This window comes from Bombina bombina, chromosome 1, assembly GCF_027579735.1.
Source record: "Bombina bombina isolate aBomBom1 chromosome 1, aBomBom1.pri, whole genome shotgun sequence".
Classification (NCBI taxonomy): domain Eukaryota; kingdom Metazoa; phylum Chordata; class Amphibia; order Anura; family Bombinatoridae; genus Bombina; species Bombina bombina.
The window spans coordinates 600147069-600291247 of NC_069499.1; the positions used below are offsets into that span (position 1 = coordinate 600147069).

General features: G+C 40.7%; 1 long non-coding RNA gene across 2 annotated transcripts; it reads right to left on the minus strand.

The window, feature by feature from the left end:
- Positions 1–14292: 14292 nt before the first annotated feature.
- On the minus strand, positions 14293–60524 carry LOC128638938 (uncharacterized). 2 transcript variants are annotated; one of them, XR_008399131.1, is made up of 2 exons: positions 60416–60524; positions 14293–14533 (listed from the first exon to the last, which is right to left on the minus strand). It is a non-coding gene; the product is annotated as an uncharacterized LOC128638938 (long non-coding RNA). The 2 variants fall into 2 exon arrangements; XR_008399132.1 differs by lacking the exon at positions 60416–60524 and adding an exon at positions 43076–43146.
- Positions 60525–144179: the final 83655 nt, after the last annotated feature.

The following is a 144179-nucleotide window of genomic DNA, read 5'->3' on the forward strand; positions in this document are numbered from 1 at the left end:
GCCTGAATTATTGTTGATACTAGTGATATGGGGCTGGATGCACTGATCTGTAATACATTTCTCGATTACGCTATGACTCTGTAATAGTGCTGCCAATTCTTTATGAATATTTGCTAATTGTGCTGTACTAAATAGGCCCACACAGCCTGTTTCTGAGGTATGCTCCATGTTTTACCTTATGTTCCTTATAGTAATATTGGCTTTGAGGAGGGATGTGTTTAGCTTTATTATAACTCTGTTTATAACTGCCCAGCTATAAGGATTATTTATTTTTGGGGTTCAGTGATGTATCTATTGTTTGACTTTTTGTATTTACTATACACTGTATGTCTGGTTGCTATGACAACCATTTTTGGCGGTTTTTCACAAGGGGGAGGGGTCTATGTATGTTTAAATGTTGGCTTCACTTGTATGTTGTTGGTCTGATGAAGGGGAGCATTCCCCGAAACGTTACCTATTAAACTATCTGTTTGAATTTAAGTCCAGAGAGTGCTGTTTTCTATTCTACTACATATCACCTACTCTAGCACCCTGGCCCTTGGAGAATTGTTTGTGAGAGTGCAACTGACTCATTTTGCCTATAATATAATAACGATATTAACTATATTAACCCTAATATAATTAGGGTTAATATAGTTAATATATATAATATAATAACTATATTAACTATATTAACCCTAATATAATTAGGGTTAATATAGTTAATATAGCTGGCGGCGGTGTAGGGGGATTAGATTAGGGGTTAATGTGTTTAATATAGGTGGCGGCGGTGTAGGGGGATTAGATTAGGGGTTAATACATTTATTATAGGTGGCGGCGGTGTAGGGGGATTTAGATTAGATGCAAAAGAGCAGTTTACTTTGTGACAATGCTCCGCAAAAAGTCCTTTTAAGGGCTGGCAATAGAGCAGTTTACTTTGGGGTAATGCCACGCAAAAAGCCCTTTTCAGGGCTATTTGTAGGGTTAGACTTAGGTTTAGTGGTAGGGATAGTTTAGTATTTTAGGGGTTAAATAATTTAATATAGCTGGCGGCGGTGTAGGGGGATTAAATTAGGGGTTAATAATTTTAAAATAGATGGCGGCGGGGTAGGGGCTCACTTTAGGGGGTAGGTAAGGTAGATGGCGGCGGGGTAGGGGCTCACATTAGGGGGTTATAGATTTAATATAGCTGGCGGCGTGGTCCGGGAGCGGCTGTTTAGGGGTTAATAACTTTATTAGGTGGCGGCGGGGTCTGGGAGCGGCGGTTTAGGGTTAATACATTTTTATTGTTAGGATAGTTAGGGGGGTTAGCGGATAGAGGGGTATACGTGTCGGGCTATGTTTGGGAGGCGTGTTAGACAGTAGATTTTATAACTTAGTCAGGTTTTGTAGGTGCCGGCAGTTTCTAAAGTGCCGTAAGTCACTGGTGACTCCAGAAATTTGTACTTACGCAGATTTCTGGACATCGCTGGTTTATCAGACTTACGGCACTTTAGCATCTGACGGCGCCGTATATAGGATAGCTCGAGTTGCGAGCTGAAACTGCGGGAGTCGGGGGTTCCCTCGCTTGCGCCGCAAACTACGCTGCATATCGGATCTCACCCCTGGTGTAACAGTAGTGTACATTTAAAAAAAACAACACTTTTTTGACTGTGAAATAATAGCAGTCAGTTTCCTTCACACGTGTGCGTTTCAGGGCCTGCCAGGGCACAGTGTCACACTAGTGCAACTCATATCTGGTGTAACAGTAGTGTACATTAAAAAAAAAACTAGAAATTTGACTGTGAAATAATAGCAGTCAGTTTCCTTCACACGTGTGCATTTCAGGGCCTGCCAGGGCACAGTGTCACACCAGTGCAACTCATATCTGGTGTAACAGTAGTGTACATTAACCCCTTAACGACGCGTGTCGTACAGGGTACGTCGCACACAACCTGGTCTTAAAAGACCAGCGACGTACGCTGTATGACATTAGGGGTTTAAAGTGGCTGTAAGCGATCCTGCTCGCTTCCAGCCGCTTTTCGGTTATTACAGTGATGCCTCGATATAACACCCCTTGGCCATCTGATGCAGAGAGAGCCACTCTGTGGCCCTCTCTGCACCGGACATCGATGGCCGGTATCGTTGGTGGGAGCCTGTGTGGGAGGCGGGTGGTGGCCATCGGTGATGTGGAGGGGGGCGGGATCGTGGGCGGGGATGTCCGGGGGCACGCACGGAAGCGCGCGCGTGCACGGGAGGGCGGGGGCGGGCGCGTGCACGGGGAGGGAGCGGGTGGGAACCGCTACACTACAGAAAAAGTTGGTGTAAAATTTTTTTAAAAAAGGAATAAAAAGAAAAAAAGAAAAAGATCAGACAGGTGGTGGGGGTTGGTCTGTGGGGCGGGGAAGCTACACTACAGAAAAAAAAAAAAAAACATAAAAAACTACTTTTTTTTTGCAATCTGGGTACTGGCAGACTGCTGCCAGTACCCAAGATGGCCGCCAATAAGGCAGATGGGGAGGGTTAGAGAGCTGTTTTGGGGGGGATCAGGGAGGTTGGGGGCTAAGGGGGGATGCTACACCACAGCATATTTAAATATGCTATAAAAAATTTAAAAATTTTAAAAACCTTTTATTTTAGTGCTGGCAGACTTTCTGCCAGTACTTAAGATGGCGCGGACAATTGTGGCGTGGGGGAGGGAAGGGAGCTGTTTGGGTGGGATCAGGGGGTCTGATGTGTCAGGTGGGAGGCTGATCTCTACAGTAAAGCTAAAATTAACCCTGCAAGCTCCCTAAAAACTACCTAATTAACCCCTTCACTGCTAGCCATAATACATGTGTGATGCGCAGCAGCATTTAGCGGCCTTCTAATTTCCAGAAAGCAACGCCAAAGTCATATATGTCTGCTATTTCTGAACAAGAAGCATTTACAACCATTTGTGCCATAATTGCACAAGCTGTTTGTAAATAGTTTCAGTGAGAAACCTAAAATTGCGAAAAAATTTAAGTTTTTTTTAAATTTGATCGCATTTGGCGGTGAAATTGTGGCATTAAATATAACAAAATGGGCCTAGATCAATACTTTGGGTTGTCTACTACACTACACTTAAGCTAAAATGAACTCTACAAGCTCCCTACATGCTCCCTAATTAACCCCTTCACTGCTGGGCATAAAACACGTGTGGTGCGCAGTGGCATTTAGCAGCCTTCTAATTACCAAAAAGCAACACCAAAGCCATATAAGTCTGCTATTTCTGAACAAAGGGGATCCCAGAGAAGCATTTACAACCATTTATGCCATAATTGCATAAGTTGTTTGTAAATAATTTCTTGCAAAAAAAGTGAACAATTTTTTTTTATTTGATCGCATTTGGCGGTGAAATGGTGGCATGAAATATACCAAAATGGGCCTAGATCAATACTTTGGGATGTCTTCTAAAAAAAATATATACATGTCAAGGGATATTCAGGTATTCCTGACAGATATCAGGGTTCCAATGTAACTAGCGCTCATTTTGAAAAAAAGTGGTTTTGAAATAGCAAAGTGCTTCTTGTATTTATTTCCCTATAACTTGCAAAAAAAGCAAAGAACATGTTAACATTGGGTATTTCTAAACTCAGGACAAAATTTAGAAACTATTTAGCATGGTTGTTTTTTGGTGGTTGTAGATGTGTAACAGATTTTGGGGGTCAAAGTTAGAAAAAGTGTGTTTTTTTTCCATTTTTTCCTCATATTTTATAATATTTTTAATAATAAATTATAAGATATGATGAAAATAATGGTATCTTTAGAAAGTCCATTTAGTGGCGAGAAAAACAGTATATAATATGTGTGGGTACAGTAAATGAGAAAGAGGAAAATTACAGCTAAACACAAACACCGCAGAAATGTAAAAATAGCCCTGGTCCTTAAGGGAAAGAAATTGAAAAATGGCCTTGGTCCTTAAGGGGTTAAAAAAAAAAACTAGAAATTTGACTGTGAAATAATAGCAGTCAGTTTCCTTCACGCGTGTGCGTTTCAGGGCCTGCCAGGACACAGTGTCACACCAGTGCAACTCATATCTGGTGTAACAGTAGTGTACATTAAAAAAATAACTAGAAATTTGACTGTGAAATAATAGCAGTCAGTTTCCTTCACACGTATGCATTTCAGGGCCTGCCAGGGCACAGTGTCACACCAGTGCAACTCATATCTGGTGTAACAGTAGTGTACATTAAAAAAAAAAAACTAGAAATTTGACTGTGAAATAATAGCAGTCAGTTTCCTTCACGGGTGTGCGTTTCAGGGCCTGCCAGGGCACAGTGTCACACCAGTGTAACTCATATCTGGTGTAACAGTAGTGTACATTAAAAAAAAAACTAGAAATTTGACTGTGAAATAATAGCAGTCAGTTTCCTTCACACGTGTGCGTTTCAGGGCCTGCCAGGGCACAGTGTCACACCAGTGCAACTCATATCTGGTGTAACAGTAGTGTACATTAAAAAAAAAATAGAAATTTGACTGTGAAATAATAGCAGTCAGTTTCCTTCACACGTGTGCATTTCAGGGCCTGCCAGGGCACAGTGTCACACCAGTGCAACTCATATCTGGTGTAACAGTTGTGTACATTAAAAAAAAAATAGAAATTTGACTGTGAAATAATAGCAGTCAGTTTCCTTCACGTGTGTGCGTTTCAGGGCCTGCCAGGGCACAGTGTCACACCAGTGCAACTCATATCTGGTGTAACAGTAGCGTACATTAAAAAAAAACTAGAAATTTGACTGTGAAATAATAGCAGTCAGTTTCCTTCACACGTGTGCGTTTCAGGGCCTGCCAGGGCACAGTGTCACACCAGTGCAACTCATATCTGGTGTAACAGTAGTGTACATTAAAAAAAAAACTAGAAATTTGACTGCGAAATAATAGTAGTCAGTTTCCTTCACACGTGTGCGTTTCAGGGCCTGCCAGGGCACAGTGTCACACCAGTGCAACTCATATCTGGTGTAACAGTAGTGTACATTTAAAAAAAAAAAATACAATTTTGACTGTAATAGATTGAATAGCAGTTAGTTGTCTGCAAGAGTGTGTGTCAGGCCTACAGCGTCTACTCTGCCAACTTCTGCCAGTGCACAGTGCCACTCATATCTGTTGTCACAGTAGCTTGCATGCATAGTACCACTAATCGAAAAAAAAATGACAGGCAGAGGCAGGCCACCCCGCAGGGGCCGTCGTGGTCGTGGTGCTGTGATTCCCTTTGGCCCTAGAATAATGCCCAGTGTTCAGAGGCCACGTACCCTGAACTTGAAAAGTTCTGAGGACATAGTTGACTGGCTAACACAGGACGCACAATCTTCTACAGCTTCCGCTCGGAACCTTGAAGCACCATCCTCCTCCAGCTTAGCTTCGGGCACCTCTCAAGTTACCACTCACCCGCCTGCCACCACCACCAACACTAGCACCACAGCCGCTTCACTTGATCTGTCAGAGAAGTTATTTACACATCAGTTGCAAGAAATGAGTGATGCGCAACCATTATTGCCAGAGGATGTAGATATGTCTCAGTCAGGCAGCATTACACACATGGACGTACGGTGTGATGATTATGATGTTGTACCCGCTGCTGCTTCCTTTGCTGAGTTGTCAGATACAAGTGAAGTGGTTGATGATGACGATGCATCCGTGGATGTCACGTGGGTGCCCGCTAGAAGAGAAGAAGAACAGGGGGAAAGTTCAGATGGGGAGACAGAGAGGAGGAGGAGATGAGTTGGAAGCAGGGGGAGGTCGTCGCAAGGAGCTAGTCGCACAGTCAGACAGCATGCAGCGGCACCCGGGGTCAGCCAGACAGCACGCCAATCAACGCATGCTGTTGCCACCACCAGAATGCCGTCATTGCAGAGCTCAGCAGTGTGGCATTTTTTTGTGTGTGTCTGCCTCTGACAACAGCGATGCCATTTGCAACCTGTGCCAAAAGAAACTGATTCGTGGGAAGTCCAACACCCACCTAGGTACAACTGTTTTGCGAAGGCACATGATCACACATCACAAACGCCTATGGGATCAACACATGAGTACAAGCAGCACACAAACTCAAAGCTGCCATCCTCCTCCTGGTCCAGCATCTTCAGCCACGTCAACCACTGCTGTCCTCCTTGCCCCCTCTCAACCAACCGCCACTCCGTCTCTCACCTTGAGCAGTTCCTGCTCATCTGCCCACAGTCAGGTGTCTGTCAAGGACATGTTTGAGCATAAGAAGGCAATGTTACAAAGTCACCCCCTTGCCCGGCATCTGACAGCTGGCTTGTCTGAAATCTTAGCCCGCCAGCTTTTACCATACAAGTTGGTGGAGTCTGAGGCGTTCCAAAAATTTGTAGCTATTGGGACACCGCAGTGGAAGGTACCCGGCCAAAATTTCTTTGCACAAAAGGCAATCCCCAACCTGTACTTGATTGTGCAAAAGGAAGTAATGGCATGTCTGGCACACAGCGTTGGGGCAAGGGTCCATCTGACCACTGATACCTGGTCTGCACAGCATGGTCAGGGCAGGTATATCACCTACACTTCGCATTGGGTAAACCTGCTGACGGCTGCCAAGCATGGAATGCGTGGCTCTACAGAGGAGTTGGTGACACCGCCACGACTTGCAGGCAGGCCTGCTGCCACCTCCTCTACTCCTCCTACTCCATCCTCTTCCATAACCTCCTCGGCTGAGTCCTCTTCTGCTGCTGCATCTTGCTCCACATCAACGGCACCCCCCCAGCTCCCCAGGTACTATTCCACATCCCAGATACGGCAGTGTCACACCGTCTTAGGGTTGACTTGCCTGAAAGCAGAGAGTCACACCGGACCAGCACTCCTGTCCGCCCTGAACGCACAGGTGGATCAGTGGCTGACTCCGCACCAACTGGTGATCGGCAAAGTGGTTTGTGACAACGGAAGAAATTTGTTGGCAGAATTGAATTTGGGCAAGTTGACACATGTGCCGTGCATGGCAAATGTGTGTAATCTGATTGTACAACGCTTTGTGCATAAGAACCCAGGCTTACAGGAAGTCCTAAAGCAGGCCAGGAAGGTGTGTGGCCATTTCAGGTGTTCCTACACGGCCATGGCGCACTTTTCAGATATCCAGCGGCGAAACAACATGCCAGTGAGGTGCTTGATTTGCGACAGCCAGACACGTTGGAATTCAACACTCCTAATGTTCGACCGCCTGCTCCAACAAGAAAAAGCTACTACTATCATACTATTTGTATGACCGGGGTGCTAGGACAGCCTCTGCGGAGCTGGGAATTTTTTTGCCGCGTTACTGGACGCTCATGCGCAATGCCTGTAGGCTCATGCGTCCTTTTGAGGAGGTGACAAACCTAGTCAGTCACACCGAAGGCACCATCAGCAACATACCATTTGTTTTCTTCCTGGAGCGTGCCCTGCGAAGAGTGCTGGATCAGGCCATAGATGAGCGTGAAGAGGAAGAGTTGTGGTCACCATCACCACCAGAAACAGCCTTATCAGCATCGCTTGCTGGACCTGCGGCAACGCTGGAAGAGGATTGTGAGGAAGAGGAGTCAGAGGAGGAATGTGGCTTTGAGGAGGAGGAGGAAGACCAACCCCAACAGGTATCCCAGGGTGCTCGTTGTCACCTATCTGGTACCCGTGGTGTTGTACGTGGCTGGGGGGAAGAACATACCTTCAGTGAGATCACTGAGGACGAGGAACGGTACATGAGTAGCTCAGCATCCAACCTTTTGCAAATGGGGTCTTTCATGCTGTCGTGCCTGTTGAGGGACCCTCGTATAAAAAGGCTGAAGGAGAACGACCTGTACTGGGTGTCCACGCTACTAGACCCCCGGTATAAGCAGAAAGTGCCTGAAATGTTAACGAATTACCGCAAGTCGGAAAGGATGCAGCAGTTCCAAAATAAATTAAAATGTATGCTTTACACAGCGTATAAGGGTGATGTCACAGCACAATGGGAATCTAACAGGGGAAGAGGTGAAAGTAATCCTCCTCCTCCCACGACTACGCCGGCAAGGACAGGACGCTTTACAGACGTGTTGTTGATGGAGGACATGCAGAGCTTTTTAAGTCCTACGCATCGCCACAGCCATTCGGGGTCCACCCACAGAGAACGACTCGACCGACAAGTAGCAGACTACCTTGCCTTAACTGCAGATATCAACACTCTGAGGAGCGTTGAACCCCTTGACTACTGGGTGTGCAGGCTTGACCTGTGGCCTGAGCTATCCCAATTTGCGATAGAACTTCTGGCCTGCCCCGCTTCAAGTGTCCTGTCAGAAAGGACCTTCAGTGCAGCAGGAGGTTTTGTCACTGAGAAGAGAAGTCGCCTAGGTCAAAAAAGTCTAGATTACCTCACCTTTATTAAGATGAATGAGGGATGGATCCCATAGGGACTGACAGTGGGTGATACATTCGACTAAAAAAGGCCTGATGAGATGAGCTGCCTTGGGCTAAAAATGGTCCACACGCTGCTGTATTTTATCTCTGAATGCCGGATGACTTGCGTGACTTATCCGCCACCAACTAGGGTTCAAGCCGCAATGTTTTAGGGCACTTTCTGCCTGGGAAACAAACATCAATTTTTATGGCCGCTGCTATAGCAGCGGCTGCAACAATACCTGATTTTTCAGGCATGTGAACATGCCTAAATTTTCTGGCCTCTGGTGCTGCACTGTGGCTTCAAAAACCAATAAAAAAAGGCACATAGCAGGGATTAAAATGATAGGAATAGTACTACTTAACACACCACTCCTATCTGGTGGCACATTAGATTGCACACGCAGTGCCCCAAATTTGAAGTAGGAGGTCCGACCAAGCATCTTTTTCCATCTCCCGGTTCCTAAAATCAATGCCATATACACGTCCCCTGATAGGGGACATAACAGGGATTAAACTGATAAGAATAGTACTACTTAACACACCACTCCTATCTGGTGGCACATTAGATTGCACGCGCAGTGCCCCAAATTTGAAGTAGGAGGACTGACCAATCATCTTTTTCCATCTCCCGGTTCCTAAAATCGATGCCATATACACATCCCCTGATAGGGGACATAACAGGGATTAAACTGATAAGAATAGAACTACTTAACACACCACTCCTATCTGGTGGCACATTAGATTGCACGCGCAGTGCCCCAAATTTGAAGTAGGAGGACCGACCAATCATCTTTTTCCATCTCCCGGTTCCTAAAATCAATGCCATATACACGTCCCCTGATAGGGGACGTAACAGGGATTAAACTGATAAGAATAGTACTACTTAACAGACCACTCCTATCTGGTGGCACAAGAGAAAAAGATTGCACGCGCAGTGCCATAAATTTTAAGTAGGTGGACCGACCAAGCACCTTTTTCCATCTCCCGGTTCCTAAAATCGATGCCATATACACGTCCCCTATTAAACTGATAGGAATAGTACTACTTAACACACCTTATAATAACGCAGAGAGAGGCAATGCAGAGAGAGGAGTCTGAAGAAGAGGAGTCAGAGGAGGAAGGTGGCTTTGAGGAGGTGGAAGACCAAACACAGCAGGGGGCTTGTTGTCACCTTTCGGGGACCCTTAGTGTTGTACGTGGCTGGGTGGAGGAAGAGACATTCAATGACATCAGTGAGGACAAGGAACGGGACATGGCTAGCTTGGTATCCAACCTTGTGCAAATGGGGAGTTTGCGGTTGTGCAAATGGACTGTTTGCGGTTGTTTGCGGTGCATTAAATGGGGAGTTTGGTCTGTCACTGTGAAGCGGGAATAACCCTTACACTACCTGATCGATACAACATCATACCTGATGTTTTAAAGCACGTTATTCCAAACAATTTAGGAATGTTAGGTGATTTATGCCCTTTATGGATTAAAAACAGACTCTGCATCAACTATGTAATTTTCCATGGGAGTTTTGCCATGGATCCCCCTCCGGCATGCCACAGTCCAGGTGTTAGTCCCCTTGAAACAACTTTTCCATCACTATTGTGGCCAGAAAGAGTTCCTGTGGGTTTTAAAATTCGCCTGCCTATTGAAGTCTATGGCGGTTCGTCCAGTTCGCTCGTTCGCGAACATTTGCGGAAGGTCGCATTCGCCATTCACGAACGGAAAATGTTATGTTCGCAACATCACTAGTGGAGAGATCTCAAAATTGCAGTTGGGAAAAAGAACCCTCCCAATCTGAGAAACCTGGAGCAGTTGGTGAAAGAAGAGTGGTCAAAATTCCAGTAGAGAGGTGTAAGAAACTCATTGATAGTTACAGGAAGCAAATTATTTCAGTTATTTTTTCCAAAGAGAGAGAAAAAGAGAGAGAAAGAGAAAAAGAGAGAAAAATAGAGAGAGAAAGAGAGAGAAAGAGAGAAAAAGAGAGAGAAAAATAGAGAGAAAGAGAAAAAGAGAGAAAAAGAGTGAAAGAGAGAAAGAGAGAAAGAGAAAGAGAGAAAGAGAAAGAGAGAAAGAGAAAAAGAGAAAGAGAAAAAGAGAAAGAGAAAGAGAGAAAGAGAAAAAGAGAAAGAGAAAAAGAGAAAGAGAGAAAGAGAAAGAGAGAAAGAGAAAGAGAGGAAGAGAGAAAGAGAGCAAGAGAAAGAGAGAAAGAAAGAGAAAGAGAGAGAGAGAGAAAGAGAGATAAAGAGAGAGAAAGAGAAAAAGAGAAAAAAAGAGAAAAATAGAGAGAGAAAGAGAGAAAAAGAGAGAGAAAAAGAGAGAAAAAGAGAGAAAGAGAAAGAGAGAACGAGAGAAAGAGAGAAAGAGAAAGAGAGAAAGAGAAAAAGAGAAAGAGAAAAAGAGAAAGAGAGAAAGAGAAAAAGAGAAAGAGAAAGAGAGAAAGAGAGAAAGAGAAAGAGAGGAAGAGAAAGAGAAAATAGATGTTGTCAGTAACAAATAAATCATACATTTTTGCCAGTAACGTACGTAAACACTAATGATTTGGCTAACTTGACTGCCCCTAACTTCTTTCTTTATATTTGTAATTCATAGAAGTACAGGGGGTCTTTTACAGTTCAGCAACACTCAAGAACTTTTATAAAATGGTCATTTAAGTGCCCAGTATTTTTGTGAAGATTTTACTGGACAGCCTGCTAAAATACTGGACTGTTCGGTTGAATACTTGGACACCTGGCAGCCCTAGACATCATACCTAGTATCATAAAGTTTATCACTGATTAAATTACACATAAAATTCATTATAAGTTACATTAGTGATGGAACAACTTCCTAACATATGGGGCCACAGATACGTTTTTTAGAAGCCTTAAGGGTCATAGATCAATATTTTAGAATCCTTAAGAGTCACATATAAATTTATGGCTACAGACAAATAGTAATATATTTCCTAAAAATGTCCAATGCACATAACCTGGTTTAGGTGAGGTTGAAGGTTTCTGCTGTTATCCCCTCCAGATGGTGTTTGTCCACCACCAGAATTCCCCAAAACCCTTTTTTTAGTTCCCCCTTTCTCTTAGGGGCTGCAAAAACTAGTGCAGAGGGCCACATCTATCCCATGGGCCGCCAGTTGGACATCCCTGAGTTATACCATAATATTTGGCTGAATATATAAGATATGATTATATGATTGCCACATGTGCTTATTATTGTATCTGTTTCTATGCATGTGTGCTATAACTGCAGAGTTTGTAATTGTACGTTATTATTTTCTAATACAAGAAGCATGGAATAACATTTGTTAAGCATTTATGTAAATAAATTGGTGGATGGAACTGTATAATAATGAATGTTTTGGGAATATGTTTTTGCAAAGTATTTTCTCTGTCTTCTGTTTTTTGCTTTTTTCTTTATGCTATATTAGTTGACGACATTTTTCTTATGACACATTATTCCACATATCACATTTGAACTACACTTGCATATTTGCAGAATCTGGCAACACAATTTAACTATTATTTATTCAGTATTTATTACTGATTGTGACTTATTTTGCACATTAGTTTTTGTTATAAAACTTACCAGTGACTGTACCTGTAACCGTTAAATGTATACAATACAAATTAAAGGGACAGTCTAGTCCAAAACAAACTTTCATGATTAAGATAGGGCATGTAATATTAAACATTTTTCCAATTTACTTTTTTCACCAATTTTGCTTTGTTCTCTTGGTATTCTTAGTTGAAAGCTTAACCTAGGAGGTTCAAATGCTAATTTCTTAGACCTTGAAGGCCGCCTCTTAAGAATGCATTTTAACAGGTTTTTCACCACTAGAGGGTGTTAGTTCATGTTTTTCATATAGATAACACTGTGCTCATACACGTGAAGTTACCTGGGAGCTATCACTAATTGGCTAAACTGCAAGTCTGTCAAAAGAACTGAAATAAAGGGGCAGTTTAATTATAGATTGGGTGTAAATGCGCTATACAGCAATGGGGATACTTAAACAGGATATAAAAAAAGGTCTTTGGATACCTACTAAGAAGCGTAATATTAAAAAGCGGTACAATAGATATATTGTCAGATAATACTGTATATGAATTGATCAAATATACCAATTTTCGATAAGGGGTTCAGATATTTAAAAAACTTAATATATTCAAAAGATAAAATCTGATATAGATATATTGTCAGATAATACTGTATATGAATTGTTTTAATATACCAATATTCATTAAGGGGTTCAGAATATTTAAAAAACTAGTGTTACCAGTGTATCAATTTATATCAATCATTTATATTAGATTTTATCTTTAGATTATATTAAGTATTGTTTTTCAAATATCTGAACCCCTTATCGAAAATTGGTGTTTTAGATGAATTCATATACAGGAATATCTGACAATAAATCTATTTTGCCGCTTTTTAAAACCACACTTCTTAGTAGTTATCCTAAGACCCTTTATTTATCCTAAGTGTTACAAGTGTTACCAGAGGATCAAATCATATTAATTATCTATACCAGATTTTATCTTTTGAATATATTAAGTATTTAAAATATTCTGAACCCCTTAATGAATATTGGTATATTAAAACAATTCATATACAGTATTATCTGACAATATATCTATATCAGATTTTATCTTTTGAATATATTAAGTTTTTTAAATATCTGAACCCCTTATCGAAAATTGGTATATTCGATCAATTCATATACAGTATTATCTGACAATATATCTATTGTACCGCTTTTTAATATTACGCTTCTTAGTAGGTATCCAAAGACCTTTTTTTTATATCCTGTTTAAGTATCCCCATTGCTGTATAGCGCATTTACACCCAATCTATAATTAAACTGTCTTTTTAAACACTGTTTTTTGGGAACAGAGTAGTGTATATGCAGGGGTAGGACTTGCGCACCAAATACCTTTCCCTTTTTTTATACTGAAATAAAGGGGCAGTTTGCAGAGGCTTAGATACAAGATAATCACAGAGGTAAAAAATATATTAATATAACAGTGTTGGTTATGCAAAACTGGGGAATGGGTAAAAAAGGGATTATCTATCTTTTAAAACAATAACAATTCTGGTGTAGACTGTCCCTTTAATTAGAGATGGGCTCATGTGTTTATATTCAAATTTGAATGTTAGAACGAATGTTATTGTAGAAATTCGATTTACATAATCGAATGTTGATAAGAACGAATATTCTTAAAAATTCTAATATTGAATGTTATTTACAGTTTTCGAATGTCACTTTCGAATTCGAATGTCACATTCGAATTCTACATTTGAATATCCCATTCGAATTCGAATAATACATTCAAATTCGAATGTGACATTCGAATTTAAATATTACATTTATACAACACAGTTGTAACTAGAAATACTATTTCGAATTCAAATGTGACATTTAAATTTGAATGTGACATTCAAATTCAAATGTGACATTCGAATTTGAATATTACATTTATACAACACAGTTGTAGACTAGAAATACCTTTTTGAATTTGAATGTGACATTCAAATTTGACATTCAAATTTGAATATTACATTTATAAAACACAGTTGTAGATTAGAAATACTATTTCGAATTCGAATATTAGATATATAAAACACAGTATAAGACTAGAAATACTATTTAGAATTGGAATGTCACATTCAAATTTGAAAATTGCATTCTATTTTATTACATTCTATTATTCGAACAAATATTTTCAAATGTTAATGAAAAATTTGAAAACGAAAATTCAAAAGTAGAATGTTAGAATGGTATATAAACATTCGAAATTCGATTCGCACGAACGAATGTATCAAAATTGGTTTTAAATTTAAAATTTTTAGAAACATTTGCCCATCCCTAAAATTGATTACACTGTACATTTGCCTTTTACCAACGTGTTAAACCATTACTTTATGAGCTGTATTTCACAGCCTCACCATGTGGTCAGTTAGGAAATGATCATGAGGCATTCATTTTCTTTAACCATTTTATTAAGCTTCAATAGCATAAAGCTCATATATAGCTGGGATGAAGACAGATTTAGGGGGAGGATAATAGGGAAAGATGAGTGAATCATTGGAATACACCGATAAGGGAAGGACTCTTAAGGTTAGTAGCATAGAAGTGAAGGAATGCTTCCTTGTGGTCAAACTCTATGTTGACAAACATATGGCTTCTTTCTTTTGCATCTGACATCATTCCAGCTACCAACCCCTGAGGAAGAGAACAAGGAAAGTGAGACAATCTTATGGTGTCCCAAGAATCAATCTCTTTAATAAGAAGTCTGTCCATGGTGTACTTATACACAGTAATGGTGTACTGAACAGAAACACAAATGGAAATTGGGAAGAATAATGTGGCAGGTTAACCTTCTATTAACATAAAATGAATATACACATCCTTGTCCCATCCAATCATCTCATTGAAATATATATATTTTATTTTAATAACAGGAAAAAAAACACACACATGATTTACCCCAATTTCCAACTGCATTTTATGTTTAATAAACTCTAATCAACCAGTAAAAAGTTTAGCATAAAGATTCTTACTAATAACAGGTAGAATTAAAATAAAGGAATACACGCTTTTGCTATATCAATATTGTAAAGATGAAGCTGATATTTAGAGATTTTAGTGAAGTGGTATGAGCTTCTAAATAGTACTCCCTTGGCTAAGATTATCATAATATGGAACAAGGGGAGTAGCATTGCAAGGCAGCAGCATTGTTGTAATATCAAAGTTTCACATTTCTGAAGTGAGCATTTTATAAGTGAGACACTAAGACTTCTACTCACCACACTGCTGCTTATTAAGCCAATTGACCTGACTATTGACATCTACCTAAGGAATGAACATTACATCAAGTTAACCCTACACTCTCTGTTTTGCATTCAGGTATGTGAATTCAGTCCCACCTGTAACATCATATAATGCAAACTACTCTATTTCCTGCAGCTTTTACCTCTCTTTGGTATATGATTGTAGGTTGCCAACTAAGTCTTGTGTTTACTGTGATATTTTAATGTCTTGTTATTTGCTTTGTGATGTTCTAGCCTTGTCAATTCTTGCTATAACTTTAAAATGTACAGCTTCCTTCAAATTATATAATCTGTTTATTTTGTCTTGTCACTTTGACCTGGCCTGAATCAAACATTCCCAATTTGCCGTTTGACTGTCTTTGATCATGTCATTCATTAACTAATTTAGTGCACTCAGCTGACTACTGTAGCCTATAAATTTAGAACTTGTATGGGAAGTATTGCAAGGCAGTAGCATTATTGTAATATAAGAGAGGCACTAAGAATTAGGAAAAAATAATTATACAAGAATTGAACAAAGATTTAACAAAGTCACCAGGCAAATGCTGTTGCAATACAGTGTGTTATGTGTTTCCCCTTTTCATAAAATGCTCAACATCTTCATGTTCCTTTTTGCCAACTCTTGTCTCTATAACAAACTACTTTATTGATTTACTCCTTCCTCCCCCCCCTCACCACCTGCATTATTCATTGGCCCATCTCTGTTACCATCACCTTACATTTGCTCTTGGGAACTTGACACATTCCTAAACTCTCTCTCTCTCTCTCTCTCTCTCTCTCTCTCTCTCTCTCCTTCCTGAACCTCATCCTAAAAACTCTCAATACTGCAAATATATATCTCATCTTATATCACTCTCCCTCTTGCTCATACTGGCAACTGATGAAATCTCCCCTATTCCTTGCCCCCACAACTTCCTAACCTCACCCATCCATGTGTGCCTTCCCATAGACCTATAAATCACAAACCCAGGAAACCTCACTCAAATACCTCTTGTTTCTAAAGCCAACACCCCTTTCTCTTGTGCACTTTGGAACACTTGCTCTATTTGCAACAAACTCACTTCTATCCTCTTTTTCACCCACTCCCTCAAATGTCAGGCTCTCACTGTAGGTATTTTACTTTCCTCCCGTTGCACTTTTCACCTTTTCACCAAATACAATCCATTTCTTCCCTCACATTTGTTTCCTTTAAAACCCACATGATCCCCTTATTCTCTCTCCTCTCTATCGGTTAGATTTAGAGTTTTGTCGGTAACGACCCGTGTAGCTAACGCTGGCTTTTTTCTGGCCGCACCTTTAAAATAACTCTGGTATTGAGAGTCCACAGAATGGCTGTGTTAGGCTCCAAAAAAGGAGCGTACAGCATATTTAACGCCACTGCAACTCTCGATACCAGAGTTGCTTACGGACGCGGCCAGCCTCAAAAACGTGCTCGTGCACGATTCCCCCATAGGAAACAATGGGGCTGTTTGAGCTGAAAAAAAAAATAACACCTGCAAAAAAGCCGCGTTCAGCTCCTAACGCAGCCCCATTGTTTCCTATGGGGAAACACTTCCTACGTCTGCACCTAACACTCTAACATGTACCCCGAGTCTAAACACCCCTAACCTTACACTTATTAACCCCTAATCTGCTGCCCCCGCTATCGCTGACCCCTGCATATTATTATTAACCCCTAATCTGCCGCTCCGTAAACCGTCGCTACTTACATTATCCCTATGTACCCCTAATCTGCTGCCCCTAACACCGCCGACCCCTTATATTATATTTATTAACCCCTAATCTGCCCCCCACAACGTCGCCTCCACCTGCCTACACTTATTAACCCCTAATCTGCCGAGCGGACCGCACCGCTATTATTATAAAGTTATTAACCCCTAATCCTCCTCACTAACCCTATAATAAATAGTATTAACCCCTAATCTGCCCTCCCTAACATCGTCGACACCTAACTTCAATTATTAACCCCTAATCTGCCGACTGGAGCTCACCGCTATTCTAATAAATGTATTAACCCCTAAAGCTAAGTCTAACCCTAACACTAACACCCCCCTAAATTAAATATAATTTTAATCTAACGAAATTAATTAAATCTTATTAAATAAATTATTCCTATTTAAAGCTAAATACTAACTTTGTAATTATTTTAACCAGGTACAATAGCTATTAAATAGTTAAGAACTATTTAATAGCTAAAATAGTTAAAATAATTACAAATTTACCTGTAAAATAAATCCTAACCTAAGTTATAATTAAACCTAACACTACACTATTAATAAATTAATTAAATAAAATACCTATAATTATCTACAATTAAACCTAACACTACACTATCAATAAATAAATTAAATACAATTCCTACAAATAAATACAGAGTTACAAAAAATAAAAAAATATTTACAAACATAAAATATTACAACAATTTTAAACTAATTACACCTACTCTATGCCCCCTAATAAAATAACAAAGCCCCCCAAAATAAAAAAATGCCCTACCCTATTCTAAATTACTAAAGTTCAAAGCTCTTTTACCTTACCAGCCCTGAACAGGGCCCTTTGCGGGGCATGCCCCAAGAAGTTCAGCTCTTTTGCCTGTAAAAAAAAACATACAATACCCCCCCAACATTACAACCCACCACCCACATACCCCTAATCTAACCCAAACCCCCCTTAAATAAACCTAACACTAAGCCCCTGAAGATCTCCCTACCTTGAGTCGTCTTCACCCAGCCGAGCCAAATTCTTCATCCAAGCGGAGCAAGAAGAGGTCCTCCATCCGGTAGAAGTCTTCATCCAAGCGGGGCAGAAGAGGTCTTCCATCCGATTTAAGTCTTCATCCAAGAGGCATCTTCTATCGTCATCCATCCGGAGTGGAGCGGCAGCATCCTGAAGACCTCCGACGCGGAACATCCATCCTGGCCGATGACTGAACGACGAATGACGGTTCCTTTAAATGACATCATCCAAGATGGCGTCCCTCGAATTCCAATTGGCTGATAGGATTCTATCAGCCAATCGGAATTAAGGTAGGAAAAATCTGATTGGCTGATTGAATCAGCCCATCAGATTGAGCTCGCATTCTATTGGCTGATCGGAACAGCCAATAGAATGCGAGCTCAATCTGATTGGCTGATTGGATCAGCCAATCGGATTGAACTTGATTCTGATTGGCTGATTCCATCAGCCAATCAGAATATTCCTACCTTAATTCCGATTGGCTGATAGAATCCTATCAGCCAATCGGAATTTGAGGGACGCCATCTTGGATGACGTCATTTAAAGGAACCGTCATTCGTCGTTCAGTCGTCGGCCAGGATGGATGTTCCGCGTCGGAGGTCTTCAGGATGCTGCCGCTCCGCTCCGGATGGATGACGATAGAAGATGCCTCTTGGATGAAGACTTCAATCGGATGGAAGACCTCTTCTGCCCCGCTTGGATGAAGACTTCTACCGGATGGAGGACCTCTTCTTGCTCCGCTTGGATGAAGAATTTGGCTCGGCTGGGTGAAGACGACTCAAGGTAGGGAGATCTTCAGGGGCTTAGTGTTAGGTTTATTTAAGGGGGGTTTGGGTTAGATTAGGGGTATGTGGGTGGTGGGTTGTAATGTTGGGGGGGGGTATTGTATGTTTTTTTTTACAGGTAAAAGAGCTGAACTTCTTGGGGCATGCCCCGCAAAGGGCCCTGTTCAGGGCTGGTAAGGTAAAAGAGCTTTGAACTTTAGTAATTTAGAATAGGGTAGGGCATTTTTTTATTTTGGGGGGCTTTGTTATTTTATTAGGGGGCTTAGAGTAGGTGTAATTAGTTTAAAATTGTTGTAATATATTTCTAATGTTTGTAAATATTTTTTTATTTTTTGTAACTTAGTTCTTTTTTATTTTTTGTACTTTAGTTAGTTTATTTCATTGTATTTATTTGTAGGAATTGTATTTAATTTATTTATTGATATTGTAGTGTTAGGTTTAATTGTAGATAATTATAGGTATTGTATTTAATTAATTTATTAATAGTGTAGTGTTAGGTTTAATTATAACTTAGGTTAGGATTTATTTTACAGGTAAATTTTGTAAAATTTGTAATTATTTTAACTATTTTAGCTATTAAATAGTTCTTAACTATTTAATAGCTATTGTACCTGGTTAAAATAATTACAAAGTTACCTGTAAAATAAATATTAATCCTAAAATAGCTATAATATAATTATAATTTATATTGTAGCTATATTAGGATTTATTTTACAGGTAAGTATTTAGCTTTAAATAGGAATAATTTATTTAATAAGAGTTAATTAATTTCGTTAGATTAAAATTATATTTAATTTAGGGGGGTGTTAGTGTTAGACTTAGCTTTAGGGGTTAATACATTTATTAGAATAGCGGTGAGCTCCAGTCGGCAGATTAGGGGTTAATAATTTAAGTTAGGTGTCGGCGATGTTAGGGAGGGCAGATTAGGGGTTAATACTATTTATTATAGGGTTAGTGAGGCGGATTAGGGGTTAATAACTTTATAATAATAGCGGTGCGGTCCGCTCGGCAGATTAGGGGTTAATAAGTGTAGGCAGGTGGAGGCGACTTTGTGGGGGGCAGATTAGGGGTTAATAAATATAATATAGGGGTCGGCGGTGTTAGGGGCAGCAGATTAGGGGTACATAGCTATAATGTAGGTGGCGGCTCTTTGCGGTCGGCAGATTAGGGGTTAATTATTGTAGGTAGCTGGCGGCGACGTTGTGGGGGGCAGGTTAGGGGTTAATAAATATAATACAGGGGTCGGCGGTGTTAGGGGCAGCAGATAAGGGGTACATAAGTATAACGTAGGTGGCGGTCGGCAGATTAGGGGTTAAAAAAATGTAATAGAGTGGCGGCGATGTGGGGGGGCCTCGGTTTAGGGGTACATAGGTAGTTTATGGGTGTTAGTGTACTTTAGAGAACAGTAGTTAAGAGCTTTATGAACCGGCGTTAGCCCAGAAAGCTCTTAACTACTGACTTTTTTCTGCGGCTGGAGTTTTGTCGTTAGAGTTCTAAAGCTCACTTCAGCCACGACTCTAAATACCGGAGTTAGAAAGATCCCATTGAAAAGATAGGATACGCAAATGACGTAAGGGGATCTGCGGTATGGAAAAGTTGCGGCTGAAAAGTGAGCGTTAGACCCTTTTTTGAATGACTCCAAATACCGGCGGTAGCCTAAAACCAGCGTTAGGAGCCTCTAACGCTGGTTTTCACAGCTACCGCCAAACTCCAAATCTAGGCCTATATGTGTTGCATTCATATACTGCCCCCTGGGTCCTCAACTCAATTTCTAGATCATTTTGCTTCCTCACTACTTTTTTACCTCTCCTCAGACATCCCTATCCTCATGTGTGGCATTTCAACCTCCCTGTTGACAACCCCATTGCCCCCTGCAAAAACCTTCTCCAACTCACTCTTCTACAGACTTCTTTCGGGTCTGTCACATTGGACCAACTCTCCCGCTTACAAAGATGGACACTACCTTGACATGATTTTCAGTTATCGATACACTCTCTAAAACTTCACAAATTCCACCTTTCCTCTTTCTGACCTCTCCCTCCATCTAACCCTCACACCAAACACCACAAAAGCAATAAGTCACTAAATCAGCAACCCACTCTTAAAACTCTGCTCTCATCCATCTGCTCTTTTTCCTATCCTGATCTATCTATCTGTCACCACTACTACACTCTTACATAAGTCCTTGACAATTTGGCACCTCCTAACATAACTAGGAAGTCACGCATTCATCCTCAGCCCTGGCATATTCCTCTGACATGCTACCTATGCCAATGTTCCCGCACTGGAGAAAATCTTGGTGTTTAGCCGACTTTCTTCACTACAAGTTCATCTTGAACTCCTACTACTCTGCAATTAACCTGGCTAAGCAAAACTACTTCACTCTTTCTCCAAACCCAAAACGTCTGTCTCCACTTTCAATAACCTTTTCCGCCCAGCACCAACTCTTACGACAACATCTCTCTCTGCTTAAGATTTTGCCAGCCACTTCAAAAACAACATTTATTCCAACGGAAATGAAATAATTTCTCAACATACTACCAGTCTCCATAGCCCTCAACAGTTTGAAATCATCTAAAACCCACAAACTCATAAATTCAACTCCTTTGCCCCTGGTACTAAGGAAGAGGTTTCCACCCTTATATTGTCCTCTCAACTCTCTACTAGTGATGTCACGAACAGTTCGCAGGAGAACAGTTCCCGGCGAACATAGCTTGTTCGCATTCGCAGCGGCGGGCGAACATATGCGATGTTCGATCCGCCCCCTATTCATCATCATTGCCTAAACTTTGACCCTGTATCTCACAGTCAGCAGGCACATTCCAGAAAATCAGCAGCAGACCCTCCCTCCCAGACCCTTACACCTCATGGACAGCAGCCATTTTAGATTCATTCAGAAGCTGCATTGCTAGTGAGAGGAGGGACAGTGTAGCTGCTGCTAATTTAATAGGGAAATCGATAGCTAGGCTAGTGTATTCAGTGTCCACTACAGTCCTGAAGGACTCATCTGATCTCTGCTGTAAGGCCAGCACCCCAGAAAGACCTTTTTAGGGCTACATCAGTCATTTTTTTTCTTCTTTGTAATCTAATAGCAGTTGCCTGCCTGCCTGCCACTGCCAGCCTGTGTGTCAGGCTCACAGCATATACTGTGCCTACTTGCTCAGTGCCACCACTCATATCTGGTGTAACATTAGTGTAAATTTAAAAAAAAAAACTTTTACATCAGTCTGCTAGTGTAATCTAATTTCAGTTGCCAGGCCAACCTGCCACTGCTAGCCTGTGTGTCAGGCTCACAGCATATACTGTGCCTTCTTTCTCAGTGCCACCACCATTCATATCTGGTGTAACAGTAGTGTAATTTTTTTTAAAAAAACTTTTACATCAGTTTGCTAGTGTAATCTAATAGCAGTTGCCTGCCTGCCACTGCCAGCCTGTGTGTCAGGCTCACAGCATACACTATGCCTACTTGCTCAGTGCCACCACTCATATCTGGTGTAACATTAGTGTAAATTTTAAAAAATATTTTTTACATCAGTCTGCTAGTGTAATCTAATTTCAGTTGCCAGGCCAGCCTGCCACTGCCAGCCTGTGTGTCAGGCTCACAGCATATACTGTGCCTACTTGCTCAGTGCCACCACCAGTCATATCTGGTGTAACAGTAGTGTACATTTAAAAAAAAAACTTTTACATCAGTCTGCTAGTGTAATCTAATTTCAGTTGCCAGGCCAGCTTGCCACTGCCAGCCTGTGTGTCAGGCTGACAGCATATACTGTGCCTACTTGCTCAGTGCCACCACTCATATCTGGCTGGTGTAACAGTAGTGTAAATTATTTAAAAAAAAACTTTTACATCAGTCTGCTAGTGTAATCTAATAGCAGTTGCCTGCCTGCCACTGCCAGCCTGTGTGTCAGGCTCACAGCATATACTGTGCCTACTTGCTCATTGCCACCACTCATATCTGGTGTAACATTAGTGTAAATTTAAAAAAAAAAACTTTTACATCAGTCTGCTAGTGTAATCTAATTTCAGTTGCCAGGCCAGCCTGCCACTGCCAGCCTGTGTTTACATCAGTTTGCTAGTGTAATCTAATAGCAGTTGCCTGCCTGCCACTGCCAGCCTGTGTGTCAGGCTCACAGCATATACTGTGCCTACTTGCTCAGTGCCACCACTCATATCTGGTGTAACATTAGTGTAAATTTAAAAAAGAAAAACTTTTACATCAGTCTGCTAGTGTAATCTAATTTCAGTTGCCAGGCCAGCCTGCCACTGCCAGCCTGTGTGTCAGGCTCACAGCATATACTGTGCCTACTTGCTCAGTGCCACCACAGTCATATCTGGTGTAACAGTAGTGTAAATTAAAAAAAAAAACTTTTATATCAGTCTGCTAGTGTAATCTAATTGCAGTTGCCAGGCCAGCCTGCCACTGCCAGCGTGTGTGTCAGGCTCACAGCGTATACTGTGCCTTCTTTCTCAGTGCCACCACCAGTCATATCTGGTGTAACAGTAGTGCAAATTTTTTTTAAAAAAAACTTTTACATCAGTCTGTTAGTGTAATCTAATTGCAGTTGCCAGGCCAGCCTGCCACTGCCAGCGTGTGTGTCAGGCTCACAGCATATACTGTGCCCACTTGCCCAGTGCCACCACTCATATTATCTTGTTTAATAGTAGTGTAAGTGTACATTTAAAAATAAAAAACTATTTTGACTGTGAAACATCAGTCTGCTTTTTTTGTGTCAGGCTCACAGCGTATACTGTGCCCACTTGTCCAGTGCCACCACTCATATTATCTTGTTTTATAGTAGTGTAAGTGTACATTTTAAAAATAAAAAAAACTATTTTGACTGTGAAACATCAGTCTGGTTTGTTGTGTCAGGCTCACAGCGTATACTGTGCCCACTCACAGTAGCTTGCACGCATAGTAGCACTAATTGAAAAAAAAATGACAGGCAGAGGCAGGCCAACCCGCAGGGGCCGCCGTGGTCGTGGTGCTGTGATTCCCTTTGGCCATAGAATAATGCCCAGTGTTAGGCCACGTACCATGAACACGAAAAGTTCTGATGAAATAGTTGACTTTATAACACAGGACACCCAATCTTCTACAGCTTCCGCTCGTAATCTTGACGCACCATCCTCCTCCAGCTTAGCTTTGGGCACCTCTCAACTTACCACTCGCCCGCCTGCCACCACCACCGACACTATCACCACAGCCGCCTCATTTGATCTGTCAGAGGAGTTATGTACACCTCAGTGGTAAGAAATGAGTGATGCGCAACCATCATTGACAGAGGATGTAGATAACTGTGATATGTCTCAGTCAGGCAGCATTACAGACATGGACGACGCATGGTGTGATGATGATGATGTTGTAGCCGCAGTTGCTTCAGTTGTTGAGTTGTCAGATACAAGTGAAGGGGTTGATGATGACGATGCGTCCGTGGATGTCACATGGGCGCCCGGTAGAAGAGAAGAAGAACAGGGGGAAAGTTCAGATGGGAAGACAGAGAGGAGCAGGAGGAGGAGACGAGTTGGAAGCAGGGGGAGGTCATTGCAAGGAGCTAGTGGCACAGTCAGACAGCATGCATCGGCACCCGGGTCAGCCAGACAGCATGCGAATCAACGCATGCTGTTGCCACCACCAGAATGCCGTCATCGCAGAGCTCAGCAGTGTGACATTTTTTATGTATCTGCCTCTGACAACAGCAATGCCATTTGCAACCTGTGCCAAAAGAAACTGAGTCGTGGGAAGTCCCAACACCCACCTTGGTACAACTGCTTTGCGAAGGCACATGATCTCACATCACAAACGCCTATGGGATGAACACATGAGGACAAGCAGCACACAGACTCAAAGCAGCCATCCTCCTCCTGGTCCAGCATATTCAGCCACGTCAACCACTGCTGTGCTCCTTACCCCCTCTCAACCATCCGCCAATCTGTCTCTCTTCTGGAGCAGTTCCTGTTCATCTGCCCACAGTCAGGTGTCTGTCAAGGACATGTTTGAGCGTAAGAAGCCAATGTCACCAAGTCACCCCCTTGCCCGGCGTCTGACAGCTGGCTTGTCTGAACTCTTAGCCCACCAGCTTTTACCATACAAGCTGGTGGAGTCTGAGGCATTCAAAAAAATTTTAGCTATTGGGACACCGCAGTGGAAGGTACCCGGCCGAAATTTCTTTGCACAAAAGGCAATCCCTAACCTGTACTCGATTGTGCGAAAGGAAGTAATGGCATGTCTGGCACACAGCGTTGGGGCAAGGGTCCATATGACCACTGATAGCTGGTCTGCAAAGCATGGTCAGGGAAGGTATATCACCTACACTGCGCATTGGGTAAACCTCTTGACGCGGCCAAGCATGGAATGCATGGCTCTGCAGAGGAGTTGGTGACACCGCCATGACTTGCAGGCAGGCCTGCTGCCACCTCCTCTACTCCTCCTACTCCATCCTCTTCCATAACCTCCTCGGCTGAGTCCTCTTCTGCTGTTGCGTCTTGCTCCACATCAACGGCACCCCCCCAGCTCCCAAGGTACTAGTCCACATCCCGGATACGGCAGTGTCACGCCGTCTTGGGGTTGACTTGCCTGAAAGCAGAGAGTCACACCGGACTAGCACTCCTGTCCGCCCTGAACGCACAGGTGGACCAGTGGCTGACTCCACACCAACTGGAGATCGGCAAAGTGGTTTCTGACAACGGAAGTAATTTTGTGGCGGCATTGAAATTGGGCAAGTTGACACATGTGCTGTGCATGACATGTGTGTAATCTGATTTTACAACGCTTTGTGCATAAGTACCCAGGCTTACAGGACGTCCTGAAGCAGGCCAGGAAGGAGTGTGGCCATTTCAGGCGTTACTACACGGCCATGGCGCACTTGTCAGATATCCAGCAGCGAAACAACCTGCCAATGAGGCGCTTGATTTGCGACAGCCCGACACGTTGGAATTCAACACTCCTAATGTTCGACCGCCTGCTCCAACAAGAAAAAGCTGAGTATTTGTATGACCGGGGTGCTAGGACAACCTCTGGGGAGCTGGGAATTTTTTTGCCACGTTACTGGACGCTCATGCGCAATGCCTGTAGGCTCATGCGTCCTTTTGAGGAGGTGACAAACCTAGTCAGTCGCACCGAAGGCACCATCAGCGACATCATACCATTTTTTTTCTTCCTGGACCCTGCGAAGAGTGCTGGATCAGGCCGTAGATGAGCGTGAAGAGGAAGAGTTGTGGTCACCATCACCACCAGAAACCGCCTTATCAGCATCACTTGCTGGACCAGCAGCAACACTGGAAGAGGATTGTGAGGAAGAGGAGTCAGAGGAGGAATGTGGCTTTGAGGAGGAGGAGGAAGAGCAAGCACAACAGGCATCCCAGTGTTCTCGTTGTCACCTATCTGGTACCCGTGGTGTTGTACGTGGCTGGGGGGAAGAAGATACCTTCAGTGAGATCAGTGAGGACGAGGAACGGGACATGAGTAGCTCGGCATCCAACCTTGTGCAAATGGAGTCTTTCATGCTGTCGTGCCTGTTGAGGGACACTCGTATAAAAAAGCTGAAGGAGAACGAACTTTACTGGGTGTCCACACTACTAGACCCCCGGTATAAGCATAAATTGACTGAAATGTTACCAAATTCCCACAAGTTGGAAAGGATGGAGCAGTTCAAAAATAAATTAAAAAGTATGCTTTACACAGCGCATAAGGGTGATGTCACAGCACAACGGGAATCTAACAGGGGAAGAGGTGAAAGTAATACTCCTCCTCCCACAACCACGCCGGCAAGGACAGGACACTTTCCAGACGTGTTGTTGATGGAGGACATGCGGACCTCTTTAACTCCTATGCATCGCCACAGCCCTTCAGGATCCAGCCTCAGAGAATGACTCAACCAACAGGTAGCAGACAACCTCGCCTTAACTGCAGATCTCGACACTCTGAGGAGCGATGAACCCCTTGACTACTGGGTATGCAGGCTTGACCTGTGGCCTCAGCTATCCCAATTTGCAATTGAACTTCTGGCCTGCCCCGCTTCAAGTGTCCTGTCAGAAAGGACCTTCAGTGCAGCAGGAGGTATTGTCACTGAGAAGAGAAGTCGCCTAGGTCAAAAAAGTCTTGATTACCTCACCTTTATTAAGATGAATGAGGGATGGATCCCGAAGGGACTGACATTGGGCAATACATTCGAGTAAAAAAGGCCTGATGAGATGAGCTGCCTTGGGCTAAAAATGGTCCACATGCTGCTGTATTTTATCTTCGAATGCCGGATGACTTGCGTGACTTATCCGCCAACAACTAGGGTTCAAGCCGCAATGTTTTAGGGCACTTTCTAACTGTCAAACAAACTCAAATTTGCTGGCAGCGGCTGCAACAATACCTAATTTTTCAGGCATGTGTACTGTACATGCCTAATTTTTCTGGCCTCTGGTGCTGCACTGTGGCTTCAAAACCCAAACCAAGAAAAAGGCACATAACAGGGATTAAACTGCTAAGAATAGTACTACTTAACACACCACTCATATCTGGTGGCACAGTAGATTGCACGCGCAGTGCCCCAAATTTGAAGTAGGAGGACCGACCAAGCATCTTTTTCCATCTCCCGGTTCCTAAAATCCATGCCATATACACGTCCCCTGATAGGGGACACCGCAGTGGAGGTACACGGCCAAAATTTATTTGCACAAAAGGAAATCCCCAACCTGTACTCGATTGTGCAAAAGGAATTAACCTTACCATGGGTCACAGACCGCACGTCTTGTAAAATTATCTGTCTGGGAAATTATCTATCTATCAAATCTATCTATTTATCTATCAAATCTATCTATCTATCGTATCTATCAAATGTATCTATTGCATCTATTGATCTATCTATCTAATCTATGTATGTATCTATCTATCTATCTCTCAAATCTATCTATCTCGTGGCCGGACCGACCAAGCATCTTTTTCCATCTCCCGGTTCCTAAAATCCATGCCATATACACGTACCCTGATAGGGGACGTAACAGGTATTAAACTGATAAGAATAGTACTACTTGACAGACCACTCATATCTGTTGGCACAGTAGATTGCACGCGGTGCTCTGACAAAATGCAGAAGGACATTTGGCAGACGGACATTTGGCAGATGGACATTTGGCCGACAGACAGAAAGCTAAAGAATGTTCCAATTTCGGCCGAGGGCATATATGTTCCAGAGTGCTCTGTTCTAATCAGAACCTCGGGCGCCGTAACTGCCTCTGGGAACCTTAACATGGGTCCCAGACCGCACGTCTTGTAATTCTCTGTCTGGGAAATTATCTATCTATCAAATCTATCTATTTATCTATCAAATCTATCTATCTGTCTATCGTATCTATCATCAAATGTATCTATTGCATCTATTGATCTATCTATCTATCTATCTATCTATCTATCTATCTAATCTATGTATCTATCTATCTCGTGGCCGGAGCGACCAAGCATCTTTTTCCATCTCCCGGTTCCTAAAAATTATCTCTGGGTTCCTAAAATCGATGCCATACCTGTACTCGATTGTGCAAAAGGAAGTCATGGCATATGGGGTCTTTCATGCTGTCTTGCCTGTTGAGGGTCAGGGACCCTCGTATAAAAAGGCTGAAGGAGAACGACCTGTACTGGGTGTCCAAGCATCTTTTTCAATCTCCCGGTTCCTAAAAATTATCTCCGGGGTCCTAAAAACAATGCCATACCTGTACTCGATTGTGCAAAAGGAAGTAATGGTATATGGGGTCTTTCATGCTGTTGTGCCTGTTGAGGGTCGGGGACCCTCGTATAAAAAGGCTGAAGGAGAACGACCTGTACTGGGTGTCCAAGCATCTTTTTCCATCTCCCGGTTCCTAAAATCCATGCCATATACACGTCCCCTGATAGGGGACGTAACAGGGATTAAACTGATAAGAATAGTACTAGTTAACACACCACTCCTATCTGGTGGCACAGTAGATTGCACGCGGTGCTCTGGCAAAATGCAGAAGGACATTTGGCAGACGGACATTTGGCAGACGGACATTTGGCCGACAGACAGAAAGCTAAAGAATGTTCCGATTTCGGCTGAGGGCAGATACACAGAGTGCTCTGTTCTAATCAGAGCCTTGGGCGCCGCAACTGCCTCTGGGAATCTTACCATGGGTCCCAGACTGCCCATCTTGTAATTCTCTGTCTGGGAAATTATCTATCTATCAAATCTATCTATTTATCTATCAAATCTATCTATCTATCGTATCTATCATCAAATGTATCTATTGCATCTATTGATCTATCTATCTAATCTATGTATCTATCTATCTATCTATCTCGTGGCCGGACCGACCAAGCATCTTTTTCCATCTCCCGGTTCCTAAAATCATCTCCGGGTTCCTAAAATCGATGCCATATACACGTCCCCTGATAGGGCACGTAACAGGGATTAAACTGATAAGAGTAGTACTAGTTAACACACCACTCCTGTTATGTAGGGGACTTCCGGTGGGGGCGGAGCCGTTAGACACGCTGTACGGCTCACGGCGCTCTAGAGAAGGGAGCGAGGAAATCTCCCCCGGCTAAAAGTTGCTTGCACTATCCGGAATCCTTGGGACCGGCGGCAAGTTTCACAGACGCTGTCTACGTCTGAGCTGAGGAAGCCCTGGACTGGCGGAAAAGCCCAGCGGTGGATACCGCAACTACCGCAGAGGAAAACCGGCAGACCGAAGGAAAAGGACAGTAAAGTCGGGTAAGAGAAATATTACCTGTGAAGTGACTGGCCTTGTTGACTGGAGTAGCCGCTTGTAGGAGGGGGTAGTCTGCCTGCAGAGAGATCTGTAGGGAGCGCGCCCTCCTCGCGGTGAAGAGTGTCACAGCTGCATATATGTTTGGCCTGACTGCCCGACAGCGGGAAGGAACCCCGGCTTTACCCTTACAAGGTTTTTCAAAGCGGACTGCCTAAGGTTTTTCTATACCTAATAAAGTACACCTGGTTTACAGGCATAGCGTGTACATATGGGATATTCTGGCTCCTATGAGCTGAAGATTTACAGGAGTTGGATGAGGCTAAGTGATTCATTTGAGGGATTGAATTAACGCAAGTTAGGGAGAAGGGTTATTTCCCCTATTCTGGTGAACTATCCGCCCGCCCCCCTTCTTCCACGTATTAATCACCCTGCTGATGGTTGTGGGGTAACAGGAGCCTGAAGCGTTCTTTAAAAAAAAAAAAAAAAAAAATTAGGAGTACCTCTCACACCAAAAGTGCCAAAGTACAACTGGTCTGTTTATAACTGATGATACTTAAATTCGCCATAATTAGCTTATAAAGCTGGACTTTACCTCAAGATACAAGACGCAACAGTACATCGGTCCTTGAGTATTTTGAAAATTGGTGTTTCTTATTATCCAGGTTATTTCTACACTTCCTGCAAGCTTATAGAGAGCCAAGAGACTAGGCCTGGACAATCTGGCTTTTTTTTCCCTTAAGCTGCATATTCCTCAAGATTGGTGCATATATCTGCTGTTTAACAGTCTCCCTCTTTAGGAGAGAAGAGAGAGAGGGATTTGCATGGTTAATTAATGGCTAAAATTGAGTTAAATATATTGACCCCGGTTTTTCTATTTCTTTTTTTTTGTTTTTTTATGTCGATATTGATGGGTATATGCAATTGCTTTTCTGTTAACATAAGCTCATTAACTGCTTTTGAGAAATAATTCACTATAACACCATAGATATCATGGTTAAATTATGAATGTTTAAGGGATATGGCCCTTATTGATCAATTGCTGATTTTTACAGGTGTCCGCTTCTCACAATTTGGGTGAGATATTAGGCCGTAACTACACTAACCCTTATGAATATACACTCACAGTCCTTAGTTTAACACACATTCACGTTTATAAAAAAAAAAAAAAAGGTAAAAAAAAAAAAAAAAAAAAAAAACACATACACACACTTGAACCAGAAATTAACTAGGTCCCTTTTGGATTTGTTCACTGTTTCTTTTTTTCACATTTTCTTTCATTTTTTTTTTTTTTTTTTTGCTTCTCACATTCACTATTAGTATTCACAGAATATATGGAAAGATATATTATACACATGAAACAGAGTTCTCCCATAATGCCACCCAAGGGCAAGGATAGAAAGGTTAGGAGTGCGGATACCTCTTTGGACCCCGTATCAGAGGGGGCTATATCCCATGTGGACATTGGTAGTTTAGTATCTCAATTAACCGATGTTTTTACCCCACAATTTGATATTATTAAGAAGGAGCTTAGTAGTATTTCAATAGATATTATCTCTCTATCAAATGAGGTTAAGCAATTCGCTTCAAGGATATTAGAGGCGGAAAATAGGATCTCTGACTTAGAGGACCGGGTCAATGTACAAGATAAAGTAATCCAAGATTATGATGGCAAGATTACTGGTTTACAATTCCGTCTGGAGGATCTTGAGGATCGCTCCAGACGGAATAATATAAGAATCATTGGTCTGCCTGAGTCCCCTGAGTATGAAGATCTTATAAAGGTTACCTCTTTATTATTACCCAAAGCTTTAGGTTTCCCTGAACAACAATTACCCTTAGAGGTAGAGAGAGCTCATAGGGTCGGATATAGTAGAACAAATATGGCTAGGGGCGATAGAAGCAGAATGTGCATTTTTAAGTTGCTTAGATTCCAGGACAAAGTAAATCTGTTAAAAGCATATAGAAAGATGGGCGAATTTGTATTTGAAAAAAACAAGCTATTAATGTTTCAAGATTTCTCAATAGAAACATCTACCAAAAGAAAACAGATGATTCCGCTATGTACTAAGATTATTGATAAAGGGTTCAAGGCCTGGGTTGTGTACCCTGCAAAGATTATGCTAGATGAAAATGGGGTTAGACGAATCCTCAATAATCCTCAAGAGGCCCACGAGTTTATTAGTACCCTATAATATACTAGGGAAAATAATTCAGGTTTAGATAGGGGAATTTATGCCAAGTAAGATGGATATGCAATGTGTCTGGGTACGCGCTGATTTTTGGTGCGTTTTTTTTTCTTTTTGTTATTACTTTGTGCTTACTACGAGGATTATAGATATGTTTTTGATATTGGTGGGGCACACTGATAACGTTAAATGGAAGAAAGAATCTATATTGTTGCTGAGTACTTACTATTCTAAAATTGAAATTATGTTAAGTAGGATAGAAGCGCTATGTGTCTGGGTAAGCGCTGATTTTTCTGTGTGTTTTTTCTTTCTTTCTCTTTATGTACTCACTATGATGATTATAGTTATGCTCTTGAGGATTGCAGTGCACATGAACAGAGTTAAATGGAAAAAAGAATTTATATTGTTGTTGAGCACTTATCATTTTAAAATTGAATTTCTCACAGGTATAGAACGAGCAGTTTTCCTTTTATTACGTAGGGTTTCCTCTTTTTTTTTTTTTTTTTTTTTCTTCTCTCTCTCTCTCTCCCTCGCCGGTCCTCTCGCCTCTCTCTTCCCCCTCCCACCACTGGGGCTAAGTTAATTCAGACCACAGCTTAAAAATAGCTTTTAAGTGCACATATATTTTTAATATGTTTAATGGCAGTTAGGATCAATATGCTTTCTTGGAATGTAGGGGGCATTACGTCGCCTAGAAAACGCAAATTGATTATTAAACATCTGCTGAAGTTTAGTCCCAATATTGTGTTGTTACAGGAAACACATTTGAATCTGGCAGAAGCTATGAAGTTAAAGTGTAAATGGGTAGGGGAATGTATTGCAGCTCCAGGAGTTAAAAGAAAATCAGGGGTAGCCATTTTGCTTCATAAAAATTTAGATTATAACATTGTGAAGAAGGAGACTGATCCAGAGGGAAGATACCTGATACTACATATTCAGATTAATAGATGTAATTTTATCATCGGTAATATATACGGTCCCAATTCTCTTTCGCCCACTTTCTGGGAAAATATTAGAAGTAAATTATTTCTGTTTTCAGCAGCTAATTTAGTTTTAGGGGGGGATTTCAATATGACGTTATGCCCCATTTTAGACAGATTGTCCTCAAAAAACCAACGAGAAAATAATAAAGTAGCAAAATATTTTAAGTCCTTTTGTCATGAATTGAAATTAATTGATATATGGAGATATAAAAATCCAGAAGTCCGTAGCTTTTCATGTGAGTCTAAAACCCACATGACATTTTCGAGGATTGATATGTTCCTAATTTCTAAACCACTTGCCTTATGCAGATCAGAAGCTAATATCTATGATATTGCTATCTCTGATCATGCGGTAATCTCTTTCACTTTGGTGGCCATTTCCCCCCCTAAGGCCCAAAATACGTCTTTTTTTTTCCCCCGATTTTTGACGGATAGTCCTAAGTTCAGCAACTGGTTAAAACAGAAGTGGAAGGATTATGTTACCTTCAATATAGGACAATTTAGTAAACCAGAGGTATTCTGGGAAGCAGCGAAAGCTGTATTAAGGGGGGAAATTAAGCTTTACTTAGCTACTTGGAAGAAGAAAAAGCTGGAGCTAGAATTACAGTTAACAGCACAAGTTAGAAATGCGCTTAGAAAGTTTTATCTCGATCAGACAAGAGATAACTGGGATAGATATTGCAAATTGAAAAGGGAAAGAGATATCTTCTTCAAACAAAAGTCACAGGAAGAGGAATTGAAAATAAATTATCAATTCAGAGGTCATTATGGGGCCTCAGCTAAATTTCTGGCTAAAGTAGCTAAGGTGAGAAAAAGTAAGAATATTATCTCGACTATTAAAAGGGGGAATATAAAATATACTAATACAGAGGATATTAGTCAGACATTTTTCAATGTATTCCAACAGCTTTATGCAGAAACACAGGTTAATGCGGATAACGCATTAAATTTCTGGGCGAGTGTCAATCTCCCCAATATTTCGGAGGAGAGTTTATCAGAGCTTAATAGACCTATTTCAGAGGAGGAAGTTCTTGAGGCTATACAATCAGCCAATCTTAATAAATCACCAGGACCAGATGCTATGCCGATAGAATTTTATAAAATTCTGAAGGAGGAAGTAAAATTATCATTAGTGAATCTGTTTAATTATTATTTTTCTGCTGGCAATTCTATGTCTAATTATTTTTCGGCTGCCCGTATATCTCTGATTCTAAAGAAAGGTAAGGACCCGGAAGATCCAGGGTCATATAGGCCTATATCAGTACTCAATGCTGATTATAAATTGCTGACCGCTATTATCTCGATTAGGCTGGCCAAGGTATTAGACGGGATTATCCATCCAGATCAAACTGGATTTATGAGGGATAGGAATTCGCTTAAGAATATACGTCAAGTGACTACATTTCTAGATTATGCATGGAATTTAGATCCCAAGAACGAACAATCTAAAAAGATTTCTGAAGCAGCTATCTTAACAGTAGATGCTGAGAAGGCCTTTGATGCAGTGAACTGGAACTATTTATTTACGGCATTGGAACGATTTGGATTCAAGAAACAGTTCCTTGAATTCGTTAGGAATCTATACAAAAATCCGATTTCATTTCTCTGCATCAATGGCCATTCCTCCCCTTATATTTCACTTAAAAGAGGGACAAGACAAGGGTGCCCCCTCTCCCCTTTACTCTTTAATTTAGCTTTGGAGCCTTTTGCTATCTTGTTGCGGGATAGGCTACTAGGGGTTCAATTCGGTCCCTTTAGTTTAAATACTCTCTTATATGCGGACGATTTGTTAATATTCTTGGACAAGGCGCAATATTCCATCCCCATATTGTTACAACTTTTTAAAAAATTTTCCTCCTTCTCAGGTTATAAAATAAATTTTGATAAGAGTGAACTCCTCTGGGTAGATAAGAAAGGATCCAACTGGAAAGATCACCCCTTTAAAGTGGTTGAGTTCTTTCGATACCTTGGTATTATCTTTCATAGAAACCCAACAAACTGGTATAAGTTAAATTTCCCTCCGATATTACAAAAAATTAGTAATGATCTTGAAAACTGGGCCTCGCTTCCCATCTCATTGTCTGCTAGAATTAATCTGATTAAATCTATTATCTTTCCTAGAGTTCTATATCTGCTCCAGAATCTCCCGTTATTTATGACCAATAAAGATATTGGTAATATACAGTCCTGGGTATCTAAATTTATATGGGGTAATAAGAAGCCAAGGATTAGTCTTAGTAAACTGATGCAGAAACGTCCTAGGGCAGGCCTGGCCTTGCCAGACTTCAGGCTTTACAATTTGGCTAGCCTGGTCAAACTGGCTCTCGATTGGATCACAGGGGTAGATAAGTTTGTGACAACAGAGTTAGAATCGTTCCTCATCTCCCCCTTCTCATTGAAAGCGGTTCTTCATTGCCCGGTACCAAAGTTACCCTCAAATCTTAGTAAACTAATTTCCTTTAAAAATGTTATTATAGCTTGGCAAAAAACTTGTCGAATATTAAAAGTCTCCCCATTCTTTTCCGAATATCTCCCCATAGTAGGTAACCCTGAATTTATCCCGGGCATAAATCAGAGAGTGTTTGGACTATGGGCTGAAGCTGGACTGATTTATGTTTTTCAGCTATTTGATGATAATCAGTTATTACCCTCAGAATTATTATTTCGAAGGTTTAATCTACACTGTTCGAATTTATTTGCTTATTTTCAACTAAGGCACTACATATTCACACAAAAATGGAATGTGGAATTTCTAAGGGATTGGATAGACATTAAAAATATTATCCGGCAATTCTCTCTGGGTCAGTCCTCGATATCACTGATTTATGATATCCTCCTGGCTAGACAGGGTGAATTAGGTGTAGATAAGCTATATAACTTCTGGAAGAAATATTTGCCAGAACTAGGGGAGAACAGGATTGAGCGAAGCTTCACAGAGTTAGAAAAATTACAAGTTTCCATATCATGGAAAGAAGCGCATTTAAAACTAGTCAATAATTATTATCTTTCCCCAGATAAAATGGCCAGATTCTATCCTTCTCAGAATTATGCCTGTCCAAGATGTTCCTTGGATAGGGCGGATATTTTTCATATGTTTTGGTCTTGTCCAAAGATTCAACAATATTGGCAAAAGATAAGATTCTGGTATAGTAAAATCTATAGAGATATGGCACCATTCACGGCTGATGAGGTAGTTTTTCTAACTAATGCTGAGTTACGCCCTAAGAGGGCGATAAAGATATTTAACACAATTATTATAATTGCGAGACAGTTAATCGCTAAAGGCTGGAAAGATCATACAGCTCCTAGAATCACAGGGTTCTTGAAAGAAATCCAGTTCCAAATCTTATTTGAATCTTTTCATACTAAATTCACAGCTGAACGTAAGGTCAGGGCTTTTCTTCTGGATTGGTCCCCATTAATTACTTCTTACCCATTACAGATTCAAAGACGTATTTTACAACCCTTCTTAAATTCTTTAGCTTTCTTGGAATTGGTTATATTAGAAGTATTCCCGTCAACATGGATATCAGGTCCCCGGGAGATAACACTATGAAATAGTAATTGTGAAATAATAAGTAAAGAAAGAGAAGAGGTGGGGTCAGTAGGGGAGATGGAGGGTGGGTGGGCGGGCGAGGGAGAGAGGTGTATAGAATAGAGAATTTTTTTCTTCTTTTCCTTTTTTTTTTTTTTTTTTTTTTTTTTTTTTCTTCTCTCTTCTCTCTTTTTCTTTCTCCCCCTCCTCATTAGTGGTTTAAATATTTATAAAATCTCCAGCAATATAATTGACTAGATGCTAAAAAGTCAGGTATTAGCATTCACTTGTTTCTTTGTATGTTTGCTTGATATTATTCACTATTGTCATTATTTGTATTTCTGTTTTTCTATATGTATGATGGCCTTGCATGGCATAATGAAATACAATTCGACATATATTTACTTTTTATGTTCTGTTTGTTGCTGGAACCAATAAAGATATTTGGAAAAAAAAAACACACCACTCCTATCTGGTGGCACATTAGATGGCATGCGCAGTGCCCCAAATTAGAACTTGGAAGTAGGAGGACCAACCAAGCATCTCATCTCTTTGTGATTCCTGTTCTTGTAGGACAGTTAATGGGTCAGTCATGTTGCACAGCTCCTCAATGTGACAAATCTTCCTGGTTAGCTCGTCGTTCTCTTTTTCCCAGCTGCTGGATCAGATCAGAGATTGTGAGTAAAACCTGCTCCTGCTGCCGGGTGATCTCACTCAGGACTCGCTTCTCTTCTTCCAGCTGTTTCCTGATGTCCCTAATCAGGGCAGTGAGTCTCTCTGTTACACCAGCTGCTTTCTCTTGCACCCCTCTCATGTGCTTCTGCAGACTCTGGACTCTTTTCTCAGTCTCCTCTCTCTTTGTGGTCAGTTTCTGCAGAACATTTCTCAGTTTCTTTTTCTTCTTCTCAGAAGCCTCATTCAGCAGCTCGACCTGGTGTCCCCTGTGCTCTCCGGCCAGGGAGCAGGACACACAGATAAAGGCAGCATCCTCAGTGCAGTAATATAATAGGAGCATCTTGTGGGTGGAGCATTTTCTGTTACCCCAGGAAGTGATTGCACGCGCAGTGACATCAGCGAGGACAAGGAACGGGACATGGCTAGCTTGGTATCCAACCTTGTGCAAATGGGGAGTTTGCGGTTGTGCAAATGGACTGTTTGCGGTACGTTAAACGTGGAGTTTAGTCTGTCACTGTGAAGCGGGCGTAACCCTTACACTACCCGAACAATACCTGATGTTTTAAAGCACGTTATTCCAAACAATTTAGGAATTTTAGGTGATTTATGCCCTTTATAGATTAAAAACAGACTCTGCATCAACTATGTAATTTTCCATGGGAGTTTTGCCATGGATCCCCCTCCGGCATGCCACAGTCCAGGCGTTAGTCCCCATGAAACAACTTTTCCATCACTTTTGTGGCCAGAAAGAGTCCCTGTGGGTTTTAAAATTCGCCTGCCTATTGAAGTCAATGGCGGTTCGCCCGGTTCGCCCGTTCGCGAACTTTTGTGGAAGTTCGCGTTCGCTTTTCGTGAACGCAAAACTTTAGGTTCGCGACATCACTACTCACTACCTATACCCTCGATCCCATCCCCTCACAGCTATTCCCCTCCCTCTATTCTACCCTTACCCCCATCCACACACACGTATTTAACTCTGAGCACCAGTTTAGTTCCCTCATATCTTTTTCCATCTCCTGGTTCCTAAAAATTATCTCTGGGTTCCTAAAATCGATGCCATACCTGTACTCGATTGTGCAAAAGGAAGTCATGGCATATGGGGTCTTTCATGCTGTCTTGCCTGTTGAGGGTCAGGGACCCTCGTATAAAAAGGCTGAAGGAGAACGACCTGTACTGGGTGTCCAAGCATCTTTTTCAATCTCCCGGTTCCTAAAAATTATCTCCGGGGTCCTAAAAACAATGCCATACCTGTACTCGATTGTGCAAAAGGAAGTAATGGTATATGGGGTCTTTCATGCTGTTGTGCCTGTTGAGGGTCGGGGACCCTCGTATAAAAAGGCTGAAGGAGAACGACCTGTACTGGGTGTCCAAGCATCTTTTTCCATCTCCCGGTTCCTAAAATCCATGCCATATACACGTCCCCTGATAGGGGACGTAACAGGGATTAAACTGATAAGAATAGTACTAGTTAACACACCACTCCTATCTGGTGGCACAGTAGATTGCACGCGGTGCTCTGACAAAATGCAGAAGGACATTTGGCAGACGGACATTTGGCAGACGGACATTTGGCCGACAGACAGAAAGCTAAAGAATGTTCCGATTTCGGCTGAGGGCAGATACACAGAGTGCTCTGTTCTAATCAGAGCCTTGGGCGCCGCAACTGCCTCTGGGAATCTTACCATGGGTCCCAGACTGCCCATCTTGTAATTCTCTGTCTGGGAAATTATCTATCTATCAAATCTATCTATTTATCTATCAAATCTATCTATCTATCTATCTATCTATCGTATCTATCATCAAATGTATCTATTGCATCTATTGATCTATCTATCTAATCTATGTATCTATCTATCTATCTATCTATCTCGTGGCCGGACCGACCAAGCATCTTTTTCCATCTCCCGGTTCCTAAAATCATCTCCGGGTTCCTAAAATCGATGCCATATACACGTCCCCTGATAGGGCACGTAACAGGGATTAAACTGATAAGAGTAGTACTAGTTAACACACCACTCCTATCTGGTGGCAAATTAGATGGCATGCGCAGTGCCCCAAATTAGAACTTGGAAGTAGGAGGACCAACCAAGCATCTCATCTCTTTGTGATTCCTGTTCTTGTAGGACAGTTAATGGGTCAGTCATGTTGCACAGCTCCTCAATGTGACAAATCTTCCTGGTTAGCTCGTCGTTCTCTTTTTCCCAGCTGCTGGATCAGATCAGAGATTGTGAGTAAAAGCTGCTCCTGCTGCCGGGTGATCTCACTCAGGACTCGCTTCTCTTCTTCCAGCTGTTTCCTGATGTCCCTAATCAGGGCAGTGAGTCTCTCTGTTACACCAGCTGCTTTCTCTTGCACCCCTCTCATGTGCTTCTGCAGACTCTGGACTCTTTTCTCAGTCTCCTCTCTCTTTGTGGTCAGTTTCTGCAGAACATTTCTCAGTTTCTTTTTCTTCTTCTCAGAAGCCTCATTCAGCAGCTCGACCTGGTGTCCCCTGTGCTCTCCGGCCAGGGAGCAGGACACACAGATAAAGGCAGCATCCTCAGTGCAGTAATATAATAGGAGCATCTTGTGGGTGGAGCATTTTCTGTTACCCCAGGAAGTGATTGCACGCGCAGTGACATCAGCGAGGACAAGGAACGGGACATGGCTAGCTTGGTATCCAACCTTGTGCAAATGGGGAGTTTGCGGTTGTGCAAATGGACTGTTTGCGGTACGTTAAACGTGGAGTTTAGTCTGTCACTGTGAAGCGGGCGTAACCCTTACACTACCCGAACAATACCTGATGTTTTAAAGCACGTTATTCCAAACAATTTAGGAATTTTAGGTGATTTATGCCCTTTATAGATTAAAAACAGACTCTGCATCAACTATGTAATTTTCCATGGGAGTTTTGCCATGGATCCCCCTCCGGCATGCCACAGTCCAGGCGTTAGTCCCCATGAAACAACTTTTCCATCACTTTTGTGGCCAGAAAGAGTCCCTGTGGGTTTTAAAATTCGCCTGCCTATTGAAGTCAATGGCGGTTCGCCCGTTCGCGAACTTTTGTGGAAGTTCGCGTTCGCTTTTCGTGAACGCAAAACTTTAGGTTCGTGACATCACTACTCACTACCTATACCCTCGATCCCATCCCCTCACAGCTATTCCCCTCCCTCTATTCTACCCTTACCCCCATCCACACACACGTATTTAACTCTGAGCACCAGTTTAGTTCCCTCATATCTTAAACATGCACCAGTCACGCCTAACCTCAAAAAACCCTCTTTCGATCCAACCTTCCCATTCAACTGCTGCCTTATTTCCTTACGCCCCCTTGCCTCAAAACTTCTTTTAAAGCTAATATACATACATTTATCAAATTTCCTCACATTAAACTCCTGCTTGACCCATTGCAATCTGGATTTTGCTCCCAACACTCCACAGAGACCACAATCGTCAAGGTAACTAATGACCTACTTACAGCAAAATGAAAAGGCCACTTCTCTCTGCTAATCCTTCTTGGTCTGTCTGCAGCCTTTGACACTGTTGACCACCCTCTTTTGGGCCACACCTTCCAATCCTTCAGCATTTGCGACACAGCCCTCTCGTGGCTGTCCTCCTACCACCAGTCTAACCATACCTTTAGTGTAGCCTTCTCGGGTGTTTCCTCTGCCCTTCTAACGCTTTCTGTTGCGATACCACAAGACTCTGTTCTTGGCCCCCTTCTATTAACAATCTATACGTCATCATCATACGGTACCTTAATTAAGTCCCATGGGTTTCAATATAATTTGTATGCTGATGACACCCAAATCTACTTCTGCATTAGACCTATCCCCTTCCTTGCTAACTCATGTCACTAACTGACTTTCTCATATTTCATTTTGCATGTCCTCTCTCTACCTTAACCTAAATCCTTTCAAAATGGAAGTCTTTATTTTACTCCCTTCTTCCAAAATTCCCACCCCCCAGCTTTCTATAACTGTTAGTAATAGCAGCATTACCACAACCCCACACACCCAAGGTCTTGGAGTCACAATTGACTCCTCACAACCAATCTTTGGCCAACTACTGCTGTTTCCACCTTAAAAACATCTCCAAATTCCCTCCTCCTTACACAAGACACAATTAAGATATTAATTCACTCACATAATTTCCCACCTTGACTATTGCAGCTCCACCCTTTCTGATCTCCCTTTTTGTTGTCTATCTCCTTTACAATCCATAATGAATGCCTCTGCCAGGCTGATCTTCCTTACACATTACTCTTCTTCTGCTTTACCTCTCTGCCTTCACTGGCTTCCTATAGCCTGCATAATTAAAGACAAAATTCAGACTCTGACATTCAAGACCCTCAATGGCATGGCTCTCCCCTATATCTCAGACCTTGTCTCCATATACTTTCCCTCCCGTCCCCTTCGCTTTACTCACAACAAATTACAAGATATTTAAACTTATATCTTGTAATTTGTTTTTTATTTTGTGTAATTTAGTGTTTGTTTTGTTTTTTGTAATTTAGCTAATTGTATTTAATTTATTGAATTGTATTTAATTTATGTAAGTTATTTAATTGTAGGGTTAGGTTAGGTGTTAGTGTAACTTAGGTTAGGTCTTATTTTACAGGTAAATTTGTATTTATTTTAACTAGGTAGTTATTAAATAGTTAATAACTATTTAGTAACTATTCTACCTAGGTAAAATAAATACAAACTTGCCTGTAAAATAAAAATAAACCCTAAGCTAGATACAATGTAACTATTAGTTATTTTGTAGCTAGCTTAGGGTTTATTTTATAGGTAAATATTTAGTTTTAAATAGGAATAATTTAGGTAATGATAGGAATTTTATTGAGATTTATTTTAATTATATTTAAGTTAGGGGGTGTTAGGATTAGACTTTTAGGTTTAAAGGGTTAATAAATTTAGAATAGTGGCGGCGACGTTGGGGACGGCAGATTAGGCGTTAATAAGTATAATGTAGGTGTCGGCGATGTTGGGGGCAGCATATTAGGGGTTAATAAGTATAATGTAGGTGTCGGCGATGTTGGGGGCAGCAGATTTGGGGTTAATAAGTATAATGTACGTGGCGGCGATGTTGGGGCAGCAGATTAGGGGTTAATAAGTATAATGTAGGTGGCGGCGATGTTGGGTTTGGGAGATTAGGGGTTAATAATTGTAAGATTAGGGGTGTTCATGTTAGGGTGTAAACATAAATTTAGTTTCCCATAGGAATCAATGGGGCTGCGTTACGGAGCTTTACGCTGCTTTTTTGCAGGTGTTAGACTTTTTCTCAGCCGGCTCCCCCCATTGATGTCTATGGGGAAATCGTGCACGAGCACATACAACCAGCTCATCGCTGACTTATGCAGCGCTGGTATTGAATTGAAGTGTGGAGCTCAATTTTGCTCTACGCTCACTTCTTGTCTGTTAACGCCGGGTTGATAAAAACCTGTAATACCAGCACTGCAGGGAAGTGAGCAGTGACAATAACGTGCAAATTAGCACCACACCCCTGTTACCGCAAAACTCGTAATCTAGGCGATAGTTTCCAGCATGGCTTCTATTTTTGTGATCCGGAGATCTATTATATCAGGGTAGTTAGCAATCCCCATGGCTGTGTGTGATTTCGGCAGCGTCTCACCCTGTGCAGTGGTATTGTTTTAATGTCTTTACTTTCAAGGTAATAACGATTTCCGTTGGACTAGTTTGCAAGCTAGAGTTGTGAGTCTTAAGTGCAACCAGCTCTGGTCTGTATGTCCTTCTAATGTGCAGGTGAATTACATATTTACACTAGACCCTGGGAGTTTTGCCCTTAGGATAAAAAATACAACCTGAAATATAAAAGCCCGTTAGGTTGCAGCTGATCACCACGGGGACAAGGGTTGTTCTTTATTAGTAGTGACATAACTGCTTCAGTACAAGGTATAAGAAATGGTTCGGCAATAAAAGGGTTAAAGGGACATAAAAGCCAAAACTACATTTTCATGGTTTAGAAAGAGAATGCGATTTTAAGAGACATTTCAATTTATTTCTATTATGAAATTAACTTTGTTCTCTTGGCATCCTTTGTTGAAACATACCTAGATAAGCTAAGAAGCAGCAGTAGATTACTGGGAGCTGCAACCACCGAGTTGATATTTTACAGACACAGACGGTATTTTTAAGGTTCAGGTCAAAGTTGATTAAATAAAGAAACAAAGGAAAGTGAAGGGCCTATTTAGGGACGTAACAATTTAAGGGGTAATTTCTTTGGAAGAAAGGAGAGATAGGAATGGATTAAAGCAGGTTGTTGCCTGCTGGGCAGCAGTAGTTTTAGGAGGCGGAGATTCAGAAGTGAATCACTAACCTGTTCCTTGTCTTGCAGATTTCATCATGGTGAAGGCTCCATGGAGAATTGTTGAAGAGGATAATGTACCTTCAAGAAAGCAAAAGTCTGGGGTTACTACAGCTGGTGATATCTCCCTACCTCCCATTTATGTTTCTTCAGCTCATTATTTTTCTGCTCTTTCAGCGGTTTCTGTGGCTCCTGTCCCTTCCTTTTCTGCCTCTTTTCTCTCTGCTTATTCTATATCTTTGCCTATTTCTTCCCCTGGTCCCGTTTTTTCTACTCCCTCTGTTTACCCTGTGGTGTCTTGTTCCTCCGCTTCCCCTCTTATTTCCCCTGCTCATTTCCTTCTTTGCTTGTCCCCTTCTGTGCGCTTTTCTGTCCATAATGCTGCATAGCTGTCCCTTACCGGTCAGACCCCTCCCTCTACCCTTTACACTAGGCTGGTTTCCAATTGGAATCCAGCGGTGGCCCCTGAGTCGGTAGCTGATCAGCTACTTTACTCCCCGAAGATGCGTTTCTCTCCGGGGAGTGCTAGGGAGTCACCATCCCCCTCTTTCATCTCAGGTCAGAGGGGGATGGAAGGTAGATCTTTCACGCCATTTCTGGAGGCGCAATGCATGGAGACTTCTGCGCAGGCCTCCACTGCAGCTCCGGAGCGCGCGCTCGTTCTGGCACTGCCCACCACACTTCCAGTCACCATCTTGGATCTGTCCGGTAGGCAGAGCGCATTTGACTCTGCGGCGATGGCAGGGGCTAGAGCGGTTGTTAGCGCATTGTGGGCTCAGGGACAGCAGGTCTCTTCGGTCCCTAATATGCAGGTAGGTGGAGCCTCAGGGGGGAGCGGGTTGTCCGGGGGGCCCTCCACTCGAGGGAAGGTTTCTGTAAAAAAGGGGAACTCTGCAAATTTGGGGGAAGCAGTTAGGCAACAAAATCAACCAAGCAGCGAAAAAAAACAATAAAAGGGCCAATAGGGCCATTGGGAACTCCAGCGAGTGGGGGAACAATAAAGAGAGTGGGACATATGGATTTGATGGCAAGTTTGAGAAAGAGGTTAATATCTGGACATATTTCAGGGGGGCATCCTGTAGGGGCCATGGTTTCAAGAGGGTCAGCTGGGGAGTCCTCAGGGCACTCTGTTTCTCCCTGTGTTGCTCCCACTGTTATTTTTTGTGCCACAGGTCAGTACTAACGCTGCAGAGAAGGCGTCAGGCAGCGGAGTAGAAGCTGGGAATCCCACAAAAGGTGGAACGGCAGCTGGAGAAAAAGTGGTAGAAGGAACACCTGGATCCACACAGGCTGGGACGGTGACAGTCGCTGCGGCTACAGCATCAGGAAGCAGTGAGTCAGTACTTGCACCACACACTAGGGATGAAGATTCTTCTACGTCAGGGGAATCAGATAGTTCCGCAGGGCAAAAGGATGTGGGACATCGGAAATTATTTAGGAAGATTAGGAAGTGAGTGGATAAAAAGCCTAGGAATATAGTGGTGCAAAGTGTTCTAGCAGGTGGCTAGGTTTCAGGGTCTACCGGGATAGTGGCAATACAAGAGGGTTCTAGCAGGGGAAAAAAAGCTGGGGTAGCTAGTACAGCGGACACCTACCATTGCATAGCGCATTCATTACATTCACACTTGAAACCCAGGATTGCAAAAAAGATTAGGGAAGGTCATTATGTAAAGATTTTTGAGTTGTCAAGGGCTGCTTATCAGGTTAAGGAGATGGCGGAGGATGGTACAGGGGACAAGAAGGTGAAGAGACCTGAAACTTATCAGGAGGGGATGCATTGCTTTAGGGTCCTTGCTTCTTGCTACATAGAAGCAAACCCTAGTCAAACAGTAAATGTACTCAAGTATATGGAGGTCATTGACCATGAAAGAGGTAAGGGTATGGCATGGTGTCAATATGATGCTCAGTTTAGGAGGATGTTAGAAGCAAACTCAGTGCTGAACTTTGGGATGAAAGAAATGGACCTATGGTCCAATCTTGATCTCTTGGATGGCACGGTTTCAGTGCCAGTAAAACAATTTAGCGTAGGGAAGCAGAACCGACCCTTTTATAAGAAATGGGTGTCAGGATGCCAGGAATCCTGGTAGGACTAGGTGCAGCAGCGGAAACAGGAGCAGCCAAAACTTGCGGGACACTTTGGTCCAAATGTGCAGTGCGAGTCAGCAGGGTTTGCAGGGCTAGTGCAAATTGATCCAAGCAGTGATCCTGTACATCCATCCTGGAAATTATGGCAGGTAAAGGTGGATTATTAGCACCATCAGGATTCATGGCCCTTGCGTAGTGTCAGGATGCCAGGAATCAGACTGAGACGAGAAGTGCAAAAATAATCACACCTTTATTAATAGCAAAAAATAAAAAAAAAGTCCACAAGTCAAATAACAAGCCAGGAATCAAAACCAGAGCTGGTAGTCAGACGAGCCGAGTTAGGAGCCAAAGCGAATAGTCAGACGAGCCGAGTCAGGAGCCAAAGCAAATAGCCAAGTAATACACAGGAACTCTCACAAACAGGTCTGAGACAACGCAAGGGCAAAGCATACTGAACAGAGGCCCTTTAAATAATAAGTGATGACATCAAAATTCTGAAACTGCATCCTGTCTCACACAGATGATGTACACCAGTCTGGCCATAAAAGGAAGTGCAGGAAATGAGCAGCATCACACAGTATGCACCAGAGTCAGCAAGAGAGGTGAGTAAAATGGCTGCCAGTAGCACATGGCAAACAAAACAGGGAAAAAACCCTGACAGTACTCTCCCCTCAACGACCCCTCCCCCACAGGAGGACAAAAGGCTTATTGGGGAAATGGACATGGAAGGCACGGAGGAGGGTGGGAGCAAAAACATCAGAGTAGGGAACCCATGAACGCTCCTCCGGACCATAGCCCCTCCAGTGAACCAAATACTGTACGTAGCCCCTGGACATACGAGAGTCAATAATGCTGCTGACCTCATACTCCTCATGGTTGTCAATAAAGATAGGATGGGGACGAGGCAACCGATTACAAACCAATGGTTTCAAGAGGGAGACATGAAAAACATTGGAGATGCCTATTGCAGGAGGAAGGTCAAGAGCATAAGCCACAGGATTGACCCGTTGGAGTATTCGAAAAGGACCAACATAACGGGGAGCCAGTTTATTGGAAGGCACACGAAGGTTCAAGTTGCGGGAGTACAGCCAAACTCCCTCATCAGCCTGGAACTTTTGGCACTGCATAGACAATGAAGGCAATCCTGAATCTGCACCCACGTGGAACGGAGTTGCCGGAGATGCTCCTCCAAAGCCGGAATACCCTGAGAAATGAATGAATCGGTCAACAAGGATGGTTGAAACCCATAATTTGCCATGAACGGGGATAACTTGGAGGAAGCATTAATAGCACTATTATGAGCAAACTCTGCCCAAGGTAACAGTTCAGACCAATTATTGTGGTGATCTGAGACATAGCAATGGAGGAACTGTTCCAGAGCTTGATTAGACCGTTTCGCAGCCCCATTGGATTGAGGGTGATATGCCGAGGAAAAGGAAAGCTGACCACAAAAGGAACACCAAAATCTGGAGACAAACTGGCTACCCCGGTCCGACACTATCTCCTTGGGTAGCCCATGTAAATGGAAGACCTCCCGGGCAAAAATGAAGCAAGCTCCTGAGCGGTAGGCAATTTCTTCAAGGGAATGCAATGTGACATTTTAAAAAAACGGTCAACCACCATAAGGATAACAGTATTGCCATTGGAAACAGGGAGCTCGACAATGAAGTCCATGGAAAGATGTGTCCAAGGACGCTCACCATTAGCAATAGGTTGAAGAAGACCCACAGGAAGACGTCAAGGAGTCTTATTCTGTGCACAAACTGAGCAGGAGGCAACATACGCAGCAACATCAGAATGAAGACCTGGCCATCAGAATTGTCGAGTGACAGACCAAATCATTTGGTTCTTGCCTGGGTGACCTGCGGCTTTAGGATAGTAGTAAGTGTGCAAAAGTTTAGTTCGAAGACTCTCAGGAACAAAACACTTAACACTAGGTTTCTCAGGAGGTGCATTGGTTTGTGCAGCCAGGATCTCCTCCCCCAAGGGAGAAGTCAAATTAATACATATGGTAGCCAAAATATGGTCAGGAGGTATAACTGGAGTAGGTACAGACTCCTCTTTGGACAGAGGCAGAAATTGTAGAGAGAGGGCATCAGCCCTAACATTCTTACTACCAGGCAGGTAGGAGACCACATAATTAAACCAAGACAAAAATAGCGCCCATCTGGCCTGTTGGGGCGACAAACGTTTTGCTTCAGATACATAAGTTAAATTCTTGTGGTCAGTAAGAATGAGCACTATCATGCTAGTACCCTCGAGTAGATGCCTCCCTTCCTTGAGTGCCAAAATTATGGCCAGTAATTCCCTGTCAACAATTTCATAATTGCTGGAGACAATTTCTTAGAGAAGAAACCACACGGATGCAAGGAACCGTCAGGCGTAGGACGTTGAGACAAGAGGGCACCTACTCCAGTCTCAGACACATCAACTTCAAGAATGAAAGGCAGGACAGGGTTAGGATGAGCCAGAACTGGAGCGGCAGCAAAGGCAGTCTTAAGACTATCGAAGGCCTTAATGGCAGTAGGTGACCAATGGAATGGATCATTCTCTTTACGGGTCATGTCTGTGATAGGTTTAACCAAGGAAGAAAAGTTTTTATTAAGCTTTCTATAGTAATTGTCGAACCCTAAAAAACGTTGAATAGACCGAAGACCAACTGGGCGAGGCCACTGCAGAACTGCAGATAACTTGTCAGGATCCATGGAGAACCCTGCAACAGAGATAACATAACCTAGGAAGGTTACTTGAGTCTGATGGAACTCACATTTCTCGAGTTTACAAAACAGGCCATTCTCACGTAGTCTCTGAAGAACCCGTGTAACATCACAACGATTTCCTCAAGTGTGGGTGAGTGTATGAGGATGTCGTCTAAGTACACCACAACACACTGTTGCAACATATCTCGTAGGACATCATTAATAAATTCCTGGAAAACAGCAAGAGCATTACATAGGCCAAAGGGCATTACAAGATACTCATAATGCCCGCTCCTGGTGTTAAATGCTGTTTTCCATTAGTGGCCCTCCTTGATCCTAGCGAGATTGTATGCTCCTCTCAAATCAAGTTTAGTAAAGATCGTAGCTCCCTTGAGGCGGTCAAAGAGTTCTGTAATGAGCGGAATAGGGTAAGCATTCTTAATGGTGATTAAGACCCCTATAATCGATGCATGGTCTGAACTCGCCACCCTTTTTCTTCACAAAGAAGAAGCCAGCCCCTGCAGGAGAGCAGGATTTGTGGATGATACCCCGCAACAGAGCATTGGCAACATACTCCTCCATAGCACAATTCTCTGCAACAGACAGGGGGTAAACCAGGGCCCGAGGAGGAATGGCTCTGGGTTGCAGGTCTATGGCACAATCGTAAGACTGGTGAGGAGGCAACGTACCGGCATGCACCTTGTCAAAAAAGTCTAAGAACTCTCGGTACTCCTCTGGGAATTGAGCTACCGAAGAAGTGCGCAAAACTTTAACTGGTTTCCGAAGATAAGTGGTAATACATTGTGGAGTCCATGACAAAATTTCGGACCTGCGCCAGTCGAAACTGGGATTGTGCTTTTGGAGCCAGGGATAACCCAGAACAACCGGAAAATGTGGAGAGTTTATCACCTGGAACTGGAGGGTTTCAAAATGGAGAGCCCCAACAGCCATGGATAACGGAGCAGTTTTGTGAGTAACGAGTACGGGCTGAAGGGGCCTGCCATCAATGGCCTCAATAGCAAGCGGAACCGACCGATGCAAAACAGGAATGGAGTGCTTTGATACAAAAGCACTGTCAATGAAATAGCCCGCAGCACCAGAGTCAACAAGAGCCTGGGTTACTATGGAGGAGTCCACCCAGGAAAGGACAACCGTGACCAAAATGTTTCTCCTTTATGGGTTCCGGGGACGAGGATAAACCCCCCAAGGTCTGCCCCCGACAGGACCTTAGGTGTGAGCATTTCCCGGCCGTGTAGGACAAGACTTCAAAAGGTGGCCCTGTAACCCACAATAGAGGCAGAGCCCCTCCCTCCTTCTAAAGGCCCTCTCCACCGCGGAGAGACACGTGAATCCCAACTGCATCGGCTCAGCAGTACCTGGTGACTCTGGACCAGGAGGCATGGGAAGAGAGGGAGTCATGGGTGGGAACAAACACGTAGGAGACAACGGAAAAGGAGGCTTCTGCAAGCGCTCCTTGAAAGAGGGCCTCTCTCTGAGTCTGATGTCAATTAGGATCAAAAAAGACACCAATGCCTCAAGATCCTCTGGTAAATCTCTGGCAGCAACTTCGCCTTTAATTGTATCAGAGAGCCCATGAAAGAAGGCGGCAACAAGGGCTTCATTGTTCCAACCTACCTCTGTGGCAAGCGTTCGGAACTCAATGGCATACTGGGCAACAGATCTTGTACCTTGATGAATGGACATGAGTAGTTTAGCAGCAGAGGAGGAGCGAGCTGGAACATCAAATACCCTTCAAAAAGAGGCCACAAATTCAGGATAATTTGAAATCACAGGTTTATTAGTCTCCCACAAGGGATTAGCCCAGGCAAGAGCTGTGTCAGAGAGTAACGAGATGAGAAATCCCACCTTAGCTCTGTCAGAGGGAAACACCTGAGGTAACATCTCAAAGTAAATGCCCACCTTGTTAAAAAACCTTCTGCACTGATTAGGATCGCCTCCATATCGCTGAGGTAGAGGTGCACAACCGGACATGCTCCTGGTAGGACTAGGTGCAGCAGCGGAAACAGGAGCAGCCAAAACTTGTGGGACACTTTGGTCCAAATGTGCAGTGCGAGTCAGCAGGGTTTGCAGGGCTAGTGCAAATTGATCCAAGCGGTGATCCTGTACATCCATCCTGGAAATTATGGCAGGTAAAGGTGGATTATTAGCACCATCAGGATTCATGGCCCTTGCGTAATGTCAGGATGCCAGGAATCAGACTGAGACGAGAAGTGCAAAAATAATCACACCTTTATTAATAGCAAAAAATAATAAAAAGTCCACAAGTCAAATAACAAGCCAGGAATCAAAACCAGAGCTGGTAGACAGATGAGCCGAGTCAGGAGCCAAAGTGAGTAGTCAGACGAGCTGGAATCAGGAACAAGGAGAACAACAGAGTCAGGAACAAGCCAGGGATCAGGAACCAGGAGGGACATCAGACAGCCAGGTAATACACAGAAGCTCTCACAAACAGGTCTGAGCCAACGCAAGGGCAAAGCATACTGAACAGAGGCCCTTTGAATAATAAGTGATGACATCACAATTCTGAGACTGCATCCTGTCTCACACGGATGATGTACACCAGTCTGGCCATAAAAGGAAGTGCGCATCACACAGTATGCACCAGAGTCAGCAAGAGAGGTGAGTAAAATGGCTGCCAGCAGCACATGGCAAACAAAACAGGGAAAAACCCTGACAAGGGGGCAGAGAATGCTGGCATTTTCAGGAGAAGTTATGCAATAGGGGAGCGCAGTGCCTCTTTCGGCACGTGCGCATCTATTGTAGTGGGGCCCACCCAGGGAACAATTGTAAAAGTTAGAGAGATAGTCACACTGGCAAGCAACAATTCAGACAGGGTCCTACGGGAAAGGGTGCACACGCCAATGAAGCTTGCAGCATATTTAAGGAGTTTAGGGATTACCCTGATAGGGAAGGGGCGGAATTTCTTCAGACAGGTTTATCTTATGGTTTTCAAATCCCACTTCATAGGTTAGTTTGTCCCCCATTTGCAATACGCAATTTGAAGTCAGCGTATCAATTTCTGCTAGCTCTACAGGAAAAAATAGATAAGGAGGTCAGGTTGGGTAGGATGGCGGGCCCCTTTTCTTCTCCCCCATTTGAGAATCTAGTAGTTTCCCCACTGGGTGTTGTGCCCAAGAAGGAACCGGGGAAGTTCAGACTCATCCAGCACTTGTCACACCCAAAGGGGAATTCAGTGAATGATGCGCTGGATGAGCCTGACACTTCAGTAGTTTATCAGTCGTTTGAGTCGGCACTAGCTATTGTACAGAGCTTAGGTGAGGAGGCCGAAATGGCTAAAGTAGACATCGAGTCGGCTTTCCATCTTTTGCCTATACATCCGGATAGCTTCCACTTGATGGGTTGCAGGTCTCGGGCCGGTATTACGTTGACCGCTGCTTGCCGATGGGGTATGCCATTTCTTGTGCATATTTCGAGTGGTTTAGTTCCTTTCTCCATTGGGCAGTGGTGCGCGGGTCCAGTCTTGGGCAGGTGGCTCATTACCTGGATGACTTTCTGTTTATGGGGGCCGCAGGATCGGGTGAGTGCGCATACCTTTTCGGAGTGATGCAATCCTTGATGGCGGAGATCAGGGTACCTTTAGCAAGGGAAAAAACGAAGGGCCCAGCTACATGACTAGTTTTCCTGGTGATTGAGGTGGATACAGTGGCAAAGGAATGTAGACTTTTGAGTGTTAAGATTCAGGCGGCCGCTGCATCCATCTCCATCATCCTGGACACAGGTCATGCTACCCTGAGGGAATTTCAGTCATTGCTGGGGACTCTAAATTTCACAACAAGAGTCATGCCAATGGGTAGGATATTTAACCGGAGGATGGAGGCCACCACAAGGGGCTTACACAATCCTAAATCGCGCATTAGATTGTCGAGGGCTATTATAGCAGAATTACGGGTAAGGCTGCTTTTCTTGAAGGATTTCAATGGGGTTAGGATGTGGAGGGCTTCTCCAGTTTCCAGTCAGGAATTGCACCTATTCATGGACGCGGCAGGTAGTGCAGGCTTTGGGACGTATTTTAATGGTCTCTGGTTTGCCTCACCTTGGCCGCCAGAATGGAACAGCATCGGACTAGTCTGGAATTTGACCATCTTAGAGTTATTCCCAATCCTAGTGGCGATTGAACTGTGGTGGGATAGGTTGCAGAAAAGGACGGTAGTTTTTTGGTGTGACAATCAAAGTGTTGTTTATTCCATTAACAGGCTTTCCGCTAGTTCTCCACCCATAGTGAACATACTGAGGCAGTTAGTACTTAGATGTTTGCGGCATAACATCGCTTTTAATGCTAGACATGTTCCAGGGGTTCACAATGGGATTGCCGATGCTCTATCACAGTTTCAGTGGGCTAAGTTTAGGGAATTGGCGCCGGAGGCAGACAGCGTGGGTAACATGTGTTCAACATATCTCTGGCAGGTGGTGAGTTCTGGGGAGCTGCGCTAAGGCTGTTAAAAGGTTCGCTGGCACCTAGGACTTGGCAGGCATACAGTGTTGCTTGGAGTGAGTGGGGTAAATTCTTGAATGTCTTCAATACCACAAGGAGGACCCCTTCAGTGCAGTTATTAATTACCTGGCTAGGTTCCCTTAAGGTAGCGGCCTTATCTCCTGGTGCTATAGGTGGCAAGGTGGCAGTGGTAGCTTTTTTCTCTAAACTGTATGGGGTAGAGGATGTGACTAGGGTTTTATTGCTAGGGCAGCTTTGAAGGGAGTTCATAGGTTAGGGGGTAGGAGGAAGGATGTGAGGGAGCCGATTACTAGGATTAGGCTAGCGCAGTTAATAGGACAACTAGAAGGTATCTGTGACTCAGGTTTTGAAACATTTTTGTTCTCTGTTGCATTTTCCTTGGCATACTTTACAGCCCTTAGAATCAGCGAATTAGTAGCAAAATCCAAGACTACACCTCACCTGGCACAGGTTTATTGAGGGAACATGTGAGATTGGAAGATCAGACAGTTTTAGTGTTCATGGCAAGATCTAAGATGGAGGCAGGGAGGGGTAGATGGCTCAATTTGCTTTCGCAGGTGGAGCCATCTATCTGTCCAGTTTTGCTTTGCAAAAGTTTATAGCAATTAGGCCAAATGTAGATGGCTGTTTCTGGTACATGAGGATGGGTCTTATGTATCCCAATTTCAATTCAGAACGGTGTTAAGGAGAGTAGTGTGCAGTCTAGGATAGGACCCGGTGGTAGTGGCTCCTCATTCTTTCTGCATTGGGTCAGCCGCGGATGTGGCCAAGTCGGGGTGTTTGGAGGGACAGATTAAGGCGCTAGGATGTTGGTCATCGGGGCAAAAATATATTAGGAACCAGTTTTAGGATATAGGAGGTAATTGCAAGTTGTTTCGATCAGTTATTCTAGTTAGTTTCTTGTGTTTTGGTATGTGAGTTTTGGGAAGCCAGGACCTTATGGTTTGTTGCTGTTCTTTGCAGGACAGGCCACAGGATGCAGGAGAATATGGATTGTGGGGCATTCATACATACATTGGGCGGCCATTCGGGCTGCATCGCAGCCAGGAGGCCAACAACTGGGATTGCCATCAGAAAAGGTTTCCATTAGGTGGTTAGGCAGGAAGGGCATGATGTGCTCACATTTGCCAGGCAGGCCTCATGTTGTTTTTCTTCATCTAGGAGGGAATGATGTAGGGACCATGCCAATGGGGAATTTGGCTGATATCATGGTGTCTGACATTAGATGGCTGATGGCTCCATTTCAGGGAGTGACCATTATATGGTCAAATATCATTTTGAGGAATATATGGAGGCATATAGCCACCAGGAAGGTGGGTTTCCGGATGAAGAGGAAACTCAATAGAGATGTGAGTAAGGTGGTGCTGGCTTCAGGGGGGAAGGTGGTCTCGCATGACAATATCAAAATTGATTATGCGGGTTTGTTCCGGAGAGATCAGGTACACTTGTCAGATAGGGGTAAGGATTTGTTCTTGGATAATATCAAGCAGGTCTTGGCTTCCTGTTATGGTTAGTGGGGCAAGAGTACATTTTCCTTTTTTTGGTGGCAGAAAGGGTTGTGGCAACAAATTCCAATTTGCCGTAACAATCATAGAAGGAAGGTACAGTGGGTGTTTAGGACGCTAGGGATAGGTCGGCTCGCTGGTCGATCTTCCTTGAGTGGATAGGTAGGCGGAATGAGGGCGTCCTCATTCCAAGGGTGGCCACACCCCTTATAGGGTTAATAGGACAAGATCATCTTGTCATCTGGTAGCAGTTTGTTATTTAAAGTTATTTATGTATTTATTAATAAAAACAACCCCTCCCCCTGTTGGTTTTCTCCCAACCCTGAGTGTTGTGTCTTTATTGAATTTTAGGTTTGGGGGTTGGTATTATCTTGACTGTATTTAACTAAAAAATGTAACCCCTTAGGAAAGTGAAGGACCTATTTAGGGACGTAACAATTTAAGGGGTAATTTCTTTGGAAGAAAGGAGAGATAGGAATGGGTTAAAGGAGGTTGTGCCTGCTGGGCAGCAGGAGTTTTAGGACGTGGAGATTCAGAGGTGATAAAAAGAACTGCAAAATAGAAAGTGAATCACTAACCTGTTTCTTGTCTTCCCTCCCAGCCCTCCTTGTTTTTCTGTTGTTATTACTATTACAGGTGCTGAATCGGATGGAGGAGTTCAGTTTGTGAGTTCAGCTGGCTTATTCTTCCCTTGGCAGGGGGCTACATAATCATGTGGACCTTTGTAAGCCCAAGGGCGTTAATTGGTAGTATGGGGTCTCCTTTCGGGACTAACAATCTTTTGCCTGGGGGGCCATTGACTATCCAGTGTTGGAGACCTCTTAACCCTTAAACAGGTTTGTCATGCTTTCTCAAGTGTGGCGGAAAGGGGTGTGGCAACAAATTCCAATTTGCCGTAACAATCATAGAAGGAAGGTACAGTGGGCATTTAGGACCCTAGTCACCAAGGGGCTAGGGATAGGTCGGCTCACTGGTCGATCTTCCTTGAGCGGATAGGTATACGGAATGAGGGCGTCCTCATTCCCAGGGCAGCCACACCCCTTAAAGGGTTAATAGGACAAGATCATCTTGCCAGCTGGTAGCAGTTCGTTATTTAAAGTTATTTATGTATTTATTAATAAAACAACCCCTCCCCCTTTTGGGGGAGGTTGGTTTTCTCCCAACCCTGAGAGTTGTGTCTTTATTGAATTTTAGGTTTGTTTAACACTTGGGGGTTGGTATTATCTTGACTGGATTTAACTAAAAAAATTAACCCCTTAGATGTTATCATGGTCAAACTTCTTCTAGGTGTGTTAGAATCTAATTATAAACCATTGGTCATTTAAAATTAGTTCTAGAAGCTTTAGTTCCTAATTTATGCTGTATAATTATTTATGCAAATGTATGTTAATGAATGAATGAATTTTCCAGAAAAGGTTGCAACCCCAGCTGCAACATTAAGTGAGAAGAAACTGCAAGACCTATAGGCATATTTTTTATATACCCTATATATATATATTATTATTATTATTTATTTATTTATCTGTTTAAATACTCCCATAAAGGGGAGTGACTCACACAGATTAGTAGCTCTCTTCTATTAAAGTAGATTCTAGCCTCACCTTCCTAATGTTATTAAATAATATTTAATAACATAAGGACTGGTGAGGCTAAAGAGGCTGAAGACGCTCTAGGGAGCCTAAAAAAAACATATTGCACTTGTGCTACAGTTAACGCACCACTTGTAATCTAGGCATTTTATGGGAGTGATGTATTACCTGTCTACAGTTTATAAGAAGATTGAGTGACCACCCCTTGTGACTTTTGAACTTTTTTTTAATTATTATTACATACATTTTTCATATATTTGCTTCCCTTGTATTTATCATCTCCTGGTGAGTGATTACATATCTGTTGCCTTTGTGCACCCCCTATCGACAGTGTGGGGCATTGATCCACATTTATCTCAAAATTTACATATTTTTTACAATTTTAACTTTGTAAATTACTGTGCATGAGTTTAAGTGTCTTATTTTTGTCTCTGTGTATAGACAGTTTTTATGAAATAATGTAAATGTGTACTGTTTATACAGATTTGTTTGCATAATATGATTTAGGTTTGTACAGTGTTTATAAAATGCAAACGGATAGATTTAGAGTTCTGCGTTAGCCGTCAAAAGCAGCGTTAAGGGGTCCTAGCGCTGCTTTTGGCCGTCCGCTGGTATTTAGAGTCAGGCAGGAAAGGGTCTACCGCTCACTTTCAAGCCACGACTTTTCCATACCGCAGATCCCCTTACGCCAATTGCGTATCCTATCTTTTCAATGGGATTTTCCTTACGCTGGTATTTAGAGTCTTGGCTGAAGTGAGCGGTAGAGCCTCTACCGACAAGACTCCAGCCGCAAAAAAAAGTCAGTAGTTAAGAGCTTTCTGGGCTAACGCCGGTTTATAAAGCTCTAAACTACTGTGCTATAAAGTACACTAACACCCATAAACTACCTATGTACCCCTAAACCGAGGTCCCCCCACATCGCCGCCACTATAATACATTTTTTTAACCCCTAATCTGCCGACCGCACACCGCCGCCACCTACATTATCCCTATGGACCCCTAATCTGCTGCCCCTAACATCGCCGACACCTACATAATATTTATTAACCCCTAATCTGCCCCCCCAACGTCGCCGCTACCTAACTACACTTAATAAACCCCTAATCTGCCGAATGGACCTCGCCGCCACTATAATAAAGTTATTAACCCCTAAACCGCCGCACTCCCGCCTCAATAACCCTATAATAAATAGTATTAAGCCCTAATCTGCCCCCCCCAACGTCGCCGCCACCTAACTTCAAGTATTAACCCCTAATCTGCCGACCGGACCTCGCCGCTACTCTAATAAATGTATTAACCCCTAAAGCTAAGTCTAACCCTAACACCCCCCTAAATTAAATATAATTTTAATCTAACAAAATAAATTAAATCTTATTTACTAAAGTATTCCTATTTAAAACTAAATACTTACCTGTAAAATAACCCGTAATATAGCTGCAATATAACAAATAATTATATTGTAGCTATTTTAGGATTTATATTTATTTTACAGGCAACTTTGTATTTATTTTAACTAGGTACAATAGCTATTAAATAGTTATTAACTATTTAATAGCTACCTAGTTAAAATAATTACAAAATTACCTGTAAAATAAATCCTAAGCTAAGTTACAACCTAACACTACACTATCAATAAATTAATTAAATAAATTACCTACAAGTACATACAATTAAATAAACTAAACTAAATTACAAAAACAAACACTAAATTACAAAAAATAAAAAAAGATTACAAGAATATTAGGCTAATTACACCTACTCTAAGCCCCCTAATAAAATAAAAAAGCCCCCCAAAATAATAAAGGTCCCTACCCTATTCTAAATTAAAAAGTTACCAGCTCTTTTACCAGCCCTTAAAAGGGCTTTTTGCGGGGCATGCCAATAAGTAATCAGCTCTTTTGCAGGTAAAAAAAAATACAACCCCCCCAACATTAAAACCTACCACCCACATACCCCTACTCTAACCCAAACCCCCCTTAAATAAACCTAACACTACCCCCCTGAAGATCTCCCTACCTTGAGTCGTCTTCACCCAGCCGGGCACCGATGGACCAAAAGAGGACATCCAGAGCGGCAGAAGTCTTCGTCCTATCCGGGCAGAAGAGGACATCCGGACCGGCAGACATCTTCATCCAAGCTGCATCTTCTATTTTCATCCATCCAGAGCGGAGCGGAGCCATCTTCTTCCAGCTGACGCGGATCCATCCTCTTCAACCAACGCCTACTCACCGAATGAAGGTTCCTTTAAATGATGTCATCCAAGATGGCGTCCCTCGAATTCCGATTGGCTGATAGGATTCTATCAGCCAATCGGAATTAAGGTAGGAAAAATCTGATTGGATCAGCCAATCAGATTGAGCTTGCATTCTATTGGCTGATTGGAACAGCCAATAGAATGCGAGCTCAATCTGATTGGCTGATTGGATCAGCCAATCGGATTGAACTTGAATCTGATTGGCTGATTTAATCAGTCAATCAGATTTTTCCTACCTTAATTCCGATTGGCTGATAGAATCCTATCAGTCAATCGGAATTCGAGGGACGCCATCTTGAATGACGTCATTTAAAGGAACCTTCATTCGGCGAGTAGGCATTGGTTGAAGAGGATGGATCCTCGTCAGCTGGAAGAAGATGGCTCCGCTGCCGCTCCGGATGGATGAAGATAGAAGATGCCGCTTGGATGAAGATGTCTGCCGGTCCGGATGTCCTCTTCTGCCCGGATAGGATGAAGACTTCTGCCTCTCCGGATGTCCTCTTTTGGTCCATTGGTGCCCGGCTGGGTGAAGACGACTCAAGGTAGGGAGATCTTCAGGGGGTAGTGTTAGGTTTATTTAAGGGGAGTTTGGGTTAGAGTAGGGGTATGTGGGTGGTGGGTTGTAATGTTGGGGGGGTTGTATTTTTTTTTTACAGGCAAAAGAGCTGATTACTTAGGGGCATGCCCCGCAAAAAGCCCTTTTAAGGGCTGGTAAAAGAGCTGGTTACTCTTTAATTTAGAATAGGGTAGGGACCTTTATTATTTTGGGGGGCTTTTTTATTTTATTAGGGGGCTTAGAGTAGGTGTAATTAGCCTAATATTCTTGTAATCTTTTTTTATTTTTTGTAATTTAGTTTAGTTTATTTAATTGTATGTAATTGTAGGTAATTTATTTAATTCATTTATTGATAGTGTAGTGTTAGGTTTAATTGTAACTTATCTTAGGATTTATTTTACAGGTAATTTTGAAATTATTTTAACTAGGTAGATATTAAATAGTTAATAACTATTTAATAGCTATTGTACCTAGTTAAAATAAATACAAAGTTGCCTGTAAAATAAATATAAATCCTAAAATAGCTACAATATAATTATTCGTTATATTGTAGCTATATTAGGGTTTATTTTACAGGTGAGTATTTAGTTTTAAATAGGAATACTTTAGTTAATAAGATTTAATTTATTTCGTTAGATTAAAATTATATTTAACTTAGGGGGATGTTAGGGTTAGGGTTAGACTTAGCTTTAGGGGTTAATACATTTAATAGAGTAGCGGCGAGGTCCGGTTGGCAGATTAGGGGTTAATACTTGAAGTTAGGTGGCGGCGACGTTGGGGGGGGGCAGATTAGGGGTTAATACTATTTATTATAGGGTTTGCGAGACGGGAGCGCAGCGGTTTAGGGGTTAATAACTTTATTAGAGTAGCGGAGAGGTCCGGTCGGCAGATTAGGGGTTAATAAGTGTAGGTAAGGTAGCGGGGACGTTGGGGGGGGCAGATTAGGGGTTAATAAATATAATATAGGGGTCGGCGGTGTTAGGGGCAGCAGATTAGGGGTACATAGGTATAATGTAGGTTGCTGCGGTGTACTGAGCGGCCGATTAGGGGTTAATAATATAATGCAGGGGTCAGAGATAGCGGGGGCGGCAGATTAGGGGTTAATAAGTTTAAGATTTGGGGTGTTTAGACTTGAAGTTAATGTTAGGGTGTTAGGTGCAGACTTAGAAAGTGTTTCCCCATAGGAAACAATGGGGCTGCGTTGGAAGCTTAACGCTGCTTTTTTGCAGGTGTTAGGTTTTTTTTCATCCCAAACTGCCCCATTGTTTCCTATGGGCGAATCGTGCACAAGCACGTTTTTCCAGCTTACCGCTACCGTAAGCAACGCTGGTATTGAGGGTTGAAGTGGCGGTACATTCGGCTCAACGCACCCTTTTTGGAGCCTAATGCAGCCCTTCAGACAACTCTAAATACCAGTGTTGTCTTAAGGGTGCGTTGGGAAAAAAAGCAACGTTAGTACGCGGGTCTTTACCGACAAAACTAGGAGTTAGTGTATTGAGCATTTTCGTGTGTATTTGTATCCAGCCATTGCATACAGATTACACCCCTTAGCGAGATACACAAAGGATCAGTCAACACATTAGATTTGCCTAATCAACAAATGCAAGATAACAAGACAATGCAATAGCACTTAGTCTGAACTTCAAATGAGTAGTAGATTTTTTTATAACAAATTTCAAAGTTATGTATATTTCCACTCCCCTTGTACCATGTGATAGCAATCAGCCAATCACAAATGCATATACGTATAGTCTGTGAATTCTTGCACATGCTCAGTAGGATCTGGTGACTCAAAAAGTGTAAATATAAAATACTGTGCACATTTTTTTTAATGGAAGTAAATTGGAAAGTTGTTTATAATTACTGTATCTGAATTATGTAAATTTAATTTAACCTGAGTGTCCCTTTAATAATATAAAATGTCCCTTTAAATCATCCCGTAATGGACTTAAGGAGCATTAACAGTGGAGAGCATTAGCTCATTAAGCCCTATATGTACAGCACCACAGCAATTTTTTTTTGGTTTCTGTAACATTTTTTGCATTTCAATATGAGTCCTGCAAGGTCAGATTGCTGTTAGATCACAAGCTTTAGAGTGGTGCCTATACACACATACTGCTCTGTATAACAGATGTGCTCTCTTTACAATCACATCTGATCAGCACTCACCTGGGTAGTTAATTTCCAAGCAGTCCTCAGACCCAAAGAAATTGTTAGGTTCACCTTTTGCCCATCGTGTGTAAAAAAAACCACTTTGATCCAGCCAATGGAAGTTTCCCTTCTGAAACACAGACATATCTCCAGGCTCAGAGTGAAAGATAATATGGGGAAAAAAGTATTTAACACAAAAGGTGGTCTACTATTGAAAAAGGCATATTAAACAGTATGGGCTCCATGTACTAACCGGCGGGTGGACAGCTTCTCAACTCACGAAGCTGTCCGCCCGACTTCGCTACACATAGACAGTGGATCTGTTGATCAGCTTGAGCGTATGCATCATTACACACTCATCGGAGTGTGTAATGCCCGCCGCTTCATTCGCGCGACCAATCGCGTGACTGAAGGGGCTGTCAATCACAGAGAGCGAGCAAGCTCTTTTCCCTCAAAGGTGGCGTAGGGTTGAGAAGCAGCGGTGTAATGACCACTGCTTCTTACATTCTGGGAAGCAGGCTTGCATATGCGAACCTGCCCCGCAAGGGCTCTGGAGCAGCTTTTGCTGCTTCGTACATGGAGCCCGATGAGATGAGATTGCAATATAAAAAAATTAATTATGTGTAGTTAAAAAACTGCAATATACTTTCATTATTTATTTTGTTCCCCTTTCCTGTAATTTAACTCTGAATCGAATTGTTGGTTTAATTAATTTCACTGCGTTGCAATTAAGAAACAGGCACCGCCTATTTGTACTTAAGTTGCCCCTTTTTTGTTTCCCAACTGAAGTGACATATATAAAACAGGCAATAAAAGAGACTGTCCAAACAAGGCTGTGTGAAACATAGGATAATCTAAAAGAGATTCCACACAGCTTTGTTTGCACAGAGATAAGAAGAAAACTATAAAGGCACTAGTTATTTTGGTAGAAATAGCTTAATAGGGCAAAGACTAGAAAAAGCATAACATACAAAGAATATTTGGGACACAATAAAAACAAATAATGATAATAGTATAAAACAAACGTATTGCGAAAAGTCTCAGATGGTAATGGTAGCCAAAAGATAGAGTCACTTGTTAGTGAAAGTCCCAAAAACAACCAGCTAGATGGAAATCACAGGGTATATTCCAGGAATCTGGAACGGCAGCAGCACTCTCCTCACATCAACAATAGCAGACGTCTGTACAAAGAAAAAGAGGAAAAGAGAGGCGCTATGTGTGTACCAGTATAAACGTATATGTAAGACAATAAGGCCCGCAACAGGGTACTCACATTCTGTAGAAGCACTCAGACAGTTCTATTAGGCGCGGACTGGGTACTGAACAGCAACCCAGCATGTCTCCAGGGACAATCCGGATACCCCCTCCTGAGGCTGGAAAGGTAGATGGTCCAGGTTATGAACTCCTAGCAAGTCAGGTAGTGAGTGCAGGTGGCATCCAAGGTCTCCACAACAGGCGAGAGCAATCCCAATGTAGGAATTGCAGGTGGTGTGTTAAGTAGAATAGATCAGTAACAGTTCCAGGTTAAAATGTAGAAAAAGATAAATTTATTAAAACCAATTAAAAATACTGGAACAGAAGGGTAGGACATACAAGTCCCCCCTATAAAATCATGCAACGCGTTTCTCAGCTGTAGTGCTGTTTCATCAGGCATATATATCTTACTGATCATAACTCTACTATATATACACTTGCAAACACACCAAACAAACCAATTAAGCAATTAATCAGTGTAACAAACACCTGAAGTGCTCCAACAGGGGGAGGGAACCCAGGTAATTAACCCTTCATCTATAGCATATACTTCACATCTCTAAGTTGAAAAACTTTTTGTTAAAAAACTTTAATATATATATATATATATATATATATATATATATATATATATACATACATACATACATCTGTCATATATGTGGAGTTAATATAACATGATTAAATAAAAAATGTATATATTTATGTATACACATACAAGATAATTTTTCATAATATGATAAGAATAAAAAAAAAAAAAAATGGTAAATAGATACCCCAAGAATGTATAAGAAATAAATGTCAAGCTGTGAAGATAATATGGATATACCGTAAATATATAAAAAACAAATGTCATAGGGCTGTGAAGTTGATAAGGTCTTAATGTGAAACGATCGTTTGTCCTCACATCTAAAACAAAAAATTATCATAACAATATCCTATAAGGTTTACACAGACATAGGATTTTGTTTGTTTGAGACTCGTGTACATAATGAGAAATTTAATTGTGCTTCACCGGATCAGACTAACCACAAAAAAATAATGACGATATAGTTACACTTACGTGCAATGATCATAAAGGATAGAAATGCACGTGATGTTGGCGTTACTTACTAAACATTATAAATATAACTGATCGCTGTTTGTACTCAATCACGAGCTGATTCTTCACATAGAGCAGCCAATCACATGGTACATATTAAAACTGGCCTATCCCAATGCCGAGAACAAACGAGAATGGCCTAGACCGAGGAGATTCATCTAGAAAGAGGTGTGTAAAAGAAAACGACACACCATAGGTTAAAAAAGGGACGCCCCAAGAGAAGACGTAATCTATGCAAAACAGCAGACCGGTCCCACAGAACAATATCACCAGCACTCCGATCAGAATAGCAAGATCGACTCTTTCAATGTTCAATGGCTAGCATAGCCCAAAGTGTCAAAATAAATATGTTACACAGAGTACATATATATTGACAAAAAGCGGCAACTATAAATTATGTATGGGGTATGTAAATTATATATAAGTTGCTGGGAGAGAACTGCAACCCGCCTAATGCAGCAGACAAAAAACGATGTGTAAAAGAAATATGGCCAATAAAACTAGTGAAAAACCGTCAAATAACAGAAGAAATGCTGTACCATATAAGGAACTCGCCACCCAAAAATGAACAAGTGAAGGGTGATAAATAATGTATAATTAGTAAAATACAATTAAATATGTAGTCAAATATATAATATAATAGTAATAAGTCACTAGCCCATTAAGAGCCAGAAGCGCCCCAATTCCATATATAATAATATTGGTACCGAAAACAATACCAAAGACTAACCACTATATATGCCCAAAAATACAAAATAGCTAGCATCGCACAAAATGATGCGAACAAGGACCAAATGGCAAATCCGTGATAATGGTAACTGCATTAACAATAACCACAGTCACCATAATAAGTATATAAAGCAATATTATGACAATATAAATCAAAATTCCAGACTATCAAACAGCGTCCGGCATGAGTGGGATCCATGTATATGTGGCTAAAACATAAATATAAATTTCCCAACGAGGATCCAAAATTAAGATTCATAATAAAATCATAAAAATATAAGGATATAGTGCTATTGTTAATGATAATACTAAATATAGGAAACTGATGATATACTAAATATATGAAAAAAGAGACTATATATATATAATAATATAACATATTTATTTTGACACTTTGGGCTATGCTAGCCATTGAACATTGAAAGAGTCGATCTTGCTATTCTGATCGGAGTGCCGGTGATAGTGTTCTGTGGGACCGGTCTGCTGTTTTGCATAGATTACGTCTTCTCTTGGGGCGTCCCTTTTTTAACCTATGGTGTGTCGTTTTTTTACACACCTCTTTCTAGACGAATCTCCTTGGTCTAGGCCATTCTCGTTTGTTCTCGGCATTGGGATAGGCAAGTTTTAATATGTACCATGTGATTGGCTGCTCTATGTGAAGAATCAGCTCGTGATTGAGTACAAACAGCGATCAGTTATATTTATATTTATAATGTTTAGTAAGTAACGTCAACATCACGTGCATTTCTATCCTTTATGATCATTGCACGTAAGTGTAACTATATCGTCATTATTTTTTTGTGGTTAGTCTGATCCGGTGAAGCGCAATTAAATTTCTCATTATGTACACGAGTCTCAAATAAACAAAATCCTATGTCTGTGTAAACCTTATAGGATATTGTTATGATAATTTTTTGTTTTAGATGTCTTTCACATTATGCCCTTATCAACTTCACAGCCCTATGACATTTGTTTTTTATATATTTACGGTATATCCATATTATCTTCCCAGCTTTATGACATTTATTTCTTATACATTCTTGGGGTATCTATTTACCATTTTTTATTTTTTTTTATTCTTATCATATTATGAAAAATTATCTTGTATGTGTATACATAAATATATACATTTTTTATTTAATCATGTTATATTAACTCCACATATATGACAGATGTATGTATGTATGTATATATATATATATATATATATATTAAAGTTTTTTAACAAAAAGTTTTTCAACTTAGAGATGTGAAGTATATGCTATAGATGAAGGGTTAATTACCTGGGTTCCCTCCCCCTGTTGGAGCACTTCAGGTGTTTGTTACACTGATTAATTGCTTAATTGGTTTGTTTGGTGTGTTTGCAAGTGTATATATAGTAGAGTTATGATCAGTAAGATATATATGCCTGATGAAACAGCACTACAGCTGAGAAACGCGTTGCATGATTTTATAGGGGGGACTTGTATGTCCTACCCTTCTGTTCCAGTATTTTTAATTGGTTTTAATAAATTTATCTTTTGCTACATTTTAACCTGGAACTGTTACTGATCTATTCTACTTAACACACCACCTGCAATTCCTACATTGGGATTGCTCTCGCCTGTTGTGGAGACCTTGGATGCCACCTGCACTCACTACCTGACTAGCTAGGAGTTCATCACCTGGACCATCTACCTTTCCAGCCTCAGGAGGGGGTATCCGGATTGTCCCTGGAGACATACTGGTTGTTTCAGCAAGCTGGGTTGCTGTTGACTTGAGTACCCAGTCCCCGCCTAATAGCACTGTCTGAGTGCTTCTACAGAATGTGAGTACCCTGTTGCAGCCGGGCTATGTTGTCTTACATATACGTTTATACTGGTACACACATAACGCCTCTCTTTTCCTCTTTTTCTAAGTAGAAAACTAGTTTAAACATGCGGCACCCATTATTTTATAGAAATTAAATCTTTACACTTATTTTTACACAATATTTTCAATATTATAACAACTAATATAATTGTAAATGTACATCTACATATCATTCTAAGTGTAATCTTTGTTTTGAATACATCGTTATGTCTTACATGTATTCAATGTTTAACATTCCTTTAAATGCATATTGACATGTTAACAATAATATACAATAAAATGAACAGGGAAGATACCAGTTACAGTGTATAGTAAGTGCAACATCCATTCTGCTGTGTTACTTACATAGGTCAATCTCCGGGCTCCCAGCCATGTGCGGGGTGTGCCCAAACTCTCGACAGTGATTCGTCCAGTAATCTGACGGTTCTGTGTCTCTGAGCTGACAGAAGCCAAAGTGCCGTTATAAGTCTTACAGTTGAACTGAGGAAACAAAGCTTTACAATAAGGACACCCTGGGAACAGCAGAGGACACAAGTCACAGGATGGTTACATTGGTGATAAAAGAAGGCCAGTGACAGTGTGAAAATTCCATAAATGTCAGAGTTGAATTCCTCAATACAATTTAAATTGAGAAAATATATCAGGTTTATGTGCTCACTTAATGGAGGTTCAACACATAAGCACCTGCTGTGATAAAAATGATGAAATGTATAATATTTTCTGTTTTGTGCTTGTCTGTAATGTCTGGCATAGATAGTTTGAGTAAGAATTTCTCAGGAACTATCATGAAAATATTTATATAGCGTTCTCCTCTAAGGTCATAATAGTCCTTGCAATTCATATATCCAGGACCGTCTTTAACGAGGGGCAAAAGGGGCCTTGAGCCTGCTTTGCAGGGGCCAACTGGGCCTCTCTGTAAAATGGGCCGCACCGCCTTATATAAGGACATTGCGGCCGTGAGTGAGCACTGCAGCAGGGGACATATTACTTGCACTGTCTAGCTGGTGAAATAACGTTCCTGTTAGACATGTCTACCTTTTTAAAGAGTATTCCAAAGTACAGTGGTGGTTTTAGACCATACAATAATAAAAATGTTGACAATAAAATATCAAAGTTACAGGCATACAGATAAAGTTATAGGCATATACACACACACACACACACACATATATACAATATATATATATATATATATATATATATATATATGCCTGTACCTTTATCTGTAACTATATTATCAGTATATACTATATATATATATATATATATATATATATATATACTCATACTGATAATATACAGGAAGCATGTTATACAGAGGACTTAGGGGCTGCATATTAGGGTGTTTGTTGAGTGTTGGCTGAAAATATTGTGCTGCTTGGGTCAGAGAATACAGTAATGCCCCCCTCTCCCAGTAGTAACATTACGGATGAGCATATCATAACCTTATGTTACTAAGCCTGCCTACCTTTTTTTTTACTTATGTGTTGGTTGAATACAAAATATAACTCACCAATTGTAATTTTAGCGATGCTTAATGAAGTCCTTACGTAAAGGGTTAGGGCTAAATTAAAAGTTGCACCAAACACTACATAAATACATTAAAAACAGAATTTATGTTTACCTGATAAATTACTTTCTCCAACGGTGTGTCCGGTCCACGGCGTCATCCTTACTTGTGGGATATTCTCTTCCCCAACAGGAAATGGCAAAGAGCCCAGCAAAGCTGGTCACATGATCCCTCCTAGGCTCCGCCTTCCCCAGTCATTCGACCGACGTAAAGGAGGAATATTTGCATAGGAGAAATCATATGATACCGTGGTGACTGTAGTTAAAGAAAATAAATTATCAGACCTGATTAAAAAACCAGGGCGGGCCGTGGACCGGACACACCGTTGGAGAAAGTAATTTATCAGGTAAACATAAATTCTGTTTTCTCCAACATAGGTGTGTCCGGTCCACGGCGTCATCCTTACTTGTGGGAACCAATACCAAAGCTTTAGGACACGGATGAAGGGAGGGAGCAAATCAGGTCACCTAGATGGAAGGCACCACGGCTTGCAAAACCTTTCTCCCAAAAATAGCCTCAGAAGAAGCAAAAGTATCAAACTTGTAAAATTTAGTAAAAGTGTGCAGTGAAGACCAAGTCGCTGCCTTACATATCTGATCAACAGAAGCCTTGTTCTTGAAGGCCCATGTGGAAGCCACAGCCCTAGTGGAATGAGCTGTGATTCTGTCAGGAGGCTGCCGTCCGGCAGTCTCGTAAGCCAATCTGATGATGCTTTTAATCCAAAAAGAGAGAGAGGTAGAAGTTGCTTTTTGACCTCTCCTTTTACCAGAATAAACAACAAACAAGGAAGATGTTTGTCTAAAATCCTTTGTAGCATCTAAATAGAATTTTAGAGCACGAACAACATCCAAATTGTGCAACAAACGTTCCTTCTTTGAAACTGGATTCGGACACAAAGAAGGCACGACTATCTCCTGGTTAATGTTTTTGTTAGAAACAACTTTCGGAAGAAAACCAGGTTTAGTACGTAAAACCACCTTATCTGCATGGAACACCAGATAAGGAGGAGAACACTGCAGAGCAGATAATTCTGAAACTCTTCTAGCAGAAGAAATTGCAACCAAAAACAAAACTTTCCAAGATAATAACTTAATATCAACGGAATGTAAGGGTTCAAACGGAACCCCCTGGAGAACTGAAAGAACTAAATTGAGACTCCAAGGAGGAGTCAAAGGTTTGTAAACAGGCTTGATTCTAACCAGAGCCTGAACAAAGGCTTGAACATCTGGCACAGCTGCCAGCTTTTTGTGAAGTAACACAGACAAGGCAGAAATCTGTCCCTTCAAGGAACTTGCAGATAATCCTTTCTCCAAACCTTCTTGAAGAAAGGATAGAATCTTAGGAATTTTTACCTTGTCCCAAGGGAATCCTTTAGATTCACACCAACAGATATATTTTTTCCATATTTTGTGGTAAATTTTTCTAGTTACAGGCTTTCTGGCCTGAACAAGCGTATCAATGACAGAATCTGAGAATCCTCGCTTTGATAAGATCAAGCGTTCAATCTCCAAGCAGTCAGTTGGAGTGAGACCAGATTCGGATGTTCGAACGGACCTTGAACAAGAAGGTCTCGTCTCAAAGGTAGCTTCCATGGTGGAGCCGATGACATATTCACCAGGTCTGCATACCAAGTCCTGCGTGGCCACGCAGGAGCTATCAAGATCACCGATGCCCTCTCCTGATTGATCCTGGCTACCAGCCTGGGGATGAGAGGAAATGGCGGGAATACATAAGCTAGTTTGAAGGTCCAAGGTGCTGCTAGTGCATCTACTAGAGTCGCCTTGGGATCCCTGGATCTGGACCCGTAGCAAGGAACCTTGAAGTTCTGACGAGAGGCCATCAGATCCATGTCTGGAATGCCCCACAGTTGAGTAATTTGGGCAAAGATTTCCGGATGGAGTTCCCACTCCCCCGGATGAAAAGTCTGACGACTCAGAAAATCCGCTTCCCAATTTTCCACTCCTGGGATGTGGATTGCAGACAAGTGGCAGGAGTGAGTCTCCGCCCATTGAATGATTTTGGTCACTTCTTCCATCGCCAGGGAACTCCTTGTTCCCCCCTGATGGTTGATGTACGCAACAGTTGTCATGTTGTCTGATTGAAACCGTATGAACTTGGCCTTTACTAGCTGAGGCCAAGCCTTGAGAGCATTGAATATCGCTCTCAGTTCCAGAATATTTATCGGTAGAAGAGATTCTTCCCGAGACCAAAGACCCTGAGCTTTCAGGGGTCCCCAGACCACGCCCCAGCCCACCAGACTGGCGTCGGTCGTGACAATGACCCACTCTGGTCTGCGGAAGCTCATCCCCTGTGACAGGTTGTCCAGGGACAGCCACCAACGGAGTGAATCTCTGGTCCTCTGATTTACTTGTATCGTCGGAGACAAGTCTGTATAGTCCCCATTCCACTGACTGAGCATGCACAGTTGTAATGGTCTTAGATGAATGCGCGCAAAAGGAACTATGTCCATTGCCGCTACCATCAAACCTATTACTTCCATGCACTGCGCTATGGAAGGAAGAGGAACAGAATGAAGTATTTGACAAGAGTTCAGAAGTTTTGTTTTTCTGGCCTCTGTCAGAAAAATCCTCATTTCTAAGGAGTCTATTATTGTTCCCAAGAAGGGAACCCTTGTTGACGGAGATAGAGAACTCTTTTCTACGTTCACTTTCCATCCGTGAGATCTGAGAAAGGCCAGGACAATGTCCGTGTGAGCCTTTGCTTGAGGAAGGGACGACGCTTGAATCAGAATGTCGTCCAAGTAAGGTACTACTGCAATGCCCCTTGGTCTTAGCACCGCTAGAAGGGACCCTAGTACCTTTGTGAAAATCCTTGGAGCAGTGGCTAATCCGAACGGAAGTGCCACAAACTGGTAATGCTTGTCCAGGAATGCGAACCTTAGGAACCGATGATGTTCCTTGTGGATAGGAATATGTAGATACTCATCCTTTAAATCCACCGTGGTCATGAATTGACCTTCCTGGATGGAAGGAAGAATTGTTCGAATGGTTTCCATTTTGAACGATGGAACCTTGAGAAACTTGTTTAGGATCTTGAGATCTAAGATTGGTCTGAACGTTCCCTCTTTTTTGGGAACTACGAACAGATTGGAGTAGAACCCCATCCCTTGTTCTCCTAATGGAACAGGATGAATCACTCCCATTTTTAACAGGTCTTCTACACAATGCAAGAATGCCTGTTTTTTTATGTGGTCTGAAGACAATTGAGACCTGTGGAACCTCCCCCTTGGGGGAAGCCCCTTGAATTCCAGAAGATAACCTTGGGAGACTATTTCTAGCGCCCAAGGATCCAGAACATCTCTTGCCCAAGCCTGAGCGAAGAGAGAGAGTCTGCCCCCCACCAGATCCGGTCCCGGATCGGGGGCCAACATCTCATGCTGTCTTGGTAGCAGTGGCAGGTTTCTTGGCCTGCTTTCCTTTGTTCCAGCCTTGCATTGGTCTCCAGGCTGGTTTGGCTTGAGAAGTGTTACCCTCCTGCTTAGAGGACGTAGCACTTGGGGCTGGTCCGTTTCTGCGAAAGGGACGAAAATTAGGTTTATTTTTGGCCTTGAAAGACCTATCCTGAGGAAGGGCGTGGCCCTTGCCCCCAGTGATATCAGAGATAATCTTTTTCAAGTCAGGGCCAAACAGCGTTTTCCCCTTGAAAGGAATGTTAAGCAATTTGTTCTTGGAAGACGCATCCGCTGACCAAGATTTTAACCAAAGCGCTCTGCGCGCCACAATAGCAAACCCAGAATTTTTCGCCGCTAACCTAGCCAATTGCAAAGTGGCGTCTAGGGTGAAAGAATTAGCCAATTTGAGAGCACGAATTCTGTCCATAATCTCCTCATAAGAAGAAGAATTATTAATGATCGCCTTTTCTAGCTCATCGAACCAGAAGCATGCGGCTGTAGTGACAGGGACAATGCATGAAATTGGTTGTAGAAGGTAACCTTGCTGAACAAACATCTTTTTAAGCAAACCTTCTAATTTTTTATCCATAGGATCTTTGAAAGCACAACTATCTTCTATGGGTATAGTGGTGCGTTTGTTTAGAGTAGAAACCGCCCCCTCGACCTTGGGGACTGTCTGCCATAAGTCCTTTCTGGGGTCGACCATAGGAAACAATTTTTTAAATATGGGGGGAGGGACGAAAGGTATACCGGGCCTTTCCCATTCTTTATTTACAATGTCCGCCACCCGCTTGGGTATAGGAAAAGCTTCGGGGGGCCCCGGGACCTCTAGGAACTTGTCCATTTTACATAGTTTCTCTGGAATGACCAAGTTCTCACAATCATCCAGAGTGGATAACACCTCCTTAAGCAGAGCGCGGAGATGTTCCAACTTAAATTTAAAGGTAATCACATCAGGTTCAGCTTGTTGAGAAATTTTCCCTGAATCTGAAATTTCTCCCTCAGACAAAACCTCCCTGGCCCCCTCAGACTGGTGTAGGGGCACTTCAGAAACAATATCATCAGCGTCCTCATGCTCTTCAGTATTTTCTAAAACAGAGCAGTCGCGCTTTCGCTGATAAGTGGGCATTTTGGCTAAAATGTTTTTGATAGAATTATCCATTACAGCCGTTAATTGTTGCATAGTAAGGAGTATTGGCGCGCTAGATGTACTAGGGGCCTCCTGTGTGGGCAAGACTGGTGTAGACGAAGGAGGGGATGATGCAGTACCATGCTTACTCCCCTCACTTGAGGAATCATCTTGGGCATCATTTTCTCTAAATTTTGTGTCACATAAATCACATCTATTTAAATGAGAAGGAACCTTGGCTTCCCCACATTCAGAACACAGTCTATCTGGTAGTTCAGACATGTTAAACAGGCATAAACTTGATAACAAAGTACAAAAAACGTTTTAAAATAAAACCGTTACTGTCACTTTAAATTTTAAACTGAACACACTTTATTACTGCAATTGCGAAAAAGTATGAAGGAATTGTTCAAAATTCACCAAAATTTCACCACAGTGTCTTAAAGCCTTAAAAGTATTGCACACCAAATTTGGAAGCTTTAACCCTTAAAATAACGGAACCGGAGCCGTTTTTATATTTAACCCCTTTACAGTCCCTGGTATCTGCTTTGCTGAGACCCAACCAAGCCCAAAGGGGAATACGATACCAAATGACGCCTTCAGAAAGTCTTTTCTATGTATCAGAGCTCCTCACACATGCATCTGCATGTCATGCTTCTCAAAAACAAGTGCGCAATACAGGCGCGAAAATGAGACTCTGCCTATGATTAGGGAAAGCCCCTAGAGAATAAGGTGTCCAATACAGTGCCTGCCGGTTATTTTACAAAATTCCCAAGATTAAAATAATTCCTCAAGGCTATGGAGTATAAAATATGTTTATATATAAATCGATTTAGCCCAGAAAATGTCTACAGTCTTAAAAAGCCCTTGTGAAGCCCTTTTTTTCTGTCTGTAATAAAAATGGCTTACCGGATCCCATAGGGAAAATGACAGCTTGCAGCATTACATCGTCTTGTTAGAATGTGTCATACCTCAAGCAGCAAAAGTCTGCTCACTGTTCCCCCAACTGAAGTTAATTCCTCTCAACAGTCCTGTGTGGAGACAGCCATCGATTTTAGTAACGGTTGCTAAAATAATTTTCCTCTTACAAACAGAAATCTTCATCTCTTTTCTGTTTCAGAGTAAATAGTACATACCAGCACTATTTTAAAATAACAAACTCTTGATTGAATAATAAAAACTACAGTTAAACACTAAAAAACTCTAAGCCATCTCCGTGGAGATGTTGCCTGTACAACGGCAAAGAGAATGACTGGGGAAGGCGGAGCCTAGGAGGGATCATGTGACCAGCTTTGCTGGGCTCTTTGCCATTTCCTGTTGGGGAAGAGAATATCCCACAAGTAAGGATGACGCCGTGGACCGGACACACCTATGTTGGAGAAATAAAGTGTCAAACTCATATATACACTATCTGATCAATTTTAATCATATGAATATACAGTATATACAAAAAATATTATATTGGTTAAAAGGCATGGGGACCCAAGAAAATGTTTGCCCAGGGTCCAATCAATATTGAAGACGGACCTGCATATATTTCCTGCTCCGTGGACAAAAGCTGGGCCTTAGTACCATTAATAATAATATGCAAGGTCTAATAAAGTAGCAGGGGGTCCAACTGATCTCAGGGACTCTTGGGACAAGTTCCTCCACCTACCTATTCAATTAAATATTTTAGTGAATATACATCTTAGATTGACACTAGGACAGAGAACTGCTTAGAACAAGATATGTAGAAGGAACAGGAGGTGAAATACTGTGAATAGAAGCAGTGGTCGAGAACTTGGATTGCCAGCAGTCCTCAATAAAATTACTGGATGGCCAGTGGCTGATCAGAGGGAAACAGTAGGTGAGGTCATAATCATACTGCAAATCAGACCCTATGGCCCAATCAGACCCTATGACTCTGTTAGTAGCATGCTCATATCATACCTCACATCAGAACCATGGTACTGCAAATCAGATCCATAGCCCTGTACAACCTGCCAGCAAAGGCTGCAGACAATGGTAACAACTGCAGGCAAGATGAGGGGAGGATAACAAGAAACAGAATGGATGCGATTGTTCCTTACCTCAGCCTGGCTGAAGGTCTCGGGGCAACTAAAGAACTGGTAACAATACGATCCGATTAATGTCCAGCTCTCCAGACCGTTCACAGGGCAACTTTCTATAAGAGCAAAAGGAGGATGGAAGTAAAGGGGAGTTATGTGTATATATCAGTAGATATTAGTACTTTTCTACGGAATAAAACAAAGCAATATTGTGCTAAAAATATTAACTATTTCTTCTAGGAGACTTGATGAGTATTTTTATACATCCTTCTCCCACCCCTTTTAGATCTGCTAACACTTCCTATCTGGTACTATTAACCCACTGCTTTACCTTTTATTTCTGCAGCTTCCATTAAAGATCTATAGTTATTAGAAACAATATAGCTTCCTTCTATTAAAGGGACAGTCTAGGCCAAAATAAACTTTCATGATACAGATAGAGCATGTAATTTTAAACAATTTTCCAATTTACTTTTATCACCAATTTTGCTTTGTTCTCTTGGTATTCTTAGTTGAAAGCTTAACCTAGGAGGTTCATATGCTAATTTCTTAGACTTTGAAGCCCACCTCTTTCAGATTGCATTTTAACAGTTTTTCACCACTAGAGGGTGTTAGTTCACGTATTTCATATAGATAACACTGTGCTCGTGCACGAGAAGTTATCTGGGAGCAGGCACTGATTGGCTAGGCTGCAAGTCTGTCAAAAGAACTGAAAAAAGGGGCAGTTTGCAGAGGCTTAGATACAAGATAATCACAGAGGTTAAAAGTATATTATTATAACTGTGTTGGTTATGCAAAACTGGGGAATGGGCAATAAATGGATTATCTATATTTTAAAACAATAAAAATTCTGGTGTAGACTGTCCCTTTAAATAACTAAAATGTATTTAATAACTAAAATGTATTTAATTCTAAGTCATTCACTGTAAAATATCTGCCAAAGAAAAAAAACAAGTGAAAAAACATAATTTATGCTTACCTGATAAATTCCTTTCTTCTGTAGTGTGATCAGTCCACGGGTCATCATTACTTCTGGGATATTACTCCTCCCCAACAGGAAGTGCAAGAGGATTCACCCAGCAGAGCTGCATATAGCTCCTCCCCTCTACGTCACTCCCAGTCATTCGACCAAGGACCAACGAGAAAGGAAAAGCCAAGGGTGAAGTGGTGACTGGAGTATAAATTAAAAAATATTTACCTGCCTTAAAAACAGGGCGGGCCGTGGACTGATCACACTACAGAAGAAAGGAATTTATCAGGTAAGCATAAATTATGTTTTCTTCTGTTAAGTGTGATCAGTCCACGGGTCATCATTACTTCTGGGATACCAATACCAAAGCAAAAGTACACGGATGACGGGAGGGATAGGCAGGCTCTTTATACAGAAGGAACCACTGCCTGAAGAACCTTCCTCCCAAAAATAGCCTCCGATGAAGCAAAAGTGTCAAATTTGTAAAATTTGGAAAAAGTATGAAGCGAAGACCAAGTTGCAGCCTTGCAAATCTGCTCAACAGAGGCCTCATTCTTGAAGGCCCAAGTGGAAGCCACAGCTCTAGTAGAATGAGCTGTAATTCTTTCAGGAGGCTGCTGTCCAGCAGTCTCATAAGCTAAACGAATTATGCTACGAAGCCAAAAAGAAAGAGAGGTAGCAGAAGCTTTTTGACCTCTCCTCTGCCCAGAGTAAACGACAAACAGAGAAGACGTTTGTCGAAATTCCTTAGTTGCCTGTAAGTAAAATTTTAGAGCACGGACTACATCCAGGTTGTGCATGTCCACCAGGTCTGCATACCAAGTCCTGCGTGGCCACGCAGGAGCTATTAGAATCACTGATGCTCTCTCTTGTTTGATTCTGGCAATCAATCGAGGAAGCATCGGGAAGGGTGGAAACACGTAAGCCATCCTGAAGTCCCAAGGTGCTGTCAGGGCATCTATCAGGACTGCTCCTGGATCCCTGGATCTGGACCCGTAACGAGGAAGCTTGGCGTTCTGTCGAGACGCCATGAGATCTATCTCTGGTTTGCCCCAACGTCGAAGTATTTGGGCAAAGACCTCCGGATGGAGTTCCCACTCCCCCGGATGAAAAGTCTGACGACTTAAGAAATCCGCCTCCCAGTTCTCCACTCCCGGGATGTGGATTGCTGACAGGTGGCAAGAGTGAGACTCTGCCCAGCGAATTATCTTTGATACTTCCATCATAGCTAGGGAGCTTCTTGTCCCTCCCTGATGGTTGATGTAAGCTACAGTCGTGATGTTGTCCGACTGAAACCTGATGAACCCCCGAGTTGTCAACTGGGGCCAAGCCAGGAGGGCATTGAGAACTGCTCTCAATTCCAGAATGTTTATTGGCAGGAGACTCTCCTCCTGACTCCATTGTCCCTGAGCCTTCAGAGAATTCCAGACGGCACCCCAACCTAGAAGGCTGGCGTCTGTTGTTACAATTGTCCAGTCTGGTCTGCTGAATGGCATCCCCCTGGACAGATGTGGCCGAGAAAGCCACCATAGAAGAGAATTTCTGGTCTCTTGATCCAGATTCAGAGAAGGGGATAAGTCAGAAAAAAGATTAAGCAACTGCCAAGTGGAAAAATAGTGCCCAAACATTTATTCACTCAGTACCTCAGCAAATGAAAACGATTTTACATTCCAGCAAAAACGTTAAACATAATTTCTAGTTATTAAACAGCTTTATGTACTTCTTACAGTGTAATTCTAGTGAAGTACCATTCCCCAGAATACTGAAGTGTAAAGTATACATACATGACATTATATCGGTATGGCAGGATTTTCTCATCAATTCCATTGTCAGAAAATAAAAGCTGCTACATACCTCTATGCAGATTCATCTGCCCGCTGTCCCCTGATCTGAAGTTTACCTCTCCTCAGATGGCCGAGAAACAGCAATATGATCTTAACTACTCCGGCTAAAATCATAGCAAAAACTCTGGTAGATTCTTCTTCAAACTCTGCCAGAGAGGTAATAACACACTCCGGTGCTATTTTAAAATAACAAACTTTTGATTGAAGATATAAAACTAAGTATAATCACCATAGTCCTCTCACACATCCTATCTAGTCGTTGGGTGCAAGAGAATGACTGGGAGTGACGTAGAGGGGAGGAGCTATATGCAGCTCTGCTGGGTGAATCCTCTTGCACTTCCTGTTGGGGAGGAGTAATATCCCAGAAGTAATGATGACCCGTGGACTGATCACACTTAACAGAAGAAAGACCCTTATACAAAAACCAAAGTGCTTCCAACATATTCCTTAGGCACCAGTTCCGCCATGTGGTCTTTTCAGAGATATCTCCCCTATAAAGTACTTAACACATATTCTAAATCATGCAATCACAATGTATTTTTTGTTTTGTGACACATCGTGCATACATTTAGATTTGTATGACATCACTGATTTCTTTCCTTTTTTACACCATTAATATCATACAATGAGTGTGTTACATTTATACTTCACTTGCTTTTATCCTAGGTAGCTGAGCTACCTCACTCTTTAATGTGTCAGCTCCATTAGGTAACACCGAACTGTAAGTTTCAGTATCTGTCTACATCTGATAACAAATACAGTATCAAATTCAGAAGATTTAAAATGATCCAGTCTTCGTTAGGCTGCTAAAGTACATAGTAAAAGTTGTAGTAATCATTAGAATACTTAGTACTCATGTGCCAAGTAATTTATTAATGGTAATAAAGATTCAGTGTATAATGTAGTTTCTTAGGCAAGAAATTGATTGGAACAGCCAATAGAATGCAAGCTCAATCCTATTGGCTGATTGTAGCAGCCAATAGGATTTTTCCTACCTTAATTCCGATTGGCTGATAGAATTCTATCAGCCAATCAGAATTGAAGGGACGCCATCTTGGATGACGTCACTTAAAGGAACTGTCATTGTTGAAGAAGACTCCAGATAAAGAGGATGCTCCGCGTCGGATGTCTTGAAGATGGACCCGCTCCGCGCCAGATGGATGAAGATAAAAGATGCCGTCTGGTCTGGATGAAGACTTCTGCCCGTCTGGAGGACCACTTCTGCCCGGCTTGGATGAAGACTTCTGCCTGTCTGGAAGACCACTTCACCCGGCTTGGATGAAGACTTCTCCCGGTAAGTCGATCTTCAGGGGGTTAGTGTTAGGTTTTTTTAAGGGTGTATTGGGTGGGTTTTATTTTTAGGTTAGGGACTTTGAGCCTGCAAAAGAGCTAACTGCCCTTTTAAGGGCAATGCCCATCCAAATGCCATTTTCAGGGCAATGGGGAGCTTAGGTTTTTTTAGATAGTATTTTATTTGGGGGGTTGGTTGTGTGGGTGGTGGGTTTTACTGTTGGAGGGGTTGTTTGTATTTTTTTTTCCAGGTAAAAGAGCTGATTACTTTGGTGCAATGCCCCGCAAAAGGCCCTTTTAAGGGCTATTGGTAGTTTAGTTTAGGCTAGGGTTTTTTTTATTTTGGGGGGGCTTTTTTATTTTGATAGGGCTATTAGATTAGGTGTAATTAGTTTAAATATTTAGTAATTTGTTTATTATTTTCTGTAATTTAGTGTTTGTTTGTTTTTTGTACTTTAGCTAATTTAATTTAATTGATTTAATTGTTGTTAATTTAGTTAATTTATTTAATTATAGTGTAGTGTGAGGTGTTAGTGTAACTTAGGTTATGTTTTATTTTACAGGTACTTTTGTATTTATTTTAGCTAGGTAGTTAGTAAATAGTTAATAACTATTTACTAACTAGTCTACCTAATTAAAATACATATAAACTTGCCTGTAAAATAAAAATAAACCCCAAGCTAGATACAATGTAACTATTAGTTATATTGTAGCTAAGTTAGGGTTTATTTTATAGGTAAGTATTTAGTTTTAAATATAATTAATTTAGTTAATGATAGGAATTTTTATTTAGATTTATTTAAATTATATTTGTTAGGGAGTGTATGGGTTAGACTGGCGATGTTGGGGGCGGCAGATTTGGGGTTAATAAGTGTAGGTAGGTTGCGGCGACATTGGGAGAGGCAGATTAGGGGTTAATAAATATAATGTAAGTGGTGGCGATGTTGGAAGCAGCAGATTAGGGGTTCATAACTATAATGTAGGTGGTGACGGTGTCCAGAGCGGCAGATTAGGGGTTAATAAATATAATGCAGGTGACGGCGATGTCGAGAGCGGCAGATTAGGGGTTAATTAGTGTAAGGTTAGGGGTGTTTAGACTCGGGGTTCATGTTAGGGTGTTAGGTGTAAATATAAATTTTATTTCCCCATAGGAATCAATGGGGCTGCGTTACTGAGTTATAAGCTGCTTTTTTGCATGTGTTAGACTTTTTTTCAGCCGGCTCTCCCCGTTGATTCCTATGGGGAAATCGTGCACAAGCCCGTTACACCAGCTCACCACTGACTTAAGCAGCTCTAATAGCAACTATTTAATAACTACCTAGCTAAAATAAATACAAAAGTACCTGTAAAATAAACCTAACCTAAGTTACACTAACTAGCGCTAGTATTGAAGTGAGATTTGGAGCAAAATTTTGCTCTACGCTCACTTTTTGTCTTTTAACGCCGGGTTTATAAAAATCCGTAATACCAGCGCTGTATGTAAGTGAGCGGTGAGAGAAAACTGCTTGTTAGCACCGCACAGCTCATAATGCAAAACTAGCCGAATATGTTTTAAAAACAGGGACGTCTCCCTTTAGATTTGCTAGCGTTAAAAAATATATCACCTTAATAAAAAACGGTTTTACCACCTTAAATTCAAAAGAGCCTTATTACTCATAGGTATTTGTATTTTCAAGTCTTTTAAGACAAAACAATATAAATGTGTGTTTGCCTTGATAAGTCTTTTATGGACTTTAGGATATCAGTTCCCAAAAACGTTGCCGTTCAGTCCCTAATGTCACTATGTGACTATCTCAGCAGCTGCAAAACAGCCTTGCTGCGTGTAAATAACAGAGCCTCTTGGCCAGCAAATGAAATACACAGACTGGTTCAACGTTACCTCACCAGCAGCAGGATCACAGTCCCTCCTTGGAAGGATAAGGAGCACGTAAACTTGCAAAGCGTTTTCCACTCCACAAATCTCAGCGTTTTCACTTCTCTGCTGCTTCACTTCTCACTTCTCTGCTGTTTCGTTGTTATCGTTTGTCATAAAGTTTTAAAGTTGGCTCAGGTACAGTTTCAGGTATAGTTGCAAGTGGCATAAAGCCCTATACATTGGACGAAACGCATCAAATTGCTGTGGGGTGCCACTTGAAACTATACCTGAGCCAACTTTTAAACTATATATATATACTGTATATGTATATACACACACAAAGCCACTGTCAGTTATACAGAGGAGGAGGATTCAAGACTACTGTGAGAGAATCAGGGCCAAACAGAATATGCGGGCCCCAGTACAGCCCAAATTTATACAAACGTGTGTGTGTGTTTGTATATATATATATAAATATATATTTATAGACACACACATATACTGTATATATATATATATTTTTTTATATATATATATATATATATATATATATATGTAAATAGAATAGAAAATTCCAACCGCATGCATGGATCTGACAAAAATGGATGTGGAACTGAAGGGTACACCTCTCCTTGTCTCCTTTTAGGCAGATATGCCCTCAAAGGCTATGTAAGGATAGAGATGCAGTGTAGGAAGACATGAGTGGGTTTTTCCAAGTGAGAGAGAAAGGAATGAGGGAAGAGGAGAAAAGGAGAGGAAGAATTTAGATAAGGGAGGGAAAAAAGAGAAGGAAGGGGAAGAAGGAAGAGAAGAAAGAAAGGGAGAGAAGGGAAGAAGGGAGGGAAAGTAGAGAAAGAAAGAAAGGGGAGAGAGAGAAGGAAGGGGGTGAGAAAGATGGAGGCATTTGGGTATGTGTGAATTGTGGCATATAAATTAAATTATTTGTATAGCAATATATATAATTCTAGGTAAACACTAAAAAATGTGGGAGCCATGTTTATTTGTTTTGATAATTTTTGAATGCATTTTGTGTTAACATTATGTACACAGTCTCCCCCTACAGGTTAAGGTATTCAGGCATGTTACACCGCTGGATACATTAAGGGGACCACCTTTAGGGAGAGACTTTGTATATAATGTTAACACAGTATGCAGTTAAACACAATGGCATCTATTTATCAAGCCGTCAGCCGCAAATACGCTGGAATTCTGCAGCGTAATTGTGGGGAGCCTGATTCCCCTTAGTTATCAAACCCTACAGACCGGCAAAAGTAGAATTTTGTGACGTAACATACGATCTGCCGGACTCAGTCCGACACAGATCAATGCTTACGTCATTACAGATGTTCCGAATGCAAATTCGGCACAATCTGACTACTTTTGCTAGTTATCAAATGTCTACCAGGTACGCTCGGCACTATTCCAGCCCAGCGTACCTGGTTTTCAATCCGCCGCCCTGGAGGCGGCGGATGCCATAGGAATCAATGGGAGTCTGAAAGCAGTGAAAGCTTATGTTCGCTGCTGCCCGATATCCCATTGATTCCTATGGTAACGTTTACACCTAACAACCTAACATGTACCCTGAGTCTAAACATCCCTAATCTGCCCACCCTACACCGCCACCACCTACATTATACTTATTAACCCCTAAACCGCCGCTCCCGGAGCCCACCGCCACCTACATTATATTTATTAATCCATAATCTGCCCCCCCTACACCGCCGCCACCTACATTATATTTATTAACCCCTAATCTTCCCCCCTACACAGCCGCCACTATATTACATTTATTAACCCCTAATCTGCCCCCCCTACACCGCTGCCACTATATTAAATGTATTAACCCCTAAACCTAAGTCTAACCCTAACACCTCCTAACTTAAGTATAATTTAAATAAATCTAAATAAATATTCCTAGCATTAAATAAATTATTCCTATTTAAAACTAAATACTTACCTATAAAATAAACCCTAAGATAGCTACAATATAACTAATAGTTACATTGTAGCTAGCTTATGGTTTATTTTTATTTTACAGGTAAGTTTGTATTTATTTTAACTAGGTAGAATAGTTACTAAATAGTTATTAACAATTTAATAAACTACCTAGCAAAAATAAACATGAATATACCTTTAAAATAAAACCTAACCTAAGTTACAATTACACCTAACACTACACTATAATTAAATGAATTCCCTAAATTAACTACAATTAAATAAAATTATCTAAAGTACAATCCCCCCGCCCACTAAATTACAGAAAATAATAAACAAATTACAAGATTTTTAAACTAATTACACCTAATCTAGCCCCCCCAAAATTAAAAAAGCCCCACCCTACACTAAATTACAAATAGCCCTTAAAGGGGCCTTTTGCGGGGCATTGCCCCAAAGTAATCAGCTCTTTTACCTGTAAAAAAAAATTACAACCCCCCCCAACATTAAAACCCACCACCCACACAACCAACCCTACTCTAAAACCCACCTAATCCCCCCTTAAAAAAACCTAACACTAACCCCTTGAAGATCACACTACCGTGAGAAGTCTTCACCCAACCGTGCCGAAGTCCTCAACGAAGCCGGGCGAAGTGGTCCTCCAGACGGGCAGAAGTCTTCATCCAAGCCGGGCAGAAGAGGTCCTCCAGACGGGCAGAAGTCTTCATCCAGACGGCATCTTCTATCTTCATCCATCCGGCGCGGAGCGGCTCCATCTTCAAGACATCCGACGCAGAGCATCCTCTTCATCCTGAGTCTTCTTCAACAATGACGGTTCCTTTAAGTAACGTCATCCAAGATGACATCCCTTCAATTCCGATTGGCTGATAGAATTCTATCAGCCAATAGGAATTAAGGTAGGAAAAATCCTATTGGCTGATGCAATCAGCCAATAGGATTGAGCTTGCATTCTATTGGCTGTTCCAATCAAATAATTGTAACTTAGGTTAGGTTTTATTTACAAGTATATTTGTATTTATTTAAACTAGGAAGTTATTAAATAGTTAATAACTATTTAATAACTATTCTACCTAGTTAAAATAAATACAAAGTTGCCTGTAAAATAAAAATAAACCCTAAGGCCTAGATTTAGAGTTCGGCGGTAAAAGGGCTGTTAACGCTCCGCGGGCTTTTTTCTGGCCACACCATAAATTTAACTCTGGTATCGAGAGTTAAAACAAATGCTGCGTTAGGCTCCAAAAAAGGAGCGTAGGGCATTTTTACCGCAAATGCAACTCTCGATACCAGAGTTGCTTACGGACGCGGCCAGCCTCAAAAACGTGCTCGTGCACGATTCTCCCATAGGAAACAATGGGACTGTTTGAGCTGAAAAAAAAACCTAACACCTGCAAAAAAGCAGCGTTCAGCTCCTAACGCAGCCCCATTGTTTCCTATGGGGAAACACTTCCTACGTCTGCACCTAACACCCTAACATGAACCCCAAGTCTAAACACCCCTAACCTTACACTTATTAACCCCTAATCTTCCGCCCCCGCTATCGCTGACCCCTGCATTACAGTTTTAACCCCTAATCTTCCGCTCCGTAAACCGCCGCAACCTACGTTATCCCTATGTACCCCTAATCTGCTGCCCTAACATCGCCGACCCCTATGTTATATTTATTAACCCCTAATCTGCCCCCCACAACGTCGCCGACACCTGCCTACACTTATTAACCCCTAATCTGCCGAGCGGACCGCACCGCTACTATAATAAAGTTATTAACCCCTAATCCGTCTCACTAACCCTATCATAAATAGTATTAACCCCTAATCTGCCCTCCCTAACATCGCCGACACCTACCTTCAATTATTAACCCCTAATCTTCCGATCGGAGCTCACCGCTATTCTAATAAATGTATTAACCCCTAAAGCTAAGTCTAACCCTAACACTAACACCCCCCTAACTTAAATATAATTTACATATAACGAAATAAATTAACTCTTATTAAATAAATGATTCCTATTTAAAGCTAAATACTTACCTGTAAAATAAATCCTAATATAGCTACACTATAAATTATAATTATATTATAGCTATTTTAGGATTAATATTTATTTTACAGGCAACTTGGTATTTATTTTAACCAGGTACAATAGCTATTAAATAGTTAAGAACTATTTAATAGCTACCTAGTTAAAATAATAACAAAATTACCTGTAAAATAAATCCTAACCTAAGATATAATTAAACCTAACACTACCCTATCAATAAAATAATTAAATAAACTACCTACAATTACCTACAATTAACCTAACACTACACTATCAATAAATTAAATAAACACAATTGCTACAAATAAGTACAATTAAATAAACTAGCTAAAGTACAAAAAATAAAAAAGAACTAAGTTACAGAAAATAAAAAAATATTTACAAACATAAGAAAAATATTACAACAATTTTAAACTAATTACACCTACTCTAAGCCCCCTAATAAAATAACAAAGCCCCCCAAAATAATAAATTCCCTACCCTATTCTAAATTTAAAAAGTTACAAGCTCTTTTACCTTACCAGCCCTGAACAGGGCCCTTTGCGGGGCATGCCCCAAGAAGTTCAGCTCTTTTGCCTGTAAAAGAAAACATACAATACCCCCCCCCAACATTACAACCCACCACCCACATACCCCTAATCTAACCCAAACCACCCTTAAATAAACCTAACACTAAGCCCCTGATGATCTTCCTACCTTGTCTTCACCATGCCAGGTTCACCGATCCGTCCTGGCTCCAAGATCTTCATCCAACCCAAGCGGGGGCTAGACATCCACTGAAGAAGTCCAGAAGAGGGTCCAAAGTCTTCCTCCTATCCGGCAAGAAGAGGACATCCGGACCGGCAAACATCTTCTCCAAGCGGCATCTTCGATCTTCTTCCATCCGGTGCGGAGCGGGTCCATCTTGAAGCAGGCGACGCGGATCCATCCTCTTCTTCCGATGTCTCCCGACGAATGACGGTTCCTTTAAGGGACGTCATCCAAGATGGCGTCCCTCGAATTCCGATTGGCTGATAGGATTCTATCAGCCAATCGGAATTAAGGTAGGAATTTTCTGATTGGCTGATGGAATCAGCCAATCAGAATCAAGTTCAATCCGATTGGCTGATCCAATCAGCCAATCAGATTGAGCTCGCATTCTATTGGCTGTTCCGATCAGCCAATAGAATGCGAGCTCAATCTGATTGGCTGATTGGATCGGCCAATCAGATTGAACTAGATTCTGATTGGCTGATTCCATCAGCCAATCAGAAAATTCCTACCTTAATTCCGATTGGCTGATAGAATCCTATCAGCCAATCGGAATTCGAGGGACGCCATCTTGGATGACGTCCCTTAAAGGAACCGTCATTCGTCGGGAGACATCGGAAGAAGAGGATGGATCCGCGTCGCCTGCTTCAAGATGGACCCGCTCTGCACCGGATGGAAGAAGATCGAAGATGCCGCTTGGAGAAGATGTTTGCCGGTCCGGATGTCCTCTTCTTGCCGGATAGGAGGAAGACTTTGGACCCTCTTCTGGACTTCTTCAGTGGATGTCTAGCCCCCGCTTGGGTTGGATGAAGATCTTGGAGCCAGGACGGATCGGTGAACCTGGCATGGTGAAGACAAGGTAGGAAGATCATCAGGGGCTTAGTGTTAGGTTTATTTAAGGGTGGTTTGGGTTAGATTAGGGGTATGTGGGTGGTGGGTTGTAATGTTGGGGGGGGGGTATTGTATGTTTTCTTTTACAGGCAAAAGAGCTGAACTTCTTGGGGCATGCCCCGCAAAGGGCCCTGTTCAGGGCTGGTAAGGTAAAAGAGCTTGTAACTTTTTAAATTTAGAATAGGGTAGGGAATTTTTTATTTTGGGGGGCTTTGTTATTTTATTAGGGGGCTTAGAGTAGGTGTAATTAGTTTAAAATTGTTGTAATATTTTTCTTATGTTTGTAAATATTTTTTTATTTTCTGTAACTTAGTTCTTTTTTATTTTTTGTACTTTAGCTAGTTTATTTAATTGTACTTATTTGTAGCAATTGTGTTTATTTAATTTATTGATAGTGTAGTGTTAGGTTAATTGTAGGTAATTGTAGGTAGTTTATTTAATTATTTTATTGATAGGGTAGTGTTAGGTTTAATTATATCTTAGGTTAGGATTTATTTTACAGGTAATTTTGTTATTATTTTAACTAGGTAGCTATTAAATAGTTCTTAACTATTTAATAGCTATTGTACCTGGTTAAAATAAATACCAAGTTGCCTGTAAAATAAATATTAATCCTAAAATAGCTATAATATAATTATAATTTATATTGTAGCTATATTAGGATTTATTTTACAGGTAAGTATTTAGCTTTAAATAGGAATCATTTATTTAATAAGAGTTAATTTATTTTGTTAGATTTAAATTATATTTAACTTAGGGGGGTGTTAGTGTTAGGGTTAGACTTAGCTTTAGGGGTTAATCCATTTATTATAGTAGCGGTGAGCTCCGGTCGTCAGATTAGGGGTTAATAATTGAAGGTAGGTGTCGGCGATGTTAGGGAGGGCAGATTAGGGGTTAATACTATTTATGATAGGGTTAGTGAGACGGATTAGGGGTTAATAACTTTATTATAGTAGCGGTGCGGTCCGCTCGGCAGATTAGGGGTTAATAAGTGTAGGCAGGTGTCGGCGACGTTGTGGGGGGGCAGATTAGGGGTTAATAAATATAATATAGGGGTCGGCGATGTTAGGGCAGCAGATTAGGGGTACATAGGGATAACGTAGGTGGCGGCGCTTTGCGGTCGGAAGATTAGGGGTTAATTATTTTAAGTAGCTGGCGGCGATGTTGTGGGGGGCAGATTAGGGGTTAATAAATGTAATATAGGGGTCGGCGGGGTTAGGGGCAGCAGATTAGGGGTACATAAGTATAACGTAGGTGGCGGTCGGAAGATTAGGGGTTAAAATTTTTAATCGAGTTGCGGCGATGTGGGGGGACCTCGGTTTAGGGGTACATAGGTAGTTTATGGGTGTTAGTGTACTTTAGGGTACAGTAGTTAAGAGCTTTATAAACCGGCGTTAGCCAGAAAGCTCTTAACTCCTGCTATTTTCAGGCGGCTGGAATCTTGTCGTTAGAGCTCTAACGCTCACTGCAGAAACGACTCTAAATACCAGCGTTAGAAAGATCCCATTGAAAAGATAGGCTACGCAAATGGCGTAGGGGGATCTGCGGTATGGAAAAGTCGCGGCTGTAAAGTGAGCGTTAGACCCTTTAATCACTGACTCCAAATACCAGCGGGCGCCCAAAACCAGCGTTAGGAGCCTCTAACGCTGGTTTTGACGGCTACCGCCGAACTCTAAATCTAGGCCTAAGATAGCTACAATGTAACTATTAGTTATATTGTAGCTATCTTAGGGTTTATTTTATAGGTAAGTATTTAGTTTTAAATAGGAATAATTTATTTAATGATAGGAATATTTATTTATATTTATTTAAATTATATTTAAATTAGGGGTGTTAGGGTTAGACTTAGGTTTAGGGGTTAATAAATTTAATATAGTGGCGGCGACGTTGGGGGCAGCAGATTAGGGGTTAATAAATATAATGTAGGTGGCGGCGGTTTAGTGGTTAAACACTTTATTTAGTTGCGGTGGGGTCCGTGAGCGGCGGTTTAGGGGGTAAACAGTATAGTATAGTGTGGGTGTTTAGTGACAGGGTACCAATAAAGCTGTGAAAAAGCCGAAGAGCAGCGAGATCGATGACTGTTAGTTAACAACAGTCCACTGCTCATCGCCCCGTACTTGGTGCACGGCTTTTTGAAAGCTTTTTTGATAATTTTGGAGAACGTATTCAGATCCGCGGCATCAATGTTAGGCGATCTTAGGCGGGCGTATTGGTGCCGTCAAATGCAAGTAAGTTGACGGCTTAATAAATAGATGCCTATTAATTATAGGGTTCTGCTGCTGAGCCTGAGACCTACATTATGTGCAGAAAGAGTTGTAGTTTGCATGCCTCTAAAGAACTCACCCAGGCACTACCGTTACAAAGCAGAATCCACTGTGCTTCATGTGTCCTCTATGTGCTACGTGCATTGTACATCTTCATATTTGACCTGCTGAGTTGAATCTCAGATCCAAATATACACAGAAACCGGCTTGTACATAAAGCATACTGGCTGATATACACACACACACACCAGCTGGCTGTGGCACACTAACAAACACATTGCTAGTGACACACTGACTGGCTGTGACACACACACACATACTGGCTGGATGTGACAGACACAGCTGAACTGGCTGGATGTGACACACACAGACACACTGGCTGTCTTTGACACACACACATACACACACTGGCTAGCTGTGACACACACACTGGCTGGATGTGACACACACACACTGGCTAACTGTGACACACAAACACTGGCTGGCTGTGAAACACACACTGACTTGCTGTGACACACACACACTGGCTGGATGTGAAACACAGCCAAACTGGCTAGATGTGACACACACTGGCTAGTTGTGACACACACACTGGCTGTGATGCGCAAACACACAGGCTGACAGTGACATACTGTCTGGATGTGACACACAGACACTCACTGACTGGATGTGACACACACAGACACTGGCTGGCTGTGACACACACAGACACACACTGGCTGGCTGTGACATACATACATACACACACACTGGCTGTGACACACACACACACACTAGCTGTGACACACACACATGCACAATAGCTTGCTGTGACACACACACTAGCTGCCTGTGACACACACACACTGGCTGGCTGTGACACACACACTCTCTCCCCCTCTGTGTCTCTCTCGCTCCCCTTTGTGTTTCTCTCTCCTCCCTCTGTGTGTGTCTCTCTCACCCCCATCTGTGTCTCTCTCTTCCCTCTCTGTGTGTCTCAACCCTTCTCTCTCTCCCCCACCTCTGTTTCTCCCTCTCTCTCCCCTTTGTCTCTCTTCCCCTCTGTGTATCTCTCTCTCTCCCCTTTGTGTCTCTCTTTCCCCTCTGTGTCTCTCTCGCCCCCCCTTATCTCTCTCCTCCCTCTGTGTCTCTCTCTCCCCTTTGTGTCTCTCTTCCCCCTCTATGTCTCTCTCTATCCCCCCTCTGTGTTTCTCTCTCCTTCCCTCTGTGTGTCTTGCTCTCTCCCCTTTGTGAGTCTCTCTCTCTTCACCCTGTGTATCTGTCTCTCTCCCTCTGTGTGTGTCTCTCTCTCCCCTTTTTGTCTCTTTTCCACCTCTGTGTGTGTGTATCTCTCTCCCCACTGCGTGTGTCTCTCTCTCTCTTCTCTCTGTATCTCTCTCTCTTCCACCTCTGTGTGTCTCAACCCTCTCCTCTGTGTCTCTCTCTCTCCCATTTGTCTCTATCCCCTTTGTCTCTCTCTCCCCCCCTCTGTGTGTGTCTCTCTTCCCCCTCTGTGTCTCCCCCCTCTGTGTCTCCTACCCCTATCTGTGTGTCTCTCCCCCTCCCTCTGTGTCTTACTCCCTTCCTCTGTGTCTCTCACTCCCTTCCTCTGTGTCTCTCACTCCCTACCTCTGTGTGTCTCTCTCCCTTCATCTGTGTATCTTTCTCCCTCCCCCTCTGTGTGTCTCTCTCCCTTCCTCTGTGTCTCTCCCTTTGTTTGTTTGTCCCTCCTCTGTGTATCTCCTCCCCCTCCCTCTGTGTATCTCCCCCTCCCTCTGTCTCTCACTCCCTTCCTCTGTGTGTCTCTCTCCCTTCATCTGTGTGTCTCTCTCCCTTCCTCTGTGTCTCTCTCTTCCTTTGTTTGTTTGTCCCTCCTCTGTGTATCTCCTCCCCCTCCCTCTGTGTATCTCCCCCTCCCTCTGTCTCTCACTCCCTTCCTCTGTGTGTCTCTCTCCCTTCATCTGTGTGTCTCTCTCCCCCCCTCCTCTGTGTGTCTCTCGCCCTTACTCTGTGTGTTTCTATCTCTCCCTTCCTTTGTGTTTGTCTCCCCCCCGTGTGTCTCTCTCCCACCGTGTGAGTCCCTCCCCCTCCATCTGTGTCTCTGTCTCTCTCTCTCTCTCTCTGTATCTCTCTCTCTCTCTCTTTCTTAAGGGATTAAATGCCCCTTCGTTCTGCTGCTTTTAATAATAACTTTATAACAAACAAACATAAAATAAACACTTCTAGCCAATCGGAGCGTGACCATGAGCCCCATGTTAATTGATCACAGCACGCTCCCGTGCTTGGAACGCTGGAGATACACAGAGGAGGGACAAATAAACAAAGGAAGAGAGAGACACAGAGGAAGGGAGAGAGACACACAGATGAAGGGAGAGAGACACACAGAGGAAGGGAGTGAGAGACAGAGGGAGGGGGAGATACACAGAGGGAGGGGGAGGAGATACACAGAGGAGGGACAAACAAACAAACAAAGGAAGAGAGAGACACAGAGGAAGGGAGAGAGACACACAGAGGGGGAGGGAGAAAGATACACAGATGAAGGGAGAGAGACACACAGAGGTAGGGAGTGAGAGACACAGAGGAAGGGAGTGAGAGACACAGAGGAAGGGAGTAAGACACAGAGGGAGGGGGAGAGACACACAGATAGGGGTAGGAGACACACAGAGGGGGGAGACACAGAGGGGGAAGAGAGACACACACAGAGGGGGGGAGAGAGAGACAAAGGGGATAGAGACAAATGGGAGAGAGAGAGACACAGAGGAGAGGGTTGAGACACACGGAGGTGGAAGAGAGAGAGATACAGAGAGAAGAGAGAGAGAGACACACGCAGTGGGGAGAGAGATACACACACACAGAGGTGGAAAAGAGACAAAAAGGGGAGAGAGAGACACACACAGAGGGAGAGAGACAGATACACAGGGTGAAGAGAGAGAGACTCACAAAGGGGAGAGAGCAAGACACACATACCTATAAAATAAACCCTAAACTAGCTACAATATAACTAATAGTTATATTGTAGCTAGCTTAGGATTTATTTGTATTTTACAGGCAAGTTTGTATTTATTTTAACTAGGTAGAATAGTTATTAAATAGTTATAAACTATTTAATAACTACCTAGCTAAAATAAATACAAATTTACCTGTAAAATAAAACCTAACCTAAGTTACAATAACACCTAACACTACACTAAAATTAAATAAATTACCTACATTAAATACAATTAAATAAATTAAATTAGCTAAATCACAGAAAACACTAAATTACAGAAAATAAAAAACAAATTACAGTTCTTTAAACTAATTACACCTAATCTAATAGCCCTATCAAAATAAAAAAAGCCCCCTCAAAATAAAAAAAAACCCTAGCCTAAACTAAACTACCAATAGCCCTTAAAAGGGCCTTTTGCGGGGCATTGCCCCAAAGAAATCAGCTCTTTTTCCTGTAAAAAAAATACAAACACCCCCCAACATTAAAACCCACCACCCACACAACCAACCCCCCCAAATAAAATACTAACTAAAAAAACCTAAGCTCCCCATTGCCCTGAAAAGGGCATTTGGATGGGCATTGCCCTTAAAAGGGCATTTAGCTCTATTGCGGCCCAAAGTCCCTAATCTAAAAAATAAACCCACCCAATACACCCTTAAAAAAATCCTAACACTAACCCCCGAAGATTCACTTACCGGGAGAAGTCTTCATCCGAGCGGCAAGATGTCCTCAACGAAGCCGGCAGAAGTGGTACTCCAGATGGGCAGAAGTGGTCCTCCAGATGGGCAGAAGTCTTCATCCAGACGGCATCTTTTATCTTCATCCTTCCGGCGTGGAGTGGGTCCATCTTCAAGACATCCGACGCGGACCATCCTCTTCAAACGACGTCTTCTTCATAATGAATATCACTTTAAGTGACGTCATCCAAGATGACGTCCCTTAGATTCCGATTGGAGCATCCTCTTCAAACGACGTCTTCTTCGTAATGAATATTACTTTAAGTGACGTCATCCAAGATGGCGTCCCTTAGATTCCGATTGGCTGATAGAATTATATCAGCCAATCGGAATTAAGGTAGAAAAAATCCTATTGGCTGATGCAATCAGCCAATAGGATTGAACTTCAATCCTATTGGCTGATCCAATCAGCCAATAGGATTGAGCTTGCATTCTATTGGCTGATTGGAACAGCCAATAGAATGCCAGCTCAATCCTATTGGCTGATTGCATCAGCCAATAGGATTTTTTCCACCTTAATTCCAATTGGCTGATAGAATTATATCAGCCAATTGGAATCTAAGGGAAGCCATCTTAGATGACATCACTTAAAGTAATATTCATTACAAAGAAGACGTCGTTTGAAGAGGATGCTCTGCGTCGGATGTCTTGAAGATGGACCCGCTCCACGCCAGAAGGATGAGGATAGAAGATGCCATCTAAATGAAGACTTCTGCCTGTCTGGAGGATCACTTCTGCCCGTCTGGAGGACCACTTCTGCCCATCTGGAGTACCACTTCTGCCGGCTTCGTTGAGGACATCTTGCCGCTTGGATGAAGACTTCTCCCGGTAAGTGAATCTTCGGGGGTTAGTGTTAGGATTTTATTAAGGGTGTATTGGGTGGATTTATTTTTTAGATTAGGGACTTTGGGCCACAATAGAGCTAAATGCCATTTTAGCAAAGCCCATCCAAAAGCCCTTTTCAGGGCAATGGGGAGCTTAGGTTTTTTTAGTTAGTATTTTATTTGGGGGGTTGGTTGTGTGGGTGGTGGGTTTTACTGTTTGGGGGGTGTTTGTATTTTTTTTACAGGAAAAAGAGCTGATTTCTTTGGGGCAATGCCCCGCAAAAGGCCCTTTTAAAGGCTATTGGTAGTTTAGTTTAGGCTAGGGTTTTTTTTTATTTTGAGAGGGCTTTTTTATTTTGATAGGGCTATTAGATTAGGTGTAATTATTTTCTGTAATTTAGTGGGGTTTTTGTGATTTAGCTAATTTAATTTATTTAATTGTATTTAATTTAGGGAATTGATTTAATTATAGTGTAGTGTTGGGTGTTATTGTAACTTAGGTTAGGTTTTATTTTACAGGTAAATTTGTATTTATTTTAGCTATGTAGTTATTAAATAGTTAAAAACTATTTAATAACTATTCTACCTAGTTAAAATAAATACAAACTTGCCTGTAAAATAAAAATAAACCATAAGCTAGCTACAATATAACTATTAGTTATATTGTAGCTAGCTTAGGGTTTATTTTATAGGTATTTAGTTTTAAATAGGAATAATGTAGTTAATAATAGTAATTTTATTTAGATTTATTTAAATTATATTTCAATTAGGGGGTATTAGGGTTAGGCTTAGACTTAGGTTTAGGGGTTAATAAATTTAATATAATAGCGGCGACGTTGGGGGCGGCAGATTAGGGGTTAATAAGTGTAGGTAGGTTACGACGATATTTGGGGTGGCAGATTAGGGGTTAATAAATATAATGTAGGTGTCTGTGATGTTGGGGCAGCAGATTAGGGGTTAATAAGTATAATGAAGGTGGCGGCGATTTCCAGAGCGGCAGATTAGGGGTTAATAAATATAAGGCAGGTGTCGGAGATGTCGGGGGCAGCAGATTAGGGGTTAATAAGTGTAAGATTAGGGGTGTTAAGACTTGGGGTTCATGTTAGGGTGTTAGGTGTAAACATAAAATGTGTTTCCCCATAGGAATCAATGGGGCTGCGTTACTGAGTTTTACGCTGCTTTTTGGCAGGTGTTAGACTTTTTCTCAGCCGGCTCTCACCATTGATGTCTATGGGGAAATCGTGCATGAGCACGTACGACCAGTTCACCGCTGACTTAAGCAGCGCTGGTATTGGAGTGCGGTAAGGAGCACAATTTTTCACTTCTTGCATTTTAACGCCGGGTTTGTAAAAACCCATAATACCAACGCTGCAGGTATGTGAGCGGTGAGAAGAAACTGCTCGCTAGCACCGCACAGCTCCTAACGCAAAACTCGTAATCTAGCCGAATGTTTGAACTGGTAACTGTTTGTCAGTATTAACTGTGTGTTATCTGCCCTTGCTTTGTTTCTAAACTATCTGTTACTACTCTTATTAATCTGTGTCTGAATCACTGAATATCCTCTGATCCCTCTGTTTGAAACCCAGTCTACATACTCATTCACTTGTGTAACTATAAATTTCCTCTGTTCAACTATCTGTCAAGTGATGTTCTCAGCAACAAGACTGTAAAAGGTACATTCTATTCATGACATTTTTTATTAGCTTACACCTAGATTTAGAGTTTTGCGGCCAAAGGGGTGCATTAGCTAAGCATGTTTTTTTCCCCCCGCACCTTTTAAATAACGCTGGTATTGAGAGTTCTCTGAAGGACTGCGTTAGGCTCCAAAAAGGGAGAGTAGAGCATAATTTACCGCCACTTCAACTCTCAATACCAGCGTTGCTTACGGTAGCGTTGCTTCCTAACCTAAGTTACAATTAAACCTAACACTACACTATCAATAAGTAAATTAAATCAATTAACTACAATTACCTACAATTACCTACAATTAAATCAACTAAACTAAATTACCAAAAAAAACCCCACTAAATTACAAAAAAAAAAAAAAGATTACAAGAATTTTAAACTAATTACACCTACTCTAAGCCCCCTAAAAAAAATCAAAGCCCCCCAAAATAAAAAAATGCCCTACCCTATTCTAAAATAAAAAGTTAACAGCTCTATTACCTTACCAGCCCTTAAAAGGTCCTTTTGCGGGGCACGCCCCAAAGAAATCAGCTCTTTTGCCTGTAAAAAAAAACATACAATACCCCCCCAACATTACAACCCACCACCCACATACCCCTAATCTAACCCAAACCCCCCCTTAAAAAAACTAACACTAAGCCGCTGAAGATCTCCCTACTTTGTCTTCACCCAGCCGGGTATCACCGATCTGTCCAGAAGTGGGTCCGAAGACTTCATCCTATCTGGCCAGAAGAGGTCCTCCAGAGGGTCCGAAGTCTTCATCCTATCCGGTTAGAAGAGGTCCTCCAAAGGGTCAGAAGTCTTCATCCAGGCGGCATCTTCTATCTTCTTCCATCCGGAGCGGAGCGGGTCCATCTTGAAGCAGCCGACGCGGAGCCATCCTTCCTCACCGACGGACTAACGACGAATGAAGGTTCCTTTAAATGACGTCATCCAAGATGGCGTCCCTCGAATTCCGATTGGCTGATAGGATTCTATTAGCCAATCGGAATTAAGGTAGGAAAAATCTGATTGGCTGATTGAATCAGCCAATCAGATTCAAGTTTAATCCGATTGGCTGATTGGATCAGCCAATCAGATTGAGCTCGCATTCTATTGGCTGTTCCGATCAGCCAATAGAATGTGAGCTCAATCTGATTGGCTGATTGGATCAGCCAATCCGATTGAACTTGAATCTGATTGGCTGATTCAATCAGCCAATCAGATTTTTCCTACCTTAATTCCGATTGGCTAATAGAATCCTATCAGCCAATCGGAATTCGAGGGACGCCATCTTGGATGACGTCATTTAAAGGAACCTTCATTCGGACTTAGGACGTCGTTAGAAGAGGATGGATCCGCGCCGGCTGCTTCAAGATGGACCCGCTCCACTCCGGATGGAAGAAGATAGAAGATGTCGCCTGGATGAAGACTTCTGAGCCTCTGGAGGACCTCTTCTGGCCGTATAGGATGAAGACTTCGGACCCTCTTCTGGACGGATCGGTTATACCCAGCTGGGTGAAGACAAGGTAGGGAGATCTTCAGGGGCTTAGTGTTAGGTTTTTTAAGGGGGGTTTGGATTAGATTAGGGGTATGTGGGTGGTGGGTTGTAATGTTGGGGGGGTATTGTATGTTTTTTTTACAGGCAAAAGAGCTGATTTCTTTGGGGCATGCCCCGCAAAAAGCCCTTTTAAGGGCTGGTAAGGTAATAGAGCTGTTAACTTTTTATTTTAGAATAGGGTAGGGCATTTTTTTATTTTGGGGGGCTTTGTTATTTTTAGGGGGCTTAAAGTAGGTGTAATTAGTTTAAATTTCTTGTAATCTTTTTTTTATTTTTTGTAATTTAGTGTTTGTTTGTTTTTTGTAATTTAGTTTAGTTGATTTAATTGTAGGTAATTGTAGGTAGTTTAGTTAATTTATTTATTGATAGTGTAGTGTTAGGTTTAATTGTAGGTTAGGATTTATTTTACAGGTAATTTTGTTATTATTTTAACTAGGTAGCTATTAAATAGTTAATAACTATTTAATAGCTATTGTACCTAGTTAAAATAAATACAAAGTTGCCTGTAAAATAAATATAAATCCTAAAATAGCTACAATATAATTATTTGTTATATTGTAGCTATATTAGGATTTATTTTACAGGTAAGTATTTAGCTTTAAATAGGAATAATTTATTTAATAAGATTGAATTTATTTTGTTAGATAAAAATTATATTTAACTTAGGGGGGTGTTAGTGTTAGGGTTAGACTTTAGGGGTTAATACATTTTTTAGAGTAGCGGCGAGGTCCGGTCGGCAGATTAGGGGTTAATACTTGAAGTTAGGTGTCAAAGATGTTAGGGAGGGCAGATTAGGGGTTAATACTATTTATTATAGGGTTTTTGAGGCGGGAGTGCGGCGGTTTAGGGGTTAATACATTTATTATAGTGGCGGCGAGGTACGGTCGGCAGATTAGGGGTTAATAAGTGTAGGTAAGGTAGCGGCGACGTTGGGGGGTCAGATTAGGGGTTAATAAATTTTATGTAGGTGTTGGCGATGTTAGGGGCAGCATATTAGGGGTACATAGGGATAATGTATGTGGCGGCGGTGTGCGGTCGGCAGATTAGGGGTTAAAACATTTTATTAGAGTTGCGGCGATGGGGGGGGTCGGTTTAGGGGTACATAGGTAGTTTATGGGTGTTAGTGTAGAGCACAGTAGTTAAGAGCTTTATAAACCGGCGTTAGCCCATAAAGCTCTTAACTCCTGACTTTTTTCTGCGGCTGGAGTTTTGTTGTTGGAGTTCTAACGCTCACTTCAGCCAAGACTATAAATACCAGCGTTAGGAAGATCCCATTGAAAAGATAGGATACGCAATTGGCGTAAGGGGATCTGCGGTATGGAAAAGTCGCGGCTGGAAAGTGAGCATTAGACCCTTTCTTGACTGACTCTAAATACCAGCGGGCGGTAAAAAGCAGTGTTAGGACCCCTTAACGCTGGTTTTGACAGCTAACGCAGACCTCTAAATCTAGGCGATAGATTGTAATCGATTTAATTTATGCTATGTTACTATCTACTTCTATGAATTTTAAACTTTGTAGTACATATTAGCAGTAGGACATAATAAAACTTCTAAAGTCTCATTTTAAAACCATTTCAGAACCCTTTTAGGTGTTCTTTTATTTGCATTCCAAGCATTGAGGCTGTGAATTCAAGAACAAGGGGTCATGATCTAAAGCGGAAGGGTAGTATATTAAGGAGTAATTTGCGGAAGCACTTTCTTTACAGAAAGAGTGATTGATTCATGGAATAAACGTCCACAAGAGGTGGTAATGACAAACACTGTGGGAATGCCTGGCATAAGCATAAGGCTACAATCTAGATACGTTTATACTTTTAGAACATATTGGGTAGACTTGTTGGGTCTATGGTTCTTATATGTCATCAGAATCTGTTTCTATGTTATTTAATTCCCTAAGTAAAATTATTTTATTCTGTTCTAGGCTTGTGGTACATCCTGCTCCAATGAACCGAAGCAGAACACACAGACTGTGCACTTTAACTGCTATCCCTTTGGTCTGGTGGGGAAACATGTTAGACTAAAGTTAGAGCATCTAAATAAAGCAGAGTGTGCCATGTAATATGATCTGTACTCCTGCTTAAAATAGAATAAAAGAGCTTTATCCTGGGGGTGGCTGGGAACCTAAGTAAAATGGCACCCAAGATAAAATGTTTTTAACATTATGGAAGTAGGATTTTGGTCTGGAGTATTTTTGCTGGATTTGTCACTTTAATCCACTGTCTACTCCTTTAATCTGCTCTTATCCTGTCCCCGGAATGTGCATTTCTCTATTCTCTAACTTTGCTTAACTAATTAATTAATTTATCCCACCCAATTTCCTTTCTTAACTCTATCTCTCTGATCTTGTTGTAATTGCTAGTCTCCTCACCTGCATGTAACTTATCTCCCTGTCTCCAATCAATTAACTTGAGTAATCTGAGCTGTCTGTAAAAGCCCTATAAATATCAGACCAGCTAAAGGGTAGCGTTTGCTGGGGCCTGAGCGTTTGCAGAGTATTCCATCTCTCTAAGCTCCCATCTGTCTAAGTGACCATTTTTAAGTGGCAGCACTAAGAATTAGACAAGAATTGAACACGATTTGAAGAAGATTTGAGGCAAGCTAAATATTTTCATTTCAAAAACAATCTATTGAATTTAAAATTCCACTATGTTTTCAGGACTGCTTTTCCTTACACCAGTCTCATGCCTATTCCACAAGCATGCTCACATGCTTATACCTTACCCTTTACCACATGCAGTTTATATAGGCTCATCTCTCCTTTCCTCTTCTTACCTTAGCTCTCATGAACTACTTTCTATTTTAAAATCTTTGTCACTAAACTGTATCACCTCACAGAAATAAAAAAAATTCTATAAATCTCAATCTCACCTACTCTTACTTTCCATCCTGCTGCTATTAGCATTAAGTGACATCTCTCCAAATACTGGCCCACCCTCATCCCCACCATTACCCAATCACGTACTCCTTATAGAAACTTTAACAAAAGCAACACACATAACCTAATTTCTATCCAATGCATCCCATATGCACACACTCCTTTCCCTTGCACACTATGGAACTCTTGCTTTGTCTGCAACAAACTTACAGCCATTCATGACCTGTTTATTTCAAATGCTTTCACCCTTTTAGCAATTACCGAAACCTGGTTATCTTCTTCCGACACCGTTTCCCCTGCTGCTCTCACACATGGTGGTCTTCTCTTTAGCCATGACCAGGGATACTGCTGAGCGTGTCTGGAGGAAAACTCACTCTGAACCTGATTTCATACCCTATAAGTTTATTCTTCATTCATACACTTCTGCCCTTCACTTAGCCAAACAAACCTACTTCTCTTCTCTCATATCTACTCTTTCCTCAAACCCTAAACGACTCTTCTCCACCTTTAACTCTACCCTCTACCCACCTCCCCAACTCCCCCGTCTGTCTTTAGTGCTCAAGACCTGGCAGACTACTTTTTTAAACAAAACACGTACTATCCGAAGCCACATTCTAAAACCAACCTGCAATATTCCAACAACAGGTCCAGTTACTCCCTTTGCCTCCCTCTGCATCTTCCATCCAGCCACTGAGAATGAAGTTTCTTCCTTACTAACTTCCTCACACCTCACTACCTGCCCGCTCGACCCTATCCCATCCCATCTAATACCTCCCTATCTTCCACCCTCACTACTCCTCTTACCCACATCTTTAACCTTTCTCTCTCTTCTTGCTCATTACCATCTTCTTCCAAACACGCAAAAGTCACTCCCATACTCAAAAAAACCCTCCCTCAACCCTAATTCTCCTGAAAGCTACCGCCCCATATCACTGCTTCCACTAACATCAAAACTTTAAAAAAAAAAATAGTTTACAATCGCCTAACCCACTTCCTGTCCACCAACTCCTTGCTTGACTCCTGCAATCCAGATTCACTTCTATCTTTCTCACAGGTCTTTTTCTGTCATTTGCCAGCAACTCCTCCTCTCTAATGCCTCTGTCTGTTGGAGTACCTCAAGGATCTGTTCTGGGTCATCTACTCTTCTCCATTTATACTTCTCCACTGGGTAAACTCATCAACAGTTATGGCTTCAAATATCACCTCTATGCTGATGACACCCAGATCTACCTCTCCAGCCCTGCTCTCTCTCCCTCTGTCCTTTCTCATGTCAGCGACTGCTTATCTGGTATTTCTTCCTGGATGGCCTCTCACCACATAAAGTTTAACATGTCCAAGACTGAGCTCCTTCTTATTCCCCCTCAAACTTTACGCCGACCTCTGACTTCTTTATCCCTGTTGACGGCATCACCATTTCCCCATCGCCCCAAGTCCGCTGCCTCTGAGTTACATTAGACTCAAATCTATCCTTCATCCCCCATATCCAATCGCTTTCTACATCCTGCCGCAACCATCTACGCAATATTTCCAAGATTTGACCTTTTCTGAGCGCTAACACCACAAAGCAAATAATCCACTCCCTTGTTATTTCCTGACTTGACTACTGCAATAACCTACTTACTGGCCTTCCTCTTTCCCGCCTCTCCCCCTTCAATACATTCTAAATGCCTCTGCCAGGCTGATCCACCTTTCCTGTCCCTCTGTATCTGCTGCACCTCTCTATGAGTCCCTTCATTGGCTCCCCATTCACAGCAGAATTAAATTCAAAATTCTTACCCTTACATACAAAGCTCTCACCAACGCCGCTCCCTTCTACCTATCCTCTCTAATAAACAAGTATACTCCAGCCCTATCACCTCTTCTCATGCTAGACTGCAGGACTTCTGTCATGGAACACTCTACCTTGTGCTGTCATGCTTTGCCCTTCTCTTTCTTCCTTTAAATGCTCCCTATAGACTTTTCTGTTCAGAGACGCCTACCACCGAACTAAAAAATAAATTAATTTCACTTGCCTAACAACATTTCCTTCATCTAACTCTGCATTAACATCTTTCTCTCAATCTTGCAGTCCTCACCTCCTTTTTCTCAACCTCCTACCCTTCTAGATTGTAAGTTCCCACAGGAATAGGGTCCTTAATGCCTCCTGTATGTGTTTGTAATTTTTTTCCTGTCTCCTACAAGTTTTTTATCATTGTTTTATCTAAACTAATTGTATCCATGGACAGTTCTGCAGAATATGTTGGCACTTCATAAATAAAGTATAATAATAATATAATCATTTTTGTACCACAATGTTTGAATTTTTTTGCTGTATACAGAAACATGTACTGTCTCTTTAATAAGGTTTAACCATGCAGTAGCATGAAAAATTTGTGTTGTGCTACCTCTTAAAGGGACAGTCAACACTAGAATTTTTGTTGTTTAAAAAGATAGATAATCCCTTTATTACCCATTCCCCAGTTTTGCATAACCAACACTGTTATATTAATACACTTTTTACTTCTGTGAATAACTTGTATCTAAGCATCTTCTGACTGCCCCTAATCACATGACTTTTAGTTATTATCTATTGACTTGCATTTTAGCCAATTAGTGCAGTGTCTGCCACTAGCCACGGGCATGATCACAATGCTATCTATTTGGCTGACATGAACTAGCTCTCCCCTGCTGTGAAAAGCTAATAAAAAAGAGGCGGCCTTCAAGGGCTTAAAAATTATCATATGATCCTTCTTAGGTTTGCTTTCAACTAGAATACCAAGAGAACAAAGCAAAATTGTTTATAAAAGTAAATTGGAAAGTTGTTTAAAATTGCATGCCCTATTTGAAAAATTAAAGTTTTTTATGGACTTGACTGTCCCTTTAAATAACTCCTCGGGCGTGAACACAATGTTATCTATATGGCCCACATGAACTAGCAGTCTCCTGTTGTGAAGAGCTAATTAAAAAGCATGTGATAAGAGGCTGTCTTTAGTGGCTTAGAAACAGGCAGAAATTTAGAGGTTTAAATGTGATAAAGTATATTAATATAACAATTTTGGTTGTGCAAAGCTGGGGAATAGGTAGTAAAGACGTTATCTATCTTTTTAAACAATAACAATTTTAGTGTAGACTGTCCCTTTAAACTCTAGAAATAAATAAATGTGAGTTTTAAAGAAAATAATATTTATGGTGCAAAATCCATAGATGTGTAAAGGAGAGAGAGTAAAGTATAATAGGGTGGTCAGATTGAATAAGAATACAACGGGAGATGGTAGAGTCACTAAATGAAAGGTGGGAAATCAGGTGGAGGAAGAAGAGATGAGAGAGATCAGCATGAGGAGAAAATGATAGAGAGCAATATGAGCTTGTTCAGGTAGTCATTAACATTACACAATAGTCAGTGAGAGAGATGAGATGCTTGTATCAGGGAAGGAACATGTGATGGGAGTAACAGAGAGAGAGATCAGCATGAGGAGAAAATGATAGAGAGCAATATGAGCTTGTTCAGGTAGTCATTAACATTGTATATAGAGAAGTCAGTGAGAGAGATGAGATGCTTGTATCAGGGAAGGATCATGTGATGGGAGTAACAGAGAGAGAGAGATCAGCATGAGGAGAAAATGATAGAGAGCAATATGAGCTTGTTCAGGTAGTCATTAACATTGTATATAGAGAAGTCAGTGAGAGAGATGAGATGCTTGTATCAGGGAAGGAACATGTGATGGGAGTAACAGAGAGAGAGATCACAGATTGTAGTGCGATAAAAGCAGCATTACAGAAACAAGACAGCAGAGACATGAGATGACATAGGAATTGTACACATATAGGTTAGGGAGCTAACGAGAACACAATATGTAGCAGATTAATGGGAGATCTGAGAGAAGAGAACAAATTGAGAAGCTATGGTAAATAACAAACACAAGAGTGATGCAAGTAAGAGGAATAAATAAAGTGATAGGACTGAGGAGTTCAACAATCAAGTGGAGAGTAAAGAAGCAGGAGGACAGACAAATGACAAAGGAATGGTAGAGTCAGAGGAAATTGGGGAGACTATTCACAAAAATACAAATTAGAGGGCTAAAATAAACTCGTACAGGGGGTTCTTGCTATACAAATCTATGCAAACTACTTTTAAGTCAAAAGGGAGTCAGTCAGTTAAATTGTATGGCATACATAATACAATATTGTATTTAATTTCTGTGATAAAGTTTAAAACTGCTGGCTGTTATACAACTGATGTAAAAGATAACACCATCAGGCAGTTTACAAAAGAATGTCAGTAGAAGGCTCCCACTGCAGTCAATATAAGCCAAAAAAATATAGTTTACACAAGTTAAAGGGATGTGAAACCCAAAAAAGATATTTTGTGATACAGACAGACTATACAATTTATTAAAAAAAGTTTCTAATATACTTCCATTATCAAATTTCACAAGATATCTAGGTAGCTATCTGGAGCATTACATGGCAGGAAATAGTGCTGCCATCTAGTGGTCTTGTAAATGGATAACACTCATGCAAAACTGCTGCCATATAGTGTTCCAGAAATGGGCTGGCTCCTAAGCATACATTCCTGCTTTTCAACAAAAGATACAAAGAAAAATTGATAATTTAAGTAAATTAGAAAATTTAAATCACATGCTCTATCTGAACCATGAAAGAAAGATTTTTGGTTTCAGATCCTTTTAACAGTGAAACCATGAATGCCTTTCACCTTGTCATATGCTGTTTGAATGGAATCATATTTTCAGCTCACCTTCTTAGGTGTAAAGGTTAAAAATGCCCTTTACACTAGTGTTACTAGAGTTAACATGGTTATAGCCTGGGGCAACTGTTACTAGGGACTGAGTCCTCATGACAGCGCCATTGCTGATTCTGTACATGTGCACTACTGAGGTATACAGAATAAAGAGGGATTCAACTAGAGACAAATATAGAAAACGTAGGTCTGGAAGTGTAAGGGAAGGAAGAGAGAAATCAGCCCTCTAGTATTTCTTTCTCTTCTACTAATTCTACTAATTATTAAATAGACCTATCAACGATAATATATTTGATTCTTTTATACATTATCTCAACAATAATTGTATAAATTTAAGGTTTACAGGTACTTATAGCCGATATGAGGCCAACTATTTGGATCTTAATTTACAAATCATTGACAATACCATAGTTACTAAGACATTCAGAAAACCCACTGCTGGCAACACAATTTTCCATGCATCTTCACAACATCCCAAACATCTCATACAATCCATACCCAAAAGCCAATGTATTTGCTTAAGGAGAAATAATAAATCTGAGGCCATTTATAATCAACAATCAATTGAGTTAAAAAATAGACTCATAAATAGAGGTTATGATGCACTTAAATTAGAATAATGCCGCAATGAGGTTAAAAATTTGAATATTGGTCCTAATAGTTTCAATGGTGTAAAGCAAAGGAACAAAGAATATACAGACTCCATAGTATTTACTACAGAATATTCAAGGCAATTTCCTGAAATAGTTAAAATCCTAAAAAAGCATCTCCATTTACTCAGTGTAGATAACCTGTTAAAACCTTATATTGATAAATGCAAATTTGTACCTAAAAAGTCGTGAACATTAGCTCAACATTTGTCTCCTAGCTTAGTATTAAAGAGTAATATTATCACTAAGCAAACTTGGCTTACAAAAAAAGGCAATTTCAAGTGTGGTAGTAGAATTTGCAATATGTGCAAACATATCCTTTTAGGTATTGATTATATTTGCAGTGTTAATTCTAAGAGGTATCATATAGATTTTTATGCAAATTGCAGTACCACATTTGTAGTATACCTCATTACCTACAATTTGTGCAAGTGTCTACAGGCCAAATTACAAGATATATAGGAACAAGATTTAGTGAACATGTCCGTGACGTAAAAAAATATATCAAAGACTAAGCAATTGCTAATAATTTCAATAGTGAACATTTCACAAATGAAGCTAATATGTCCATTCAGATTATAGACAGAGCGGTAGTGCCACCTAGAGGAGGCAACGAATATAAAATCTTAGAGAAAAAGGAGCTTTTTTGGATACTAAAGTTAAAAACTCTAAGTCCCTCAGGTATGAATAGAGTGTGACATAAATTATTTTATTGATACATTATTTATTAATCATCTTTTTTAGTTTTTCTTTATGTATTTTTTCTTTATTATTATTTTTTTCTCTTTTACATATGTTTGGAAATACAATGCATATACATATTTACATTCTATAGGTTCTGTTGTTCTTAATTAATTGTGTCCTATGTATACATTCCCCTTGAGACACATTCAGTTTCGTTTTAATGTGCACTAATTGGTTGTTAGATAATTGATAGGGGTATTTATAGGAACTCAGCTGGACTTAGAACATGTCTATGATTAAGCACCTGTAGTGGGTGCGAAACATGTCAGACACATCCTGTTAGTCTTCCTGTCATTAATTGTGCCTTGTTTGTAAGGATTTGCATCCTCCTTTTTTAATATACCAAACAAGTTAAATTAAAGTTGTTGTTTTTTAAACATACTAGTGAGTTCCTGCTTTTCGTATTGCTATTTGGATTCTTGCCGTGATTCTGCCATAGCTATGGAGCTCTGAGCCTGAACAGTTGCACTTCTGGTAATCTTATTTTATCCGGAACTGTTTAATCTACTGGGGACTCTCATTCCTGAGACGCCGGGTCCTTCCGCTTCCTGTCTATTTCTCTCCCTTCCTCCGCCTTTGAGCTGGATTCTGATTGCGTTCTATTTGATTTCTCTATATAATTACTCTCTCTATAATCTGTGCTCTCTCACCTGCTGTCTCTCTACTTCCTGTTGTAATTTCTTCTTCCTTATCACTTGCTAGATGGCTCCCCTCTATATCGCTCGCTAAACACCCAGACCCCTGATAACCATTTTATAATTATTTTGCTAAGGAGCTCCTCTTTTCTGTCTATCTTTTCCTTTTGTTTTTACTTTTACTTTTACCCTGTGTCTTTTGGCTAATATTCTTTCCCAGTCTTATCATCTTTATCAATTACCAGACACCATTTACCTTTAGCAAAGCACAGTACCCGATCTCTGTTAATCTTCGATCTCTGTTAATCTTCTCTGAGCTGTGTTCTCACAACCTGCAGATATTGCTTAATATACACTCCAATGAGGAAATGCGATATGGGTGTGAGGATTTCCCCTAAAATAATACAAGCAATGCACATAAAAAAGATTGTTTTTGTTTTGTTCCGGGACACAGTACATTTATTATTAGATTTATTGTGAGATAACCTCTATATCTTGCACCTGATACTATTTTTAGTTTAATGTCAGTTTATAATAGACAAACATAAATAAATATAACCACTTGACACTTTGTAGAAGCACCAATTAGTATGTAAAGAGAATATAGGCATAAATTATGACATGGATTGATTGATGCAGGGAAGTTAATGTTGCTCTATTGTTTCCAATGTTCTCTTAGTGTGCCTTTCTGCCATAGAGTGTGCAGTTGAAGGAATTCATTAAAGGACCAGTCAACACAGTAGATTTGCATAATCAACAAATGCAAAATAACAAGACAATGCAATAGCACTTAGACTGAACTTCAAATGTAGTAGTAGTTTTTTTTCTGACAATTTTAAATTTATGTCTATTTCCACTCCCCCTGTACCATGTGAAAGCCATCAGCCAATCACAAATGCATACACGTACAATGTGACAGTCATTAGCCAATCACAAACGCATACACGTTTATTCTTGAACATGCTTAGTAGAAGCTGGTGACTCAAAAAGTTTGAATATAAAAAGACTGTGCACATTTTGATAATGTAAATAAATTGGAAAGTTGTTTAAAATGGCATGCTCTGGGGGGCGGAGTTAACCTCTGTGCAGAGCAGAAGCACACGATAAGAGCTCCAGGCTTCAAGTCCTGCAAATTAAACTTTAACCCCTTTATCTGGGGCAAGTTGAGAGACAAAGTGGCTATATAATTAGTCTCTTTCTCCTGCATCCTCCTATTGTGTCTGAACGGAGGTTCAATTATTACTAGCGTAGAAATTCTTACCCCACAAGCCTACAGCCTGCGACGCAACTACCGATACCGCAGGTCCGTCGACCACCAGGCTCCGGAAGGGTCTGGGATCCACTCCGGAGCAACAGCGATCAAGCGCTTCTGAAGTGTGGCTGTTGCAGTGGAGCACATAGTCACCTGAGTGATCGTTGAGTGTGCGAAAAGCTGCGACCTACTCGTAAGGCCCTGTCACATGCCGGATCAAGCCTGGGGTCAGTGAGGAGTGGAACTTCAGAAGAGGGATGGCAGTGAACGGGTGTGGATTGAGGCACCCCAGGACCACAGAGAGTTGATTGAGGCTCCAGGATTTCCCTGTACTCTCTTTGGAGCGAAGCACGGCCAATTTGTGGCCTCCTGAGAGAGAGACGCTGCCGACATTGCCCACGTGACCCCCACAGGCCCTGCTACCTCTCCTGCTATCAGGAGATTGCTTATCCCACAACATCAGAGGAGATACCGGCGCAGCTGAGAGAGACTATCAATAGCCCAACAGTACAGAAACACCTCAACTCTAGTGTAGGTCCGGTGGAGCCCTCTTGAGCCTGCAACAACCACGAGTGTCGTGGACTCTGAGGCACCTACTCCCTGGAAGTCCTAGGTGAGATCTTTGCCTTTGTTATTGTTTATACTACCCCAGTCTGCTGCCACATAGCCTCCCTTCAGTGACTGCCCTCAATTAAGTGACACTCCACACATGTAATTGCTTATAGAGCACTATATTAGAGAGGCTGTCTGGTGATTATCTATAAACAAAGCTCTGCCCCATTGTTGTAATTTGGCTCACTGGATCCTCCCTGGCTCCTAAACCCTTTGCCAGGTTTTTATTTTTTGAGCCTTTCTGGGCAGAAGGAACTCTGTATTCCCAGTTTTAGGAAAGCACCTTAACTTTCTAACTGCAAGCCTCTGAGTCTCATTGGGAGTTTTGCTCTCCCCACCTATTAAGCATTGGTAGTTACGGAACTCCCCACTATATGTTACCGGCATGATAGTGCTTTAACGTCTTAACCACAACCCTAGGCTACGTCCACCCGCAAGCAATACTCAAGCGCGAATGGCCGGCCAAGGAGCAAAGGTTGGAAAAACCAAAACACCAGCCTTCACTACAAGACTCGGCCTCCTGATCACTCATGGGCTTGAAAATCTATTGCTATTGCATTTTGTGCCTTCTGGGTAAGCGTTCCTGCTACCCACCAAAGCCGATTCCTGTGTTGTTTTGTTAACTGTTACATGTCTATGACTGTTGCACTTAATGCTGTTGTATTTATTCCATAAGATATGTTTTTTGTTGTAATTTATGCCATGTTATTGTTCATCTTTTTGGGTCACACCACTCGGACCTTATTGATACTCTTTAAAACCTCCCCCCCCCCCAATTTAGCCCGCACTGCGGGCTCCTTTTGGTGGACTATTTCCACCACAACTACCTTCTCTATGTTTCAGTTGCATTATCTTGAACTGTTTCTTCATGTTCCTTCCCCTTTCCTGGTTGTCATTGGACGCCGAGAAGGCTTTTGACAGGGTTCGCTGGGAATATTTATGGGAGGTCCTAGAGGTGTTTAGGTTTCCAAAGGAAATAAATTCTCACATCCAGGTGCTTTACTCTTTGCCTTCGGCTAGGGTCAGTGGTCTGGTGTTCTGTTCAGCCCCCTTCTCCTTGTCCAATGGTACTGATCAGGGATGCCCCCTATCACCTCTCCTTTGCTCTGGCTGTTGAGCCTCTTGCCGCGCTAGTCCGTTGAGAGACTTCTATGGCAGGTATTACAGTCTACGGAACCTCCCATAAAATTACGTTGTTTGCGGATGATATTTCAGTATTTTCCTTTTCACCCAAAGATACTATCCCCCCCCTACTGTCCCTACTGAAACTCTTTGGGGAAATGTCATACTACAAATTAAACCCCACAAAGACGGAGCTGTACTCTTGGGGATTCACCTCAGACCATATGCTAGACTAAGTGAACGCATATAACTTTGGGTGGAAAAAAGGACAACATCAAGCACTTAGGGATCTATATCTCAAATAATATTACCCAACTTATTCATGACAATTACGACCCCTTACTCTCTGAGCTCCGGTTTTTGGTATCCAAGTGGAACCTTCAGGCCTTATCATGTTTTGGCAGGATTACTGCTTTTAAGATATCATTCCTTCCAAAATTAACGTACCTCTTCAGGTGTCTACCTGTCCGTCTTCCTAGACATTTGTTAATGCAATTTCAGAGCAGGTTCACCAGATATATTTGGCGAGGGAAACCAGCCAGAGTGGCCCATAAGGTTTTGCAGTTTCCTAAACCATACAGGGGTATTGCCTCACCCTCAATTGTTAGCTATTACGAAGCTGCAATGCTAACCCACATATAACAATCGGGTATCACTAAGCCTACTAGTAAATGGAGTGCTCTGGAGCAGGCGTCTCTGCCCAAACATGTACATCTCCGAGACTCAATTTGGACCATCCCCTCACTGCCGCCAACAGCTAAATATCAATAACAAAATTATCCTGGAGTGCTTATTTACCTGGGACAAACTTAGACACAACCCTGGGGTTGCTCCACGCCCATCCCTTATCCACTCTATCACGGGTCTACTTCTGGGACTCCCAGACTCTCACCCTAACACCTGGTCTAACTTAGGGATTGTGCAGTTTAGAGACTTAGTGTGCCCTAACTCCCAGAATCAATTCCTCTCACTAGCCCAACTTGCGGGCTCTCGGACTGCCCCTCCCAGATTACAGTTTGAAATTACCAGATTCAAGTGCATCCTTGGAGCTTGGGAATTTTCCCCATCAGTTCCCTGCCCCTTGACCTCCTGGGAAGCCAGGTGGCAAGGAGGTAGAAGATTGCATAGGCCTATGTCTCAACATTACTTGATCATGGAAGGGGCGCTCCCCATAGATAAGGCTACCCATCTCCTGAAATGGGAGGACGTATTGCATACCAATTTTCCTCAACAAATTTGGTCTAAAGCCTTCTATCTCACCTCCAAAGCCATTCACTCTATGACCTTATTCAAAACTTTCTACAAATTGCTTACACATTGGTATTTTGTCCCCATGAGACTCTTTAAGCTTGTCTCAACAAAGACAAATGAGGTGCACAAACAGCCGGTGGTAAGTTCCAGTTTCTTTTATTGCAAATAAAAAATCTTTGTCCCAACAAGGGTATAGGATTCACAAGTCGTGCAGAAGTTGGAGATTGCTTCACTTCAGTGACTGATTGCTGACATGTTTCGGCAATTAAGCCGTAATTCTAGCTACAGTCTCAGGTGATCACCAGTCCTATATACTGGTTCCTATTACCTGATTGGTTAAAGGATAATTAAAACCATACCTGGGGTGAAGCTATATCCAACCTTTCTTAAATTAGATATAACAGGATAGCATTTGTCCCATATCAAAAAATCTGTGATGTATACATTCATTTGTGAACTATAGTCTAAAACAATCAACTCTATATAAATGAGAATGGAATAAACTTAACACTGTTTGAAAGGTAAATCCTATTATAATATAATCTAAACACAGAGTCACATCAATGCTTGTTAGTACATTTGTTAACTAGAGTGAAATAACAAATTTTCTAAATTCCTCTTTCTACCTTATTCAATGAATATGTGTACAAATTTTATTAACAAGTACATGTGAACTAACATAGTGAAAATCTAACTCAATGTTAAAATGCATACGGTTTCCACACATACCTGAATATGCAAATGATATTTTATTAAATGTATAGATATTTCTATCTCTATAGTCTATACTGTAAAATACAGGTATGTGTAGAAAGCAGTGTTGTAATTGCATATTTTGGAGCTAAAGAATGGAAACACAGACCCAGGACCAGAACTTTTATTCCCAGAAATTTATTAGGTCAAATTCTGAATTTAACCCTTCTGGGACTCTGGTCCTGAGTCTGTGTATCCAAAACACCTCTCTTTTTTCCAGCAATCTCTCTCTGTCACCTCCTCTCTTGTTCGTTTTGACCTGTTCTATAATTGTCCATCTAAATGTCTTAATACTTGTTTGATGACAGGTTTTAAAATGCTGAACCAGAGGTGTGGTTAGTTTACCATTTTTAATGTTTGAGATGTGTTCCCTAATCCTTTCTCTAGTCTCCCTAGTTGTGAGTCCTGTATACTGTACATTGCATTCAATGCAGGTAAGTAAATAAATTGCGAACCTTGTTCTGCAATTCAGACAAGAGAAGTGTCGAAAATTCTCTCCAGTTACACAGCTTCTAAAGCCTTCTCCCTGTTGTACAAATTCACAGGCAGTACACTGTATGTAATTGCATTTAAAGGTACCTTTAAATGTCATCCAGGATGAGCCTAACTCATCCCTGGCTCTGAGCTGTGTGGGAGCAAGTATGTTACTAAGGCTTACACCACGTCTATAGGCATATCTACACCCTTTTGAAACTGTGTCAACCAAACCATCATCTGCTTTAAGAACATTAAAATGTTTTCTAATAATGTTGCAAATCTGATGGAATTGGTTACTGTATTGGGTGATAAAAGATACCCCCTCAAATTCTTTTGTTCTATCTTTGATTCTATCTTCAAGATAGATATTTCTTGGATTTGCCCCAATATTCAATCTATGATGACTGACTTGGTCTCTTTTATAGCCTCTTTCACAGAACCTCTCCTCTAGCTCTAAGGAATGTGTTTCATATTCCTTGTCCGTTGTGCAATTCCTCCGGAGTCTAATGAACTGTCCTTTAAGGACCGACTTAAAGACTCTTTTCGGATGGTTGCTTTTGGCATGGAGGAGGGTATTGCCAGTGATGGGTTTCCTGTATACTTTGCTGCTAACATGTTTATTGATCATGCCTGTTAGAGTAACATCCAAATAATTAATACTTGTTTTATTAAATTCAAATGTGAATTTTATGCCAACACCATTTTCATTAAGTAAGGATACAAAGCTTAGAGCTTCTTCTTCCGTACCATACCAGATCATTAACAGGTCATCAATGTACCTCCTATAATACTTGATCTTATGTTTCCAGAGTTCATCACATCCAAAGATGTGGGACAGCTCCCACCAACCCATAAAAAGGTTGGCGTATGAAGGGGCAAACTTTGCCCCCATAGCTGTCCCACATCTCTGGAGGTAATGAACTCCTTCAAAGGTAAAGGCATTGTGTGTTAATAAGAATTCAGTTACTCTAAGAATAAAGCCACAGAACCTGTGGCTGTAGTTTGTGAATCTTGACAGGCAAAAATCCAAAGCTTCTAGGCCCTTATTATGTGGAATGGAGGAATACAGTGCCACAACATCTATTGTGAGCCAACTGTATCCCTCTCTCCAAACAACATTGTCCATCTCTTTTAGTAGTTGTTTGGTATCTCTCAGATAGCTATTTAGACCCTTGACCAGTGGCTGCAAAATTTCATCCAGCCACTGAGAAAGGGGTTCAAATAGAGAGCCAATACCACTAATAATGGGCCTGCCCTTCACGTCCACAAGAGACTTTTGGACCTTGGGCAAGAAATTGAAGATGGGGGTTATAGGGCAATCTACCACCAAAAAATCAAATGTGGATTGATCTATATACCCTTCTTCCTTGCCATCATCCAATAACTGTATTAAATCACGTTTGAAGCGATGTACAGGATTGAAGTCTAATACTTGGTATTGTGAGGGGTCAGTAAGTTGTCTTAATGCTTCTTGGACAAAGTAACTTTTATCCATAACAACTACTGACCCCCCCTTGTCAGCTGCCCTAATCACTAGGTTGTGATTTTCCTTTAGGCTATTCAGGGTAGAAAACTCCTCCTTGCTAAGGTTGGAGTAATTACTCCCATGAGTGGTGTAAGCCAATTTGTTCAAATCAAATTCTACCCTACTCTGAAATTTTTCCAGAATTGTGCCTCTATTATGGATGGGATAGTATTTGGAGGTAGGGCGAAAAGACGGACCCCTCTCAATTGTGTTATCAGAAGGGTCTAATTCCAGTAGTCCCTCTGTTCGCAACACCTCCAAATTCTCTAAATCCCAGTCCTCCCCAAAGGAAAGAGGGGGGTCTTTACAAACTGAATTGCTATCAGTAGTTTCCTTATCTAATAGAACTTCATTAGATGTTGTGTTGTAATGTTTTTTTAGAGTTAAATTCCTTATCAGCCTGTTAACGTCCACCAACGTTTGGAAAAGATTAAAATTATTAGTAGGCACAAAGTTGAGACCAAAGCTCAAAACTTTGTATTCCAATTCATTGAGTGGACGTGAAGACAGATTGATAATGGAGTTTACTTGAACTTGGTCTGAGACTTGCCCCTTCTCAGGGGTAATGGGGTCCCTTTGAGAATTCCCTTTTCTCCCTTTTCTCCTCCCCCCCCTTCAAATCTTTTTTGTGCCTTTGAAAAAACCTGCACAATTTCAGCCTGCTCAGTGTTACCTGAAGCTAGAGTTTCGATTTCTCTTTCTTGTTCTAACGAATATTTGGTACCCACACTGGATGCAGGGGTGATAAGAGACATATTGCCAGCTTTGTGTGTTGTGCTACCTGCTTCTGTCTCCTCCCTTTCCTCACCTGAGGACGAATAGTCCCCTGACGATTCTGCTTCACTTTCATTGAATGTGACCTTTTTAGATTTAGGATTCTTATTACCATTTTTATTTTTATTTTTATTCTTGTTTCTATTTTTATTTCCTTTGGGATATTTAATCTGATCATGTTCCCTTCTGTAGTTAGTTCTTTGCTTTCTATTCCAAATATATATTTTATTGGACTCATAATCCCCCAGATCTCTCAAATACTTATCATGTTTGATATCCATGATTAGGGTTTTTGTCTCTGCCATGGTGGTTTGCAAGATTTTATCAAATTTACCAAAGATATTATCATTACTACGTGTATTTAATTCAATTTGTAAACAATTAATTTCATCAGAAATAATATTCAACTGTTTTAGTTTAAATTCCACTAACATTCCCATCAGTCTAAAGGAACAATCTGACAGGACGCTGTTCCAAACCCTTATAAAGTCCAAGTCCTCCACTGTGAATGTGGGAAATTTGTTTATTCTTAATCCTCTCGGTATCATCCCACTTTTTATATATTTTTGGAGTGTCCAAATGTCCCATTTCAATCTTAGCTCTTTTTCTAATAGGGACTCCATTGTATCAAAAAGTCTACTGAGATTATAAGTAGAAAAATCAGAAGAAAACACAGATTCCATTTCCACAATATCCTCCCTTCTCTCATCAGTTGATTGTAATGAATAAAATTTCACAATAAGTGTATCACTGCCAACCTGTTCCATTTTGCAATATATGTATAAAGATAGTTCAAGTTTCTGCAATATGAAGCCGTTTAAAGAGTGCACAGACACTATCACTTGAAACAGAAAGTGAGATGAGCAAACAAAAAAAGTCAATATGTGTCGGCACTTAAATAACAGGTTTCTTATGTGTTGAAAGGCTAGTGAGAAATAATCAAACTGCCTAAGTTCCCAGTACAGGCATGTATTAAGCCTCTCACCTTTCCGGGTAAAGTGTTGTCCAGAAATCGCCACCTTCGTTTAAAGAAAACAGGGAGACCCACGATGACCCTCTGTGCGCAACCCAGGTGCACACCCTTGCAGTCCGGCACTTGTCGCCTTCTCTGACCGCTAAGGTTTCCTCGGCGTGGTCCCTCTCTGATGGCGTGTGACGTCACTGTATACTTCCGGTCCGTCGAAAACTTCTTCCCCGGTACTAGGCTATGCAGATAACAGCAGTTCCTAGAGCCTGAGCTGGTGAGCTGTACTCGGTATGCAGAATATCCACACTGTCGCCGGTGCCTACCTCGGTTCCACAACGCAATCTCAACAAAGACAAATGAGGTGCACAAACAGCCGGTGGTAAGTTCCAGTTTCTTTAATTGCAAATAAAAAATCTTTGTCCCAACAAGGGTATAGGATTCACAAGTCGTGCAGAAGTTGGAGATTGCTTCACTTCAGTGACTGATTGCTGACATGTTTCGGCAATTAAGCCGTAATCGTAGCTACAGTCTCAGGTGATCACCAGTCCTATATACTGGTTCCTATTACCTGATTGGTTAAAGGATAATTAAAACCATACCTGGGGTGAAGCTATATCCAACCTTTCTTAAATTAGATATAACAGGATAGCATTTGTCCCATATCAAAAAATCTGTGATGTATACATTCATTTGTGAACTATAGTCTAAAACAATCAACTCTATATAAATGAGAATGGAATAAACTTAACACTGTTTGAAAGGTAAATCCTATTATAATATAATCTAAACACAGAGTCACATCAATGCTTGTTAGTACATTTGTTAACTAGAGTGAAATAACAAATTTTCTAAATTCCTCTTTCTACCTTATTCAATGAATATGTGTACAAATTTTATTAACAAGTACATGTGAACTAACATAGTGAAAATCTAACTCAATGTTAAAATGCATACGGTTTCCACACATACCTGAATATGCAAATGATATTTTATTAAATGTATAGATATTTCTATCTCTATAGTCTATACTGTAAAATACAGGTATGTGTAGAAAGCAGTGTTGTAATTGCATATTTTGGAGCTAAAGAATGGAAACACAGACCCAGGACCAGAACTTTTATTCCCAGAAATTTATTAGGTCAAATTCTGAATTTAACCCTTCTGGGACTCTGGTCCTGAGTCTGTGTATCCAAAACACCTCTCTTTTTTCCAGCAATCTCTCTCTGTCACCTCCTCTCTTGTTCGTTTTGACCTGTTCTATAATTGTCCATCTAAATGTCTTAATACTTGTTTGATGACAGGTTTTGATTGCTTTAAGCTTGGCCTGATTGCTTCTCCTCTATGTTGGAGAGCCTGCGGCTTCCCGGGAGACTCCCTCCATATATGGTGGGGATGCCCCATAGTTAGGGCCCTGTGGAATAGGGTATTCACCACATTAACTAGGCTAGGCATTCATCTTATAAGGTCCCCTGAAACAGCCCTTCTTCATATTGACCTTCACCCTCTCCCAAAGCACCAGAGCTTCTTGAGCATCTATTATTTACTGCCACTAAGTTAGCCATAGCCAGAAACTGGAAAAAAGAAAAGCCTCCGATTTGGAGCTCCATTTTAGATATCATGACCTACATTAATTAAATGGAAAGGTGCATCTTCTTCACCCTCAACAAAATAGATCTATATGAACTCATATGGGAAGACTGGGTAGCCCTATTCCAGCCCAGCTGGCAACCCTTCATCTCTATATAACACATTTAGGTTTCTCCTTTTTTTTATTTTGTTACTCTTAGACCATATTTCAGGACCTGCCTCCCTCCCCTTCCTTCCCTTTCCCCCCCCCCCCCCTCATTTCATGTTTATATGCATCTTATGGTTATTTCATTGTGTTACCTTTGGCTTATATGAAGGTTATGATACAACACTTTGCAAGTGTTTCTCTATGTTGACTTATTTTTATATCAATAAAGCTCTTTGAAAACGCAAAAAAAAAATGGCATGCTCTATCTGAATAATGAAAGTTTAATTTTGACTTGAGTGTCCCTTTAATAATAAAGTAGAGTTACTTTTGGTGGAATCTGTCTACAACCATATTATGATGACACTTGGAAGAAGATAATTCCAATATGAATTCCATAGACAGATTAGTCCAATATTTAGTGGGTAAAGGAAGTGGATGTTATGTTTGAATAACACAGCATAGAACTTAACATCTTGTTTTTAAGAAGACCACCAAAAATGCCAGAAAATGGCTTCCTTAGGCCTAGATTTAGAGTTCGGCGGTAGCCGTCAAAACCAGCGTTAGAGGCTCCTAACGCTGGTTTTGGGCGCCCGCTGGTATTTGGAGTCAGTGATTAAAGGGTCTAACGCTCACTTTTCAGCCGCGACTTTTCCATACCGCAGATCCCCCTACGCCATTTGCGTAGCCTATCTTTTCAATGGGATCTTTCTAACGCTGGTATTTAGAGTCGTTTCTGCAGTGAGCGTTAGAGCTCTAACGACAAGATTCCAGCCGCCTGAAAATAGCAGGAGTTAAGAGCTTTCTGGCTAACGCCGGTTTATAAAGCTCTTAACTACTGTACCCTAAAGTACACTAACACCCATAAACTACCTATGTACCCCTAAACCGAGGTCCCCCCACATCGCCGCCACTCGATTAAAATTTTTAACCCCTAATCTGCCGACCGCCACCTACGTTATACTTATGTACCCCTAATCTGCTGCCCCTAACCCCCCCGACCCCTATATTATATTTATTAACCCCTAACTTGCCCCCCACAACGTCGCCGCAAGCTACTTAAAATAATTAACCCCTAATCTTCCGACCGCAAATCGCCGCCACCTACGTTATCCCTATGTACCCCTAATCTGCTGCCCCTAACATCGCCGACCCCTATATTATATTTATTAACCCCTAATCTGCCCCCCTCAACGTCGCCGACACCTGCCTACACTTATTAACCCCTAATCTGCCGAGCGGACCTGAGCGCTACTATAATAAAGTTATTAACCCCTAATCCGCCTCACTAACCCTATCATAAATAGTATTAACCCCTAATCTGCCCTCCCTAACATCGCCGACACCTACCTTCAATTATTAACCCCTAATCTGCCGACCGGAGCTCACCGCTATTCTAATAAATGTATTAACCCCTAAAGCTAAGTCTAACCCTAACACTAACACCCCCCTAAGTTAAATATAATTTTTATCTAACGAAATAAATTAACTCTTATTAAATAAATGATTCCTATTTAAAGCTAAATACTTACCTGTAAAATAAATCCTAATATAGCTACAATATAAATTACATTTATATTATAGCTATTTTAGGATTAATATTTATTTTACAGGCAACTTTGTAATTATTTTAACCAGGTACAATAGCTATTAAATAGTTAAGAACTATTTAATAGTTACCTAGTTAAAATAATTACAAATTTACCTGTAAAATAAATCCTAACCTAAGATATAATTAAACCTAACACTACCCTATCAATAAAATAATTAAATAAAATACCTACAATTACCTACAATTAACCTAACACTACACTATCAATAAATTAATTAAACACAATTGCTACAAATAAATACAATTAAATAAACTATCTAAAGTACAAAAAATAAAAAAGAACTAAGTTACAGAAAATAAAAAAATATTTACAAACATAAGAAAAATATTACAACAATTTTAAACTAATTACACCTACTCTAAGCCCCCTAATAAAATAACAAAGACCCCCAAAATAAAAAATTCCCTACCCTATTCTAAAATACAAAAATTACAAGCTCTTTTACCTTACCAGCCCTGAACAGGGCCCTTTGCGGGGCATGCCCCAAGAATTGCAGCTCTTTTGCCTGTAAAAAAAAACAATACCCCCCCCCCCAACATTACAACCCACCACCCACATACCCCTAATCTAACCCAAACCCCCTTAAATAAACCTAACACTAATCCCCTGAAGATCTTCCTACCTTGTCTTCACCATCCAGGTATCACCGATCCGTCCTGGCTCCAAGATCTTCATCCAACCCAAGCGGGGGTTGGCGATCCATAATCCGGTGCTCCAAAGTCTTCCTCCTATCCGGCAAGAAGAGGACATCCGGACCGGCAAACATCTTCTCCAAGCGGCATCTTCTATGTTCTTCCATCCGATGACGACCGGCTCCATCTTGAAGACCTCCAGCGCGGATCCATCCTCTTCTTCCGACGACTAGACGACGAATGACGGTTCCTTTAAGGGACGTCATCCAAGATGGCGTCCCTCGAATTCCGATTGGCTGATAGGATTCTATCAGCCAATCGGAATTAAGGTAGGAATATTCTGATTGGCTGATGGAATCAGCCAATCAGAATCAAGTTCAATCCGATTGGCTGATCCAATCAGCCAATCAGATTGAGCTCGCATTCTATTGGCTGATCGGAACAGCCAATAGAATGCGAGCTCAATCTGATTGGCTGATTGGATCAGCCAATCGGATTGAACTTGATTCTGATTGGCTGATTCCATCAGCCAATCAGAAAATTCCTACCTTAATTCCGATTGGCTGATAGAATCCTATCAGCCAATCGGAATTCGAGGGACGCCATCTTGGATGACGTCCCTTAAAGGAACCGTCATTCGTCGTCTAGTCGTCGGAAGAAGAGGATGGATCCGCGCTGGAGGTCTTCAAGATGGAGCCGGTCGTCATCGGATGGAAGAACATAGAAGATGCCGCTTGGAGAAGATGTTTGCCGGTCCGGATGTCCTCTTCTTGCCGGATAGGAGGAAGACTTTGGAGCACCGGATTATGGATCGCCAACCCCCGCTTGGGTTGGATGAAGATCTTGGAGCCAGGACGGATCGGTGATACCTGGATGGTGAAGACAAGGTAGGAAGATCTTCAGGGGATTAGTGTTAGGTTTATTTAAGGGGGTTTGGGTTAGATTAGGGGTATGTGGGTGGTGGGTTGTAATGTTGGGGGGGGGTATTGTATGTTTTTTTTTACAGGCAAAAGAGCTGCAATTCTTGGGGCATGCCCCGCAAAGGGCCCTGTTCAGGGCTGGTAAGGTAAAAGAGCTTGTAATTTTTGTATTTTAGAATAGGGTAGGGAATTTTTTATTTTGGGGGTCTTTGTTATTTTATTAGGGGGCTTAGAGTAGGTGTAATTAGTTTAAAATTGTTGTAATATTTTTCTTATGTTTGTAAATATTTTTTTATTTTCTGTAACTTAGTTCTTTTTTATTTTTTGTACTTTAGATAGTTTATTTAATTGTATTTATTTGTAGCAATTGTGTTTAATTAATTTATTGATAGTGTAGTGTTAGGTTAATTGTAGGTAATTGTAGGTATTTTATTTAATTATTTTATTGATAGGGTAGTGTTAGGTTTAATTATATCTTAGGTTAGGATTTATTTTACAGGTAAATTTGTAATTATTTTAACTAGGTAACTATTAAATAGTTCTTAACTATTTAATAGCTATTGTACCTGGTTAAAATAATTACAAAGTTGCCTGTAAAATAAATATTAATCCTAAAATAGCTATAATATAAATGTAATTTATATTGTAGCTATATTAGGATTTATTTTACAGGTAAGTATTTAGCTTTAAATAGGAATAATTTATTTAATAAGAGTTAATTTATTTCGTTAGATAAAAATTATATTTAACTTAGGGGGGTGTTAATGTTAGGGTTAGACTTAGCTTTAGGGGTTAATACATTTATTAGAATAGCGGTGAGCTCCGGTCGGCAGATTAGGGGTTAATAATTGAAGGTAGGTGTCGGCGATGTTAGGGAGGGCAGATTAGGGGTTAATACTATTTATGATAGGGTTAGTGAGGCGGATTAGGGGTTAATACATTTATTATAGTAGCGCTCAGGTCCGCTCGGCAGATTAGGGGTTAATAAGTGTAGGTAGGTGTCGGCGACGTTGTGGGGGGCAGATTAGGGGTTAATAAATATAATATAGGGGTCGGCGGTGTTAGGGGCAGCAGATTAGGGGTACATAGGGATAACGTAGGTGGCGGCGGTTTACGGAGCGGCAGATTAGGGGTTAAAAGTGTAATGCAGGGGTCAGCGATAGCGGGGGCGGCAGATTAGGGGTTAATATGTGTAAGGTTAGGAGTGTTTAGACTCGTGGTACATGTTAGAGTGTTAGGTGCAGACGTAGGAAGTGTTTCCCCATAGGAAACAATGGGGCTGCGTTAGGAGCTGAACGCTGCTTTTTTGCAGGTGTTAGGTTTTTTTTCAGCTCAAACAGCCCCATTGTTTCCTATGGGAGAATCGTGCACGAGCACGTTTTTGAGGCCGGCCGCGTCCGTAAGCAACTCTGGTATCGAGAGTTGCATTTGCGGTAAATATGCTCTACGCTCCTTTTTTGGAGCCTAACGCAGCATTTGTTTGAACTCTCGATACCAGAGTTAAATTTATGGTGCGGCCAGAAAAAAACCCGCGGAGCGTTAACAGCCCTTTTACCGCCGAACTCTAAATCTAGGCCTTAGTTTTTTGTTTCGACCCGAACATTACAATGACAAGAAAATTAATAGAGGTGTCAGGAGATTTGACTACATTAAAGTCAAGATCAATGGAGGAGCGAGAGTGATATTGTGCAAAGACGATTCGGATGGCTCAATGAAAAACTCACATGTATTTCATTGTATCATCATAGTCCATTCTTTAAAAAAAAAAGAACAGTTTTGTTTTTGTAACTCCTGATAACCAGTGGTGAAAAGTAATAGGTAAAATATTTATAAACAAAACAAGATAGTGCCATGCACAACATGTATACAACAACTAAGCAAAATACATTGTGAACTGAAAATTAATAACAACTAACATAAAACAGTTTTAAAAATTAAATAACTGAGGAATCGCCCATTTAGGTACTCAGCCATTGATGCTATTATATAAGATTTTTTAAGTAGTATAAACATATATTTGCCCATTTTTTCAAAGAAAGAAGTAGTTGGTGAAGAGATGTAAATATATACATATATATATATATATATATATATATATATATATATATATACATATATATATATATATATATATATATGTTACCATCAGGATTAGGCACTCTGCATCAAAATAGATGTGAGTTTTCTATATAAACATATGCTCCAATTGAAAACTCACGGCTAGATTTAGAGTTTTGTCGGTAACGACCCACATAGCTAACGCTGGCTTTTTTCTGGCCGCACCTTTAAAATAACTCTGGTATTGAGAGTCCACAGAATGGCTGCGTTAGGCTCCAAAAAAGGAGCGTAGAGCATATTTAACGCAACTGCAACTCTCGATACCAGAGTTGCTTACGGAAGCGGCCAGCTTCAAAAACGTGCTCGTGCACGATTCCCCCATAGGAAACAATGGGGCTGTTTGAGCTGGAAAAAAACCTAACACCTGCAAAAAAGCCGCGTTCAGCTCCTAACGCAGCCCCATTGTTTGCTATGGGGAAACACTTCCTATGTCTGCACCTAACACTCTAACATGTACCCCGAGTCTAAACACCCCTAACCTTACTCTTATTAACCCCTAATCTGCCGCCCCTGCTATCGCTGACCCCTGCATATTATTATTAACCCCTAATCTGCCGCTCCGTAAACCACCGCTACTTACATTATCCCTATGTACCCCTAATCTGCTGCCCCTAACACCGCCGACCCCTATATTATATTTATTAACCCCTAATCTGCCCCCCACAACGTCGCCTCCACCTGCCTATACTTATTAACCCCTAATCTGCCGACCGGACCGCACAGCTATTATAATAAAGTTATTAACCCCTAATCCGCCTCACTAACCCTATAATAAATAGTATTAACCCCTAATCTGCCCTCCCTAACATCGCCGACACCTAACTTCAAACATTAACCCCTAATCTGCCAACTGGAGCTCACCGCTATTCTAATAAATGTATTAACCCCTAAAGCTAAGTCTAACCCTAACACTAACACCCCCCCTAAATTAAATATAATTTAAATCTAACGAAATTAATTAACTCTTATTAAATAAATTATTCCTATTTAAAGCTAAATACTTACCTGTAAAATAAATCCTAATATAGCTACAATATAAATTATATTTATATTATAGCTATTTTAGGATTTATATTTATTTTACAGGTAACTTTGTATTTATTTTAACCAGGTACAATAGCTATTAAATCGTTAAGAACTATTTAATAGCTAAAATAGTTAAAATAATTACAAATTACCTGTAAAATAAATCCTAACCTAAGTTACAATTAAACCTAACACTAGAATATCAATAAATTAATTAAATAAAATACCTACAATTACCTACAATTAAACCTAACACTACACTATCAATAAATTATTTAAATACAATATCTACAAATAAATACAATGAAATAAACTAACTAAAGTACAAAAAATAAAAAAGAACTAAGTTTCAAAAAATAAAAAAATATTTACAAACATTAGAAAAATATTACAACAATTTTAAACTAATTACACCTACTCTAAGCCCCCTAATAAAATAACAAAGACCCCCAAAATAAAAAAAATGCCCTACCCTATTCTAAATTACAAAAGTTCAAAGCTCTTTTACCTTACCAGCCCTGAACAGGGCCCTTTGCGGGGCATGCCCCAAAGAATTCAGCTCTTTTGCCTGTAAAAAAAAAACATACAATACCCCCCCACAACATTACAACCCACCACCCATATACCCCTAATCTAACCCAAACCCCCCTTAAATAAACCTAACACTAAGCCCCTGAAGATCTTCCTACCTTATCTTCACCCTGCCAGGTTCACCGATCCGTCCTCGGAAGTCTTGATCCAAGCCTCGGAAGTGTTGATCCAAGCCCAAGCGGGGGGCTGAAGAGCGACGTCCATCCTCGGGCTGAAGTCTGGATCCAAGCGGCGACTGAAGAAATCCATCCTCGGGCTGAAGTCGGAAGTCCATCATCTGGATAAAGTCTTCTATCAAGCCGCATCTTCAATCTTCTTTCTTCTGAAACGGAGCGGAACCATCTTCTTCCAAGCCGACGCGGAACATCCTCTTCAACCGACGACTAGACGACGAATGACGGTTCCTTTAAATGACGTCATCCAAGATGGCGTCCCTCGAATTCCGATTGGCTGATAGGATTCTATCAGCCAATCGGAATTAAGGTAGGAATATTCTGATTGGCTGATGGAATCAGCCAATCAGAATCAAGTTCAATCCGATTGGCTGATCCAATCAGCCAATCAGATTGAACTTGATTCTGATTGGCTGATTCCATCAGGCAATCAGAATATTCCTACCTTAATTCGAGGGACGCCATCTTGGATGAAGTCCCTTAAAGAATTCGTCGGGAAGTCGTCGTCGGAAGAAGATGGGTCCGCGGTGGAGGTCTTCAAGATGGAGCCGGTCCTCATCGGATGAAGATAGAAGATGCCGCTTGGAAGAAGATGGTTGCCGGTCCGGATCTACTCTTCTTCCCGGATAGGATGAAGACTTTGGACCCTCTTCTGGACTTCTTCAGCCGTCGGATGATGGATGTCTAGCCCCCTCTTGGGTTGGATGAAGATATCGGAGCCAGGACGGATCGGTGTGATACCCGGTGAGGTGAAGACAAGGTAGGAAGATCTTCAGGGGTTTAGTGTTAGGTTTATTTAAGGGGGGGTTTGGGTTAGATTAGGGGTATGTGGGTGGTGGGTTGTAATGTTGGGGGGGTATTGTATGTGTTATTTTACAGGCAAAAGAGCTGAATTTCTTGGGGCATGCCCCGCAAAGGGCCCTGTTCAGGGCTGGTAAGGTAAAAGAGCTTTGAACTTTAGTAATTTAGAATAGGGTAGGGCATTTTTTTATTTTGGGGGTCTTTGTTATTTTATTAGGGGGCTTAGAGTAGGTGTAATTAGTTTAAAATTGTTGTAATATTTTTCTGATGTTTGTAAATATTTTTTTATTTTTTGTAACTTAGTTCTTTTTTATTTTTTGTACTTTAGTTAATTTATTTCATTGTATTTATTTGTAGATATTGTATTTAATTAATGTATTCATATTGTAGTGTTAGGTTTAATTGTAGGTAATTGTAGGTATTTTATTTAATTAATTTATTGATAGTGTAGTGTTAGGTTTAATTGTAACTTAGGTTAGGATTTATTTTACAGGTAATTTTGTAATTATTTTAACTATTTTAGCTATTAAATAGTTCTTAACTATTTAATAGCTATTGTACCTGGTTAAAATAAATACAAAGTTACCTGTAAAATAAATATAAATCCTAAAATAGCTATAATATAAGTATAATTTATATTGTAGCTATATTAGGATTTATTTTACAGGTAAGTATTTAGCTTTAAATAGGAATAATTTATTTAATAAGAGTTAATTAATTTTGTTAGATTTAAATTATATTTAACTAAGGGGGGTGTTAGTGTTAGGGTTAGACTTAGCTTTAGGGGTTAATACATTTATTAGAATAGCGGTGAGCTCCAGTCGGCAGATTAGGGGTTAATGTTTGAAATTAGGTGTCGGCGATGTTAGGGAGGGCAGATTAGGGGTTAATACTATTTATTATAGGGTTAGTGAGGCGGATTAGGGGTTAATAACTTTATTATAGTAGCGGTGCGGTCCGCTCGGCAGATTAGGGGTTAATAAGTGTAGGCAGGTGGAGGGGACGTTGAGGGGGGCAGATTAGGGGTTAATAAATATAATATAGGGATCGGCGGTGTTAGGGGCAGCAGATTAGGGGTACATAGCTATAATGTAGGTGGCGGCGGCGTGCGGACGGCAGATTAGGGGTTAATTATTGTAGGTAGCTGGCGGCGACGTTGTGGGGGGCAGGTTAGGGGTTAATAAATATAATATAGGGGTCGGCGGTGTTAGGGGCAGCAGATTAGGGGTACATAAGTATAACGTAAGTGGCGGTCGGCAGATTAGGGGTTAAAAAAATTTAATCAAGTGGCGGCGATGTGGGGGGACCTCGGTTTAGGGGTACATAGGTAGTTTATGGGTGTTAGTGTACTTTAGAGCACAGTAGTTAAGAGCTTTATGAACCGGCGTTAGCCCAGAAAGCTCTTAACTACTGACTTTTTTCTGCGGCTGGAGTTTTGTCGTTAGATTTCTAACGCTCACTTCAGCCACGACTCTAAATACCGGAGTTAGAAAGATCCCATTGAAAAGATAGGATACGCAAATGACGTAAGGGGATCTGCGGTATGGAAAAGTCGCGGCTGAAAAGTGAGCGTTAGACCCTTTCCTGACTGACTCCAAATACCGGCGGTAGCCTAAAACCAGCGTTAGGAGCCTCTAACGCTGGTTTTCACGGCTACCGCCAAACTCCAAATCTAGGCCTCAGTGTTTTCAAATAAATGAAGATTCTTTGATTCGCATGAGACATACACAAACCAATGTTTCTGCCCACAGCTGGGCCTTTCTCAAGGTAAATTACATACCCATAATCCCTTTCTTATACACACAAGACCAATGAAAAACTGCCTGCTTGGGTTTGCTAGGCTCGCAGTCTGTAGGTCTGTCAATTTTTTCAGCACAGTACAGACAGTGAAACAAAGAGTGGGTTCTGTGTAGGAACACTTCAGATAATACATACACAACCTAACTGTAACTAAACTTACACTACTTGCCTCACACTGGAAAATCTCACCACTGAAAAGGCGGTGAGACAAATATGGCTGAAACCCTTTACCTAACCTGCAGGGCAGCCTTTGGAATATATTGCACTACTGGCGATTTTAGCCCATTAACATGCAGGTTACTCCCCTGGAACTCTACATCATGTCTGTGATCTAACTTACTAATAAAAATTTTTTTTAAATCCTATTATAACTATAGGAGCTATGCCGATACATGTATATTAAGGATGGGCGAATGTGTAAATTTCCGAATTTGAATGTTAGAATTATTGTTATTACCGAAATTCTAATTACAAAACCGAATGTTGATACGAAAGAATATTCTTAAAAATTCTATAATTGAATGCTATTTACAGTTTTTGAATGTCACTTTCTAATTAGATCGAATGTCCACATTCTTAATTTCAAATTTAACCTTCTATTTAACAAATACTATTCAGAAGTTCAATAGTTCATGTGGTAGGGAATCTAGTAAATTGATACATAATAGATACAAATATATCAATTTGAATGTTTCTATTTCGATTGAATATTGCATAATTCGAATATTACATTTAAATAAAGCATTATAGAAATACTATTACAAATATATAAATTCAAATTTTTCGAATTTGAATATTGCATAATTTGAATATTACATTTAAAGAAAGCATTAGAAATATTATTACAAATATATAAATTCAAATTTTTCTAAACTAATATTTTTGAATGTAATCGTAAAATTCAAAACCGAACATTCAAAAATTGAATGTTAGAATGTTATGTAAACATTCGAAATTCAGTTTGAATGAACGAATGTGTTCAAATTAGTTTCATTTTTTGAATGTTGCAAAACATTCGCCCATCCCTAATGTATATACAATGTATACATTATTTGCAAATTCTTGCATAATGCATATTAATTTAAATATTGTATTGATTTTAAACAGCTGTTTTTTTCCAATTTTTTATTTTATTTTAAACATTCATTTATTTATTTTTAAATATAATTATGTTATAAAAGACAGTAGCCTCGACTTTATAGTGTTAGATATCTACATAATGTTTAACTTTGCAACATAATTATATTTAGAAAAATAAATATAAAATATAGTCAAAATTAAACTTTCATGATTCAGATAGGGCATGCAATTTTAAACAACTTTCCAATTTACTTTTATCATCAAATTTGCTTTGCTCTCTTGGTATTCTTTTTTGAAAAACAAACCTAGGTATGCTCAAACTGATTTCTAAACTGTTGAAAAATACCTCTTATCTCAGTGCATTTTGACAGTTTTTCACAGTTAGTCAGCACTAGTTCATGTGTGGCACATAGATAACATTGTGCTCACTCCCATGCAGTTATTTAGGAGTCAGCACTGATTGGCTAAAATGCATATCTGACAAAAGCACTGAGATAAGAAGGCAGTCTGCAAAGGCTTAGATACAAATTAATCACAGAGGTAATAAATGTATTAATATCACAGTGTTGGTAATGCAAAACTGGGGAATCTATACTATAATCGCGTTTTTAACACGTCCATCAGTGTCGCCAGTTGCGCACACATCCTCAAAGGAATGTTGGCTGCGCGAGGCAGCCAAAAGAATGTTGGTTGCGCGCGCAGCCAAAAGAATCCACCTGGATGCATGAAGTATAACAAAAAAAACTAACCTCCCGCACAAAGTATTAACAAACACCGAAACTGCCAACCTCCACATCGCAAAATAATAAAATAATTAACCCCTAATCCGCAAATGAAATAATTAAAGTATTAACCCCTCAACCACCAAAGCCCCCACATCCTAATAAACCTAATTAACCTATTAACCCCTAAGCCGCCAAACCCCCACATTGCAATAAACCTAATTAACCTATTAACCCCCAAACCGCCAACTCCCACATCGCAATAAACCTAATTGATCTATTAACCCCTAAACCGCCAAACCCCCACATCGCAATAAACCTAATTAACCTATTAACTCCTAAACCACCAACCCCCCACAATGCAAATAACTAATTTAATTACTAAGCCCCCTAACCTAACACCCCCTAAATTAACCCCAATACTAAGTTACACTTAAAGGGACACTGAACCCAATTTTTCTCTTTTGTGATTCAGATAGAGCATGCAATTTTAAGCAACTTTCTAATTTACTCCTATTATCAAATTGTCTTCATTCTCTTGGTATCTTTATTTGAAATGCAAGAATGTAAGTTTAGATGTCGGCTCTTTTTCGGTGAACAACCTGGGTTGTTCTTGCCGATTGGTGGATAAATTCATCCACCAATGAGCAAGTGCTTTCCAGGGTTCTGAACCAAACAAATAGCTTAGATGCCTTCTTTTTCAAATAAAGATAGCAAAAGAACGAAGAAAATTTAATAATAGGAGTAAATTAGAAAGTTGCTTAAAATTGCATGCTCTATCTGAATCACTAATTTAAAAAAAATGGGTTCAGTGTCCCTTTAAATAAAACCTAACAAGCACCCGAGAATACCCCACACTATCTTAAACAGACACAAGCTACTGGGAGGGATAGGTGTCCCCAATCTACTTGATTACTATAGGGCAGCAAGACTAGCCCAAGATTCCCTCTTAAGCAGGAGACAGGATGATGTAATATGGCCTCTTTTAGAGGCAGAGATGATGGGGCAGGAGACTCCGGAGCTGACTAATAGACACGCCATATACCAAAACAAAACCACACTACTCTCTAGACGACAGTGGCCAACCTCACGAAATATGAAAAGAATTCTTCCCTCACACTCAAAGGTACTACCCTTGAAATACATTGTTAATGAAGAATTTAAATATCACATTAGAAAATGGGAAAACAAGGGGCTATACAGAGTAGCAGACATATACTCCCAGGGTACTCTGTTGACTTTCACTCAGCTCCAGCAGAAACTTGAGCCTCTTCCATTGCCATGGTTTTTATACCTCCAAGTAATATCAGCTGCACGTACATACATGGACAAATCCCCGACACACACTAAACAATCTGAGCTTGAACACCTTTGCACGGCGACCACTCGACCCAAGAGAGCAATATCTAGGTTATACATTTCAATCCAGGAATCTAAAAGTGACTCTAAAACAACATTAATGGCAAACTGGGAAGTAGACATAGATAAAGAATTAGAACGGGATAGATGGCAAGAGATATTGCACCAAACCTGTAAGGGCCACATTGGTGCTGATTTAAGAGAAAATGCACTAAAGACATCTTTTAGATGGTACCTAACCCCAACTAAGACAGCCCATATGGGAAAAGGGAGTTCTAAATTCTGTTACAGAGGGTGCAGAGAGGTAGGTTCATATCTACACATGTGGTGGGAATGTCCCAAAGTATATCAAGTATGGCAAGATTTGTCTTCACTACTGGAAAGAGTGTTGGGCGAGTGGATTAATCTCACTCCCGCTCAGGCTCTGTTGCATGAACGCATTCCTAGACTGAACAAACACATTAATACGTTTATTAGAATACTGTGCACCACGACCAGGATAGTGATCGCTAAATATTGGAAGACGGAGGTACCGTCGTGGTCAGAGGTAACAGCTAGAATTAAATTGGTGTACTCAATGTATGAATCAGCAGCACAGATTCAAGACACAGAGGTCCAATTTCAGAAAGTCTGGTTTTATTGGATGCTGGCAGGGGATAATAGCCTGACTTCGGTGGTAGCTGAAGGGGAGGTGGAGTGGAGAGAAGTGAGAGGTAGTGTTCAAGGGGAGAGTAGAGGTGGTGGGGAATAGAACTAGCTGCTAAATTTAGGAGCAAGACAAGATGAGCAAACAACTCCTTGAAGTGTTAAATTCACAAAATACAACGCTGAAATATTAAGGTATAAGCTTGAATTGTGCATTGATTATTGTTATTATGTTTACATAGTTTTAGTTTTAAGTTATTGTTATTGAGGCTGGGAAGCTTCAAAGATTATGCCTCCTGCATATTACATGCTCCCCAAGCATGTAATATGCAGGAGGCATAATCTTTTTGAGGGATCATGTGTTTATGTTTAAACAACACACTCCTGTCTGAAATTGTACAGCAGACTGCACATAGTGAAAGGGACTAATCTCATTAAAACAAAAGTGTGGAAACCTGTTTGCTGACCTCTGCAGTAGCTTTATATAGCAACTTGGGTGTATTTCCAAGTAAAGAAGAGACTTTTTGGAATCAGAAGTGCTATTGAAAGACATTCTTTTTGAAATGTGATTATTGTTCCCTAAGATCTGATGTTTTCTAATGATTGAAAGTCTGTATCTTCTCATTCTTCTTTTTCGTGATGCTATTGCTGGAGGAGTGTGATTAATAAAAAATATATTTCAATTAAATAAAACCTAACATTAAATTACAAAAAAAAACCAACAAAATGATCAAAAATAAAAAAAATAAACCTAATCCCTATGAAAATAAAAAAGCCCCCCCCCCCCCCAAAATAAAAACACACCTAAACTTTTGTAGGGCATTGCCCTAAGTTAAACTTTTACATTTAAAAATGACTAAATCCCCCAGTAAAAAAAACCCCACCCACCAAACCCTCCAAAATAAAAAAAACTAACACTAAAAAAACCTAAAGGGGCATTTGTATGGGCATGGCCCTTAAAAGGGCATTCAGCTCTTTTACTGCCCTTAAAAGGGAAATCAGCTTTTTCCAGCCCATTAAATCCTTAATCTTAAAAATAAAAAAATTAAAAAAAATCCTAACACTAAGCCCCAAATAGGTACTCGCCGTTCCTGAAGTCCGGTGGAGAAGGTCTTCTTGCAGGCGGCTCTATCATCTTCTATCTTCATCCGGAGCGAATGCAGCGCAGAGTGGAGGTGCGGAGCTGGCTTCCCCGATGTGTGGATCCTCAGCGGCGGTCCTCAACGGCGGCGGTCCTCAGCGGCGTGGAGGCTCCTCTTCATGCGATCGTCCATTGCACACTGAAGATTAAATGCAAGGGACCCCATATTTATTGGGGAACCTTACTGCCCTCTCAGATAAAAACACATCATCAATGAACCGTCTGTAAATTTTACCATATTTAACAAAATCAGGTTGCTTTATAATATACGTTTGTTCATATTGATGCATAAATATATTGGCATAGCTAGGGGCCACGTATGATGCCATAGCTGTTCCAATGCATTTCAAATATACATGGATGAAGATGGAAGAGGAGGGCCACCTTTAGGGCATCTTTTTTTAGGATAGAGTTTCTGTTTTGTTTAAGCAAGAGAGCTTAAAGGGACAGTATACACTCATTTTCATATAACTGCATGTAATAGACACTACTATAAAGAATAAGATGTACAGATACTGATATAAAAATCCAGTATAAAATGGTTTAAAAACTTACTTAGAAGCTTTCAGTTTAGCTCTGTTGAAAAGGCAGTTGGAAAGCCCACTGCAAGTGGGAAATAAGACACTCCCCCCCTCCCCCTTCTTTTTGCATATGAAAAGACCCTTTACACAAACAGGAGCAAGCTCGAGAAGGTAGCTGACAGTATTCACATAAAACTTTGGGGCTTGGTTAGGAGTCTGAAAATCAGAGCAATGTTATTTAAAAATAAGCACAACTATACATTTATTTAAAAAAAAAAAACTTTATGGGCTATATAAATAGATCATCTAGAAAACATTTATGCAAAGAAAAAATGAGTGTATAATGGCCCTTTAATCACTGATTTTCTCCTTTAGGATTGTTTGGGTTTTTTTGGCGGGATTTTACATGCAAAAGAGGTGATCATTTTAGGGCAATCCCTACAAAATGCCCTTCTTAGGGCAAATTTTAGTGTAGGTTTTTTAAATGTTAGCCTTTTTTGGGGATACTTTGTTTTCAGTATAGGTGTTTAGAGTGATATTAACACTCTAGTTAGGTTTGAAAGTTTTCACCCTAGACATTTATTGAGATCTATGCCCAAAATGCAGATGTTGAGAGCTAAGAGACACTTCAAAACAGGAAGAAGTGGAGAAAGCAGTGAGAGACATGGGAGAGAGATTCTCTGAGAGGAGTTATCCTTTCGAATTGGTTTAAAATTAGTGAGAGAATAGTATTGGAAGATACAGAGGATCCATACATGTTATTAAAGGGAGAACAGAATGAGGACCAGAGTAAATATCAGAGAAAAGGACAGAGATTACACTTTGGGGCCTAGTTATCAAGCCGTCAACCTCAAATACGCTGGAATTCCGCAGCGTATTTGTGGCGAGGCTGATACGCCTTAGTTATCAAAGGCTCGAGACCGGCAAAAGTAGAATTTTGTGACGTAAGCATCGATCCGCCGGACTCAGTCCGATACAGATCGATTCTTGCGTCACTCCAGATGTTCCGCACACAATGTGCACACAATGTGCGGCACATTCTCACTACTTTTGCTAGTTATCAAAAAACTAGCAGGTACGCTCGGCACTTTTAACGGCCCAGCGTACCTGGTTTTCAAACCGCCACCCCTGGAGGCGGCGGATCCCATAGGAATCAATGGAGTCTGACCATAGCGAAAGTACAAGTTCGCTGCTGACAGACATCCCATTCATTCCTATGGGAGCTGTCTACACCTAACACCCTAACATGTACCCAGAGTCTAAACACCACTAATCTGTCCCCCCCTACACCGCCGCAACTAAATAAACTTATTACCCCCTAAACCGCCGCTCCCGGAGCCCACCGCAACTATAATAAATGTATTAACCCCTAAACCCGCCGCTCCCTGAACTCGCCGCAACCTATATTAAATGTTATTAACCCCTATCCTGCCCCCCCTACACCGTCGCCACCTATAATAAATTTAATAACCCCTAATCTGCCCCCCCTACACCGTCGCCACCTATAATAAATTTAATAACCCCTAATCTGCCCCCCCTACACCGTTGCCACCTATAATAAATTTATTAACCCCTATCCTGCCCCCCACTACAACCGCCGCCACTGTAATAAAATTATTAACCCCTAAACCTAAGTCTAACCCTAACCCTAACGCCCCCCTAACTTAAATATTAATTAAATAAATCTAAATAAATTAACTCTTATTAACTAAATGAATCCTATTTAAAACTAAATACTTACCTTTAAAAGATACCCTAATATAGCTACAATATAAATAATAATTATATTGTAGCTATCTTAGGATTTATTTTTATTTTACAGGCACCTTTCAATTTATTTTAACTAGGTACAATAGCTATTAAATAGTTATTAACTATTTAATAGCTTACCTAGCTAAAATAAACTGAAATTTACCTGTAAAATAAATCCTAACCTAAGTTACAATTACACCTAACACTACACTATACTTTAATAAATTATTCCTATTTAAAACTAAATACTTACCTGTAAAATAAACCCAAAGATAGCTACAATGTAATTAATAATTATATTGTAGCTATCTTAGGATTTATCTTTATTTTACAGGTAACTTGTATTTATTTTAGCTAGTTAGAATAGTTATTAAATAGTTATTAACTATTTAATAACTACCTAGCTAAAAGAAATACAAAATTACCTGTAAAATAAATCCTAACCTAAGTTACAATTAAACCTAACACTACACTATCATTAAATTAATTAAATAAAACTACCTACAAATAACTACAATTAAATACAATTACATAAACTAACTAAAGTACAAAAAAAAAGCTAAGTTACAAAAAATAAAAGTTACAAACATTTTAAAAATATTACAACAATTTTAAGCTACTTACACCTAATCTAAGAACCCCTAATAAAATAACAACCCCCCCAAAATAAAAAAATGCCCTACCCTATTCTAAATTAAATAAACTTCAAAGCTCTTTTACCTTACCAGCGCTTAAAAGGGCCATTTGTGGGGGCATGCCCCAAAGAAAACAGCTCTTTGGCCTGTAAAAGAAAAATACAACCCCCATCAACATTAAAACCCACCACCCACATACCCCTAATCTAACCCAAACCCCCCTTACAAAAACCTAACACTAATCCCCTGAAGATCATCCTACCTTGTCTTCACTCAGCCGAGCAGCGATGGAACCGAAGTGGACATCCGGAGCGGAAGAAGTTAATCCTCCAAGCGGCGCTGAAGAAATCTTCCATCGATGAAGTCATCATCCAGGCGGCGCTGAAGAAAAGTCTTCGATCCGGCCGATGTCATCTTCAAAGAGGCGCTGAAGAGGTCTTCTATCCGGGCGATGTCATCTTCCAAGCCGGGTCTTGAATCTTCCTTCCGCCGACGCGGAACCTCCTTCTTCACCGACGGACTGCGACGAATGAAGGCTCCTTTAAGGGGCGTCATCCAAGATGGCGTCCCCTCAATTCCGATTGGCTGATAGGATTCTATCAGCCAATCGGAATTAAGGTAGGAAAAATCTGATTGGCTGATGGAATCAGCCAATCAGATTGAGCTTGCATTCTATTGGCTGTTCCGATCAGCCAATAGAATGCGAGCTCAATCTGATTGGCTGATTGGATCAGCCAATCGGATTGAACTTGAATCTGATTGGCTGATTCCATCAGCCAATCAGAATTTTCCTACCTTAATTCCGATTGGCTGATAGAATCCTATCAGCCAATCGGAATTGAGGGGACGCCATCTTGGATGACGTCCCTTAAAGGAGCCTTCATTCGTCGTAGTCCGTCGGTGAAGGAGGTTCCGCGTCGGCGGAAGGAAGATTCAAGACCGGCTTGGAAGATGACTTCGCCCGGATAGAAGACCTCTTCAGCGCCTCTTTGAAGATGACATCGGCCGCATCGAAGACTTTTCTTCAGCGCCGTCTGGATGATGACTTCATCGGATGGAAGATTTCTTCAGCGCCGCTTGGGAGGATTAACTTCTTCCGCTCCGGATGTCCACTTCGGTTCCATCGCTGCTCGGCTGAGTGAAGACAAGGTAGGATGATCTTCAGGGATTAGTGTTAGGTTTTTGTAAGGGGGGGTTTGGGTTAGATTAGGGGTATGTGGGTGGTGGGTTTTAATGTTGGGGGGGTTGTATTTTTCTTTTACAGGCAAAAGAGCTGTTTTCTTTGGGGCATGCCCCCACAAATGGCCCTTTTAAGGGGCTGGTAAGGTAAAAGAGCTTTGAAGTTTATTTAATTTAAAATAGGGTAGGGCATTTTTTTATTTTGGGGGGGTTTGTTATTTTATTAGGGGGCTTAGATTAGGTGTAAGTAGCTTAAAATTGTTGTAATATTTTGTAAACATGTTTGTAACTTATTTTTTTATTTTTTGTAACTTAGCTTTTTTTATTTTTTGTACTTTAGTTAGTTTATGTAATTGTATTTAATTGTAGTTATTTGTAGGTAGTTTATGTAATTAATTTAATGATAGTGTAGTATTAGGTTTAATTGTAACTTAAGTTAGGATTTATTTTACAGGTAATTTTGTATTTCTTTAGCTAGGTAGTTATTAAATAGTTAATAACTATTTAATAACTATTCTAACTAGCTAAAATAAATACAAAGTTACCTGTAAAATAAATATAAATCCTAAGATAGCTACAATATAATTATTATTTATATTGTAGCTATCTTAGGGTTTTTTTTACAGGTAAGTATTTAGTTTTAAATAGGAATAATTTATTAAAGTATAGTGTAGTGTTAGGTGTAATTGTAACTTAGGTTAGGATTTATTTTACAGGTAAATTTCAGTTTATTTTAGCTAGGTAAGCTATTAAATAGTTAATAACTATTTAATAGCTATTGTACCTAGTTAAAATAAATTGAAAGGTACCTGTAAAATAAAAATAAATCCTAAGATAGCTACAATATAATTATTATTTATATTGTAGCTATATTAGGGTTTATTTTACAGGTAAGTATTTAGTTTTAAATAGGAATAATTTATTAAAGTATAGTGTAGTGTTAGGTGTAATTGTAACTTAGGTTAGGATTTATTTTACAGGTAAATTTCAGTTTATTTAGCTAGGTAAGCTATTAAATAGTTAATAACTATTTAATAGCTATTGTACCTAGTTAAAATAAATTGAAAGGTACCTGTAAAATAAAAATAAATCCTAAGATAGCTAGAATATAATTATTATTTATATTGTAGCTATATTAGGGTTTATTTTATAGGTAAGTATTTAGTTTTAAATAGGATTCATTTACTTAATAAGGAGTTAATTTATTTAGATTTATTTAATTAATATTTAAGTTAGGGGGGCGTTAGGGTTAGGGGTTAGACTTAGGTTTAGGGTTAATAATTTTATTACAGTGGCGGCGGCGTAGTGGGGGGCAGGATAGGGGTTAATAAATTTATTATAGGGGGGCGACGGTGTAGGGGGAGGCAGATTAGGGGTTAATAAATTTATTATAGGTGACGACGGTGTAGGGGGGGCAGGATAGGGGTTAATAGGTTTAATATAGGTTGCGGCGGGTTCAGGGAGTGGCGGTTTAGGGGTTAAACTATTTATTTAGTTGCGGAGAGGTGCGGGATCAGCAGGATAGGGGTTAATAACTTTATAATAGAGGGCGACGGTGTAGGGGGGCAGGATAGGGGGTTACTAGGTATACTCTAGGTGGCAGCGGTGTCCGGGAGCGGCGGTTTAGGGGTGGTTAATACATTTATAAGAGTTGCGGCGGGGGTCTAGGAGCGGCGGTTTAGGGGTTAGTAACTTTTATTGAGTTGGCGGGAGGCTCCTGGGGTGCTGGTATAGGGATAGAACAGTGTAGTTAGAGTGAGTGCTTAGTGACAGGCTAGCAATAAAGCTGGGAAAAAGCCGAAGAGCAGCGAGATCGGATGAGTGATAACTCTCACAGTCCGCTGCTCATCGCCCCGCGGCTTTTTGATAGCTTTATTTGATAACTTAGGCGTATTTTTTCAGGTCCGTGGCGGCGATGTGAGGCGAGCTTAGGCGGGCGTATTGGGCCGGCGAGCCAGAAAAGTAGACGGCTTGATAACTACCCCCCCTTTATGACAGATTATACTACTGACACCTGGAAAATTGTGTAGAGCTGTGTGTGATAATTGGAGGATACTACAGAGTGATGACTGTCATCTTTGTTAAAGAAATACTGATTTTCTATTACAGAAGAGGGAGCAGTAACAGGGACTTGTTAGTACAAGCTGACCCTACTGACAAATATAAGAGAGACGTATTACACTTTTTGACTAGAAAACTTGGGGTGTTTCGTCACATGTGATAGCTTGATACTTGGAGATACTTTCACGCATAGTCACACTGTCAAAAACTACAGGTTTAGACGGACTCTTACTTGTGAGTTAAGATTTGTTGTTTATATTATCAAATGACAGTGTTATGTCTATGAATTAAATTATGCGTGGAGCGCTATTTATTGCTCCCACTCGTGCGTTAACTGCGCTCGGACTTCGGGCTTTTTGCACGCATCTGGTAGCACGCGAATTACAAGTTGAAATTAAAATGTTTTTTCTTGTGTGCTAACCCGACGCACGCAAAATGCTGATGTTAGAATATTGTAACCGCATTAACGTATTCCCCCATAGACTTTAATGGAGCACGAAAAGTGGGGACAAAAAGTATTTTCTTGTAGGCTCTTTTTGATCTTCCTATGTATTGTAATTTACAGTTGCATTCTAATAATTATACTATACATTCTGTTTTACAGTTGGAGAATGTAATATATTAATTGTTATTAAAACTTTATATCACTATGTTTGGTGTGTTTTTTTAGTATACGCATGGATTTAACCATCACAATTTAAACAATTACATTTGAAAAATCCAGTACTTTTTTCTAACTCGATTTTCACAATTTTTGACTGTTTGAGCTCACTTGGAGCTAGTAGATTCTTTAGATTTTTATTTTTGTTAAAAATTATATTTGGTTGGTCTCTGAATTGTTTTGTTAAAATGTTATCCTGTTTAGGAATTGGCCAATATTTTTAAATAATTTTTGGTGTTTCTGGAGCTGCTTGTTGTAAGTAGTTATAAAGCCTATTTGTTAAATAAATTAACAATAAATGAACTATTCAAAAATATTGGCCAATTCTTAAACAGGATAATATTTTAGCAAAAAAAAAAAAAAAAAATCGAAAAAAAATCGAAAGAATCTACTAGCTCCAAGTACTAGCTCAAACAGTCAATTTGTGAAAAACTGGTTAGATAAAAATAAGTACTAGATTTTTCAATATAATCGTTTAAATTGTGAAGGTTGCATCCATGCAAATAATCCCCCCAAAACCCCCACCAAAAATAGTGATATCAAGTTCTAATAAATAAAACTTGGTAATATTAATACACTCACCAACTGTAAAACAGAATGTATTGTATATTTACTAGAATAGAAACATAGTTTTTGACGGCAGATAAGAGCTATAAGGCCCAGCAAGTCTGCCCGATATTACCTAACAGTATAAAAGTATCTAGTTTGTAGGATAGCCTTATGCTTGTCCAGACATCTTTAAAGTCCCCCTCAGTGTTTGTCATTACTACCTCTTGAGAATTTTATTCCATAAATCAATCACTCTTTCTGTAAAGAAGTGCTTCCTCAAATTACTCCTGAATCTATTACCCTTCAGCTTGAGATCATGACCCCCTTGCAATTGTAAATTACAATACATAGGAAGATCAAAAATAAACTCAATGGAGAATATTCAATTAAATCTAACATTAACTTGTATCTGGAATTAGAGGGATAAAATTAGCAGGGTTTAAGTATCAAAATACCATTTTCTCATTTGGTCTGTATTTAGGACTTATATAAGAGGATAGGGATCTCTAATACATGCAAATCACACACACACACACTCATATATGTAGCTATGCACTAAGTGTTCACTTAGGGTTTATGTTAGCGCAGCAGCGTGGCTACACTAATAAGGGTAGAAGTAAGGGCAGAAGCTCCCTCGTGTTTTTGAAATAAACTACAAGTTTTACCTACTGGCCGTGGAAATGGATTTTCATTTAGTGTGGAGTCTTCTTTTATATATAGTAATATTTATATATATATATATATATATATATATATATATAATCCAGTGAAATAAGTGCACTCCCACGAACAGTAAATTTTTTTTTTTTTTTTTTTAAATATTTTTTTATTGAGGTAATAAACAGTTACAGCAGAATAGTAAATACGTCTATGTTAAAATCAAACATAAAGAGTACATTTTAACAACTCCCTTGTAGGAAATAGATGTTGGTCGAGAGCCTAAGGAGGCGATATTGCAATGATTATTGTCATGGTAAGTGTCATCACTTCTATGTGATATGAGTACATAAGGGTTATAGCCTACTATGGTAACAAGTTCGACAAGAGAGATATGACAGCTAGAGATGGGTAGAGGAGTATGTGTACAAGTATGTAGCTATAAATGTGTACTGTAAAGGGTAGGAGTGACATGATGAATCTACATGTGAGGGAGAAGAGTGATTAGGGACGTATGAGTATGAAACCTCTGTTGTATCTTTGAATAAAAAGGCATGGTAAATGGTCCCTATATTACTATGGTGAAGTAGCAAGGTGTGTATTCTAATGAGTTTAGAGTAATAAAGCGGGGTTAGGTATATTGATTTTTGTCAGGGGAAGGGATACTCAGCGGCCAAAGCCGCCTCTAAAGGGGGTGAGAATATGTGGGGGGACGGAGGTTAGAAGCTGCGAGACTGGGATGGATGCAGGAGTTCTAAATGTACCAATTTATGAAGCTTTTGGGGTAATTCCTTAGAGAGGTTACTTATCAGAAGAGAATAAAAATAAAATATATTAATGTACACTGTGGGTAATCTGGTGTAGATGTTTAGTCAGATGTGGGGCCAGCGATTTGTGCGGGAGTAGGAGAGTGTAGGGAATATGTAGAGGGGTTATTGGTCAGATGGTAATCTCCCTATGATGTTATTTCAACTAGCATTAGACCGTAATAGCGGGGGTCCTAGGTATGCAGATGGGTCAGATTGTCTGTGAGTATGCAGATACTAGGAGCTAAGAGGGATATGGAGTTGATGGTGTTGTATAGAAAATGATGTATAATAACAGTTATGATATGTATAGCGAGGTAATATTATAGTATCCGAGTGATAGGATGACAGAGAACAACTCTTAACAAAAACAGCAAACATACAGTCATCCAGTCAGTGATTGAAAGGGATATTATTTCGCTCTGAGTAGATATAGTAAAAAAAAAATAAAAAAAAATGTGACCATATTCGCATATGAAGGCAAGTTAGATGCCAGAAAAATATTATAGAAAGCTCTGAAAACATATGTTTAGTAGCAACATGTTGTTATAACAACCTAGCTAATATATCAGGCACATGGTCATATAGGGTTAAATATATGTAGATGAGCATATTACAGAAATAGTTTATCCCATTCTCTCACCAGCAGGGACAGGGCGGTGCATAAAGCATTCGGAAATGTACATAACAGGTAAAGTTGAACATATTGGACATAAATAACCTTTCACACAGTATGTTGAATAGGAGCAGTCACGCACACTAAAGCATACAACCCCTCTGGAATTATTGGTCTGTGTGAGAGCTATTTGTGCTGTAGGAGAGAGCAGCAAGTAGAATAAATGCCTTCCCCTTGATATAAACAGAAACTACTGTATAACAACATCTTTTCAAAAATTCAACTAAGAAGGGGGTAGTATCAATAATAAGGAGAGTGTTCAAGAAAGAGTCAATAAGTAATAAATTAAAAGAGAAACTTTGGGAAAAGTAGTCTATGGCTCACTGGAGTTCAAGATTTGGGGAGATATTCAGCAATCACTCTCAAGGTCCAGAAAGAAAAGTTATAGACTAAGAACAAATAACATAGTTTTGGACTATTAAACTATATATAACTGTGGGGAGAGTGTGAAAGTACATACCAATAGTAGAGAGAGGAGGGATTTAAGAATGTGTATCATTACTCTATCAAAAGGCAATAAATATACAGATAATCCCCAGTGTATATGTATAATGTAATTAATTATTATCCCTGTATTAAGGGAACATGACTGCATAGTGTCTATTGAGAATCAGGACACAAGGACAGTGAGTAGGTAAGAAGGTGCCCCGTAGTATAATGACATCTGGAGGGGCGAAGTTAACCTACACCTCTCCTCAGCAAGCAATGAGTTCCAGCAGCACAGTTCAAGGACAAAAGAGCAAAGAATAATTCCTTCTCCATATACAGCGTATCAGAAGCAGATGGAGGATCAGATGGTTGCGATATGGTGGGTGTCTCCTGGAGTATAGTTAAGCCCCATGTCGTCTCGGCTAGGGCTCTTTGAGGATGTTTAGTGGCCGACAGTTCAGTGGTGCACACCGCGTGCATCTGTACCTCTCCTCTCAGCCCTTGTTCAGCGGGTTGTATAGCTGGCATAATACTGGAAATAATAAATTGTGGCTGCGTGAGTAACTGCAAGTCAGTGGTACAAGGGGCCTGTGTGAGCTTAGCTGTGTAAGGTGGTATCTGAGGATCGCTAACTATCTCACCCAGGTCCACAGCGCTGTTAGGTTCCACAGCCAGGTCAGCTACAGTTGAGGTCAGTCTGTTATCAGTAATCCCACTCCCGATGGGAGGATGTAATAGGGTTCCGGGTAGAAAGGCTAATGTTCTTACTGTAGAGCGGGAGGTCTCAGGGACTGTCGGTAGCGATACCAACCTCCTCCTATTCCGGTGTAAGCCAGAACCAGCCTGCGGATCATTGTGAGCAATCCGATCCCAAGTTTCACTGTGTAGGTCTCTGCCCCATGGGCCGGCCGCATCCCCTGAGGCCCGAGTAAGCGGAGAGGTTGTGGGATCTGAAAGTTTGAATGGTTCCGGTGGCTGAACAATTCCACTGCATCTGAGTGACAGAGGAGCTGCCTCCATTTTGGGTTTCTGCCTCCTTTCAAATGGACCCTCCATAGCTGTGTCGCTGGGTTCGTTCGGCACAGGGTCCGTGCGCCTAGGCTCCAGCTGTGCTAGAGAAGTGAGCAGTGATAGTATGTCATCGGACATTCTCTGGAAGTGTTCCTGCAGTAGGCAATGAACGCGGTGCTCCCAGGCTTGTAAGGCCTCCATTTTAGCCGTATTTATAGAGAATATGATGTGCGGCAGCTCCACGTGGCGTGTCTAGAGGAGTAAAATCAATAAAATATCCTCCTTACGGAATTCTTCTCTTCTCCCCAAAGCTTATGGTAGATAATATTGATGTAAAATGTGTGAATGGAAGAAGTTCGGGCGCATTATGTATATATTAGTCCCTACATTACTAGCTTAAAGCCCGGAGCTTCAGAAAAACACGTCTAGTTGCGTTGGTAGCTGGCTCCGCCCCCTACGAACAGTAAATTTCAATTCTGCCAGGGTGCTATAGAAAGTTCAAATATCCAAGTTATAACACAAGCACTCACTGGACTTGATACAGGTGAAATAAAAAGTGTTTTATTCCATGTAAACCAGTGACGTTTCGGGGTGTTCACCCCTTCATCAGACCAACCTCTAGGTCTGATGAAGGGGTGAACACCCCGAAACGTCACTGGTTTATATGGAATAAAACACTTTTTATTTCACCTTTATCAAGTCCAGTGAGTGCTTGTGTTATAACTTGGATATATATATAGATATATATATATATATATAATTTTATTTTTTCCTGTAAATACTACTCTGTGCCATTTCTATCTCTATTCCCTAAACACAAGGCATGTTCACTCTTTACTAATAGTCAGTTCTGACCAAAGACAGCGTTAAAAATTGGACATCTATCACACAGTGTAAATTGAATATTTATACTACACTGACATAATATATATTAGAGATTATATCAAATATAATTTATTCAAGTATAATAAACAATAGGTTAAATGTATCTCTAAATGAATATCAGTTCACGCACCAACACCAACTAATTATAATTACATAAACAGCAACACAAACGTATTAGGACAAGCCTAACGCACCTTTAAATACTTTTAAAAGAAATGCTGGGTTTACCTACAAGTAACCTTGTTACAAGTTACCTTTGATAAAGAAACTTTCAATCTTTGGAACGGATAACGATTTTTCGGTGAGATCCCTGGCTATCAATATTTATTTTAATCTGCAGGGAAAAAAAATCTGCACCTTTTTTGAGAGTTACTAATTTTAAACATAGTTTGGCCTGAGTACTGTGAGGAATCACTGGGGACTTTTACCACAACATCCAAAAGCACCAGTGACATATAACACAATACTCCTGCACCATCTGTGAATAAGACTTTAAACATACATAGAATGCATCTGATACCTCTCTTATGAGCATATTTTTGTTGTGCTATGTATATTTATTATTATTAAACAGGATTAAGCTATTTTCTCCTTCTTTGTCCTTTTTTCCCCCCGGACTTATGGGAGATCCGTATTAAAACCATCCTGAGGGCACAAAAGTTTCACTGTATTCCAGCAGTCACAAAAGCTACAACCACATGGGAAGAAGATTCCTCCCCCTCACTACAGCCATCACCTTACCTCATGGTTGTGTTTTTTACTGTGAGTAGATTGATTCATTGCTTCCTTGATTACACTATGTTTATATTTCACTATGCTGATTGTGGAGCATAACGTGCACACTTACAGACATTTTTAAGTGTCTTACAAAGGTGTATGTGAATTAGATCAGGACATGCCGCTCTGTTTTCTCATATTCCCTCACAATATATATATATATATATTATATATATATATATATATATCTATCTCTTTTTTGTTTGCCTTGTCTGACGAATATTATTTAACAGCTAACAGCACTAAGATACTTTTGACCATCATTCTCCATGGAATTATAGTGGGAGATTTGTTACTCTTCCAAGCTTTAGATATAAGTAATTTCGCCCATTAGTTAATTTTTTAAACAAGTGTAAGTATATGGTGTGTAATTGCTTTAGTTTACTATTTTCTATTCAATAACCACACAAATGCATCTCTAGACAGTTTAGATAGTAATATATTTTCAGTTTCAGTAACCACATCCACAAATATTCTTACTATTGTACATGACGACCACATGAGGACCATTGTACCCTCCTCTATTCCACATTTCCAACACTTTCTATTTCTATTAGGAAATATTTTCTGAAGTCTCTGTGGGGTGAAGTACCATCTAAAAAGTATCTTATAATTAAGATCTAAGAGCTGGGCAGATATGGAGGATTTCAATGTGTGGATAAATAAATGATTGGCTAATTGAGGGGATATAACTTGTAGATCTTGCTCCAATTTCTCTATGTAGGTTGGAAGAGGTCCTGGTGGGGCTGTTGAAGAATTTTAGATATCAGTTAGAGGGTATATCACTTAGTAGTAGAGGATAAGCACAATTTCTTAGTTGGTAGAGGATCTGAGAAAATTTAATTTGTGTGGATGGGATTGGATACAATAATTCAGCTGGGAATATATGAACCATTTATGGAAACATGTCAAGTTTTTATTTATGAGCTCTTGTTAGGACATAGGCCTTGTTTTTTTGTTTTTTTTTGTTCCTCTATGGTCACAAAAGGAAAGTCACACAAGATTTGTACAATTTCAATATGCTGATTTTTAAAACAACTATTTTACCTTAATTAAAGAGTTTGTATTTGGATCTTATCTAACAATGATACATAGACAAAAATGCCCAGGTTGAAGAATGATGACTAGAGAAATATCAGTGCTGGCATTTAAGTTTCAACAATGATTGTATCTGTAGAGATCCTTTCTTCCTATTGGTGAGAATAGCCGCCACTTTCAAAACCACAAGTCTTTAAAAATAATGGCCTAAGTGCTGGTTGTACCTCCATGGTCCACTACAATTTGAAATGTTCTAAAGCAAGTTGTGTTACAATGACACATTTTCTAACCGTGGCATAGAGACCATGGACCTATTTACATCAAACAATTTTCATGTTCTTCCAGAGTAAAGGAAAAGAGATAAGCAAATCATCCATATTACAACAAATGTATCCAAGAGATCTCTAATAGTGGTATTCAACAAATATTAGAAGGTTGCCTGAGCATTGTAGAGGCCACATATCATGACTAAATATTTACAATGTCCATAGGGAGAAAATAAGTCTTCTCCTTATTTCCTTTGATGATTCTTACTATTTTAAAGGGACATGAAACCCCAAACTTTTATTTCATGATTCAAACAAAGCATACAATAGTAAGGAGAGGAGAAAGCAACTGTTCCAGAATTTCACAGAATAGTGGGATTAGTTAAACATAACTAGAAAATTATTAAAAGTAAAAGGAGAGAAGGAACCAGGTTCCATATCTTC